At 36.6% G+C, this 121,896-nt stretch overlaps 1 protein-coding gene across 3 annotated transcripts; it reads left to right on the top strand.

The window, feature by feature from the left end:
• The first annotated feature begins 841 nt into the window (after nt 1-841).
• On the top strand, nt 842-119,085 carry LOC114122420 (dachshund homolog 2). 3 transcript variants are annotated; one of them, XM_050202083.1, is made up of 13 exons: nt 843-2,280; nt 33,407-33,436; nt 55,198-55,346; nt 68,700-68,922; nt 69,917-69,967; nt 84,138-84,217; nt 84,328-84,537; nt 85,260-85,472; nt 91,018-91,101; nt 108,497-108,643; nt 109,261-109,434; nt 116,251-116,364; nt 117,400-119,085. In XM_050202083.1, the coding sequence occupies exons 1-13, from the start codon at nt 1,415-1,417 to the stop codon at nt 117,450-117,452; spliced, it is 2,394 nt and encodes a 797-aa protein (XP_050058040.1). In that variant the 5' UTR covers nt 843-1,414; the 3' UTR covers nt 117,453-119,085. The 3 variants fall into 3 exon arrangements, with proteins under 3 accessions (XP_050058041.1, XP_050058040.1, XP_050058042.1); XM_050202085.1 differs by having other exon boundaries at nt 845-2,280; nt 84,364-84,537; XM_050202084.1 differs by lacking the exon at nt 33,407-33,436 and having other exon boundaries at nt 842-2,280.
• Nucleotides 119,086-121,896: the final 2,811 nt, after the last annotated feature.

Below are 121,896 nucleotides of genomic sequence, written 5' to 3'. Positions count from 1 at the left end.
TTTTCCAATTCACTATACACAATATTTGACCCATTTCTTTGGCCGTCGGTCCGCGTCCGTCCGCCCGAGTCCGCCGGCGCCCACGCGAGGGGAGCGATTTTCGCGCGCGCGGCGAGTTGCGGTCGAGTGTGCGGTGGGAGCGCGGCGCGCAATGCTGCGCGCGAGGTGCTCCGCGGGGAGTTTGTTGTCGAGGAGAGGAGGGGGTAGGGTGGGTGGGGGGAAGGAGAGGACACAAAGGGGTTGGACACACTAGCGATATACTTTTGCCATACAAAAGTAAACGGCGCGCGAACAGCGAGAGACAGAGTTATATACGTATTATTATACGCGCACCCGTGTACTGCGGCAGTACGCGGGTGTGAGCCGCGACGGGGACGGAGAACGGAGCGAGTGGCGAATTCACACACAAACACACGCGGCCGCGCGCGCGCGCAGACACATATTTCATACAATATTATATACGTTTGCAGCGCGCGGAAGAACCAAGCGCAAAAGGAAAAATGGGGGAAAAAAAAAAAATATAATAGTAATCATATAAAAACGAAGAAATATTATGCATCACACGTGTGTGTGTGTGTGTGTGTGCGATGTGCGGAGCGGAGACAGTCAGAGTCGTCGTCGTCGTCGCCGCCGCCGCCGTATCACCACAGCGGTGGCGGACGGGGGGGCGGAGCTCCCGGGCGCCGGCCGCGCGGGACGGGGTTCAGCGCCGGTGGGCGGCGTCGTCGCGGCCGCGGCCGGCCAATGGCGCGTGGCCGGCGCGGTGGGGGAAATTCGGCGAGCGCGAACTCGGCGGCCAACGCGACGACGACGGCGGCAGCGGCGGCGGTAGCAGCAGCAGCAGCACCAGCAGCACCAGAAGCAGCCGCAGACGGCCGCGCCCGCAACAGTCGCGTTCCAACCGTACCGCCGCCCGGTCGCAAACCGCCGCCCGGCACAGTGCACGCAAACTGCAGTGTATTTACAAAAAATAATATTGATATCATTTAATTGTAAGCACACACGATCGCAAGCGTTTAAAAATTTCGAGCGTGTGTCCGCGATCCGGTGCCGTCGCCGCAGGTATAAGGGGGAATCGTTTCGAATTTTTTTTTGTTTTTTTTTTACCGTTTTTCCGCGCATGTCGACGGTCCGCCGTGTCATCGCCGTCCACTCGATCCGGAAATCGACCGCCGTTATTATAATATCTGTTTTAGAGTGCCGCAGTGCAATCCCAACAGTATTGCGACCGTTGGCAGTGCGTTCGTTTATATTTTTATGTACATTATTGCGTCGTGTAATAGGTACATGCGCGTAGGCATCACATCGGTTATTATAATATTATAATTGTAAAGACCGCCGCGATTCGTTTCGCCCAACGACGACCGCCGCCGACAGACCGTGAACCTCGGCACATCATCGTCGCAGCATCGACATGATCATGGATTCGTCGAATGCCGGCGCGGAGTCCACCGGCTCCGGCAGCGACCGCAGCAGCAACGTGTCGACCAGCCCGCCTCCACCGTCGTCCACGTCGTCCCAGCAGCTCCAGCAACAGCAAATACAGCAAATGCAGCAGCAACCGGCCACGGGCCCGTCTTCGGTGGGCGGCGGCAGCAGCGTTGGCGGTAACAAGGACGGCAGTCCCAGGGACGAGCGGGGCAATAGTCCCATGATGAACCTCATCAACACGTCGCAGCATCACGCCATCATCACGCCGACGCGCGGACTCAGCCCGCCGGTGCCGCAGACCGCGCCGCCGGTGGTGCCGGCACCGGTTTCGTCCATGAGCTCGCTCGCGTCCCGCATACCCATGGGACTGTTCAACTCGCTGGTGCATCACTCTTCGCCGCTCGATCTGATGGCCATGGCCCATCACCACCAACAGCAACAGCAACAGCAACAGCAGCAGCAGCAACACCCGTCGTTGCAACAGCAACAGCAGCAGCAACATCCGCCGCGGTCGTACAACAGCCCGCCGCCGATCAGCAGCACCGACCCGGCCGCCAACGAGTGCAAGTTGGTCGAGTACCGTGGCCAGAAAGTGGCCGCGTTCATGATAGCCGGCGACACGATGCTGTGCTTGCCACAGGCGTTTGAGCTGTTCCTCAAGCACTTGGTCGGCGGACTTCACACCGTCTACACAAAGCTCAAGCGGCTCGACATCGTACCGCTCGTGTGCAACGTCGAACAGGTCCGCATTCTCCGCGGCATGGGCGCCATCCAGCCGGGCGTGAACAGGTGCAAGCTGCTCTCTTGCAAGGACTTCGACACGCTGTACAGAGACTGCACGACCGCCAGGTAAGAGACATTATTAAAAATATATTTTTTACACCTAAATCGTGACGGCTATTAATAATATTACTGCAACGTTTATGAAACTATTGGCGGTGACGAATAGACTTAGGTATATAATCCTTATACTACTTCTATGATATATATATATATGTACTCGTTAGGTAGAGCTGTACATTCGGTGTTTAGAAATAGTTAAATCCACCAGATATAAATAATAAATTCAAAGGTGCGTAGATGAGTTTGATGATTTTCGAGATTTTATGTATAGGTACCATATATTATTCATACATCTCGATGTGCACATATATATGTTTCGCGAGTGCCCACCAACACATAAAGGACTTTAACGCGTTCGCTTTTGCGATGTTCGAATACACGCACACACACACACATATTTTTGTATATAGGTATAATATAGGTATTGTGGGCGGAAAATTTGACCCCTGCTTATTCTTTCCGGTTAATACCTCTAATTTCTTATAGGGCGCAACCCTATAATTTTCTATTATCTATATAGGCATAAATGAATCCAAAAGGCGCGATACAGACAAATTGCGTTTCCTGTGCACGACACGACGAGTGTCTGTATAAAGTTATTCTAATACCTATATATTATGTAGATGGACATACGTATAAATCTTCATGAAACGCTTTCGAAAATTATTATGACTAAACACCCGGCTCGGGATAGCCGTAAACATCGCGGCTAATATACACATAACCCCGTAATTGATGGTTTTAAAACCATCCAAATGTAATACAAACTGAATATAATATATTATATAGGAATGGCATGTATACGAAAAACGATACGAAATAATCGTAAAAGCTCATCGCAGATAGAATTACCCACCGTTTTCGCGTGTAAATAATATACGCGCCGACGATTTTCCCCCTTTAATACACTGTAGAAGAGCAGCTTTTGGGGTTGGAAAACACGTGTTGCATTTACAGACAAACCCCGACGACAATCGCATTTATAAAACCCTTGACAGATTTTATTATACCCAAACAGAAACATCGTCCGCGAATCGTATTCATCCCATTTATTTTCACTTATTCAAATCGCACGTGTACGTAATAAACACCTATACAGATGACATTATGTACACGGAAAGGTACCTTTATATGTACATTGTATATCACTGCAGAGTTAAAAATCACTTATTATACTTCTATTACACTTATAGGTATTAAATTTATGGCATCAATTTAACCTAACCTAACCTAACCTATGTTGGACAAAATTAATCACACATTTTCATATCATGTATTCGCGTAGGACGTAGGTTAAATAAATATACTTAATAGTTTATTTATTTCATTGTAGAATATTAATTTTATTCATTCTGTAGTACTTTAACGGAATTTAACGTGACTAAATATTCGTGTACTCAATAATAGGCATATAGATAAATAAAAAATAATGCCCACTACAATCATGAAAAACATACCACATATAATATGTTACCTATAAAGTATAATATAAGTATTGGTACCGCCGAGTCTAACCTTATAGCAGTTCTGACTGGCAAAAAACTATGAGATATAGGTAGGTATTAAAATACATACACATTATAGGTGTGTATACATTATATAGCTATACTAACGCGGGAGTGCTCGGTGGAGCTTATTTAATGTATACCTATATGTATATAGTTGGTCAAAGGTAAAAAAATTGTTGAGTGGTAGGGTACTACCTATTTATATATATGGGTACACACTTCCACAATATGGGGTCGCTGTTGCACAATAAGGGGGGAATAGTAGCCGAAAGGGTTATTTGCTAGTAGAGAAATACATTGTTACAAAGGAATAAAATATACAATACTATATACATATATGTATTAACTACATCGGGGAGGAAATGTATATTTTATTATATATGTGTGCGCGCGCGTATGAATAACAATAAAATTGCGCTGGATCACGCGATCGACGAGCGCATGCTATAGATCAATTAAGCAAAACGTGCGGGGCAAATATATAAATCCTAGGGACTTACATTGTGCCCACCCTTAATATAAGGTGGCATATATTACTTATTTTATTCAACTTACATACATATAATACTCATATACAGCACGAATAAGACTATATCCAAATCGTTGTTATTATTTCACTAGTGTTGTTGCAATAACATATAACTAAAAATAAAAATAAATTAACGCTAAATAACGCCTACTCTACATGGGCTGCATAAAATGGGTTTGTTTTGTTTTTTTCTTTATTCATTTTTCACGAGTGTACTTATATAACTGTATATTATTATATATTCCGAAACAGACCATTGCTTCCTATATAATTGAAGTTTACCTTAAAAATATTGTTTTATTTTGATTCTTTTTTTACGCATTTCATACTCTGTACCCTCCAATATATTAAATAATAAAAAAAATAAAATAAAATATTGTTAGTTAAATTATTATAATTAGAAATTATCAGTTCTTTCTTTACTTTCGTTTTACGTGTTATGGCCGTGTTAAATTATAAGCAATACGTTAATTTCGATGTAGTATTACATTTATATCTATATATTTATCATGTTAATTGGAATACTAAGTCTCCTTAATAATTGTTGAGCTTATTAGTTATTATCCATCTGATGTTTAAATTAGAGTAGGTATTATATTATAGATTATTACAGATTTCAATAATGACAACGCATAAAATATAAAACTGCTATACAGGTTAATTTATATATTTAAAGTATTTACACATTTTTAAAATTCAAGTTAAAAACAATTATTTAATATTTCAGTTTTAAACCTTAAAACTAATCCGCATAGTATATTATGATATGTATAGATGCAATAATATGTACATATTATAGAACTTATATTTAGACATAATGCGTATAAACGACACGTGTAGTATATATGTTTAGTTTTAGGTTGTGTAGACATATTATTATTGGCGGATCTATGTAGTTTTAATTATCAATTAGTCAACTGCTATTATCGTACAATATTATGTATATGCATATAGTACCTTAACGGTTACCATTTAGTGTTTTATGATAAGTTCCCGGCAACAATGGCCACCTGGATATTATATTATTTTGTAGTGTCGAATTTACTTTGTAATGATGGTTTTGATACGATCTCAAGGTAAATATTAATAATCAGCGAGTTATGCGTTTATTAATTATTTTACATGGGTTGTTAAAATATCGTATGTAGGTATATAATCATTTTAAACATACCTAAGTATGTACGCGTTTATAGAAAAAATATTTTATACTATAATACTTATTATACTATAAAGGTTTCAGCACGTACCTGTACTTATGTATTCGAAATATGTACGATAGAAATTACATAACAAAAGTAATATACATACATATATATATTTGTTCTCATATTTATTAAATATTATAATCATTCACGTTACAAACGATGTTGAAAGACGTCCAAATAAAAGCCGAGTCCGTTTGATAGAAGTATACCCAATATAATTATGTAGTTTATTTAATAAATTACTTATGTACCTATAACTAAGGCCAGTATAACTAATAGCAGTACGTTTTCATTTTGTTCAAGTTCATACTCGTCAATTCGACGATTGAAACGCGTCATCACGGCGCGCGTCGTTTCGGTGCAGTTAACAGACGTCTGCAAAATCGACTTGTTTTAAACGGTTGTACAATAATTTAACGCAAGTGTGGGTGTATATACCTATACATTAAACTATATTTGTGTCCAAACGACTGTTGAAGTACATAATATACATACACGCACACATACACATATTTATATATATATATATATACTTAACTTTTAATTAGGTACTCGATTTTAAGATCTGTTGTAACGTGTTAAATAACGCGAGTTTAGAGTTTGAAATGGAAGGTAATGGTTTTCAATATATTTTTTTTAAAAATTCTGGACGGACGGCCATTATTTTATTGATTTATTTATATAATATACATTTTACATCATATCTAGTTATGTAAGTCTGATTTTTTATTGTATCAACATTAACTATAATAATATATCGCAGTACTAAAACAATAAATAATAATATATAATATATTATGGTAATAATGTTACTGTACTAACCGTCTTTAGGCGCAACGATTTCAAGACTAATTTGTGCTAGACTAATTATCAAAATTATTATTATTGGTGATTAGGAGGTACCTTGTTATTATATTTGTACACAATAATAATATATAATATTATAATCTATTCGTAAACGGTACACCTCACCTACCCTGCACGTGTGTACACTGTTGTGGGTTCATAATGTTATATTATATTATAGGTTCCGCCGCTTTTTTACCGGACGCAACAGAGACTGTTAAGGACGCGTATGCCCGTTACAAACAGCCGGTTTAACGTTTCAATAATCACAGAAATACGATATTTTTCTTATTCTTTTAAGCCACTTTTTTTTTCTATTAAACAACGATGATATTTAGTTAGATGGGTACATTGTTTTCTGCGCATTAGATTTATACATAGATTGTGATTTATAATTTAACGCAGTATACTATATATAATAATACGGTGCATCATACATTGTTATAAGAGTGAAATATTTGATTCCGATTGGCATATTTCTATTATTTTAACAATTAGGTGCCTGTTTAGATGTATTGATCTAATAATTAACTGTAAACCATTTCCGGCGAGCTCATTTATTATTTTATATAGGTAGGTACCTCCTAATATGCGGTATGCGTGCAGTTATATTTAATTAAAACGAAATAAACATAAAAATGATTTCTTGCGAAACGACAACAGTTCATTGTAAATAGCAATGACCTATGTAGTTACTTATGCCTATTATTAGATACTTTATTGTTTATACGGTTTTTTTTATATCATATCCGTGAAAAATATAAAATCAGGTAAATACTATAAATGATAGTAATCAAATATTATAGGTATCAACTTTAAAATTGAATTAATAATAATTTTTATTATATGTATGTTTTTTTTGCTTCATCGATATTAAAGTCAAATATATTTTATTAATTCTCATTTCAACTTTTGAAAATATCGAATTAATATAATAACCATAACTTTAAACTTAAATAATTTTGAATATTATGGTTCTGGTATAGCGTAATACCACGGTTCATAGTATAATATAACAATATGATTTGGGTATTACAATGGATTAATAATTAAACAAGAATACGGTTTTATTAGATTTTAATGTTTTCGAAACCAATCTGAGGGATTTTATAAAATGCATTCAAGTGTAGTCTGCTCAGCCGTTATTAATTAGTTATTATTGTAAACGTTGGAAACAAAATATAAAATAACGAACAATGCGCGTCATCAGTGAACTATACGTAAAAATATTATTTATATAAATATTATTATATATCGGTAAAACTGTAATCAATTTATTAATTAATTGTCGTTTTTTAATTACGGTTTCATCGTGAATAATTATATTTTATTAATTAAATCATTTCAATATTTCAAATAATAGAGAAAAAAATCAAGTTTGTTGGCACCTATATATACTATATAGTATAACAATAAATTTACAAACAGCACTTAGAGTGAACACATATCTTTAATACTATAGATATAGTTAGGTATTCAGTATATATGTATGTACTCGTTGTTATGTATGTGTGTGGAATGTATAGATAATAGATATACCTATATAAAGAATCATTTTATCAATCTGATGCCTTAAGTTTACTACTGTTGGTAGTATACATATTGTACAATAACATTAATAACGTTATTATAACACTATTATTAATTTTATTGTTATACCTACAGTATACCTATATATTGTTTAAGATGGATGTGTAGGTAGATGTATAGAATAAAGACGTTATACATAAATACATTATAACTAAGTTATAACAATAATATTAAGTAGGTTTGTAATGTTTTTTATACCAACCTATATACGAATGTTATAAGAATGCGATGTACATGAGATTAATTCATACAACAATATTAGCCTGAATTATAAAATATTCAGTAATTATTTATAATTATCGACATACAATTTTCTAATAATTATTTGTTTACGGTGATTTTTTTTAATCAAAATTCCAAATTTGTTAATAATCGTAAACGAACTCATTCCTTCCTTGATTCTCTTCTCCCAAAAAAATCCAACTTGGATTCAATGTATAAGATTTAAACGTATAGGTATATATATATTTATATAAATGAACAACTGACACCCTATCATAATGATTATTCTGATAAGTGATAATTAAGATTATTGCATTTTAAACAAATACTAATCCTAAGCAGACATTAGAAAATAAGTAAAACGCCAAATAATCGTATTAAATTAATGAATGACGGAAACTTATCGTCCAGTCGTCAATTAGATTTAAAACATTCTAGACCCTATTTGCTTTCAAATTTCAATACGTCATAAACAAACTTTCGAAAGGGGAAAAAAAACTAAAAGAGTCAACCTTCTCATTCGATTAAAAATTAACGGGGTCTGTTCCTTCACTCTTTTCCCCCAAAAAAGTCACAATTGATTGTAGGAACGTATTAGGTACTTCTCGATAACGCGCTTTTCTTGTCGTGCAATTTACACTCGTATACTTATGTATAAAATACCCCCTCCCCCGTATACTCAATAGGTTGTATTGTAGGTTTATCGCGTACAGAATCGCATACATATTGTGTGTATATTGATACAGATAGCACTACGTAATTTCCGCGGCACAGGATAGATTCGGGTGATGAATCGCACCTCGGGTTATGCGCGTTTGTGAATGGGTCGGACGAGAGAGTATATAATATAGTGATTGAATGGAAAACTCGGTACACCAAACAAAACACACACACACACACACACACATATATATATATATATATATTGTATAAACCAAGTGACATAGAAAAATAAGAGAAACAGAGAGAGAAGAGAGTGAATGAGTGTTGTCGAGCGGTGGGAAAACCTGAGCGTAGGCGTACACCGCGGCGGCCAACAGGTGGTCGGCCAGACGGACAGACAGACAAACGTATATATTATACTACTACTACGGCACGCACACAATCGTACACGAGGGCAATAGTATTCGGCTCGGCGCGGGCATGAATGGCGGCGAGAGAGACGGCAAGACTGCGGAGAGAAGCCGATAGGGACAGCGAGAGAAAGAGAGAGTCAGAGTCGGCAACAGCAGCAGCAGTAGTAGTATAGTAATCGTAATAGTAGTCTGTGTCTCTTTGACGCGGCGGCGCGGTGCGATTATATCGTATACATATATATATATACACTTTTCCATTCCGAATGCACTTGGCGCCAGCGTCACGCCGGCTGTGGTTTTTCCCCGTTTTCATTTCCAGTCCGATTGCAGCTGTACGAGAAGCACGGCGGGCCGCGTCGCACGCCAGTTTTCTCGCCACCGCCGGCTTACGATAATAAAATAATCAGCACAACGAATTATTACAAAACGCGTTCGATACATCGTATTATTATCAATCGTTATAAAATCTATATATTAATATGTCGATTGTCATCATAAATTGTATGATGTTTGTTTCGTACATACAGAGAGGTAAATTTGCATTTGTCGGTATAATTTTAATGATAGCAGTGTGCGTTGTCGTTACTATTACTGTGTTAATTATTAGAGCGAATCGACCTGTATATTATCAAACTTAAAGGTAAGGCCCTTTTCCGTAGTTTTACGTCGATTTTGTTTTGACGTTTTAATTTCAAACCGAGATAATATGAGTATTTTTAAGTGTTGACATTTTGTATGATGTTCTTAAATACCTTAAGGTTGATAATACATAGGTGAATTGACTCTAATAATATCAAAACTTAAAACATGAAATTGAAACTACTGACATTTTAAAGTTCACTTGTGCTCTGTGGACTTTGATAATATGATTAATATTTATATCTGCAATTATTTTGTTCCGCTCTCCAATAATATCTTATTTTTACGAAAACCATATAGAAAAATGTGTGCTCGTCTTTTATATAGGTAATATATTATAATATTATACAGATGCGTTGATGGTACTCATAATAAAATATATTATAAATCGTTTGTAGGATAAATTATACCTGAAATATGTATCACCACCGTCATCATTTACAGTTTAAATGGATATAGAATATTATCGATTTGCGTATACTTACCTGCTTATATAATATAATATTGTACACATACCGTTACGCGGAAAACGATCACGCGCGTACCTATTATCGTTTTGTATTTTATTATATTCTATTATAATAATATAGCTACAAGATTATAAGATTATATTATTATTATTATTTTTCCGTTGACAAATACAAATTTCAAAACACTTAATAATTTATCGGTTTTAGAAATATGCTTGAGGTATACTATAATATGTACCATGACTGTGAAACATCCTGTTTTTCGCATAGATATTTACATATAGGAAACTCACGTACATAATGTTTTGACTAGCAAATTATATTTTACTCGGTTGACAGCGGTAACGCGTAATAATCGAATGTAATTTTTCAATCGCTCTATAAACAGTTTTCACTACATTACACGTGTAACAAAAATAATATTCACCTACATAAATACAAAATATATATTATAATGTAAATATATACTCACGTGTGAGCGTCATGCACGTGATTTATAAATATTATGTAACATACTATAATATAACATTCAGAATATATAATTAGATTTTAATATCTATATTATAGTATAATGTGTATAGGTACGACGCAGTATATTATATAAATTTGTTCATTTGCAAGGAAAATATTTTTAAATTTTTTAATTAATTAGGTATATTATGTAAATTTTGTAGAGATATATAGTTTCAAGTTCAATGGGAATGAATTTAATATAGGTATATAATGGAATTTACGAAGTACAAATGTGTTTTGACAATGTGACAGTTTGAAAGGATTGTTTTTATTTTAAATCCTTATAGGTTCATGTTAAACCAAAAGCTGATTGCACTAATCATTTTGGACGGTAGCTAATATATACTATATATGTTGCCTTGGGATTTGAGTAGTCGCAAATCGATTAAGTCCCCAAAGACGATTTGATTATTTCGTTTATTTTTTGTTCGTTTATATTATTTATATAGTATAATAGTACGCATGTATACATTATATTTACAGTATCAAACGCGCAGACTCATTCACGAACATCCGTTCCCTTCGGTGGAGGCGGGGGGTCGCAAAAAGGGTTAAATTAAACTTTGTATACAGCTGTACGTCATGTCTTATACAATCCGATTATTCAAACGTTAATGCTCCACGATGGCTAAGGATGCGGATGAATATAAGCCTTTTAAAAAAATTCATCGTTTTTACTGGGTTATGAACGCCATTTTTTGTTTATACAAATCACTAGAGATGCGCATCCAATTTAATGTGTGTGTGTATATATATATATAGTGTTGAGTGTAATTGTATTTCATTATTCGTTCTGTTCTCCATAACTTTTGCGTTTACAACCGACCTACAATAGTTAGTAGGTAGTCTTTGCAAAATACTTAGGTATCTATAAAACCATTAATGAGACTCGTTATTTGTGACTATATATACATTTATGCATGAGCTATAAAATGGCCGACAAACTCTCATCGAAATCGAATAAAATGTCACGGCGATGTATGTGGTGGTAGGTACTTACACAATTATATTCATACATAATGTTTGTCACAGACGGCTGCAGTGATATACAATAAACTCGTAATATATAATATAATATACGAAACGTGGTGTTGTCCCCCTCCTTTGCCCCCCTAAATGTCTCCGCCTCTATATTATGCACTGCACAAAAGCGGATTACCGTGTCTATTGTATGAACGTGAGTGTGTGGAGACAAAAATCGGACGCCATGTTCGAAAAACCTTTTGAAAGAAAAAAAAAACTATATTATATCATATTATATTATATATACGTTTGATGTGCGCACACATAAATACGGGCGCGCGAGCGAATTGAAAAAAAATAGACAGTAGCAGCGAGGACGCTTCGAACACACAGTTGGAACGTAAAAAAACAAAATGTGTATTTCTCGTCTGACTGGCCGCGGAACAATGCGAATTGAGAGAGAGACACACGCACACAAATGGTGGAACACAATATATATTATTATTATTATTTATAAATAATAATGCCTGCTCTTCTCTCTACTGTATAGTATACATGGGTCCGCAACGTATAGATATCGCGAAGGGGTGTCGTCCTCTCAGCGGTGCGTCGCGCATATATATATACATGTAGGTATAAACGTATACGCGTGGTCGGGTTATAAACATATATTATTATATAAGACGAGAGGGGTAGCGTGGAAATCGATCTGCCGCCGACGAGCGTTTTTATCCCCCCGCGCCCTCGTAACCCAGTTACAAGCACCGCGTGCACTCGTCATGTATACATGATATACATGTATATTATATATATATATACATTTAGAAAAAATATCAACATGCCGACTATATGCACTTAGATATATATGTATGTGTGCAATATATTATAGGTACCTCCTCTAGGTACCTATTGAGTATTATATACGAACTGGGGGAATACAGTCGCATATACTCTGTACTATGTGAAATATAAATCATACCTATATAATATTATTTTGGAGGCCGCAGATTTGGTGGTTGGTTTTAAGAACACTCATACCGGGTCCCGATCTTATTTTTCACCAAAATCGTTTTTTACTTAACAAACATGAAATTGGAGTGAAAAGCTTTAAGTAAATAATAATATTCAATTCCTCATAGTAACACTTTTTGATTTAATCTGTATACCAAAATAATAAGAGAACATTACGTTTGATTAATATTTTTATAATATATTGATACTGAGATTATCTGGTTTTTGAATTCCGTCTTTTTTCTTTACACATATCTAATGTAAATGTGTCCCGACATCTTTTACACTCTTGTCGATACTCAAATTCAAAAATCTTTACCAGCAGCTATTATAATTTATAATTATTATTATGTTCAATTGTATGTAGGTAACTATGATTATATTATGACACTTATTGACATACATCATATATTTTAAAAGTAGGACTTGAATAGTATTTTTCATATTTATACTGAAATAAATTCTGCGGACTTTATCCCGTTTGTACTATTATCACCGATATGTACTATGATATAACACACATCGTGATATAGACTAAAATGTTTAAGTATATATTCGTATATTTATCCTTGGTAATAATATATAAGTATAATATGACAGTTGTATATCTAAAAATCACGTGGCCCGAGGGAGTGGTTCACACACGACGAATGATGATCGGGATGTGCACAGGGCGGAATATTATATACATTATACTGTTTTGTAGTGTGTTGCAAAATAATAAAGAAAAAAATACAGAGATAATATTAAAAAACAGCTGCGCGCAGTATATACGTTGTTACAGTACCTATAATATATATACAGTTTTGCGTATTATATACGAGCATTTTGACGATCCCAATTTTTTTTTACCGTTATTTTGCTAAAAATCATCATAGTATATAATTTATTACGTAATTTTTATTTTTATTCTGTTGTGTCACCGCTACCCCACTATAATAATATATTAATATGTACGTATATATATATATATAATTTATATATATATGCAATATAATATCGTGTGGGCTTAGAGATTTCGACGTCCCTCTGAAACTTACGAAATCCTATTCTTTTTTTCTTTTTTAATAATTTTAAACGATTATTGATTGTCCCGATAGTGCGAATATAATATAATACTATGGTTGTTTATAGTGGAGGGACATGCACAGCAGTTCATGCTTCGTCTATATAATATTATACATTATCGACCATTTATAGTTAAATATTTTCTCATGTTGTGACGTTGTGCAACAGTATATAGTACTATTATATTAACACGATTATTAATATTATATTTTTAAGTAAATAACAATAGAGAAAGTTTGTTAAATTTGTTATTTCTAACATTATCCATCGTTTATATCACTATACTAAACCGTTTGGTGCAATATATTTTCAGTAGTGTACACAATAGTTAAAAAAAATAAACCCACAGAATAGACATGTTGTAGATTTAAAAAATTGCTTTTAACTGTTAAAAATATCTCTCTAATATCACCTACATAAATTTAGTTTAAAGCTTCTTATATTATCGGTATACCTGTATATTATTTCTATATATATAAAAATTAATTGTACTCAAATAAAATTTATATATCTTACTCTAATGTTAAAGAACCTTGATAGCGGTGGAAGCTAGGTGCTAATTAGTGGCCGGATATGACTTGTATCTATATAATAATATACTTTTTATTATTATTAATTTCACAGCAATCTAATTTACACTTCTAGAATTTTCTTAAACGATAAATTAAAAATCAATTTACAGTACTAATATTTTTAATTTAATATACTATTCATTTACTGGTTTAAATAAAAGTTTATGAATGATTTTATTAATTATACCATCAAAGAATATAGAGACAAGTGATATTGAATTAAATTTTATACATAAAAACACATACCTAGCGATCCGTGAAATTTAATGCTTTTTAGTCTTTAGACGATTTTGTTCAACAAAGACATATGGTGTGGATTATAATAGTAATGTTAAATAGTCGAATAATAATATATTTTTAGTTGTAATAATATAAGAACTCTAATACAGATAAAATCTAGTTGAAAATATTGTATTACGTAAAGATATGCTTTTTACTAGCGTTATCTGCTATAATAGTATAGTATTTTAAATCCATCGACCTTTAATCATTATATATTTTTAGTATAATTGCGGTTAGCTTAACTTTTATTTTACGATGTCTTTTTATTTTTGCGCTATATGTACTAGAAAACGATATCTTGGCTGTTGAAATATTGGTATAAATGGTAATTTTTTTAAATTTAATTATTTTTTAATTACAACTGTATCCAAAAATTCCAATCCAAAGTTCTTCAGGTCAAAAGTGGTATTTTTTACTTAGAGTTAAGAATTACTTACTGTCAGTGTGTAAGCGAAATTCCATTATACAATTGTTTCACTAACCAATTAACTGGCTATTTCACCCTTCTTATTATCACCCAATTCTCATTCGAATCTATTCCATGAAGTTCCTAGATTCCAAATGGAGACCACTTCACTCTACTATGTTCATGTTCATTATTTATTTATTATATCAATTAATTTTATTGTCAACTGTGTGACAGATGACCTAATAAAAATTATTTTTACGATTAAGTTTTGTTATGGCCAATTTTTTTATTTTTTGCTCCAAACTGTGAACTCTCTTGAGTTGCATGAATTTTTGGTTTTCGAATTGTGTGACCTCAACAAAAGAAATAAGCAGTTTTAATTTTCGTTTGGTCTACGCCATTGTCATTATAAACGCTGAGTTATTTGTTCAAATATTGATCAATAAAAAAATATAATTATCCTGCAATATATATAGGTACAATACGTTTTAGCTAATGTCTTACGTTTATGTATACGTCTTGTATTAAATATTTTAAACGTTTCTCGTGAATTCAAAAAAGTATCATAATTTACAACAATACGATAACCTGATGGCAAAATTGTTATAGGTACCTATAATACGTTGTAAAAATACCGTTCATCTTTAAAGTAATATTTACACACAATAGTTGTAATATATAGGTAGGTGGGTATGTATATTATACGAGAGTAGTATACTACTAAGTAGGTAGTATACATTATTATATATAGGTAGAAGTATATTTGCAGAAAGAGATATCAAGTTCACAGACCGCGTCGTCGTGTTGCGAGTCCAAGTCGTTGTTTAATTACGGTATGTAACGACGTGTGTGCGTGTGTGCGCGCCCGCCCGTCAGTGTGTACGCACGTATATAAATAGTAATCGTAATTAAAAAATAATAATAAAAAAAAAAAAAAATCGTTTGCTCGAATAACAACAATGTGTCTAGGTATTATACCTACCTTTATATGTATAATATATTATATACCAACGTTATTATTATTGCTATTCGTTTTCTATTGTAATGACATCGGCGGGCGGCGAATCGTCCGAGAGAAACATACAAAACGTGCGTGCGCGTATATTATAAATTTAATTGCGAGTTATAATGTATACATATAATATACGATTCCCATACGAATGCGCCGAGGAAACGTTATAATAATATTATTATATGTCGGACGCGACCAGCAATCATAATAATAATAAAAACACGAGTTTTATGTTTTTTCATTCCGTTTCGTTTTAATAGACATTTGTATTATAGAAACGTTAATTAATCCATACAGCTAATTAAACTAGGTCCGACCGAAAAAAATATACATATATATGAACGAACTATACGCGCGAACGTATCTGCCTCATCCGCCGTAAATTTTTTAATACATACACGGCTTAGCACGATAATTGCACGTGCTTAACGAAGAATGATAATTATTACAGTCGTCGTCATCGTCGTCTTCGTTGACGTCGTTGACGTCGATCGTCTCGTGGCGCGCGGCATACGCAAATACATCACTGGGCACTGGCTGCATCCGTTCCGTCACTCTAGACTACTTTCTAGTGTAACGGACGTTACTTGTCGGTGGTGATCGTCCGAATTAAATAAATTAATGCTTCGAGCCCGTAAAAAAACAACAACAAAAAAAATAAAAATACGTTTCTACGTTATTATGAATATTATCTTTTGCTATACATCTGTTCGTGTTACATAACACGGTTTGAACGTCGGGCACGGACCGATTGAGGCGCGTAATTAAATGGGTTTTCAATTCTGTTTGTATGTATTATTACACCTATTAAGGCACGGATTAAAAAAAATGTATAAACGAGTATATGTGCCATTATTTTGCTGTTATTAGCCATTAGGTAGGTACCTACCTAATATAATATTATATATAGGCTGTCTTGCTATAATTAAATTAAACGAGTATCCATAGACCGGTAATAATAATAATATTATTATATTGTGTGTATTTTAAAATTTTCCTCGGCGAAAAACGCGGACTAAGATGAGTTTTTTAGATTAGATAGCGTATTGGTACCCCGCATCGCTATTACGAACCCGCAGTTCGCGCGAACTGCGTCACCACCGGGGGGGTCACAGTTATTACGATGTACAACGCATTTATGTAGATACCGAATATTATAATATAACGATTGTTATATTATTTTATAGGACAATACGAATCTTACGTAACTATAGCCGTATCGGGATCGTTTATGTATAATTTTTTTTCTTTTTCGAGATACCTGACATCGCGATTAAATGTATCACAATAATACACTCATCGATAAAATACAATATTATTATTATAGAGTAACACAAATCGATCAATCCAGAGTATACCATACGCGTTTGTTGTTTACTTCCCAGATCTATAAATTTGTCGAGTCATAAACAATGTAATATATATATATACTTACATACATAACATAATAATTATAATAATAATCCGTATGAGAATTATTATATTATCTTTGATTCCTCAGTTGGAACAATGGGTCCGGGAACTCGTCTCGAAAACCTCGAACCAATAGTTGTATACATATCGATACGTACATATTTTTTATGTATGTGCGCACGGCGGCGAAGAATTTTTCACGCGATGACAATAATAATATGACGCCAGGCTAACGCGAGTGTATAAACATATACCTACACTGTTTTACCACCCGATGATTTTTCTCTATTAACCTCGGTATTACGTGTATACATATACAAAATATATGTGTGTGTGTGTGTGTGTGTAGGCCGTATAGCTGTTTCGTACCTTCAGTAACATCAGTAATCAGTATATGCATTTTATTCCCCCTCCCCATCCATACAGACTAAAAGATTCGACTTTCGTGCAGCTGGTATTCACCCACTGCAAAGGTTGTTGAAGTATCGAATTATATATATAATATTATTACTATATCACGTGTAGGTGATTATTGCTCGCAAATGGCTTTTACAAATGTCCATATTAGCTAAGGCTGTAGTGTACGCGTGCCGAGTACATATTTTGTTTATATACGTCGCGGTATATGCATATAATAATATAATATGCATTATGTAGTGAATGATAATAATTTGCCGATGGTGACAACGGGTTTTAACGGCTCCCGCGAGAAACGCTCCGCACGAGATGCACTTAAATTACGCGTATTATAACGGTCACAATAGTATCCGTACGATATGATTCCGTCGCACCCGGTGTCCATCGATCGTTTTGTTTTGTCGTTGCGGTCGGGCACAGTTGGCCAGACACGCGGCTGGTTCGATACCGTCATAATGTTTGCGCGATATAATATCATCCCGATCGGTTAGGTATCGATTTCCTTGCCGGGAAAATTCGAAATGACCCCGGTGCTAGACGTAATAGGCATAATCATATATAAATACTTCGACGACAAACCGACAATCCGTAATCCCGTCGCGTAGATACTGCAGAGTCAAATATAAGGGGGATGGTTTACGATATCTATAGTATATCCGTGTATATCATTAGTATTATGTGTATACTGTCTAAATCCCGAGCATAAGTCGTCTTAGTCGATTTAGATAGGTATACATAACATAGTGCTAACACTCATAGGATTTGTTGATTGTATAGTTTTCTATGACATTCATAATAATCTAATATGATGTTTAAAAACAATTCTAATGACAATACTTGTCGCGTATAAAATAGATAAAAAATGTAATTTCGTTGCCGTGCCACCGAAATTATACAATCAGGACTAGCATTTTTACACAATACTTAATATTTTCTACACGCGTACACGCACGTAGAAAGCGAATTTTCCGAGAAAAACGGTCGTCCCGCACGATTTTCAATATTTGTATTTTTATTACAATCGTTTTATTATATTATATTATTTTTATAGATCATGGTTGTCCGTCATTGTTCTAGACCTATACCTATTGATAAACTATCATACGTATGCGTACACGTACTATATATTGTATTATACATTTATTATGGCCGTAATGCGTTTGGGCTAATTGCTTTTTCACGCTCATAAAAATTGCAATGTGTTTGAGCGAGATGTGTAAAATATGCTTTTTGGGCAGTATTATACAATAGATTTGAGACCACCTTAGTGTAAAATGAGTGCGAGACATGTAAAACTTATGACAATAGCTTCACGAGATGATATTGAATTTATTATAAATAAACAAAAATAGGACTAATATATCCACATAAATTTCATTATTAGAATATATTATATAAAGAGGAAAATTAAAATTACATATTTTTTTAAATTTGTGACATATGTCTAATATTTGGTCAAAATATTTTGCCTAATATTTTTGTTTTTCAATACATCTTTTGTTTATTCATAGTTACCTGTGATATTCGTACAGAGTACTTGTTCTAATAATAAGAAAACATTCATTGTGTAAAATTTCACATACAAAAGTTATAATAATAAATATATCATATTGAAAATGCCCGCTCAAAAACTATTATGAAGATTTTTCCATTAATAATTTAATAAACTTGCTCAAATCCAACAAACGTCAATAATTTATTTTATATAAATAGGTACTCACAAACCTATTAAACTATTTCTATTTTATAATAATATAATATATAATTGAAAACGTATTGAATATAAAATATCAGATTTGATATAGTTATATACTAATATTTACTATAATAAGACGACATTAAGTCACTTTCAGATTATTTTTTTCTCGAAATTTCACCACAGCATCTTATCACGTATATAGTCGATCGGAAGTATTTCGTAGTAAACAATCAAAACGCACGCACTTCTGCAATCGTCGACAACATAGTAGGTATATTATTATGTACGTAATTAAATTTGGATAACATTTACTTCGGTTTCTACACACGGCCTGCGTATATGTATAATGGTTTATAATATATGCAAATGTACATGATTATGTTATATAGAGGTAAACCAAAACACACCGCGTTGTGATCAGAAAGAAATTCGTGTTACACGAAATTATGGTAGGGATTCTATGCGATTATTAAAATATGAAATCTCAACAGTTTTTTATAACAAGAATTTATGATTTGACCGTGTCTACACTTTGAATACATATAGTTATTGTGTGTGTGTGTGTGTGCCAAATATGAAATAATTATGTTAATTATTTATACATATTTATATCATATACTATCTGACAGCTGTATACATATAACCCAACTTCACCTGAGAAAAAATGAACAATTATATAAAATACTGCGCTATATCAATTATGTACCTATCTTGGTTTTAGTGTACCTTAGTATATATTTTATTATACATTTAAATAACAAATAATATATTAAATTATACAAATTTCATGTGGGAGATACTCTTAGCAATCTATAAAGGGGTTGAAAAATAGTGGAAAACACCTCAATGAGTCTCAAGTATTCTATAAGTATAAATTTCATTGAAATCAATCCATGGATCAATGTGTTTAAACATACAAACTCTTCAGCTTTATAATTTAGTATAAATAAATTATATGCACTTATAATTATTACATTTTTTTTTACGTAAATAAATATATAATTAATAATTATTTATTGTCATTATAATAACGGCCTTCTTAAAATCTGATTTCTATTGGCGGTCGTTTGTGATTGGCGCAACTTTTATAATTTTATTTAAGCAATAAAAAAAATCTACAAACGATTACCATCCCAAACATATTATAATATTACGCAAAAACACTGTGACTGGTTTATTATTATTATATATTATCGTTATACACATCGCGACAACCATTTATTAATAATATTATTATAAACGCATTTACAATTATTAAACGTAGAATAAATAATCCATTCGATGTTAATTTTATACGCATACGAATGTCGTTTTTGAGGCCAAGAATTTGTTGTGCGGGCGTTAACTTCGGCCCACGAAGTTTTTACATACACGTATGCTTAAACGATGATACGTTATGTCTTATGTGGCACAGAAACATAATAATATTATGTATATACACATATTATAACTACTCAACAACAATGAATGATTTTAAATAATTAATTATTACCGTCGGCCAAGAGAAACACAATTATTAGACGTACATGCGTGCTACAAAAACCAAATATTTTAAATATACCTACGTTACTATATTATCGTTTTTAGTAAATCTGAAAAAAATATTGTACTAATTAGAATATTCGGTAGGCGTTCGTCGTATCGGGACCGAAACGATTCGATCTGAGCACAGACCGCTTCGTTTTATTCATGTAGACATGGAGGAAAATAACCGAAACTCGATTTTAATAATATAATGATTATATATAGTTCAACTGTACATGCACGTGCAATTATTCGAATACCATATTATAATATTCATAGGTTCAGCGAACGCGTTGTTTTAGTGCGTGTGTGTGTGTATTATGCGTACACGTGTGTGTGCACCCAAGTCATTATTTTTTATATAATAATGCTGCTTCTGTTACCGTTCATGGCGCGCAGTACTGTTTTTGGTCTGATTTTACCAAATATCGATCTGGTTTTTTGTTCGGTCGCGTGCGTATGTATGTAGTAATGGAAAAAAAAGCAAAAAAAAAAACACTAGCACCTATTATATTTTACTTGCCGTATTCTGTGTGAATCACAGTCGTTCAGAAATAATGACTGAGAAAAAAAATTAAATAAAAACAAAAAAAAAACCGGTTGATCGATTTTTGCGTCCAAAACATCTTCCCCGCAGTCATTTCAATCTGACATTTTTCACTATATTTAAAAATCAAATTTCGCCAGGGTTTCGTAAACTCTAATGATAATATACAGACATGACGTATACAAATATGTATATTATAAGCAATACGCATAAAGGTGAAACGGCGAGGATAATCGTCGATGGCGTATATAAAATATGTGTTATAGTGTATTTAGTAAACACTACCTATGTGTGTATTTTTTGGAGAATCACTGAACGAACATCGCGTGATGTCGGTGAAACGTAAAAAAATAAAATTATCTTAAGCTAATGAAATTAATACAGAAAATATCCCCGTAAAAACATGCGCTCCCGGGGGGTACACGATTGCGTCTACTGCAACACACTATCACGGCAACAACAACAAGCGTGTCATTTGGTCGGATTTAGGCAGTCTGAGAAGAACGAACCCGCCGCCGTGGCCGACAACCTATGATTATGTGCTTAAAAATACATATTCGGTCCTTCGTGTGCTCCAGCCGTTTCCTTTCTCGTGGGCACAAGAGATGCGAGCGCGTCCGAAGACACGCGTTCGACTCCTGCCATACCTGAATCTGGTGTATTATACCTACACATGATAATATATAATTCGTCGTATCGTTATTGTATTGTTGTATAATATTGTTATACACACACACACTTATATGAGATCTAACACAAAATACACATCACATTTCTCAGCGGATTCGAAACGCTGCTCCCGAACAATCGTTGTGTTATTAATAAAATATAACATATATATATATATAAATAGTAATAATAATAAACAAATAAATAATGTATATAATATACCTACTAACGCGGAGGACGAGACGGGGCCCCCGCCGAAACACATTAGTGCGTCGGACCAATTAGTTATGGGGAATCTGGAGAGGATCCCGGCCGCGTTACTATGTATACAACAATAATAATAATAATACCTATAGTGGTAATGGTATATATCGGTTTGGTTTGGTGTGTGTCCTTGTTGCATTTGTGTGAGTACCTATGTGTTATTAGTTATTATGTTATACGACGACGGGTCTACAAACAACGAGAATAATAATGATTTATCAATACGTCAATGAGCGTGTTTGGAAGCAGAGGGAAAAAAACAAAACAAACCAAACCAAATCAAACACGTCGTAGACGGGCGCTCGAGCACGCTCTAGGAAGAGAGAGAAAGACAGAATCGGATGCGAGGAGACTCGACGTGGAAGAAGAATGGTAAAAAAAAAAAAAAATGAAAAAGGAGCCGAAAAAACCAACATCTAGTCGTTCGAAATTACTTTTCGGATACGCCGTGTCTCGACGACGGGCTCTCGGGTAATTTAAAAAAATAAATATTGTTACAGCCGCGAGTCCGTGTCTATTTGTTATCATTCGTCATGCGTGTTCGTCAAAAGGACGCACTTAATTCCGGACAGACCGATGTTCGTCGTCGTTGTCGTCGTCGAAAGGCAATCGCGTATTACGCCCGCTGCAGCAGTTACACACACATATAATATATACAATATCCTACATAGGTGTATAACACACTCGCGCCGGTCTGCCCACCCGCTCGCGCACTGCAGACAACAATTACTTAGCTGACGTTTTCCAAATTAACGCCGCGGGATAATGGCCGCGTCTTCGTCTATGTCCATACACACACACATTTATCTATCTATATATATACATATAATATAATAATATGCGCATTGCTCTGTCGCTCCTGTACGTGTGTATATCAGATCTGTTTGTATAGAATTCGTTCTTATTTTCTTTTCTCGTATTGTGTTATTCGCCTTATGTATACATAATAGTACGTGCTCTTTTCTGTAAGTGTGTATGATATTAAAAATATACGCTGCACATCATGCGATGAATTGTATCCGCGTCGCACGAATCATCTTTTGGTAAATATTCGAACGTCGACACGAGTCTTCGCGTTATTATTATTGTGTTCATATTATAATACAAAGATGTATATGTATGCATGATTTGATGTTGTGCGTGTTATTGAGCTGCAGAGCAAAGAGAGACGGTCGAGAAAAAGATTTTAAAATATTTCGGTTGATTTAAACGTGGTGCAACAAACGCTGCTCGTCCACTATAATATATTAATATAATGTAAATATGTACTTACAGATATATATCTATTATTATGTATACTATTGCTTTTATGATTGTACTGCACGTAATATCGTTCGAACGAAAATTACAGCTTGTCACCGATTCATGTGTACCCACGTCACATCATTATTATTATTATCATCGTTATTACCGTTATTAATATAAACTGCGTTCAACTATTTCACACGAAAATGCCCGTTTTTTGAACTATGTATGTAGTCGTGTATAACTGCAGAGATTGATCGATTGATTTTCATACCGAGTTTACAATATAACAAAATATATACTATGTTATTCTCTCCACCTATAACAGGTCACCGTGTCAGTATATAGAAATATCGTATACATTATAATATTATATTATCGTCTTGTTTGGTGTGCAGGAAGGGGGAGTTAGATTGAATACAATTTTAAAACTATTATTATTATTATCATGTTGCAGTATACACTGCAATGTATATCGTATTAATATAATACAACTCGCGGTATCGCAACGATTCGCAGCGTGCAAAATCTAATCGTTTTTGCGTACGTCTTAAGTATTTATAATACCTTACACTCCACTCGTTTCACGGTGAAATATATAAATATTATATTGGCACTGCTCGGGTCCAAATGTCACGATGACTGTTATAATATCACACCGCGAGGCGTTAATAACAATAATTATTCGTATAATAAAATGCACCTTTATACATATATATAAAAAATAATTATAATAATAAAAACTACGTATTTATTTAATAAGTACGCGGCCGCCAAGGTCGATATCGCAATCCACGTCGGATATTGTAAGAATAAAAATAAATTGTCAAATAGTCGACGGTTTTTGGTTTTATTATATAGGTAGTTTTACATTTTATGTTTTATTACGGAAAGCGAATGTTTTCGGGCGGCGTTGCTAGGCGGACTATTTAGAACTCGTTATAATAATATTTCACATCCGTACCGGCCTCGTAAAATATGCATATATTATACAGGTATAAACATCTTGAATGAGTAAATACTTAATATACGTATAATATGAACCTATATAATATATTAAGCGTGTAAAGTACACGATGTATGGTGTACTGGAGTGTGATGAAAATAGTGCGTTTATTCTATATAATATTTATTGCATAGCAGACGGAAAGACATTCGCGATTTTTGTCCTTCGAGAATTTTATGTGCTTCATACATTTTTTGTTTGTCGCATATAGCCATATAGGTACTTACTAATAATATTACCTTAGGATACATATAATTGCCATGTTTTCTGTTATTGTATGTTTAACGAGTCGTCGAGTTGGGTAAGCCTGAATATTAATGTATATACTTAAAGACGCGTATTATTATAATTTAATTAATCTATAGTTACTATCTACAGATAATCAATGCTGCGTAAATACGGTTAATGTAATATTATAGAAAATGTATAATGTTATATATATAGGTTTTTAAATATTTGAAAACTAAGATTTCATAGACATTACAAGTAGAAACTGGTTGGATAACGTACTGATCAGCGCGAATCGCATGCGCTCGCGCTTAATATTTAACTATAAATACTTATATACAATAATACACACACATATACCTAATATTATACGAGACTTGTATAATGATAATTATTAATTTTTACCAAATAAACATAGTATATTATATAGTATACCCGTCACGCGTGTGTTCTCGTTATAATAATATGTATTATAATTTATGCAATTTTTTTGGCCACCATATTTTTTTCACCTTTTCTCCGTTCACTAACTGACTCACAGATACGGACAATGCCCTATATAAATGCGCAAACATTATTTAGTTGTGATCCGAATATAATAATTTATGTATCACGTGTGCGTTACGCCGGCGCCATTGGAAATATATAATGCGTTTCCCGCCAAAAATGCGTTTGAATTAAACTCCAAATTATAATAGTTTATTATTGATCATCGTGCTATCCAGACTTGCATATTTAGACTTTTGCGGACATCTGCGGAAATTCCGAATTAAGCCACTTTCATTTTTTAAAAAAAAAAACTGTCGCATCATATTTTTTTATACTTGTGTTCGACCACACTTATAAGATTATTGTCACCTCTTAAAATTGCTGAAAAATGAACTATTTTCACACCAATGGGACAAATGGAAAGAGTAACGATTCTTTTTATTCGACAATTGGCTCGATTCTCTCACGTCTACGTGATAATATATATTACGGCAGCGAACTTGTAACGCCGCCAATCGACTTTTCGTCTCGGGCGCTAGCACGCGTACGCGCCCGCCGGCGGCGTTCTTCCACCTGTTCTCGTATACACGTAATTGACGTAACACGGTAAAATATCCATTGTGAATGTAGTAACTATACGTATAGTGAACACCACAAACACCCACACACTCATGCACAATACAATAAATATAATATTATACACGCGTACATATAATACACGTATGTATATGTATGTTTACGAGACGGCGGATGATTATTGCGTCGTGTACACGGCATTACGATAATGTCATATATATGTATGATATATTATGTGGCGTATATATGTATGTATATTATTATTATTTTTAACCGGTACAAAAACCCACCTCGCGATTTTTTAAAATTATTTTTCTATTCAATCTGTTCGCAACGTATCATTAAATTAACGTTCTATTGCGGGCTGGGAGTACGCACGGGGGTATGGAAAATAAAAGAAACATAGCGTGATGCACACTGCAGTACGACTACACACAATCAAATGCAGTAATAACAATAATATTATATTATTGTCCATGTACGTACATTATAATATTATACACTCGGTATACGGACCGTCGCAAATTATCGTTTGTGTTCTCGTATATAATATAGCAGTTTCGTATTTTGAATTCCTAATTATTATTATCGTGTAAGAAAATTTATAATAGATAGCGTCCGCTTCGCCAGCTCGTGACCCGTTTCGCAAATAAATATCTAGACTACACAGTCCCATTTGGAAAAAAAAACGATCGTAAATTATATTATTTTTTTCGCTGTTCCGTTAAAACAATTTTAACAATATAACGTTGTATATTATAAAATAAAACTGAACGTAATTTATGTTGAGCACGCGCGCCAAACGCATTCGTCGGCTGACGTTCAGCGTTTGCCGCCGCATCAACGAAAACGATTTCGTCACACCGTTTCGCGCGGCCGCGGCGGCTTTAATTGAGGCGACGAGGACACGCAACACGTCATCTCAGCTACACCGTTTCGTTGGGGAGACGGAACAAGATTTTAACCGGTCCGGGGCTTTATCCGTGTTGACATTACAGCAGAGAGCTGCCCCCGTTACAGTGGACTTTGTAAGATGTCGAGCTCGCGAGATTTTGCCTGTGTTATATGTACCTACCTACAGCGATTACTCACGCGTGCAATACAACAATCGTATATTATTATCACGGTCACGAAGCACGTGGTTACCGCTTCGGAAATCACGGTAATACGGTATAATTCGCATACAACATACCTAAAATCGGGTTAAAATCGGTCGATTTGAGAACGATTATCGAATGACATACGTAACGCTGAACCATAGAATTGAACTATATGGATATGTCTGTCTGAACTACTCGTATATTATACGGGTTTCGTGTTAGACGGTTTGAGCTTTAAAGTTTTCCTCCCTTCACCGTGAAACGACGTTTCTCGATTACAGCTATAAGGGAAGATTCTCTATTTTATCGACAACGACATTGATTTTTCATGGGAGGAGTACATAGACGCTATCCTACATTATGCATTATAATAGTTTAATAATACAAATAATATCATGTAGCTGACAACCGTATATTATATATAATATTGTCGATTTCCGATGAACAACAATCAAAACGTGTGGACACATCTGTAGTGCGTGTGCCGGAGAGAAACATTTTTCTTGTATCTTACTCACGCTCTCTCACTCTATTCACAAGCACCTGCTGTCATTGGTTTATATATTGCTTCACGTATTGGAAACGGCACAAATTCGTGGTACATGCGTATCGGACGTCGCTTTGTAAACAAACACACACACAATCAAAATGTACGTAATTCTATAGAGTCGGGGATAGTATAAGTATAGATGTAGTTGTAGTAGAACCCAATCATATTATTGACTTTTTGTGTGACCAAGGACAAAAGAATCGGATTAACTCACAAAAAAAAATAATAATAATAACATAAAAAGAGTAAAATACAAATACCTAAATGTATACGGCCGCGTCGCCGCCGTACAATGGAAATCGGGAGCGCCCAGAATAATTTCTATTAAAATTCTTGTAGATATATGTATTTTTCATGTGTACATGTGTATACCTACGAAAATTGTTATATTCCCGAAGAACGGTGTATCCATTGTCTAATGTTTGAAAAACAAACAATAGGTTCATATAAGTTTTTTTTTTCTTAACCATCTCTCTTATTATTATTATTATTAATATTACTATTATAAATATCTTATAGTCATGATTGGAGGCCACTAAGGTTGAATGCCTGGCGGCTTTTACGACCAAATCATTTGTCGTATGCACACGATTATTATGTGTGGTTTATTTGCCAGTTAAAAAACGACATTTTCCCTACGATAAATAATTGGACGTTTACGTTGTTGTCTCATTTTCGAAAATGTGATATTCTCTGCAAGACTTTTGATAAATAATTACAAATAACAATACGTATAATAACAACAGCACAACAATACCCGACATTTTTTACGATCGACCGTTGTTTCTATATCTGTTCCGGAAATATTATTTAGGTATATACACAGGTGTACGCGATATAATATCTGTATAATATGTCGTGTGTGTATAAGGCATTATTGTATAGAATACAAACACAATCGGAATGTTCATTAGTCGAAAGAGTAATCATAAATCATAACGTAATCAATTGTTCTACGAGCGTTATAATTGTTTCGAAGTTTGATTGATGGACTTGTGATATTGAACTCTTCGGAGCACACGGTGCGGCAGCGGTGGCGCGGATTGACATCCCTCGGCAAACAGCGTTGGCGCGTTACATACCTACCCGTAGTACCGGCGACGAAGGTATATAATACTTGAACCGGTGCAAAACAAATACATCGAGGGCCGCCGCCGCCTTGTGTGGGACGGATGAATTTGGGAAAACATAAAGGCGCCAGTGCAATAATTAAACGTTAACGATGTAGTATATATGCTGTACGTATTATACGCACACACACACACATCGACATATTATACACAGGTCGATGATTTGTTTCGCTTCAGGAGGCCTCAAAATGTCCTTTTCATCCAGACACCTGAATCATTAAACAAAAACAATATTAGTCTTGTACGATACGTGTATTATTTATACACACATTATATAATATAATATACGTGTGTACCTATACCTAATACCTAAATGTATATATACACATGCAGACGATATACCTTGAGCGCGGGGGCTCCCGTCATCGCAGAGATAAAACTAAAAATGATTATTATTATTATTAACCGCGACCAGGGCGACTCAGATCGATCACATAAGTGTATTTACGAATTTATATTATACTTTTTAACGTTATGGATAGGCACTCTATTATATGTCGGATAATGTGTTTCTGTGGTATTATGTGGCGTGACAGGGTGGGCTACGGTGTTTTCCCATTTTTCCCATAATGTTAACGCAAGAAAACGGTTGCTACACGCGCGACTGGATAAAAGATCCATTTCACCGTCCGTGGGTACAATGTATACGAACGATTCGAAAATGATATAAGCAGATGATTCCTCCCGTATCTTCGAAACAAAACTCGTGAGTCGCGTGTCTCAGGGCGTACCCACGTTATTGTACATACTATGTAATGCGTTTACCGAAAAAATGCTTTCGTATATTATATTATACAATTATTGTTGTATAATATTGCGCACACGTCTCCGACCGGGCGTTTCCTTTTTTTCAATATTATAATGACGTACTGCGGTCCGCACGGAAGTAAAAAGGTATACGTTGTCATTGTGTTCGCGATCTGGCGGAGGGGGCTGAACGGAAGATTATTGATGTCATTGGGGCCATAAGAACCCGCGATATCGTTGTTTCCGCGTACGACTTGTTGCTGTAGCGCGCACGACGTGCGAGTCGTGTGACCGCCGACGACGCACGGTTGAGACCCACTGTAGGGGCCGTACCAGACCGAGTAATGATAAATGATTACAGAAAGATAGATCGTATTTAAGACCTGCTGCGGCGCCGCGTGGTTCGAAGAGAAGAAGCGACCGCGGCGAACAACAACAAATATTGTACTTTTCCATTTCGGGGCGGCGTCGGCGGTCATTAACCACTCGGCCGAAATTAACTCGACCGCGATGACACATTGTAATTATCAAACGCACGGACATAATAATATTAATATGTGTGTGTGTGTGTGTGTATACGGCGGGAATGAGGTACCACTCGTTCGTGTAATGTTGTAACGAGTAGAGACAAAAACAACGGTCGGACAGGAGAAAAATCGGATTTTTAGTCGGACGCGCGGTGTCGTCCCGCGGGTGTATCCGTCGTCGTTATACAGCCCACCACTGTCAGACGTTTATGCCTAGTACACGTTATGATGTATAAATGTGTATAGATGCACGATATTGTTAGTATTACTATATATAATCGATTTCCGTCGGTGTACCGATAATTGTCCGACCGACAAACGGTGATTGGATATTTCCGTTGCGTACACACACACACACATTGCAGGCTCTGTCTATATACGTACCAACGGTAATTATTATTACCCAATACGTATAATAATATATGTTATGTGCATACTCTAATATACAATCTGTCGTCTGTAGCAGTTATCGTTAAATTGTTCACGTGTTGTGCGTAGGCGCCGGTTATTGAAAATATCACTTGCGACTGAACTGACTTCATCTCGTCTCGGGTAAACATACGAGTCACATATATTCCGTTTTGCGCACAATGTCGTTGTAGAGTGTTGCTGGAGTTAATATAGTGTTTCTCGTCGGTTTGGTCAGTATTAAGGGTGTAAGACAAGAAGACATTTTTCAAAAATGTTTGCGGTGATCAAACCGCTTGGAGAGAGACAAGGAAACTCGTGATGATTATATTGCAGTGTTCGGTTGTTATCAGTATACGTATGTGTGAATTCAATGTACACGAGACGTACGATGAACTTTGTTTTCCCAAAGAAAAACGGAATGGCTGTTTGATTATTAAAAAATGAAATTTAAAAAAAAACACGTTATTAAAACGTTCACCGTGGAAAATGCGATACGTGCGGCGCGCATATCCGACACATTATAATAACATGTACATTATAGTATTATTGTATATTGATACAAATAATAATGTGATACACACAATACACACGCTCGTTGTATCTATATGTGCGTGTGTGTATATAGTATATACAGTAGTCGCGGTATCCATACGAAATTATGATATTAAACTTAACGGTTGTAAGAATATATTATATTATATTCGTAGGTACATGTGTACGGTTGGACCGTACTACATATAATATATAATATTATATATATTACATAGATAGATATTATATCGGGTACACAGAATACGTAAATATTATTTGTGTTTTTATTGATGCGGGTGGGGGTTTTGGGTAAGATCAGAAACGTTTTTTTATATACCTATACCTATATATATTTACGACGGATCGACGTTTCGGTCCGGAAAATCGACGACGGGCGCGAAAAAAACCACACGCGGATCCATCCATTCGTTTGCATGTGTATACCGAAAACGATATTAGGTATACATGCATAATATAATATAATATAATAATATACTTACGATTTATATACGGCTAAATACCTATACGCGTAATGCATGTAAACGAGATGTCTGAGCCATACATAACTCGGTCTGACAGGTGTAACGATACGTTTTAATAATATACAGTTTAACATATATTATATTATTATCATGTAATATAGTGTTATGGTCGCGAACGTACCACGATGAGTATACGCGTAGAGGTATAGGTATATTTATGGGTTTTTATTGCGCTGATTTTGCGCGCCAGTCGCGCCAGTTGTACTTATAATACGCAAAATATACGCATATTTCGTTGTACATGCGCGCGTTTTATTTTCTCGAATGATCATTTCGGCCGGAACGAAATGACATTATCACGTCTGGTTATCTAGTTATGTATCTTTTTCATTTTATTGTATTCAAAATGGAACGCAAAATCATCATCGTCGAGCCGACCGCTTTGACCCGAGCCGGTATATTATATACAAATTGTATTAATTAATGATAAACAAAATGTATAGGACTTTTTAGTTTTCACCTTTGTCGTTTTTCTCGCATAAGGCTCGAGCCACACGATGCGTTTTTTCCGTATTTTTTTTTTTTGAAACGATCCGAAAAGCTGTCAAATAATAATGATTTGCACACATACTCATAACTATTGGTTCCGTTCCCGATCGTATTGTTATTTAATAAAAAAGTATATACATTTTACTATACTATTATAACAGTTATAGATTGTGCGTAAAACGACAATTGTTATAGGACAAAACGTCATCAATCGATCACGCGTCGATCGATCTCGATAAATCTAAGAATGCAAAAAATTATGTACACATTCGAAAAAAAACTTTTTTTATATTTTTGGTTTTTTTCACCCGTTTGTTTCATTGTCGCTGGCACTGCCATAATATACACACACATCTGCCGCTGACCTTTGAGACCAATATTCGCTCTCCCCTATACATAATATCATTCCGTTTTAATAGGCGTTCGACGCCCATGACCTTTGCCACTCCACAATGATATACCTTGACAGTATTCGGTAAACCGTGACTTTATATTTTTTACGTTTTTATTTTTACCCACCATTGAATAATATATGATATTATTGTTCATACTACTTTTTCCTTCCTTTTTGACTATTTTATTTTTTTAAACAGAATAATGGTGTTTATTGCGTTTTATTGACGTCCCGATGTCGCGCGATCTAAATCCGCCTAGTCATTTTGGGGACTTGATTAACGACCCGCGGTGACTTCGAATAGGGACCGTTATAATATGTGTGATATATATTATATAACAATATTATTATATGTGTGTATATGTATTATATGTGCAAACGTCGTCGATACTTCCTAATTCGCTAGTATTCTATATCCCTTGTCCCATTTAAACACACTTGGTATATCGTCGTCATCGCCACTAGTAAAATAATAACAACAATACACGTGCACGCAAGAAATTCAATATAGTTTAACTAAGTGTGTCGGAAGAAAAACTCAACGTAAATAGAGAACCAATTTTTTTTACCAATACAATATTTTAAACAACCTGCAACACTGTTAAACTATATCGAATTTCGGGTTTGCCTGTACTTTGTTTTTTTTTTTTTTATCTATTTTTTTTAACCAATTATTTATGCACTTTAGTTAAACTATATGTTTGGTTTCTTGTTTGCAGGTGCATGATGTCGCACAAGCCGACTGACAGGTAGGCAACGATTTGGATCATATTATTATAATGTTATTTGCATGCACATTCACATAATTATTATATATATACATACAACACGAGTCGGGTAAGAAGTTTTCACGTGCTATATTTATTATATTATATACCAAGTATGAGTTGCCGTTGACGGAGTGGAGAAGGCTTCCGGTTATGTACGATACAACGTCTGAAGGAGAAAAATCGTTATTGGGGCTTATAATTAAAAAAAAAAAAGAAAAATAATAAAATAAAATATATCCTATCCCGCGGGGGTGGAAAGAGCAGCAAAATCTGAATCCGAACAAGAGATGGAAACATTTACACATTTTTTCGTTATTAAACGTCCGCATTTGTTTCTCGTGTCGGGTTTAAATTAACTCTTCTCCTTTCCATTCCCCCAACAGATGAAGCCCCTTCATTATTTAATAAGGTTATAAACGCAAAGAAAAATATCCTTCTTTTTTTCCCGCTCCCTTGTTTAATTAATTACGCGTCCGTTCTTCCGGCATTTACTTTTTTTTATCTGAAGAATTTGATTTTTTTTTTTTGCCTGTCGGATCAAATCTGTAATTTATTTTTGTCAGGTCGATTTCGATTTTTTTTTTTGCTCATAAGATTTATTCAAAACGCTTAATCGGATTTATCATTGAAAAGACGTTTTGACAAGCTGCGTTCTTTTTTCTTTTGGCAATTTCAATAAGTACATACACCGGATGTGGCAGTTGAATTTCCATATAGTTTGTTTTTATTACGTTCACGAAGTCCATAAAGTGTAATAACGTGGAATAAATAACGAAGCCGATCATTTTTTGTATATAAACGTTTTTTGAAAATATAATACTGTGACAATTTGACCGGAACTATAGAAGTTTATGCGTCGTTTTTTTAAAAAAAATCATGTATAAATATAATATAATAACAGTACCTAATACCTAGATATATACAGATTTTATATAAGTGCGAAATGACCATCGGCCGTTTCGTGCACGCGAATGGAAAAATGTGAATTTTTTTCCCCCACATAATTTCGCACCTTATAACTCTGACCCCCGCGGCGGCTATTCGAGTGTTATTGTGGCAAAAAAGGGACCGGTCGAAAGTTCAACAGACAGTAAACGATTGGAAACGAAAAAAAAAATGTAACAATAATAATAACGGGGAAAACATGTAATGACAACGGGAACGACGGACGATGACGGCGGCGGCGGCGTTGGCGACAACAACAGTGCGAGACACAAACGCGAGTTCTGGTCACCGCGCGTGTGTGATCCTCTTACGTTTCACGGTCCGAATGGCGCAGACCATCGGCGATTTTGTGTTCACACATTAGGCGCGAATCCCCGCACACAGCCGGCTGTCGTTGCCGTTGTGACCGTCGCGTGAGTGTGCAGTATCGGTGTCAACGTGAAAAAAAATAAATAAAAGAGAAAAAAGGCGAACCCGAAACGACACTTAAACACCGCCGTCGCAATGGGTTCGGGACACCATGAAATTCGGAATGTGTATAACACGCACTCGTACACCCGCACACAGATAGAAAACGGGGAACGAAATCCGTGTAATAATATAACACAAGCAGACACACACAAAAAAAAACCAGATGTCTTCTCGTAAACCGAAAATAATGTATAATAATAATAATATGTCCTCTTACGCCTTTTCGAGCACACACATCAGGCACACCATTTACCGCACTATATATTATACTATCATATACCTACTTTTTATACTAATGGCATAGGTGTGAGTGTTATTCCATTTCGTCGGTGTACCCTGCTTCGCGTATACAAATGCATAATACGAGGCGGCAGCGACAGTAGACGCGCGTATTCTCCTGTAAACGACCAGATCACCATGCTCTTGACAATCGTACTCGACAATCCGCGAGTGACACGATATTGTAATGACGGTAATAATAATAGGTATATAATGGATGCTGCGTAACACGACTGTCGGTCGGGGATGTATACGGGGTAACCTATATATTTATTATTATATAATCCGGGGGAGGGAAAAAGCGTTTCGTCGTCGTCGCCCGGCCAAACATACCTACGAAAGTAATAACCACTTACCACGCGTAATCCTCCGCATCCGAGATGAAAACGATATCGCTGCGACGGATAGAAAAAACAACACTCTCTTGATGGTGCGCTCGTTTTCGGGGCGCGAGGACAGATGGCTTGCGGCATACACTGCACAATATGCACACGCACGCATATCATGGGCGAGTTGATATTATAATATATATCCACGAGAATTCCTCAGACGTCAGCGAGCGAGTGAGTGTATTCTTTTCGTTTTTCACGCTTGGCAAATTGGTGTAGATTTCGGTGTGACACGCATACCGCCGGCCGTTTGAAAGAAAAAAAAAACTCAAGTATTGCCACGGTGCCGGATTCAAATGTGTTTACGATACGATCAATGATGATAATGTTGTAGTATAATAATATATATATTTATATTATAAGGTGTCCAGGGTTGAGTGTTCAAAACACGCGACTCATATGTATATATAGAGGTATATAGGTAGTGTTATATATATTTATAAACATCTCTATCTTTGCTTAGACTGACACACTTATGAATCGATTTCTTCTACTAAAGCGCCTTGAATTTTGGCTAAATATTTATTTTGAAAAAATAGAATTTCATTAATTTATACAATAATGCGATTGTTTTTTATACATATTATTATAACGTGAAACATTTTTCGGAAAACGGAACACAAGTAATTTTAAAACGAGTTAGGACAATTTCACTCTGAATTCTCGGTTTCCAGACGTATTTCAGTATAACGTAATAAACATAATTTTATATACAATTAACAAATATCCTATAATATCAATAATCATAACTATGTATTAGTAATTTATGGACGGACACGACGAGGATAAAATGATTTTATATGTCCTACATTCGAGTACCCATGATCATAATCCAGAAATCGTATGGCGATTAGCCACCACGATGTTTCGACCCATCGAGCTGTTGAGTCCGCATAGTTGTTCGCCCCGCCCTCCCCTCCCCGGGTTCCGCGATGCATATCGTTTAATAATAATTATAAAATAATAATATATCAGACGAGCGATTTTAAACGCTTGGCGAATTATTTTATTGTACCTATAATATTATCTTATCGACACCGGACACAGAACCAGATTGGCGTAGGTCGCCGACGCCTTCAATATATAATAACACACAATGAATCGGATTACGACTGAGAGGAAATTGTTATCGACAGGGTTTTAATTGTACGCTGTAGTAGTAGTTGTAGTTGTTGTATATAGGTACAACTGACATTTACTTGTTGTCTGGAATTTTAATTAGTCGTCGTCGCCGTCATTTATACACTTTTTCTCACCGTATTTTTTTATTTATTAAATATTCTACTTGTTCTGTAACGCAGGCAACAGCAGCTGTAGTATGATTATTATTCGTATCGTTATACAGAGCTTACGCAGACTGTTGCACTAGGTCGTATAATATATTATTTTATAATTTAAGTATATAACACGTCTTCCAAGCTGTAGGGTGATACAAAAATCATGTTACGAAAACTGTGAGGATAATATTATCATTATACGATTCTTGTGAAATCTACATAATATATTGTTACACGTGACACTCTGCGTACACACTTTTTTTCTTTTTAATCGAAACAACGCGTTATTACAATTTGTAAGTATACGAACGGCGCCGAGTATAGGGAAAAAATTAACATCACGAAATCACGTCGTCGATCTCTCCGCCATATCATACTATTATTATACATAGATACGTTTTGGTCTCGTCTTCGGAATCGCGTCATTTCACGGTGTGGCCCATTGTGTTTAACCTTTACCGGTCAATACCTATACATAATCGATTATTCTTTTAGTCGTCACCTCGTAGTCACCCGGTGCACGTTTGATGTATTATTGTTGTTATATTTATGTATAATTTTTTATTCTATCCATTACATCGAGTAAAAAAAATACAAAATAAATAGTGTCGTCGAGTTTGAATAGACCCAAGCCGAGAACAAATTGTCCGGCGGCGAATTTTCCCGTTGGTCCAATCATTATTGGGTTCAATTGTGCGTGTGTATGTATGTGTTTGTGTGGCCACAAACGATTCGATCTCCTTTATCACCTCTGCTATGCGTTGTCTTTTTTTTGTCTATTTTTTTTTTTTATTATTATTATTATTTCTCGTTGTATCGCCTCTTCCGTTTGATTCGTTCTTTTTCGAATATTTTTATTAATAGGTAGTAATAATAATAACGAAAAAAATCACCGCGACAATAATAATGTGTATTATAATGGCCGGCGAAACGATCACGTACCCGAATACGTGTCGCGCATTGTCTTCTCGTAGTAGTCGAATACGCGCACACAAATACACAGATGGCCTCGTTCGCGCGACTCTATACCTACGTTTATATTATAATATATCATTATTTATGTACGTATTATACTTTTTTCTCTCAATTTGTTCTGTCGTTGTAGTCGCCGCCTATTATTGTTAGCTGACCAATTGTTTAACGAAATCGATGCGCCCATTTGTTCTGTCGTTTGTCGATACATTTTTTTTACCCTCCAAATCGGTGGCTTTCTCACTAAACCGCGGTTTCCTATTACCACTGACCCCATATTGCGGTCATATTATAATATGCTCATAAACACATAAAGGTACATACCCGGATCCCGGACTATATAGTACATTTAAACGGACAGACGAGAGTATATTAAAAAGTTATTAGCGCAGTAAATATATTCAATATAGTAATTATATATTTTACACAAATAACCATAGAGTATTATAATTATATAGGTATAGTTACATTTGATGTGTTGTTGTTTCAATATTTATTTCTTAGTGCGATGTTGCAGTGGTTTTGTACTTTTTTCTCACCCCGTCGAGCCCCCTCTGCATTAAAAGCCGGCTAAACCGAAATTTCATTAACGTCATTTTAAGGTGAATTTATGTCGTAATTTCCGTTGGCATATATACACTCCTCTCTGGTTTTACACGCTCGCCCATCACCTCCAGTCTCCGCCACCGATGCCACGGGACAATGGATGTGCGCCGTTGCTAATTCTTTGCAACACCCTCCGCCGACGGCAAAAGAGAGTTTTTCCGGACGGTAAAAGACGAGAATGAACGCGGGCAATGATTTACACGCACATCGCCCAGAGAATAATATTACACGGTGCAATAATTATTGTTTTCGTTAGCATAAAGGCTTTACAACGAAAACGATTCGAAGGATTAAGTTTTAATTAAAACACAACCGTTTTATACCACCGCCGCCACTACCGTCGAGGCCGCCGAAAAACTTTTCGCTCTTTTCTATTGTTGTTATGACATAATATGTTTTTAAGTTATGTGTACATGCCGCCGCAAAGCAGTTGGAATCGAATGGGCGCATCTTTAAGAGGGGCCACTGCGACCACCGCGAATTCCTTTGAGCAGCGTATACACATGTAAACGCATATTATAATATGTATTATATTATTATAGCTATACGTCGATTCAATAATAATATATATGATGTACAATACATACTTTGTATTTTTTTTTCGACGCGGAACGGGAAGAGATGTGTATAATAAAAATAAAAAAGTAAGGTAATAAAAAAATGCAATAAGAAGGATTAGCTCTATAAACACAGCTCGCTTTCGCATAAAAAGTAATGAAAAAACATGACGTCGGTATAAACAATTTAGTTTGAACAAATAAAGGAGGTCCGTAGTAACTGCAGCATCGTGAATATAAATATTACGAAATAGTTTGATTACGATTCATTGGAAACAAAATTTTCTTCACTCCCCTCCCCTCCCCCTTTACCCGCCGTTCGTTTATAATCATAATAAAATATACAGTTTTAATCAATAATATTAAAATTCCTTTAAATTACAATACACGTTTGTGACAATTAAAACCATTTAGAGTATGGTTTAAGAATTATATGGGTTTATATTATTATATAATATAAATTATAATACCTTTTTAGGTGTCTATATTGTATTGAGGTAGGTGGGAGATCTAATCACGATATAATAGATATTTAGGGAAAGATTTCTTTTGCTTTTGGAAAAGTTAACCGTAGATGAGAGTTTGGATACATTTGCAAGTGATTTTTATCAAAAAGAAAATACGTTTAATCATACAATATATTAGATGATAACTGCTGTGTATTAGAGTGTAGATGGCGAACACCGATAACTGGCTGAAGTATGTCATTTTAATAACAAATAAAATTTGGACAGAGTTATAAAGTGTGTTGTATGTATATTTTGTATTAGTTAGTTCTATATTGTGTAATATGTTATAAATGTATTAGATATATATATATATAATATAACGATACTGCGTTAAACTATCGTGGCACGGGCGTAATTCAATTTGTGTGCAGTTAATGTTTTAAGCTGAACAATTTAATTAGTTTTTTTGCAGACGGTCAAAACGTAAATGTAGTTATGTTTAAAATAATTTAGATGTACATACACGGCAAAAATCTACGTAGACGATACTCATATATTCGTGTAGACTAAATCGCGATACGCAATACGCTGTATAGTCGAATATAATATATTTGATGTGTGTGGTATAAATGGTAATTATATTTTAACGATTCGACGCATCATTATTATAATATTATATTATGTACCTAAGTATGGCTACATATTTTAAACACATATTTATAGTTATTAACGCTGTGCGATTTATCTCTTTCGAGGGCGGTGCATGCCGTCTATAGCGATTTCTTTCGATTTGTACACACACACACACATGTATATATATATATACATATTTATATATACCTATAATATAATTATTATCCTATCACCGGAAAACACATATTATTATTATACGTTTGATTTTTATGCGCAATTTAATTTTACTCGTTGACATTTCACTTTATATGAATGCAATCGTAAATGTTTATCGCAAAATAATGTATGGAGTAGACGCGCGTACTGCAGCACTGATTAATGAACGGTTTCGTGTTACCTATATAAGTGCCAAGGGATTTTATTAAAGCCGTCAACGATGAATATTATTATCAGAAGCGCGTACAGTCGCAATAAAACCACTAATAAACGTCGAATCGTCGACGTTTTGTATCTGAATATAAATAAAATGTTATAAAGTAAACCCTCTTCGCCCGTCTATAAAGTATTAAATAAACCATTGCCGTTCGAGCGTAAAATCGTTGCATAAAATATTATTACACGCGTATAATATGTGTGTATGCAATGGAAGTTGTTTGAGTCACGATTTAAATGTCAAAACATATTATTGGACAAAACGTTATACGTCACTCTTGCGTTTGTACACGGGCGTGCGTTTATAAATGTACAAAATGGAATAATTTAAATAGGGTCGGTATATAAGGTGATTAAGTCCGTGTACGGGCTGCAGTGGCGGTATATTGGTTTTGGACCTTCAATTATTTCTTCCGCTTCCACCCCGTCCGACGGCCGGCCAAACAATTTGGTCTCCACCCCGCCTTCTCTACACCCTTTGCAAACGGTAAGCGAGCAACAGAATTCTGTAGGCTATACGCGCGTACACACACACACACACAAACTTACAAGAACAACGTTAACCGAAGATGACAGATATATGATTATGAAAGGATGCGAATCGGAAGCAAATACGGAATGAAATTACATATGCGTTTTACGACTAATGGAACACAACAAAGGCTCTCCCTATACAACGATGGATATATACTCTTTCCGCCGCCACTGCGGGACCCTTTTGTACGTGTGTTCATATGTATGTGTGTACGAATTAATTGCTAGAGCTTTTAGCGATTCTAAATGTGACGGCCGCGAGAGGGTTCGACGGTATCGGGTTTTGTATTATCAAATATTATTATACACGTCATGCCATCCATATTATGTGTACGTATATCTATATTTACCTAACCTATACGCATATTCGCACGTGTTACATAGGTATAATATTATAATAAAATATACATATGTGACATGCCACGATCCGAGTGTGTTCCGGTTATTTTATCGCTATACGGTGGTAAAAAAAAATAAATAAAAAATGCTCACAGTCCACACACTCACACGTTCAAGTAGACTACTTATGCGTAGCATACGACTATCGTTAACTAGCGCGCTGTGTTGTCGTCGTTGGTGGAATCTATCTAAACATATATTATAAAGTGCTGTATATATAAGTAGGTAATACAAATAGGTACCTACTGATAATCGGAGGTGTGTACGTCCGTGAAATTGTTTTTCGTTTTTTTTCGTATATTATAGCTATAGTGTATTCGCTCTTATCCTCGTTTGTACTTTGTACACCTATGTACAATATTTTATACTATATTATAATATTTTACATGCGCATCATTCGTGTTTTCACGCGTATAGAGCCGGATAACTCCACACGGTAATTGTAATTAACAACGGTGTGTTGACCGGACGGAAGCGACAGAAACAATAAATAGTAAATAACCGTAAACAACACTCTTGAGGACACGAGGGACCAAAATTTTTTTTTTTAATTAATTATTAAAAATCGTTCACTCTTTCACACCCGCACCTGTATCGTTCGCTTTTGTTTCGCTTTATTTTAGGAAGTAGTTTTTTTTTCTTTTCGTCATACACATATGTACGGAGGGCCATCAATGTCTCGATGACCGATCAAAAATCAAATGGCGTATCGCTTATTACCAACGGTTTCATCCATGTATAACTAACCCTCATCGACGGTTAAAATAATAATAATAATAAACAAATAGACCGTTGTCCAATATGCCACATTTCCACACCTTTACTAGACATTTTCGTTATTATGTTAGTATTTTATCAAGCGTGTGATGTACGATTTTCAATCAGAAAATATTATACATGGTCAGAATCCCTGTTATGCTCGTGATATAGTTATAAATTATGTATCGGAGGCTGGAGAGTTGATGTTCACACATAACTTCTTTTCAATTTAAACGTTTTTTTATTTTTTAAGGGGGAAAAAACGTAATCGTAGCCCAGTTTTTCTAAAAAAACTCTTAACATAAAGCTAATAACTTCCATAAAGTATTCACAAGCACGATTATTATTGAATATAACTTGCAATGTGAGTGTTAATACTATCAATATCTTAAAAAAAACCGCCACAGTAAATTTTACATCATGTCCGATGGTCGCAGCCAACAGTATTTGAATAAATGTACGAATTTATACTTGGGAAATGAATTATTACCGTGACAAACACGGCTTTTGAGACTTTCCCGGCACAATATCTATATATATATGTATGAATGTATAATAATATATCATTTAATAGCGTTTGCGCGTGTGTATTTAGCCGTCGATCCGGATCCGTTGGTTTCTGCGGGATTACAAGGATTAATGTGTTTCGAACGCGGGGGATGGGTGACTGAATTAAAAGTCGGTCGATTAGCCGCTAATATCGGGGCCGTCCGGACGATTATCTGAAAAATCGGTTCCGTTCTCGCGCCGTTGATTCGGAAAAACCCGGTTGCCTCGTGCGCTTCGCATTTAAACATTATACGCAACACCCACGCACACACACATATATAATTTACATAGATATGCGCGCGATTCGACGTCTATCTCCGTCACTGTCACTCTCCGCGTGTATCCGGTGTACACCGCGGCGGTTTTTAACAAAGCGGTTTTAATTTGCAAAACAATGCACTGCTTTGCGAGGACCCGCACGAGTGTCGTAATCGTCTGTTTCTCGACCCCTGTCCCCGAAATAAGCAGAAATAAACGCGATCGAATTTTCCGGATTCTTCTGTCCGCGTGCATACACTCGTATAATATAGTAATTGCGTATATTATGTACAGGGCGATTCACCACTAAGCCCGCCATCGCTATAATTTTCTTCAATAACGCAGTGATTCAAAATTTGGATGCGTCAAAATCAAAATTCCGACTACTGTTTTCTACAGAAACTATAGCAGTCAAGTTTCTATGGTAGCCATATTATGTAGGTATTTTATGATTTAAATATTTGAATAATTAATACTATATAAATTCATGGCTAAAAGAAAAAATAGGAATGAATATGATCCACCCTGTATATTATATGGATACCGTATTATATTATAAATAGTTTCCCGTACATTTTATATTCCTTGTCTCTCTTTCTTTTTTTTCTAACGTTTTATCAACCACCGTGCGTTTCACAACAATTATTGTTTTCCGTTCCGTCAATTGCGCGCAATTATTCAAAAACACGACGGAAAAGGAGCAAAATGGTGTTCGAAAAAAAAAATTTTCTTCCACATGCCTACGTCCGTACTCCGTACATATACATAGTTATATTACTCAGTGCGTTTCTCGGGTCACCGCGGTGTATCATAATACTGTAGTGTATATGATTACGAGAGCCGCCGAACAAGAAATTCGTTTCATATAATATTATATATAATTACAATTTTAATTAACCTGATGTATTTAACCGCCGTCGCCGTCGCCGTTTAAGCTTCGTGAAATAAACTCACTGTGAAAACGACCATATTATTATAATATTATTACAGTACACATACGCACGTGTATTATATTTATATATGAATAGGGGCGGTAGCGTTCGAGTTTCAGTGTAGTTTTATTATTGTAATTAAAATCTTATCGAAAAAGTCGAATCTTCGGCAGACTGATGGCTCGATCGAACGTTCAGAACTCATGGGAAATGAGACGTACATAATGGAATTAGTGGTGAATAATTAACGTGTGTTTATATTTTGAATGCGCTCGTGAAACAATTTTCTGTGCATATACACTCACTGACACAATATATTTTATATACTATACTACGCGTGTATACATACGTACTAAACACGATGCAGATTGACTGACAATAAATGATATACGGTTATAGTGGCTTACTCGATGTATAAACAATTACTATATGTATTAGAGTTATGTAGACGGTCGTAATCGCAGATTCACGATGATAAATACGCGTAGGTATATAATGTTATAAGCGCTTATAGATTTTTAAAAAAAATAGTCGTCGTCACTGAACCGATGCTGTGGTTCTCACACGATCGACATTTCTGTTTTTTTTCTTTTTGTTCCTCAACAGTAATGCATACATGTATATACACACACCCGTATAATATAATGTGTAGTGAAAGAAACTCCGTCAAATTATTGTTTGGCGCCGTCGTCGGTACCGTATAGCATATGTATATATATATATTATATATATTAAATGTATAATCGATCGCGCGGCGCGAGAGGACCTTTCAGAAATTGCAAAACACACACACGGTTTACCCGTCTGTCACAAAAAACCATTTCTCTTCCGAATGTGCCTTCTCGTTTCATTATTATTTTTTTTTTTATTTTTCCAATTTTATTTATTTAATACTCTTCTCGCCGCTCAACGGCGTTTCTTTTTTAACGGCCACCCGATGACTCGCCGGTTTTCGCCATTTATTCCCTCGTCGATATCGTATAGTCAGTAGCACACCGACAGTGCACTGCATCTCATTCCTCCGCTGTATCTAGGTATATACTCCCGAGGCTCACGTTGTATATATATATATGCACACGTACGCAACATGTTCGCTTGTCTATTAATCCGCTCGCCGCCTCGAAAGTGACGAAAATAAATGAAAAGGCCGCGGCGTTACACCTCGCTAACGCCTAAAGGGTAGCGGTGCGTTCGCGAAAATCTCGTGCTCGAATACCAATGAACACGCCGAAACCCAATTTGATAGAGTATAATATAATATATAAACACACTGCGGGGTGAGGGCGCCGGCGAAATAGAAGCAATTTCCTGAAATACACACGAGCCCATAGACGAATACACGAAAACTACCAATATATATATATATATATATACATATTATTATACTTATATTTATTATTGACCTGACCAGTAATTTGATACGATTTTTATTACGGCCGTTTATCAATCCACTGACATATCGCGTGACGATTGGCCGCCCGGAAAAATGGTTTATGATTGCCGACGGCGGTTGAGCGGTGTGTGTATATATATATAAGCAGTTAATATAATATTTTTCCACTGCCGTCTTCCAAAAGTTCAAATAAAATTACGACGGAGCTCGCATGTAAACTGCTCCCGAGGGTCCGCTGATATGCCAAACTTCTCATATACACGTGTACGTATTGGGTTTAATCAACGGTAATGGTCGTGTGTGCGCAGTGAATATACCTTTGTATATAGGTATTAGGTATAATATATTATTATTGTGTGTGTGTGTTGTTGCGCGTCTTACGTAAGACGATCATAAAGTCCGCAAGTTTTATAATCCAAATCGAGTTTTATTATAATAATAATAGTTGTTTGAAACGGTGATATTATTATTATTATTATATTACACGCGTGCATATAATATTATATATACGTATGTATTGTTATTATTTTTTTAATATCTCCTCCGGTGACTCGTATTTCATTTAGGGTATTTACTGTACGGTGCGATGGCAGAGGGCAAAAATAATATAAATTATATCTTTTTTTCTCCCCGCGCCCTGATCTACCACCACCGTCACCGTCACAAAACAATATGTAAAAACGAAAAGTTATTAAAAACAACAACCGTTACTGGAAAAAACTTATCCATCTGCCGGATAGAGGCTCCGGTGTGTTTAATTCTATATACATTTTGTACACAACTTTTAATACTCAAATGGCTTTTTGGATGGAAAAAAGGTGTATTAGTTTTTTTTTCCGTAAACGCATTTGCATGCGCCCACCGAGAGGAAATAAAGGCAACAAGACGGCCGAGAGTAATTTGAAAACACCATTAGATGGCAAATAAGCCGCGAGGAAAGGTCGTTTCTATTATGTAGCGGTAAAAAAAGAAAGAAAAATCCTATGGCGGCCGCAAGGGGTGTTAAAAATTTATTGTTTTTAATTTTTTTCCCATATTTTTTTAATTCTGGAGAATATTTCGTTTCTGTAATTATCTCTTTAATTTTTATCGATACTGTTATTACAAATATTATAGACCTTTTCCGTAAAATTATACACAGAAACCACTATAATAATAATAGTAATAATAATAATAATAATAATAACACTAATATATTATATTTGTTTCTTAAAGCATGCAACGAGAAATACAAAGAAAATAAATTATTAATTATCACATTATGTACAAATTGTATATATTATATATAATGAATTTGACTGCGAAACACTTTAATGGTGAACATGTTTTTCTATTTATTATTATTATAAAGGTATAAGATGTATTATTCGGACGAAAAGTATATCTAGAAAAACCGAAAAACAACGTCTCCTTGACGAGCAACCAAATAGAAAGTAAAATTTTTGAACCGAGAAACAAATGAGTTGGGTAGTGCAGAGGTTGGGGAGTCGACGCGCAAATTGCAAAACTTCTGTTAGTCCGCCGCCGGGGTCCGCACGGCGATTTAATTACGGTATTAAGTTTCGGGGGGACTCGATTAATTATTCAGTAGCGTCAAAAAGGGCGAAACGCCAGTAGTGTATATTATATTATACACTATAATATATATTTACTACGCAATGTTTTGTATATATACACATTAAATACAGTAAGTTCGAACTTTCCACGGCGTGAGAATACGGCGGCTATACGATATTATTTTTTTTTCTCGGTCCACCCGTCCACCCATCCACCCACACTGCGAGAATTCGTCGACTACGGAAAATACGAATTTAATACACTGCAATCACCCGCCTGCCCATCAACCAGATCTCTCGCGCTAATTAAAACGTCATGAATAAAACACAGGTATTACTTTGGATGTAATAACACGCGCGGCGGCGTGTCGCTCAAAACGCTGTGGAATCGTATTTATGTACAACGTGTATATTATTATATATATGTTGTGATAATAATTCATCGCGCGGACGGGAGAGGCGCCCAAAGCCCCCGAGGAGGAAATATTACGACCGAAACCGAAAAGGGCTTTGCATTTCCGCCATTAATTAGAGACAATATTACTTGTGTATTTCTTATTAATATGCGCGCGGGTCGGCCGCGGTTAAATATACTATATTATTATTATACTCTTACTCGGTCCCTCGCCCTGTTTCTCACTCACCCTCTCTCTAACCCTCTCCCTCCTTCTCTACACAAACTCCCGCCGAATCATCATTATTATTTTCGCGCACACCTTTATATGTAATGTGAAGTTTTTTTTTACAATTATTATTCGCTCGCCTATAATTCTCGGCGGTTTTTCATCGCGCTCACGAACGACCACTTTGACGCACATTAATCGGCTCCTACCCACCCGACGGTCTTCCGCAGTACGCCTTTCTCGTCCCGTCCGGTCGCCACTGTTTATGGACTGACGACGATCTCGCCGCAATCTCCTCGACGCCGCCCGCGATAAGCACACATATATTATTACACGCGTACTTCTGTCTGCCTAGGAGTATAATATTATATCTGCCGCATCAGCAGAGAACCGTAATGAAGTGGCAGCGTGCCGTTTCGCCTCGGCTGCCGAGAGGGTTATTTCTCTCACAAAGACGTGAAAAAAACTATTTAAAAAAAAAAAAAAATCATCGTCGTAATAATAATACGATATATCCTCGACATCAATCCATTGTTTTAAAACGTATATCATACGCGTAGAAAAATCGCGTGGTATACCGTCGCGGGGCACGTTTTTGTCAGCATCATATTGTCCGGGCTCATTCGATATTATAACCCGCCGGCCCGGGACCATTGTTTCTATCTCGCGCGCGCGCGCGTTCATTCGCTCACACATATACACATCAAGTTATTATTACTATTATTATTATTATTATTATACCGCAGATATCGTATTATTACACAAAAGCCTCCGTGCGTCTTCTCCTCGTAATATGTGCGTACGTGCGTGCGTGTGTTTATAAAACTACTTTTGTGTAAAATAAAACGCACTTGGTTTTAAATTTGTATTACTATATACCAACCACTATATATTATAATATTATATGTATATGGGCACTCTCGAGTGGCACGCCAACCGTATGTCATCCGATACGGATCACCACCGCACCGGTGTAGTACTTACCTATGTGTGTATGTGTGTGTTGAGACAACAATATACACTCGGCCGAGGCCAAATGAAGTGTCGCGCCGCGTTATGCGTATTATTATATTATTATTAATATAATAACGTTCGAGACCGATAAACGGATGTCGCCGTATCTATATGTATATATGTGTGTGTGTGTGCGCGAGTACACATTATTACAGTCGACCCGGATATACTTACTATTTATTATATATATAATATAATATACGCCGTATTATAAGTGTGTACTTCTATATAGTAGCGGGAAGGTGTATACTGTGTTTTTTCTTTAGACATTTCAACGATCGTCCAAAGCTCTGTCCGTCCGACCCTCCTAGGACTCCCTCTCCGTTGGTTTATTAATAGTAATAGTACCTAATAGTATAGTATAGTAATAACGTATAGTTACAACTGCAGTCGCTTCCGTAAAAAGATAAAAATAATAAATAATAATAATTTAATGTCGGGCGATGATTTACTGCGCGTAGGTCATGTGTTTCAGATTTTGTTCTTTATTTCGACGCGCTGACGATAAAATGACGAAAGTACGGGCATGTATAAACATTTTACCGTGCGGACGGTTATACTTGTACGAGGCTGTAAATAAAAACTTTTATGGCCCAATTGTATATCAAGAGAAGTGAAATACGCTCGCTGATAATCGAGGCAAACAATGACTGTATAGTTGTTGTGTGCATAACAGTGTTATTATAGTAATAATATTATAACAGTTTATAAGCACATCCGATAGACGGAATAACGAGATGCGTTTGTACACACATACACACTTAGCTCGACGGTGAATCCGAATAAACTTTCATACATATATACGTCATTTCGGTCGTTACGGCAATCGTCGGGTTTTCGTTGTTTACCATTATATTATGATATTAGGTATATTATATTATATGTATATACACCTAATAAGGAATAACACGTCACGTTTCGTGTATACTTAAAAATTGGGCCACCCTTACGCCGCAGTGGCGTCGTCTCGTCGAAAATCGACTATATATAGGTATACACCATATGCGCGATATATTCGGATAAATCGTGTGACGCGAGCGCGTTTGTATATAAATGCGCGTGTGTGCATTATGATATGTGCGCGTGTTAAGTGTCCGTAACGTAAACGGACCGTAATAATAATATTCGAATGTTTTTTCTCATCGCACTGCTGACATAAATCTCGAGTAAAATTCAACTCTCGCCCGCGCATTATTGTTTATATCCGTAGAGTTTGTGTGTGCACTCGAAACACTGCTGCAACCCCCCAAAAAAGGGTAGTGTGTGTGTTATACTCGGAACCGTTGATATATACGCGAGTGAAAACCAACACTTACACATACACATACGCACACAAACACATATACGGTAATCATCATCCCATCATCGGATATGCCATAAATGCGCGACGGTCTGTCGTAGTGTTGTTTTTGTTTTTTTTTAAATAAACAATTTCAATAGCTCTCTCGGTCTCTCTTATCCGATATTATATTTCTCGACCCCATACATATTACAATATGATATAGTGGTGCCATGCGGGACATGTGTCCTGGGCCACATGGGGTAAAATATGTATACCATCATTGCAGACGCGAGAGATCGACGGCGCCTCGTCAATGACGATTCCGTCACTCGGGTGTCTGTTACGTATCAACGATATTATGATATTATTATTATTACGCAGACGGGACGCGTGACAAAAATATTATAAGTTTTAACGTTCGCATTCAGTGATTATGATAACCGCCGTCAAATCTGAGCACCCCCTGATAACAGTGAGTTATTATAAACGTCGTGAGTAACATTAAAACTGGAAAACCAAATTTAGAAGGATAACGCATACAGCAGACGTCCTGCGCCTGTTCTGTTCGGCTCTTTGACATTCAGGTTTGGGTCGTAATTAAATCTCCACACATATTATCACACACGATATTATTATAAACGATGTACAGTAGCGCGGGGTTAGAGAGAAAACGGTTTTAAAAAAGGATTCTCTTTGTGTGGTCACCACGCCGTTTTGTATGAGTGCATATATATATAACATGTATACATTAAACGGGGAAAAAATGAAATGGAACAAATTTCGAGTATAATATCATATTATATAGACCATCGTCTCGTCGCCGTCTCGCGAGCTCGTAAATTTTGCTCTCGAACCCGTCCTAAGTGGTGGTTTCCCATTCGCCGTATACGCCCGCGGAGTTAGACCAGACCCGGCGGACGCGCGTTGGAGGGCTATCAATCAAAACGAGTTTGAACCCCGTCCCCGTTTATATATAATAATAATATATCGTTGCAAACAATGTATATTATTATATTCTTATCTAGCTTTACCGTTTAAACATGTAGTAGTAATAGCCAGTATAATACTGAGTATATAGAATTTGCCTCGAAAACAGTCGGAATATTGGATTATGTATAGCCCGACCCACCCCACACGTGCGAAAATAATACACTCGGCACCCTCGACGAGCGCGAGTCAAACGATCCTTTTTCGATAACAACTTATTTTTTGGCCGTTTTTTTAATGGTTATTTTTTTGCACACGCGTTTCCCTCAATTCGTAATATATTATTATCATAACTATTATTATTTTTGAACTCAATCGTCTCGTGTTACAGTCGACGGTCCGTAACCCTATCGATATGCGCTGCCCGAGAGTCATTGTCGTGCAGTGCAGCAGTCGTCCGCGTGTGCATTTCGTGTTGGTTTTACTCCAAAGGATAATAACATATACGCAATAAAAAAAAGAAAAAAAATTACGAAAAAAGGGTGTACTACGCGAGTCCGGACAATGTGCCCTCCTATTGTTGTACATACCGTATACATCATATACTTACAATACGCGAGGCAGTATATCGATACGGCGACGGCACGTGATAGTGCAGAAATAATAACAAATGTTTATATTTCTATTATATCCATATATATTATATTGTGTTGTAATATTATAACCATAGCGTGAAAACCCGTTCGGATTCGGTTGTTCAGATAACGTTTCCCCGGGGTGTATTTTTTGGTACGATTTGATGATTTTGATTTTTTTCCACTCCCGCGGGCTCGACGACAAAGTTTAACGAACTCGTCGTGGAGTTTTCGTTGTCTTTTTTTTTGTTTAATAGTAAATTTTTAAGCGTATGTATCACATGCGGAAAACGGATGTCTTGTATATCTTAATCGTCTGTTTGTTCCGCAACACGTTTCCTCAAAAATGTCGTTGTCGTCGTCTCGTTATAATTTCGTGTAACGCACACAAAGCGCGCGGGGCAAGGTGTTGATAGCTTTGTTCCGCACTGTAAACACGCGGACAACTATGTAGGTGTTTTTTGTTTTCCCTTTTTTTCTGATAAAACTCCGCCACTACTGTGTGTATAGTTGCAGCTGTCGAAATTGCTCAATTTGACTTTCCGAAGTCGATAGCTTTTTAACCATTATACGTTTACAATGTATAAGATATAGCTAGTTGGAATAGATATAGGATTTAACTATATCAACGTATAAGTCATAAGTTGCAGGGCGTCGTAAAAAGGGAAGTTATAACACAATAATATCCTTTTCAATTGAGTCAACCGGCACCAGACACTATATTATATTATTATATACCTATTCAATTGATATTTTTGTTGTATAAACAAATGTTGTAATGTCGTGCGAGCGTACAATTTACATATTATAGTAGTGGTATAAACCGCGGTGGACGAGGAGAATGAAAAATTCGACAACAAAGAGTATTGCGAATGGAATAAAAGGCGTTTTGCATTGTGCGCGTGTCCCTTGCTGAGATGATGTTATTATGTCGGAGTGAGTAGGAAAAAAAAATTATATAATAAAAATCGAGACCCCCGGCCATGTATCAATATTTCTGGTAAACGGGGAAAAGAAGAAAAACTCGGAGAGCCCATTGTTGAGCAGCCAATTTGAATTATTTACTTCCTCCGCTGAACCAACAAATGAATGTGGAATATGCCCGTCCTATTATGCATGTATAGGTACACCCGAAGTCATAAATCTGACGGTTTTTTTCCCTCGTTTCCGACCAGTATTTATTTATTTTTTTACGAATTATTCGTGTTTCTCCGCCACAGCTCATCCCTTCTTACCCACTCTCTTTCGCACTATATATACATTTTTTTTTACGCAGGGCGTTTAGGTACGTTTATTCCGCACATTAATATGCGAAAACCGCAGTTCTTCTCCCCGTCGGATATGAAAAAAGTACAACAAATCTGCTCCGAACAAAAAAATAAAAAAGGGCGGTGGTATAAAAACGCAAGCTATTACTGTGAACCCGACATCATAACACTTTGACATAATTTATTTGACTGTTAAACATTTGTAAGGGAAATGTCGATTTTCAAATCATATTTTTTATTATGCAAATTACACAAAAATTATTAAATCCCCGAAAACATCATGTAAATTATTTAGATGACTCTTAATCTACTTTAATGCTTATTATTATTATTATTATTTTTTTTTTTTTTGGAAATAAAAGAGAAAAAAAGTGCACCCTTAGGTCGATCAAAGTTAATTATCAAGAATTATATTTGCTAAATATTAAGACGTTGAAAATCGTTTTAAATATTAATAACTCTAGTGCAATATTTATATTAGCGCGTATAAAAGCAAATCGTTATAATAAAAAAAGAAAAAACGGCCACGTACGGAACAACAAAAATAAAATAATAAATGTACACGTATACATATATAAATATGTATTATATATGCAAAGGAACAACAATGACGTCGAGCGAAAATACTTTAGACGTATACGTTGGTATAATATATTATTTACCTCTTCGTCGATATAATAAAATATTAATATTATGTCCTATACGTATAACATGACGTTATATCATAATAATATTATATTATATCCTTCGGTTCTATTGTTGAATGTATATAAATATATGTATTATACAGACCTGGGTTATTGTCGAAGACGTGATTTTCTTTTTATTTCTAGTCGTTTTTGTTGCCACAGTACTTGCAATAATGACGCGTATATCATTTTATTCACAATTCCGATAGAACACATATATATTGTATATTAAAAGAACATAAATCTCACGAGTTGGACGCGTCACAAGAATAATATAGTTTATGTGCAGGCAGTTCGGTAGTGGTTGTCACGGCGGCTAGATATAGGTTTTCATCATCAGGTCGCAGCGCGTTCACATTCATCTTAGATAGTAGGTATAGGGTATAGGTATATGTAATATATCGGCAGCGTTAATATAATAATATAGCGACAGAAAACTCCCTCCTATAAAATATAGTATACGTATATGTGCGAGTGTGTATATTGCGCCCGATAGGACTTACTAATCCCATCCCTCCCGCGAGAAACCGTCTCCCCTACCGTAGCCGTTGCGCTAAAGTCAATTAAAAGAGAAAACACCAAAATCAAAGAGGTTTGGATTTAACGGACTGTGTCCACGTCCGTGGTAGAAACCAATAAAAACGGGGTCGTAAATAAAACGACACAACTACATATAATATATTATATAATAATACGCGTTTGCGTCTTGTCCGGCGGTTTCTTTCGGCCACGATTCCCTATATACGTATGTACGTATATATATATATACAACTTTTAAGCTCATTCTGTGCAACGCGCGTTGGTCTTATCAATGCGTTACCAGCTAGCCACGTTATCAACGGATATACTGGCGTGGGGGTGGCTTCAGTCGTAAAAACCAAAAAAAAAAAAAAAAAAATCCTAAGGAATGAAACAACTAATAATATAATATATTGCCGTCGACAGTTACATAATATATAACATGGAGTGATATATAGGCATATAACACATAGACGATTATTCGTTAGCGTTTGCGGTTTACACATTGCACTCGCACGTCTCTCAGTCCATGTATATATACATATAATACACACATGATACGCTCGTCACTATATGGTATTTCATCCCCAAAATATTGTCATAATTTATTCGTACGTATCATTGACGAGGGCGGTTGTCGCGTCTTCTAGCGGTGATTTTTTTTTTGGCTCCCGAAAACGTTCACGTTCGATATACGTCATCGCGGTGGGGCGGTTTTCGTTATCTGACCGAACTTTTGATGCAAATACTATAGTTATATATACATATGACGGTATTATGTATATATAAGTGCGCGTGTGTGCGCGTACGCCGAGATTAAATCCCCGAGAACACGGCACGTTCCGTCTCCCCTTTTTGCGTTTTGTTTTTTTCGTTCCCGGAAATCGTTTTTTAAAAACCATTATAATCCCGTGCAATAACTTGGACCGCACGTATGGTTTTTCGGGGGTATTTATTTTTTCCATCGACGACGAGCCCACACACTGAGTTAGAAGAGAGCTTGTGGAATTACGAAATGAAAATAAAAAAATACACGCGAAATCTAATAAGAACGCGAGGTATTTTCGCTGTATGTACGTGTACAATGCTTATATGTGTGTGTATGTAAATACAAACAGCGCTTTTTTTTTTTGAGCAACTTTTTTACGTTTCTGCCGTGTTTAAACAAAAATGCAATTTCCACACAGCACGCGCGCACAATATTAGTCCAACGAAGAATTGCGCGTTATTCTTTCACTCGTACGATCTTATACATTAAAATAATATACACAATATGCGAATTACAATACCTATATAGTTACTATTGGTTTTTGAAGATTGCTTTCCATTTTACTTTTGCTTCAATGTTATTAAAAATCGTTTCTTATTTGTTTGTTTTTTCCTCTGTTCACAGTTCTCGGCCCGGAAGACCGCCTAAGAGAGCGTCATCTGTGGGCCTGTCTCTGGCTGCATCGGCCTCGCACTTGAGTCATCAGTTGAAGAAACACCGTCTCGAAAACGGAGACTACGTTGCCGGAGTTTACGAAAACGGACATTTACAAGGTAATAATATAATATTTCACAGTAATAATCAAATAGTCAGGTTAGGCGTAAAATAAAAACACGTTTGCGGTAACGCACGCTCGTTGAGACATGGGTCAGAGGTCGCAAACGCGGTTTTAAAAACCGTTCAACAACTGTTTTTTTTAAATTCTTAATTATGTTAAATTATGTTAAAATTAACGTGATTTTTACCGTTCGTATCACGATTGCATTTGTAGTCGAACGGCTTGTAATGACGAACGACGTAAGCGTATAATGCACGTACCTATGTACGATTCGTTTTCTATTTATAATATATTAATTTAATAACAGTGTTCAATCGATAATTTTAAGTATATACATTCAGACGTACCACAGTAGAAAATCATTTAATCAACGTATTCGAATACGAGTGATTAGTATATTATTATAACTTTTTAGTCAGTACATAGTATTTAATATCATGGTGTGTGTGTGAGTAGCGGATATACGTTGATATGGTGTTGTGTATATTAAATTAATGAGCGTGCGGCAAATACGTTTTTATTTATTATGAGTTATGACTAATTAGCAAAGACTTGTAATACGCGTATGGTAATTGCCGTTACAGTTTTTTTCTTCTTTTATTTTTCGAACAATAATTCATTCCATCCTAATCGTACAATTGTCGGTCAGTAGACTGTTGACCGCTTTATACTTAATTTTTTAAGTTTAATGACCAACGAACGATTATAACATTATCAAATCTGATGCTGCAATGCCTATTATAAACACACAAATAGAATACTTATATAAATTAAAATGTCAAAAACATAATATAAACATTTCTGCTTTTTTTTTTACTAATAAAAATGTGACATATCTCAACCATTGCCTGTCGCCGATTGATGACCGCAATCCAGTGAGATTACTAAGATTTTTTGTTCAAATTTATAAGTATACATATAATATACTTATTATTAGAGATAAGTACAATTATTGAATTAAAAGAAAATATACAATTTGATCTTAACTATGTAGAGTTTCTTTCCGAAAACTTATTCGATTTCGTATAATATGTAAAAAAAAAAAATAGAAAAAATTATCAATAATAACCGAATTACTGCACCATTGGTCTTTGCTGTGGCTCTTGCATTCGAATAATAATAATATTGTTTACCGTCTAAAAGTGGGCATTATCGTCTGTTTCTCAGTATGCTATAAAACGTACCTTATACGATCGTTGTTCTCATCCGTTTCCCTCGTCTTTAGAATATGAAATATATTATATTGTATAGATATCGTTACAATATTTTTATTCGGCCGCAGCTGTTCGGCGATCAATCATCCGACAAAAGGAGAACACTCCCGTGCATGCCCATTATGCTCGTATTTAGTTTGTAACATTGCGTTGTAGCCCCGTGTATTATTTTGTTTTTTTTTCTTTCACCGACGATACTTATTTTTCCCTCGCGCTCCCCGATATAACCAGTATTTTTTTTCCAGTTTTGTTTTATGCATATTATAATATTTATAATCACGCTGATTAAAAGCCAGCGTTTGCTACAGTGCGTGCGCGCACGCGTCCGTCGGTTTCACACCCTTGATCTCTTCTTCAATAGTTTTGCGAGAGGAGCGTCAAATTTAATTTAAAACGAGTGAATGAAAAAAAAAATAACACGACATTTTTCTCGGTGTTATGTAATTAAGAGTTTTTTTCCTTTCGTTAAGAACGGTGTACGGTTCGTTAAGCACGGTTGCCGTCACCGCCGTCACTACCGTTGTCACCGCGCTACCGTATTAGCGTTGTGTTCCGCGGCCGTCACCGGTGCAGCGCGCCTAAAGACATCGGACACTGTCTTTTGAGCATCGGATTTCCGCGAAAAGTTTTAAAAAAGCGCGTTAAAGTAAAAATTAAAATTGCCACCCCTTTGAAAATTATCTGCCGTTAGCCGTTGAGTAATATTTACAAGTACCCATTCCGAGTACATACGACGGCTTCCTGTCACCGTCGAGCCGTTTCCATCAGCGATGACGACTATACCATAATAATATTATAATAACGCGTCGAGCAACAATAATTAACAATATTATATTATTTATAACAATATATATGTGTATATATATTATACAAAGTATTGTTATGATAAGTTTATATCGGTACTCGTGTGTACGCCGTACGAGTTGCGCGTAAAATGAAAACAGAAAACAAAAGTGGGACCTTTTTCTCACACACACAGGATAGACGCACTTAAAATGTATCAACAGTGCGTTTCCTGTCACCCGAATAATATAATAATATTCAGTCGCGTTGTTTTTTATTCCGCACGGTTATTTTTTTTTATTAATATTATTGTTTAATTCCATTATATTACGGTTCAATTGACAAAGCACTGCGTGTAGCGGTGCAGTGGTAGTATATATATATATTATTATTATGTGTGTACACATGCACGCGCATTTACAGTAGCCAACAGAGTGCCCCTCCCCCACGTGGTCCACACACCGATAGTCATAAGTATACGCGCGCCAGTAGTCCCGTTCGGACAATGCGAACGTTTGTTGTTCTTCTCGCTCGTTATCGTTAATTGGACACACACGTATGTTTATATACTCTATAATATAGTCTCTCTATTTCTTTCTCTCTCAGTTAATACGTATTATATATATGTTATAACCCCCGAATGACACATTCCCCTCATTTCCCCTCATTACGATAGTTGTTATATATTATTATTATTATTTTTAATTTAAACAAACCGTATCGATTGTACAATAATACAATAATATCCCCTAGCCACGGCCATCGGAACCCACTCCTGCGGCGCAGAAGGTAGAGGTATACCGCGGGACGTCCGGCGAGCTCTTCAAGACCTCCGCTCACGCGCGCGTGTGTAAACAACCGCTGCAGCGGTCGTATTATGTATATAAACTTACTATAAACCAGCACGGCCACCTATATATTGTATTGTGTAATATATTTTTAATTCGAATGTTATTAACGCGATAGTGTGTGTGTGTGTGTGCAATTAAACCCGTTCGGTTCCCACCGCGACGTGTGTTATGCGTGTACGTTTATTGTCTAATATGTATGGAACAGAAAAATAAAAAACAAAAAATATAAGAAATTATATGGTAGGTAGCCCGCGTGTGTGTTTTTCTTTGAAAAGCCTTTTCAGGTAGACGCGCGCGCGCACACGTTTTGTGTGTTCGTTGTTTCGAACGTCGTACTTTATTTACATTGGCGACGTGAAAAAAGGGTTAAATCGACGAGTGTTTTCACCTGCGGGACGACGATCGCGGGGGCGACGACACGGCCGGCTTTTGTTGCCGACTTTATTTTTTTTTCACTTTTAATTGGTCCGGAAGGGTCCGCCGCGACGACGACTCATTTTTTATTATTTATTTTTATTTTTCTAATAAACCGTAATAGCCGGTCGTCATCGACGGCGACGTCACCCGGTGGTGAATCGACACAATCGTTTATTCGTTTATGAAAACACGCCGTCGCCTCGCTTGGTTGCCGTTTTTTTGTTTCCTCCTTTTCACACGGGCCTCTGGGCGAACGCGCGCGCTCCAGCCCGCCCGAAGTTCAAAGTTCAAAACGTATTTACGAAATGTCTTATTCGTCTGGAAATTAATGAATACACGCAAAATAATATAATAATATTACAAATTAATAATATATGCACAAACGACATATGGGCGTCGTCGAAAAATAAAAAATTAAAAACCGTAATTATCAAGTTAACCGTTTTTATTTGAGGTGGTTTTTATATGTCTTATATTTTTTTCCAACTATAATATAGTGCTGTACGCGCGTACAATAATATACTTAGTCAGCCGTTCACGTCGCGGATTTTCGCAAACCAGACACGCGGCGTATAGATGTGCGTGTTGGCCATCGAGTATATTTATTTTGTTTGTTCGATAAACTGTAAACATATATTATAAAATACAATATAATCATATTATATCTACATGCGTACCGTGGTTAGTACCTATATACTACTCGAATGGTGAGGAGGAGAAGGCACAAACTTCGCTAACCCCACCCCACGGGATATAATTGAACCAGAGATTCTTTTCACTACACCCGCTTGTGCGTGAGTGTGAATTCTGCGTGTGTGCGTGTGTGCCCGGTTGTGTGAATGTGCTCACAGTACAAGGTACACCTATATATATCTATATATATACACGTTTATTATATGTAACGTATTGAAACGGTGGCGGCGGCGGCATAGAGTTTGTATTAATATTCGCGTGTTTCGCACAATGGTCACGCAACAGTCGAAAACGTTGTGTCGCCGACTACCGTAAGTACATGTTATGATGTGTACCTATATATGTGTGTGTATGTGTGCGTGAGTAGGTAGATATTGAAACTATACACATACACGTACACTGCGCAAGAGCTTTGCGACCGATTGTTATTAACGGTATAAACATGAAATATTGTCTTTCGCTAAAATCTCAAACCACCCCCTTTTTTGTCCACTGTAGAAGGGTCACCATGCTATTCTATCCACGTATTATTTCAATCATATTTCGCTGTACATTTTATTCGTTATGGTGCGATATTATAATTGAATCTAAATATTATATTCCGCCGACAAGCAAGACCATTGGATTAGATGGAACTGATAAAAATAATACGTTACAGCTATATTATAAGTATACGGTGTAATGGATTTGGGAATAATCGATTTTACGTGATTTCCGTATATTATATATTCAATATGGTCGTCAATCGTGATACTACAATAAATATATATTATTATAATTTAGAAATGAACCGAAAACATTTAATTTTTAAAATCAAACCGGCTGCCCGGGTATAAGAATGAAGTTAACGACCGTTAGTTAAACCATTTAAACATGCAATATCGTTGCTATAATATATACATAATTCTCCGTCTGGTTGGTATGCATTGCCGCGCACCCAGTGACCACCATACATATATATACTTAATATATTAATATACGACTACCATTCATGGCACTGCATACACATTACTTTATACATATATAAATATTTTCAATCCGTAATCGTGAAATACGATTCTTCTTACGAGTATATATGATATAATTTTAGTGTAAAAGCACACCTGAAATGAAAATACATTTCAGAGATTAGAATTTTCCGAAAATTCACATATTTTGTGATGCTTTGAAACTTATGCAGTGTAATGAAAGGCGTTTCGTTAAGTCTCGTATGCTGTCAGCTTATGCTACATATAGCTATATATGAGACGAACAATGCGACGGTCATCTCGCGTCGGCCGTCGTTGTAAAACCACTTATAGCGTGCGTTATCGCATTGGGACCGGGAGACAGTATATAAAAATAATAATGATAATAATAATAATTATAATGGTAATAATAATATGCGCGTCCGTGGGGGTTGATATCCGACCGGAAAACGTACGCGGTGGTACCAGTTATCTCTCTCTCACCCATTACAACCCCGCGACGGACGAATTCTAGAGGACGTGCGTGAATAATGAATTGCCATCGTTTTACCGGTCAACGTGTTAAATAGTTAAACATGCGCTGGGATTTCAGGCGAGATAGAGCACGTATTCGGCCGTCGTTCTGCCTGCCCGTGGGTTACGCTCCCGTAATCGGCTAAGCCGCAGGAGCCCTTTGCACCAATACCGTTTTCCGCGACGGAAATGAAAATCCTCTTCTGATTAAGTTTAAATATATATACATGTATGTTATGTATAGAAATAAACGATTTTTTTTCTAAAAATGCAAGTAGAATAATATATAGTATATAGGACATAGGCATAGTATGGTTTTGTGTCCAAATTCTCGTTTTATTTTTGGTGTTTAGAGACTAAAAAATGACAACCATCTTTTTCCAAATGTTGTTTTTATTGTGGTTCAATCTTCTTAATATAGATTAATCATGTTCAAAACGCATCGAACCCTTTCTTCTACCAATATATATATATTTGTCTTCCGAAGTTCTGACTACCGAATTGTTCGTGACGTGTACGTGATATGTATACAGTTACATATTACGTTGTATAGCACTCCAAGATCTCAACAATAATATTTGTATACTATTACGGTCTTCTCGATTAATTTTATCATTGACGCTCGTATTAATATCGTAGGTACACATTATATACAATTATTTATATTTATTATTATTATTATTACATACTTTTTTTCTTCGTTTGCCGCGTACCACTGATATACATCATTTATAATATATGTATTACTAGTAAGTTACTACACGAAACGCATAATTTACGTTCGTAAAGAATGGGTATGACACATAAGTCATGGCGGCGGACAATGAAACGGAAAACGCATACTATTTATACGACCCACGTCATAAATGTCTTCTTTCGCAATGCTAGATATCTCCGCCCTGCGGGCTGTTATAATTGTTGATAATTACACGGTACGCACGCACCTCGAACGTCTTCATTTCCCACTCTGTGAGCCTGCTGTCCGGCAACAGAACCACCGGGCCTAACTTGTAACACACACATACGTACCAACACTCGTTCATGCAGTTGGTCGGACTACAATATAGACAGCTGAATAAGTTACTGCGTTATGATTACCGCGGTAACCCAGTTCCTCCGTCATATTTACGGTCGGTCAGTCCCGATAACACATTTAATCCAGGCACCGATTTTTAGCATAAATTAATATGTTTTATTTCCTCCTTTCGCCGCCGACATATCATGTATTGTACACGACGAATATATGATGTGTATATATAATATATAATATTATGTACACACACACACACACACACGCACAAATAATAATATAATATAATAAAGTCGTCCGGACGAGGCCGTCAAGTGATTTCGAAATTATATGAGCACACTACGATGTGTTTTAAATCGGAGAATCCTCGCGCTATATTGCACGCAATCAACATCAATTAAAATATATTTCATATGCGATCCGAAAGGTAGTAATCGAAAATTATTTTTCCTCAAACATCATATATCACGTCTACGCCCGTCGATCTGCAGTGTATATTTATAACCTGTTTATTCGGTTAGCTCCAATTACACACCTCGATCGTGTGTAATTATAATATTATTAAAAATTCGATTTAAACGTAACCGACCGTTTAAAATCGCTACATCCGTCGTCGGCACATCATCTAACGCAGTAATTTGATTGCTCGACTCCGCGTGTCATCAACACGGTTCGATTCGTCATAATATCGCCGTCGGTATAAAGCACATATTATTATTATATGTATATAACACATTATGTATATTACTCGTCAGACAGCCCGGCGAGGTGGTCTACCAGTGTGTGTGTGTGTGTATACAATATACATACACACGAAGAAATGATGATAATAATAATAATGAAACTGATATTATGTTTGTTCAATTAATGATATTATTATTATTGTTGTTGTCTTGTGTGTGTAATCCACCCGCCGACGACCGCGACCGCGGTGGTATATTTCCACGGGGTTCCGATCAGAAAAAACCCGAACCCGCCGCGGTGGTCCCCGAAGCTGCTCATTGTGCGCGTCTCGGGGGGGGCCTTTCACGTGTGCGGCACGCTCGCTGTTAATCTTCGGCGGTCGAATATGAATATAATATAATACAGTACCTATGTGTGCACAGAAAGAAAGAAGACAAGTGCCGCCATCGCCACGTGATTGTATATATAATATATATCCATATTATGATAAAGTAACCGTTTTATAGCGATTGCTATCTCCTTTTGTTTTTTGTGAGTACGCCGCATTGTTGCGGTGACTTAAATAAATATTTAATTATAGAAACTTACGATGATGATTTATACACCACGCACGCTCTCGTATTTACTCTCTTTTTTCTTTCCGTCAGTTTGTGGCCATCACTCGCGACTTGCTATGGCTCGCCATCGACACCGAATAGAATATATTCATCTGAAGTATTATGATGTGTACTGTTTATGCAAAATATAAAATTATATCAGTGAGAATTCGATCAAAATATAGTTATATCCCCGATATTATTGTAAGGGCGGGGTGGGTAGAGAGTTAGAACCAAAATTAGATCGTTTTGACCGAATCGACTAAACAACGTAGTGCATTTTCTCTGAATTCTGACAAAACCACTATAACAATTTAGCCTGTAGTGTGGTCTGCCACAGCTTTTAGCACCGTTTGGTGCGACCAGGCATTCCTGCAGGACACCGCGTGCAATGTCGCGGTAACACAAATACTAAAATATACTTCTAGTAAAAACGATGAAAACTCGTCGAGAATATCTCGCAGAGTTTATATACACGACGTGTCCCGGCAAACCACTGGACGATGATCAAACACCGCCGCGTGCGATCTTCGACGCCACGGTATATTTATTTTATGCGCAGAAAATCCGTCATCCATCATCACGTGGAGATGACGACCAAGCGATAAACAGCTCCTCACCACCGCATGTACCCCGCGACCCTGCAGATGAGGCTGCGGTCTCCTCCGACCATCCTCGTAACGTTTATTACTATTACTTTATTATTATCGTGATTATTATTATTATTGCACACAGGGCTTTTCTTGCTGCCGCTGTTACAATATACAACAGCGGTTCCGGAAAACGCGCTACGTCGGTATATATGTATATATGCATATTATATGGTTTCGTTGTTAGGTGGCGGCGTGTCGTCGTCATCGTCCGTGCCGTTGAATATTTTATGCTTAATCCCCGGACCGCATTTGTCAAAAATGCCCCTTCTGCCTCTCGAGGCGGCGCGAACCTCTCCGTGAAATTCGAAATGATCGAACGGTTCGTTTCGGAAGTGACGCGGTGTGTATTTGGTCTTTTGATGTGACTCGTTTTTTTAATTATGCATTTGATCGATGCGACACGCGCACGGCTGCGGTGTGAAGAGTCGACGACGACCGTGCGAAACTTCGAAAATTTTTTACGGGCAATCGCCAAAGACAATAAAATATAACAACTAAAAAAAAAAATAAAAATAAAAATCCGTACAGATCTTTTTCCCAGTGGGATTCGCTCAGTTTACATCGTTTGTGTTTGAATGTCGGGTCGATCTCTATATATATTATTGTTATACATTATACACTGTTGCTGGATTATAGTTTCATCGTGGCGTATAGACGTAGTAATAATACATACATTATATAACATATATATTTTACACAGATATATTATATATGTTTGTGTGATTTCGAGCAGAAACTATGGACCGAAGACATTCTGTTTATGATATATACGCGTATTTACTCGGCGTGTATAACGAGCACTGTTATAAGTACATACAATACACCGCGGGTGTGAGGAATATAGTGGATCTCTGTAGTGCAGTAAATAGTCGGTAGATCGTTTGTCCGCGGATTATAAGGGATTGGTACTAACATTACTATAACAGTTCATGTATTATATACACGAGTACCTATCTATTAATACACGATGCTCGAAGTACCATATAACAAGTATATACCTTTAGGTACGTCAGGCAGGTGGCCGTAAGATGGAGAGCTCATACTTATAAGTTATAATAACGGTTTACCGTTTATTACAATAAATAATATTTCACTAGTGTCGAGAAAATTACATATATATACTTATTATAGGTATATGTAATTTTATTTTAATGTTCGGTATATTATAGGTATACACTCTCGGTGATGACTGTTTAGTTGTAAGTTTATAATATGACGAGAATGGACGTTTTGTATGCTAAAAAACAGTACCTATAATACGTATCGTGCTTGATAAAAAAATGTTTTGAAATTTATTATCGTCACTGCAACTTACGTTTTTGTGTGACTCGCAGGAGCGTATAATAATATAGGTATTTTGTAGCGATTTCGTGAAAAAATTCATAATAATAAATAAAATATAAAAACCACAGAAACCCTTTCAGACGAGACGGGCTCGTGTATAAATCATCGTTTACCCGTGCATAAAAAGACGCGGAGCTTTCATCTGTGAAATTGAACCTTCGTTTTTACGTTTCAATCGCAGATGCTACTCATCGGCGAGTCATGATTCACTGTCAGTCGTCGTCGTCTTCCTGGCCCATAACCGCGTAACGGTGACGTGGTGATAGAGTGGGGAGGTAAAAAAAAATATAAACTTCCCCTGACCTCGGGACGATTTTTTTCTCTCCCGACGGTATATATCGTATGCTAATATTCGACGGTGGCTGCTGCTACGGCGGCGTGGTGTGCAGAAAAAGAGAGTGCAAATTAATTTCAATTTAAACGAGTCGAAATGTATACATAATATATTATACAATATATATCGTACGAGTATATATATATATATGTGTGTGTGTGTGCATAAAGGGATCCCTGCAGTACTGCCACCGTCACTTAAAGCCAAGAAACGGTTATATACAAGCACAGAGCTATATAGAGTGTAATCAATCATCCCGCGTGCGCGAGTCCGTTCTCTCACTCTCTTCGACTGTCAGCAGTGCACACGCACACACACACACACGCGCGTGCGTACATGTCGGTCCCTGCATACGTATATTGTGTACGTGGTTATATTTTTTTATTGTTATATATATTCCGAAACGGCGGGAAGGATTTTAATTTTAGCATATATTGTTTCTTTTCGGTTCCAAGACAAACAAACACACACTCGCACGCGCACACTCGCCCGGTCTTAATTTCCATCCCGTCCCCGCGGGTCACTACCTCCCCCTTTGGCGGTGGCGAAGACTGTGACTACGACGACGACTCCGGCGATGATGATGGATTGCACCCGGGTATGGCCGCTTTACGCTGTTGCCACCCCCGTGCTTTATCATTAGCACCGGCACCCAAAACGGCTAATTTAAACCTAAGGTCTTTTTTGTTTTCTTTTTTTTGCCTCCATCTCTACGTCGTCAGTACTGTACCGTCGCCACCGAATTATAATTACCGTCCGAAAAGGTTTTCACACTTCAAATAGCCACCGTGACCCGAGTTTCCGTATACCACCCACTGACACCGATATATATATATATAATCATAAACATTATACATATACATACTTTATACGCCCTTTTCCTCCCAACCATTCACCACCGTATCATTCATCCATCTCTTCGCCAAACTTTGTCCAAAAATAGCATACACTGGTTCCCCCCCCTCTCTCTCTCTCTCTCTCTCTCCTCTCTCTCTCTCTCTGTATCTCGAGCTTTTGATAAATTATACGTCGTGTATAATCTGTCGTTTGTTTTTACGATAATCAATTATTACATTATATATTCCTATTTCGTGTTACAACGGTGAGCGGTAGATTATACATGCACAAGCAAAATGCGTAGCATCTGCATTTTCAACGACTCATTTTCTTCCTTTTTTATATATATAGGTATTTGGTACATTTACCGTTTTATTAATGGAAATTGTTCCGAAACGAAAACACTTTTTAATGGAAAATAGCGTTATCCAATTTACATGTTGTCTTTATACGATAACAAACACACCGAGGGACTCGTTTATTAATTTTTTTTAACGTACACACGTGTATATATATAAGCATTAAGCAGGACTATAACTCAAATCGAATTAACATTTTCCGGTATCGGAAGTGAGATTTAATAATAAAATTAAATGGAAAAAGTGCCTATAACTTCTATATAAGGTAAGAAATTAAATGAATATTTTATTTTATACAGGATTTTACCAGCCGTAAAAGCATTTTAAAAGTTTTGCGACTTCATGATTGTGAATCGAGAATATAATAACTAAGACGCATTGATCCACGAAGGACTTTAATGTACATTAAAGTATATATAGTGCAAAGTTAAATTTCTTGTATCAGTTATCCGTCGTCCACACTATATACACTATATTATGATATTGTATAAGACCATAGTATCAGTAGTAGTCACGCGTACGTTTTATAATAAAAAATATCACATAGTATGGTTTATTTTTAAATTCTGTCACTGACGAAACTACAACGATATTATAATACTGTACATTAAATTATTTGCGTGGCAGACGATCGCGTGGTTATAGTGTACCATACAAAAGGGTAACCGGGTAAATACTGACTGGCGCGTGAACATGTCGTTACGTAATAATAATAACAATAATATTCTCATCGGTGAAAGCGATTAACTGCAGCGGGTGCGGTGCACTGCAACTATATATATTGTTATATGCATGTTTAGAGATACACTACTACAGACTGTACCTACCGTACATCTGTATACATAATATAATATGTGTATATATAATATATAAGTACATTAAAATAAACTGCAGTAGACGATCGACACGCGCGTGTACAAACAAGATTTGTAAATATATACAAAGCAGAACGGTAATAGTAATAATGATATATGACAAATAGCGGCGGTTATTATGTCGACGAGAAACAGTCGCCGGCGCGAGCGTATAAATCACGCGCGCAATCGTCGTGTGTCGGCGTCGTCGTCGTCGTTCAAGTAGCTTCGGCGAAAAGCCGAGTCTTATTAGTCAAAGTCCTGCGGGTAATTGAATGTGTGCGTGTGTGTGTATATTATTAAGAGAGAGCCGGCCGACGAGGGACCCCGCTGAGAAAGGCCAATCAACATCTATAACAAAATATTATTATTATTATTATTATATAGGTACACATTGCGAGACCAATAATCATTATTACCGTTTGCCAGTTGTTTATTTATTATTATTATATATTTCGGGTACTAGCGCGTGCGTATCTTATATATTCTATACGTCGGTCCGTAAAGACAAAACCCATCAGTCACACACTCACACACGCCGCAGAGACTATACGTAACGAGTTCTGTATGCATAGGTACTCTGACCGAATGCCATTAGGAATGTCCATTAATAATTATAAGTGGCGACCAGTAAGTCCGTTTCAATAATTATATATGTGTACCTATATACAATATTTTTGTTGTGTTTTGTTCTGAACGTTTTTTGACCGCGTGGTCACGAAGCGTGTTTCAACTTAATAAGTTACAACACTCGGGTGAACCTGCAGATTCCGTGTTTTTGGACCGATAACTATTATGAATATATTGAAATATTGACATAAATACATAATATTTTACTTGTATTATTATTACTAGTTCACTATATTACTGATAGTTCTCTCTCTACTCGTTCAGGATATGGAGTCAAACAACGTACCTATTAGGAACTTGTGAGGGGCTGTCCATATGGAATCTCATTTTTGTATATTGTTCTCAGTTTTTCTACTTGAAAATCTCGAGTCTTAGTAACACCATTGTTATATTATAAACCGTTCACAAAATAAGTTCAAGGGTGGTTTTCTAGTCCCGATCACCCTCCGGCCACCACATACACCGACCTCGCTGCAATAACATATTCTAGTTAATGTACACAATTATTATATTTTATTACATCTACCTACTATGTGTATTCTACGTGACTGCGTAATAACATTTTAATATATGAATGTACTTTTGCAGATTCGCCACGCATGGAAAAATCGCCGCTGCTTGCAAACGGATACAATCACCCACCCACACATCTCGGACACATGCAGTACATGCAGCAGTTCAACCACCACCACCATCATCCGGCGGCCGCACACGCCATCATGAACCCAGCCGGTCTGTCGCACCCCGCGTTGCCCCGTCCAGACGCACAGCTACTTAAGAGCCAAGGACTCTCCATGGAAGCATTGGCCAGGTGAGTGTTGTACCCCTGACCACCGCCCACTAAACAACCCCCCGAAATAACTTCATTGACCGGAAACCGCGTGACCATTGCTCATTTAATTTTTATTAATATGTAGCAAAGAAAATGACACTTAAAGTCAATCCCATGTTGCTATTGCTATTATTTCATTTTATGAGTATAAAACGAGTTTGACGAGATCTTGTACTTTGTACTTACTGTAAAGGTTAATACCGAGTAGATACTCATAATGTATAAATCGGGTGCATAAAACAATTCAGTTGTAGTTTTATGTCGATACTCTTGCTACTTATTGCTCACGATTAGTTTTCAATACGTGGTTATTATATGGTTAACCATTAATAAAAACGCATTTTCTTGAAATAATTTGCTACTATTAAAAGATCACATTTTATAATTTTCTCAAAAAAAGTATTAATCTTATTTTTACGATTTATTAATAAAAAGAAAAGAAAATTCAAATCGAGTATATTAAAAAAAGTTTGATAATTATAAATAATTAATATACCAGTAAAATACATTTTTAAATCAAACTCGACTTTAATATTGATATTTTCATAATAGTACCTATACCTATTTGAGACTTGGAAACTAAATTAAAAATTAATTACACTTCTTAGAGCAGCGGAAACGAATGTATATATATATATGTATGTATTAACGTCTCTAAAATATTATATATTTATAATAAATGAATTAACTCGTATCAATTTTTCAATGCAATTCAAAAAAAAAAAACTAAATTTAGGATAATACTACATATTATTACATAATCGTTTTATTGTTCATTTGTTGATTAATGTCAGAGAGCAAAATTGAGTTTATAATAGAGTCAACTGTTTAATTAATAATATACAAAACAAATATTATGTAAAGTACCTATACAGTTAATAAATTATTGTAATATATACACGTAATGACACAGTGGTTTATTTTTTAATTGTTTATCACTACGTTTTTAATATGTTTTTTTCTCGTTTTACAGTTCGGGTATATGGGAAAAAGCGTATGCCGGCTTCATGAAACAACTAGAAAGGTAAGAGAATAATAATAATAATCGCACACTGCTCGTGCTGCAGTATTTAATATCATTATTGTTTATATCCACGACGCCTTCCCGTCCGGCGCGTCGCACTATTAAAATAACGACTTGTATATAATATACATGTATATACCGTTTTCTGCAATATGCATATATGTATATATAATAATATAATGTAATATATTTGCTGTATAACCGACTCACACGATCGTTCGATGGGGGAGGAGGCGGCGGCGGCGGCGGAAATTATGTTCTGTTCAATAATATACGACCCAATGATACACACTATTATAATAGTAATAATAATAATAATACATATACTGTACTCGCGTGGCGCAATATCATCATCTCGAGAGCGACGATAATTATTGTTATTTTTCTATTAATTTTTTTACTTTTACCGCGTCGTAATAATAATATTATTACCATATCGTATCGGTACGCCGGACAAACGTATAATATATAAATATAACATACAGGCAAGTATAGGGTCATCAGGACGTTGCACTAATACAGTGCTTACCTACATATGCGCATAAAATAGAGAAATGATAACGGTGATGTGTTCAGCTACATGAAATTTACGACTCGAACACGACTGTTGTCTTTATCATAATAATAACGCATTATACACGGCGCCGCCTGCACCGTTGCCTATTACTTATATCGGTCGCGGTTATTCCGATTTAAAAACTAGCAGATCTCTTAAAATGATTTAATGTAATTTAAACTACAAACGTTTTACGTTGCTAATATACACCGACAACTTTTTTTTTTAAAATTATCTATGTCAGGGACGTCAAACGAATCTAGATCAAACATATTATTAATTTGGAATTTAATGAAATTGTACACGATAATAGACGTCTTTAAATTATTTAGATTTTTGAAGTTCCAAATATGTTCCAAAAAACGATTAAGTGGCCTTATAAAACAAAAAAATTTTACTCGGTTAGTTAAAAGTTATAATTGGCTAAAGCCCGAAAGGGGTAAATTAAAAAAATTACTTTAGGTTTTTTATGTGTAATTAATAACGACTAAAAAGTCATTCAATTTAAACGTCATCTTTATTATTATAAAATAATAATGTATAAACTCGACGAACCATCTCCGACTGGCAATGGCTCGTAAAATTTTTACTTTTTTTTGGAATGATGGGTACAATAGCGCTGAGTGAAGTCTCCTACGATAATAATAATAATTGTTGTACATATCTCAGTAGGCTGGTTATCTGTGACTCTGTGAGTACCACGCGGCACGCAGGAGCAAACCCGTATGACATGCGACATAAATATTATTTCGTATAATATAATGATGATAATGATTTGTTATTATTGTTTGCACCTCGCGCGATGCGGTGGCGGCACTCGAAAATTTCTCATTGTCTACGCTGCTCGGCAGTCGTGTTGTCGGCAGCAGTAATAAGACGGAGGTCGTAAATTTCAATGAAACGCACGAAAGTTGTGTTATTTGTACTCGACGGTGGTGGCGGTGACGACGACACAAAGGTATACGTATATGATATCTCATCGCGTTATTATATGGGTGTACACACAAAGACACAGGCCGAGAGCAGAAAACGACGACTGGGAGCGAGCGCGGGTGCTTAAATTGAATTTAGCGCTAAAACTTTTCTTGTATTTTTTCTCGTACCGTATTTATATATACATTATATAATATATATATATATAAAATATCGTATATATTTTCTGGGTTATTATTTTTGTTCGCGGCGCCCATCTCCGGGACCGCTCTGATCTAATTTATATCCGGTGGTGGTGGCGGTAGCAGCCTGCAGAGTTCCTCCGGTCGTCGCGTATCATTTATAACAATTTTCTTTTGGCGCGCAATGGATACACACGCACACACAGACACGCACACATACACGCGCACACGCGCACACAAACACACATAAATAAGGGACGATGGTGAAATAACGAAGGGTGGATAAAAAATATATACACGTATTAATGTATATACGTGTATAGTATATATGCGTCTTCGTGTCCGGGGAGTGCGAAAAGAAACGTTTTACACGTCTCCGGAGATTATACGTGGGCATGGGGAAGACCTATTATATGAACGCCGCAGTCATTTTTACGTTAAATATTTATGCAAAAGAAGTTATTAACTTTTTTTCTTGTTTTTTTCCGTTTCAGTTTTCTCCATGGGTTTTTTTTTTTTTAAGGCATCTCTAAACACGCCCAATGAGCCGCCGCCAAGACCTATAATAGTCATCGCGCCGTCGCGCGTATAATATTTATAAATAGGGTCTTGCATACCACGTAGAGAAAATATAAGTACGTTTATCGCAATAATTGTTATTATACCACCTCATACCGTATAATATCGTCTTTGTTTAAACATTTTCTTTGAACTGCATAACATATTAATACGTACATAATGTACACGCAGTGAAATAGTAATAATAATGATAATAATAACACACCGCCATTCTCGTGTTGCTGTAATGCACACGTTTTTCACTTCCCCACCATCCGTCGGTCGACACAGCGGTGGTTCTTAGCGGAGGCGGAATTGATGGATGACGTTTTCGATCTGCCGCTGTCCGCGCCCGTTCGTATTATAACTTGCCGAAACATATTCTCGAAACGTTTAATAACAGTACGTCGCGCGCGCTGGCAAACGTGAAACAAATAAAAAACGACAACGCGGAAAATCTTCCATCACGAGTCACGCGGACGGGGCGAGTAGTCACGTCGGAGAAGAAAAACGGGAAAAAAAATAATAATATATATATGAAAAACGACTTTCACGTCTCACACGCCCACCCACCACTCCTTCGTATATAGTGCGCGGTACCATAATGAGAGAAGAGTCTCGAGAATCGAATAATATACGAGAATTGAACGAACGATTTTTTTATTTTTCGTTCACACCCCTCGTCGCCGTGGTAGTCATTTCTTTATGATGTACACGACGACGCTTCTTGCTCTGTGTGTATGCGTGTGCGGTGTGTCTTAAGGGGTTGCCAGATGCGACTTCCATTACGCCAATTTCTCTTTACGCGTGGGAGGGCGGCGGCAGCGATGGTAAACGACGTACACTAACGACGCAAAATTTTTATAGTGTTGTCGTGCGCCGGCGGTTGTGTGTATAAGGTGTGTTCGGCGGTCGAGGGTTGGGAATGATGGGAGGACGAGGAGAACCGGGAAACAATGTCGCTAAAACGTCAAACATTAAATTACATTTTTATTCGAATTTCTCACAAACAACACTCTGGTGGGTTAAAAAAAGCACATTCTGCTGGAGTAAAAAACCCAGCGCAATCGTTACGCGTAGAAAAAAACTTTGTCAATAACGATAAGCTTTAAAGGCAAAATGACGCACCGGTTTCCCCTCCACTGTGGCGGATAACCGTTGCAGTGTGCACTGCAGCTATAATATAATATAGATTGTAGCTCATCGTCGTGTTATAAATGGATTTTGGTTAAATCTCGGGGTTTAAAGTCGTCTTGATTGGTCGTGTGGATTGCCGTATTGTTTTCTATTCTCCGAGCTTTTTTTTAAAAAAAAAATATTGACTACCATACATATTAAAAAAACAGCGGTTTTCCGGATATATGATAATAATACCTATTATGTTATTAAATTGTGTTCGAATTATACCTCATTGTACAAATACGCTCGTGTAGCGTTAAGTCCAAATAATCTGGAATACTGATTGATGCATTTAACGGGTGGTAATTTTTATCAGGGACGCGTTCAGTAAATTAAAAATTTAAATCGGCAGCCAACATTTGATGGGTTATCGAAACGCCATATCGTTTAATCGATATAATAATATATAATATATACGACTAACGGTTTACGGCGGCATCGCTATATATACGCGTAATACGTTATCCCAGACACACGGCGATAGCATAGTGCGCCTATAATATTATATTTTTGTCGATCAAAACAAACACAGCGGCATATAGAATACGCGTCCATAGAGATGGCGTGATGTGTAAACTCGCATATCATATTTATATAGGTGCAACGATAATAATAATACTAATCAGTAGTGGTGGTGGTGATGGGATTATATCGCGGTTAATTACGCGGCATTAACGACTATATAGTAGTGCGGCTTTTCGTATTGTTTTTGGGTGGCTGGGATTTCGGGTCCATTGTTCCGAAGGAATAACAATAACAATAACAATAGTAACACACACGCAGACGTTTTTGGTAAAGCTGGTCCAGTATACACACACATCGGGCGCGTAATAATTAGCAAAACCTCCGCACACAATAATGCCCACAAATCTAGATATCACAGAGGTGGCGGCAGTAGCACCAGTCTGTATATATATATATACACACATTATACATATTATTATTATAATAATATAGTGGCGGGCTCATCACGGGCCGTCATCATATAGCCACCGCCGCCACCGCTGCCGCCGCTGTGCAGAGTATTATCGGTCCAGTGTTTTAATCTAATATCGTTGTTTCCCCACTACACCCGCTTCTGTTCCGCTTTTGTATGAAACATATATATATATAATATTATATATAAATATCTATGCATGTGTGTGCGCGTCCGTCCGTCCGAATGTCCATTGTTTCTACAAAACCTCTGGACGCGATCAAATGCCATCCCTTCCGGGAACCATCGACACGTGTCTATATTGTAATATATATATAATATTATATATATATATACGATAATGTTAATAATATTACTGCGATATGTTTATACTATTACAATAGTAATTTATAATTCCATATATAATTGTATTTACATAATATTAAATTACACGTAAGTACATGATGTGTGTTGGTCGTGTTCAAATCTAGCAACCCTCCACTCACACCATCACGCAGTACCTATACGATACGATAATATTTTATGCGCACAAAATAATCGATATACCTACAATACGCGCGGACGACCACCAATTGACTGCTACAACATTAGTCCGGCTGCAGGGATAGAATCGCATCGCATCGGACGGTTAGATCGGTGGGGGAGAGTTGTATAGTAATAAAATAAAGAAAAATTTCAATATCGAAATATTAATGTCCCGACAAATCCTCTCCATCCGTATTTTTATTAATAATATTCTTTACAAATACTTATCCTCTTCGTATTAAATATACAATAATATCTCGACTCTGCAGATAAAGCGCACGGGATTACGCGCACAAAATTTCTTTTGTCGTTTATACGATCCTGAGTAGTATAATATTATGACCGGCTCTTCGCCATGACCGACCGACGTTCTCTTCCTCTGCTGGAGTTTTCTTAAAAAATAAATAACCATTCAACCATTGTATGTATATAATATTATATACAGTCGTGGCGCACGGGGGATTTATTTCTGCGCTATCATCGTCGTTATACTACAGTTATCTAACAGTTATCTACTGCGAATTCGATGATGGCCGTCACGTAAAAAAAAGAAGTCATATTGTCGCATTTCAGTAAACCGAACAACGTACGGCAGCGTTGAAGTTAATATCCGTCATCGTGGTATCGGTTTTCTCCCTTATCTGTAGACAAAGTTTGGGTCGCGGGGGTGACAGCGGTGGAAGAAAAAATATTGGATTTCAATTGAAAACTCGTTTTTCTCGACCTGACCCCGAAAATGCGGACAAGATGGATTCATTTGTCACCGACCGTATCGGCCGAGTGTGTATGAAAAAACACCACCCCCACAGGACACATTTTCGGAATCATAAATTCACTTTGCTAACTTTTTGCCGCGGGGACATGTCCTTTTTACGCTGCTTTTGATAGCCAGTTGATATATTACCAGTTGGTAACTTTCCGATACAAGCACACGCACATACATAAACGAAGAATACGATTATATTATAAAGACTGACAGGACGGTCAAAGTGTAAAATATAAAAATAAAATATCTTACCATATTTATATATACGCAGCCCTTATATAGTAAAACATTTCGAAAACAAATATATTCTAAATAATAATTTTACTTTGAAATCAAGTAAATTGAAAACAAAACATTTCAAAAGACTACGTAAAATGTCGTTTCATAATCTCCGGTGGACAGGTTTTATATTGGTTTTCAGTATAAATTTATCGTTCGAAATAAATTCCGATCGTACTTTTTTTCGAGAAGCCTTTGAATTAGTTGTAGCTCTTTTGCATGTGTGTATTGTAAATCACGAGTAGGGCGTCTTTCTATCCTCGCGTTTATAAGCACATACTACCAACAAACGTGTACATTTATATTATATGTTATATTTATACACCCGCAGTGGAGAATGGTGTTTTATTTCGGACCTCTTGCAGATTACGGCTGTCCTTTTAAGTACTTAAAATACGATTTCGTACTGAAACAATGTCTATGAAAACTAATTAATAATTATCATTGACGCCAGCGTATAACGTCGTATAATACATGCCATTTAACACTAAGAGAAATAATAATAATAATGATAAACCACGACGCTGAAATGACGTGGTATTTTGAGTTTAAATATTATAATAGTATGTTTGCACACGACATGCGACAGTACACATAACCGGACGAACCATGGAACTCGCCGTAGGAATGAAAAAAAAATTCTTTCAATGCCGCGTATTTTGATAAGATTTTATATTATATACAACGAACATCGGGAAAAAAATAACTTTCGTCTTGGTACCTCCTCCACGAGACGACGATAACGAATTTACCTATAGTACATTATTATATACATCCGTCGTGTGTGTGCATCACGCAAATCCAAAGGCCGTCGCCTGTCTGGACAAATACGCGGGTTTTGCGGTCGCGACAGCGCGTAATCTCCGCAGCCTCCGACCGAGATTATACGCCTGCCGGACGGGACGTCATTATTCAATCTAATGGACCGCGTTAATCGCGTCGCGGCGTGACCCTCTGCAGGGATGCAGCGACGAGGTTTCCTCGTTTAGCCCCGAGGATTATGATATCGTATCACGGGCGTTGCGACGTTGCAGATGTGTGGAAGAAGAAATCGTTTCATTTGTGTCACTCACGACTCTTTCGACGGCGTTCGTTGGTCCTTTAATTTAAAATACAAAAAACTATTTATCTATACGTAATCGGTTGGTTGCAGGACATAATACTCAATATAATAAATTGATTAGTACATAAATGATTGTATAAAGAGTGCATACTTTTATGGGGTTGCGAGAAGTGTAGTACTTAAGTCGTACTATACATATTATTATCGTTATATACATCTACAAAATTGTAACGGTCCATTACCGTACGCAATTTTGTTGGTCTATCGACGCTGAAAATTATTAATCGAAATATTATTATCGTTTTGCGATAAGGTTGAGTTTGGCGCAATCGGTAAACTCCCATTTTTATACGCGGTCCGTGTCGGTCGTACCGCATTCCGCGCGCACCATTTAACGCGACGATTTATACCATCCCGCAGAGGAAAGTCAGAGCCGGCCGGTCGCACTAAAACATCTCGTCGTGACGTGTGCAGGTGGTGCCCGCCGCCGAATCAATTACCATTCGGAATACGATAATAGTATTACTATTAATATTTAATACGATTGCGCGTGGGCAGCAGTGGCAGCAGCGTGCAGGGTGCCGCCGCGCACACAAAGCTATCGGCCACTACCGATCTCTGCTCTGTCCGGGCATTACGTGCAGCAGCAGCAGCAGCAGCCGACGACGACGACGTTGCGCGACTTGTGCCGCATGTCACTGTCACGAGTTTTTATTATGGTTATTATTGCTGTTACTATTGTAGAGGAACAATATTTTATATATACATATATGTTAATACGCATGTATAAAAACCGTTTTTGATTTAGTCGAAACGCCTTTTTTTATTTTTTTTCAAAGTGGGTGTGTGTGTATGGCTAGTCCTTGTCCGCCGCCAGCTGCTAATTACAAGGCACTCACTCCGGTCTATGTGTTAGTATATTGTAAACGCTCGTGTCATTCCGATCGAAATATGTTATCGGTCGACACAAATCTATCTGTATTATATATTTGTGTGTATAAAATATACGCTCTATATATTGGAGAAAAAAATACAACTTATAATAATGGATCGCCGGGTGGGCGATCGTCGAAAACGCGTATTGTATATTATAATGTGTGTATATATATACGTAATAATGTTATAATATACATTATTATTGTTATTATTATATGCACACGTTTGTCCAGACGAATAATAACATAATGATAATATACAGTGATAAAATATCGTTTTACCTACCTATATATTATAACGTTATACTCGAAACGTGTTTGGAGTTTTACGATATTATATTATATTATACTTACGTTCTTAGTCAAGTTCGATTTCAGAGGTAAAAATAATAATAATCGTACTTAGGCTTTTGTAAAAAGTCTGCTGCTGTATACTGCCTCCGTCGCCGCCGCCAACGCTGTCGATTGCCTTTTATACTGTCAAAACCAAAAATTCAGTTTCGTTTCGCGTTTTAATTCCCTCCGTACCGAATCCGTTTTAATAATTAACTCCCTCTTTCTCGCTTTGAACTTTTAACCCTCGGAAAAGAAATTAATAATCTTGTTTTAAATGTATACAAATTCGGTTTTACGAGTAGTCTCAAAGGAATGTGCTCCGGGGCGTACGAAACTTTCCCATTAAAAATCTGGACGTCACTTACAAATCGTTCGGAATGACATTGAAAGTAATTCTAATTAGGAACTGTATTCTGTTCTGAAACTACGAGTTTATGACATGACGTTCGATCAGATAATGTGCCCACCGATCGACTCTCGAAGAAATAATCAAGAAATGTAAACATTTTTTTTTTTCATATTATAGATGTCTACGAATGAATGTTCATTTGGACCTTCTCATATTATTCTATTACAAAAATATTATTTATTTAACTCTTACCTAACTACTTTAGATTAATAAAATTCTTTCAAATGACGTTTTGAAAATATGTATATTGTATATACACCGACATATCAGTCCAAAATGTTGTAACTAATATTGATATTAATAATAACATTTTTTCAAATATTTTAATTTTCAACCGGTGAGTAAAATGTATAATAGCGTAACCTTTTGTTGAATATAATAATATGCGTGTGGATATTATGGTGATAAAATCATTGTGAATATTGATAAATTCGCACTAAAAATAATCTATCCGGTTGCCAAAGGAGTCTAGAAATTATCCTGCAAACGAGACATAACTAAATTGTAGTATGTATTTGTAAATTGAATACCTATACTATAGAAATTTATTATCATACCATATTGTGTTATGCACTCGTATACTGGTGATGGAAAATTAAATAGTGCAAAGAGCGTAGCGTACATTATAACGTATTTAATATTATTATTATTTTATATGTCGAGTGTTGTAGCTGCGTATATAAATTGTGCGAGTATGCAATATCAGGTTATATTCACCAAACACACATATATGCGATTAATATTATTTAATATAAATCATTGCGGCTGTGACGGCGGACGTACTACGCTGCTGTTAGAGTTAATGAATTGCGAAACATTGTTTTATCGCCTCCGGCATGATTATTCGATAATAATCACGGCAGGCCTAATTATTGTACCTCCGCCGATCCAACAGCACACTACCACTGCAGGCAGCTATATAATATAATTCTATATATACCTACACGCCCGCTGATTCCGGAATCCGTCCGGTCGGATTTTCGATCATCTGCGAATACACACACATAAACACATACAAACAGACTACGCATAAACTTTCCGTAAACACATTATAATATATACATGTATATATGCACTCATACCCACCTTCACCACCACCTCAGTGCGTATGTCTATGTCGATTAATTTAATATTAAATCCTCTCCGACTCTCTCACTGTCTGTCTCTCTCTTTCTTTCTTACTCCCTCACCCTCTCTCTCTGCGTTCCTCCCTCTCACTCATTCTTGTACATCCACCCTTGCTATGCCACACTCGACCGGCCGCCGACGAATCTGAGATTTCGTTTCAATTAACATGGTCCCGGGTCCGGAACGTTGGAGTTTAATATTATAATCGTAAGGAGTTTTGCGCGTTGCACACACAGGATACGTGTGTATTAATAATCATAACTCAAAACGGCAAAGCCCCCAAAGGGTTTTGGCAACACACGCCGTATATACCGTATAGTACCTACCGATGATGGGCGGAGGGACGGCGGGCGGCGACTGAGAAGCGGGTAGAAGACGATGCCGCGGCGTTTCGCTCCAGAAATCTTATACTTATTACTTATTCGACCCTTCTGCGTAACTGGCAAAAGTTTAAAATCTTCCACCACTGTTCGCCCGCCTAAAATGCACCACCACCACAGCAGACGAACTACCCTCTAGCCTCGAGGCCGTTTCTCGGGTTATTATTGTTTCACCGCGCCTCCGAATCGGATTTCGATGATGTGATGTTGCTGTTACTGCTGCTGCTGCTGTTGTTGATCCTATATCACAACCCCTTCAACAAATTAGCATGACGGCGGCCGCCGTCGCTGCGTGCGGGACTTCCACCTCATCTCGTCAGACTACGACGACACTATTTTCGTCGTATTTTTCGCACGTGTTTATTAAACAAACAAAAGACACGCTGCAGCGCAACGTTGTCGAGAGGATTAGTCAAATTGAAGAATATAATATATCATTAAAGGGCGTATATTTATATATATATATTATTATTATTATTACTGCGAGTGTCACGTTTAAAGGCGATGAGAAAAAAACGGTTTATTCGATGACGATAAAAAAAATCGTCAAATAGTAATAATACATGTATATATACGTATGTATACCTAATACTTATTTAGGTATACGTGTATAGTGTATACCTTATACGTGGGCCCTGATGAAAGAAAAAAGTAATACTAATATACTAATAATACGAATGACGAAGGAAAGGAAAAGAAAAAAACGTTTCGACAAAACGAAAAAAAGAGGAATTATCATAATTATTATCGAATGGCCATAACGTTGGGATTAAATGAACGGAGAAGAAGAAAAAAATCCCCATCGGAGCCGGTAGAATGATAAGGGGAGTTGTGTATTTAAATTTTAATCAAAACATCCGATTGAATCAATATATATAGCCAGCGGCGGAAATGAAAGGGAACAACATCCTAAAGACAAACAGGACTTTTAATATGCGGGCTCCCGCTATCCGCGTCGGCGGCGGTCCGGACATTCTTCTCGTCGTGCAGTATTATTATTATTATTATTACTACTACTACTACTGATATAATATATACACAAAGAACGGATTAGAATATATGCGATTCCGGCGCGCGGACTAATGAAAATTCACCCTCCACACGCGCCGGGAAAGAAGTCAAAGAACGTTACAGGAATTAATTTTGCCGATCTCTTTTTCTCCGTCTCTTTTTACTGCAGTCTTTATTTTGATTTTATTTGTTATTTATCCAGTACGTCCAAATTTCTGACGTCCCGCTGATAAGAAACCGTGTCCGCGGTGAATTCGTCAAATCGACGACGTGGCCGCCGTTTGAGAATATTTTCGGTGTATTATATTATACTTATTACCATAATAATATTATTGTTGTATAAAATACATTTTTATACACCACAACGGGCCGCGGATAAACGATAATTAATTATCGGTTGATGGCGGCGAACGTGTCCTCGCACAGTCGGATCGACCGAATGATATACTATACACGACAGCGAAATCCCTGCGGAACTTATCTGTGCGGGGACACGCCGCCGCGTGGGCTCGAAATTTTAATCTCGTCCGCAAACGAATCACTATAATAATGACGACGATAATACTATCATATTTTTGCGTATTTTCGTGGTTATAAGGCGAGTTTACGCAACGGGTAGATAGGTAAGTCGTACACCTAAAATGTAGGTACTTTAATGGAGGACGAGATTTCCTGACAAACAAGTCTCGCACGCGGCTTCCAAGCAATCACACCAGCTGCTGGTGGAGTAACGAAACACTTTTTTTTTCGTCAAAAATTCGATATCGTTGTTGTACATTTGACTTCGAACACGATACACCATCAATGTGTGTGTGTGAGCGCGCGCGCGAGTTTATTTTTTGGACGACTACACCGAACCGGTTTCGAAATATGTATTATTATTTTATAATATTAACACCGGCCCGGTGAACCCTTTCTTCGGCCGCGTCTAGTACGACTCTCTGTTTGCTTCTCGGAAACGGAGACCTTCGAATATCATATATATAATATAATAATTTATTGCTATTATTATTATATACATTGTCATCATTATAATAATATTATATGTTATGTAAAGACAATATGAGTGTCGTCGTCGTGGCCGATATAATACACACGCGCGAAATAAATATGATACGCGTACACCGTCGTTTTCCAAAACTCGTTTTTTAACAATAATTATACACACACATGGTGATATTTTATATAGGTACGCGAAATCCATATTACGACCGCGGCGGTGAGTCTCTAAAGACGTTTTCTTCGTACACGTATAATAAAAATAAAAAGCTATAATGTTATTAAAACACGGTCACTGGCTTCGAAACGAAACCTTATCGAAAAACCGTCTTTCGCATATTAATAATGTTTAATACGTATAAAAAAAAACACGCGAGTCCGTAAGTATATACCTATATATCCATATGATATATTATTGTGTCGTTTTTGTTTTTTTTATTCTATCGTGTCCGTAATGCTAAAATACGTCGCACGACACTGTCTTTTTCTGCACCGGAAGCAGAAGTTCCGCGCATGTATATATATGTATACGTATTATCAACTCGTACGTTATAATAATATTGTACCCCATCTATCATAACGATAATAATAATAATATATATTGTAATATATCGTGTGATATGTATTGTGGCGTATCGCGTGACGAAAACATCGACGATAATTAAAAACTCGTATTTAACGTCGATGATGTATATTAAATATAATACGCGCATTATTATATTATGTGTGTGTGTATATAGAGGTACGTGGGGACCGGTGCCAGACCGCGCTGTACGATGTCATAACGCGCGTGCATAATGGTTGATTTATGTTATGCGATATATACACAAGACGAGACTTAGACGATGATTTCCCGGCGTGCCGCCTACACCGATATTATAATATTAATATTATGATTACGCGTGTACTACACATACCGCGTGTGTGTGTTTGCGGGGGAAATTCGTATATTTTACAAACGGTTATAGTAGTAATAATAATATCATTCGTCGGTTTTCGCGAGATATTCTCGATCACGCGACCGATTTCATCTGGAACGTGTATCGTCTGATGCCCCGTGATGCATATTCGCATGTTTTCTCCGCCGCGGCGGACGACGACGGCCCACTCGGCGGGGAACCGACCTAATGTGTAATAATATTATCATCATGATATATTAATATTGCATTGGCGTTTTCTTTGGGACATAACAACGCTATCATATTGTTATAATATTATATTGCTCATACGACGAACTCGATAATTATTGTAATGTAATAATGATATTTGTACGAGCACGGGCGACGACAACGATAATGCGCACCACAGCAGTCATTTTCGACGAGTGCTGCAGATGGAAAATTAGTCATTTCCGTTTTTTATTGTTGTCATTTTCGTTGTTACACCGCCGCAGTGCCTTCGAAATTGCCGACGTCGCGCGTCGCCGTTATTACGTTTACGATTATTGTTATTACTATTATATTTGTATTATCATTATTATATTATGTAACGCATTTGAAATGTCTTTTACGCGTGATATCGCCGCGGAGCGAAACGCATTAAAAAAAAAAATACGCTGCCCCTCTGCGTTTGCGTGTGTTGTATATATATATATGTATAAGTATATTTATTGACGATAGTAAAGCCCCCGAAATATGCAGATGTATATTATATACACTACGCCGCTGCTGAGACGTTAAAAGCTTTCGCTCATTAAGACACACGGAAAGGACTTTTTTGGTTATTCGAGTCCCCCGGCACCACACTGTATATTACTACTCTTAATGTCTTAATCGCATCGTCCGCCACCGATGAATTTCCGAAATGTTTTATTTATGTGAGTACAAATAAATGTATATATACATTTATGTGTATACTTATCGCGGAGTAGAACTTAATGGAAAATGGTCGTGGAATAAAACGTCATCTTTATTATGTATACGTATATATCTTGTTTAATAGTTTTATGAATTTATTTATTTTTTAATTTTTTGTTGGTTTTTTAATTTTTGCAGAGCCAACGATGAACGAGTGGGCGACATTAATCGAGCGTTGAACTTTGATCAGAAAGCAAGGGATTTGACATCACAAAACGGTACGTTCATGTTATAATAACATAATAAATATCAGAATATGTAGTCAAGTGTAGTAGTTATAATGCACATATTATTTATGAGTTTCTCTAATTATAAGTTTTCCAAACAGACGAGACTATAATGCGATTTCTTCACTATGCTGCAGGTTCGTCCGAAGGACATAGCCCGGTGTTGAACCTGTCCAAAACGGGAGGCGATCATTCAGGACCAGCCAGCGATCATTCGGCGGGCGGCCACACAAACGTCGACGATGAAGATGACCTGGACGAGGACGACGACAACATTTCCGACGGCGAAGAAGATGACATCAAGGATCACGGTATAAATTATTATTATTATTATACACATATAGGTACCTATGAAACAATGTTTTTGGATGGTAAAAAATATCATTTTTTTTTTAAACTCAGTTCACTTTATACTTCAACTATAAGACGTAAAATGTAAAATATTAGATGTGGGTATACCAAATATAATTGTTCAGACGGAAAAAAATAACGAATTATACACAAATCATTGGAAACAATGATATCAAAACGGAGAACGTTCTACTCGAATGCATCTTTGACACAATATAAAACCATCATGTCGGTATAATAAAGTGAAAAGTGGATTGCAGGGGAGCTGACGTGTATTGTGGTTATAGTAGTGGTAGTGCGGCGATGGTGTAATTTGAGATGGGAATACCTTTTTATAGGATATTATATTATCACGTACGTTTGGGTTCAATTAAAATTATTAGTTTTGTATTTGTATATATTGTGTTATTTGTATATACGTTATACGACCGCAATATCGATTATACTGCACAGGCGATAATATAATATATTATATATATGCGTCATACATTATACAAAAGGCAATTTGAAATCGTCAACACCAATAACGACGTCCGGCGTGCAAGTAAACGCCCGTGTCCGTTATTATTTTTCGCTGGGTGTAGGTTTCAAAAATTTCTATTCAAGCAATTAAATTAATCAAATAATAATAGCACCTAATAACAGTATAATACATTTATTTGTTTTTGTTTAACGTGTTCAGACCTCAGCGATAATCCGGACGTGGGAGGCAATAGCAGCGCGCACGGTAGCGTCACGCCTCCACCACAGGCGTTGAACTTTGGTTCCGCCGGTTCTGGGGACATGGGTTTGCCTTACATGACCACTGAGTCGCTTCTCCGAAAGATACAAGCTCTGCTTAAGGCCGCCGCTGACAAGATCCGAGATGACGACCGCGCGTTGAACTTCGAAAAAGGTAAGGACATTTAAAAAATATATTATACATAAATGAAATAAAATGGGTTTTGGCCGACAATAAGACATACGTAAGCAACAAAAAGATTATTTAACAGGCTTAACTAGGTATTGTGTATATATTATAAGTTGTTAGTCAGCATTTTCAGAGAGAACGTCTTATGCAGACATGTAATTAAATTATTTTATGCAGATATTCAGATGTATGTCAAATTCGTTGTGACTTCTATTGTCGTTTTATTTTTTTATGTCCTAGTCCACCTAGGTTAAGTAACACAACGTCTGCCAAACGATTTCGTTGAAATGACATTTTACTCATTTTAGGATATATTCACACTTCCCGCCCATTTGGTGGGTCTGTTGAGTTTCAATCAATGGGTCGATTAGTTTATAATATGTATTTTTTTTATTGCAGTGTAGATAGATATTTCTTGTTAAACTCGTAGTTCTTAATGTATAATACCGTTTGTGATATTTCATAAACCTCATAAAATGATGCGGAATTCGACCGACCATTCCGTGAGACTCATAACCGGTTGAATAACATAAATACTACCTGTAATCTGTATATACATTATATTTACATGTTGTATCAATACTATTACTTGCTCGTATATTTCTCGGTCAGTTGTCAAATAGGATATTTAAGACGATGGGTAAACTCGTCTAACAGTTTCAGTAAAATTAGTGACGGGTCAGAAATCGAATAACAGTTCAGAGTTCGGGCAAGAGCGAGTTCGAGAGTGCCGGAGAGCACAAACGACAAAACAAACACACGCCGACACAACAAACCGAACCAACGGCAACGCCGGGACGGGTTTCGTGGGGTTCGGCGACTTTAACGTCTTTCACGATAAATTCGACTGTGCCGCGTCCTCCGCGTTGTAATTATAAAATCGCCGAACGAGAGCAATAATCATTGCCGACACACCGTTAAATGATACAAACGTGAAATCCGCGTGATGGTTGACATCACGATCGTGTAAAATCAACCGGGTTCGTTTTAATTACGCCCAGTCGGAAAAAAAAATCAAAACTCGCCCGCCGTCGCAATAGTAATAACGCGATAAATTAATCGTCGCGGATTACTGTTATTTCAGCTCCGCCTAAACCGCCTGACACAGTGAAGAGAAAGAGAGAGAGAGATACATATAGAGACACGAAATAATAATAAAAAAAAACAATTTCCCCGCCGCTCGCGCGTATAAATTATTATTGTACGTCTGTGTGTGTGTATGTTTGGACCGCACTCCGCGTGGTGTGGCATACACTTGTATAATTGGCCACTCGTACCACTTATTCCCATCACGAACTGACCTTTAAGAGTCGTGTTCTGCCGGCTCTCATGGGACGCAATGTTTTTTGCCCCCCCCTTCTCTTCTACCGTACGTATTGACGGAACATGCCGTTCCCCTCCACTGCGGTGGTACGCCTGGCCCGGGTGTAATGGATCATTCGTACAAATTATCGTTTTGAAAAACGACCGTTTTCATTAAATTACATATGAAATTATACCGAAACGGACAGACGTAAAAAGACACCTCATCACCACCACCTGCGTATATATGTTTCAGAGTGTGTATGTGTGTGATTTTCGAGTGTATATACGTATTCTTGTTTTTTTTTCTCTTCGTTTCGTATGTTTATAGTATAAATATAATTCCGTGCGCGTTTAAATAACAACAATTCCCGCGCGGGCTTCAATCAATTCCGAAACGTATACTTAACACACACACAAGCCGACGTACACACGTACAGACACACATTATAGCGCAGTCCCATTTCATTTTGTCGGGGAACGCCCACCGTTTTTGGTCGAAAATACTGGGCCAGAGCTGCAGAGGAGAGAATGCGCGTCTATCGTCTTCACGAAATGGCATTTAATTCGGTCGACGGCCGTATTATGTTGTGATTGCTGCAGTGCGCGCACGGAACCCGAGGCACGAAAATACGATTTATAATATAATATTATGATATAATAGCCGAACGAAGGAAGGAACGGCCAAAAAAAACGACGAATGAACGATTACTCCGTAAACAAATGTGCGCTCCGAGGCCCGCCGAGTCGAAATTAGGGCTTATTACCGTCTATATATATAATAGGTACTCATGAAACACGTGCGTTATATAGGTAAACGCGTTCGTATTAGGCGCCCGTCATAGAACCCAAACACGTCGTCCATATATCACACACACGTCGAAATTACATTAATATATTACACTATCGACTTGTGTGTGTGTATATAATTTCATCGGTCGACGATCCGCCGCAGGAGTTTGCGTGTCGCGCGAGCCTGCTAGTTTCGGGGCAAAAACGAGCGCGTGCGCCCGGTGTATACTTACGAGATTGAGTACGTCAATACACTAGTAGATTTGGTATTATGTTGAAACGATGTAACAGGGAAAAAAATCCAAATCAATGTTAGACCGTTTTCCGTTATCCACACGCGCGATTCTTAAAATTATACACGATTAAAAAATCATATAGATATACCTATAGTATAGGCATTAGGGAAATTATATTATCAAAGTTTATAATCCTCTTCAGGCGAATATGGTTTTATACAGACACACAGTGTCCTTAAACGTTTTTGGGACCTTCACAAATTTATATAACGTATATATAATACATAATTATTAATAGCTACGTATAATATATGTAAATTCGTAGATCACAACACTTTTGTGAAATCTTTCTTATCCCAAATAATAACAATATACTCACTGTATTTCATATCAGACATCACAATATAGTTCGTAACAAAATCTTTTTACCCCCTTTATTAATTATGGAATGAGACGCTCGGTGAACGCCGGTAGAATATTATAAACGCTAAATGGACTCAATTACTATTACTTTATAAATTCAAAAAAGTATGTCGTTTTAGAGATAAATTTACTATGCCCGTAAAATAGTACGACTGGAGTATACCAATATATTATAATGACATAAACTGCAGCAGCGTACAGACCGCACGCGGCCGATCGACTGTAACACGGACCGCGATCGCGTTATATTATCAACGCGCGTGTGCGGTTTTTTTTCATACGTTGTAATATATTATTATGTGCGAGCTGCAAGCGACTCACGGCAGCAAAATACGACAACGATATTCACTTATACGGCGCACACGTACACGCGTCCACGCACGCACACACAGCGCGTTACATCTAAGCGGTGTGTAACGGCGTATCGGTGTGTAATGACTTTGCCGACACGGTTTTTCGCGCTCGATAAATATTCCATCGGCCTCGCGCGCCTCACACGAAGGCGTCTCGTCGAAGATCGCGCCCGAGACACCTATAATATAATAATATATGCATAATATGTACACAGTTTAAGTACACACGATATATTACTATATTTTATTATATATATATATATAGGTACCTCGTCCGCCCGTGCTCCGGACTACCTGTAACAGATGTATACGCATTATAGTGCAGTTGATCGTCGCCGTTATCGGACGAAACCGAGAACACTGCAACTGCAACAATGTTCCATATAGTAATATATTTCTAACAAGACGGGTTTAATGCATATTATATATAAATATGTGTGTGCGCGCGCGCGCGATGTCCTTACGTTTGTCCTCGTGATACCATACGTACATCGATGCAATATGCAATGTATACGCGTGTTATCCTGCAATGAACCGGTGTGGGAGAGCGAGTGTATGTATACGAGTATAGGTCCTTAAGAAAGATCTTTGATATTCCTATGTACACGGTGGAATTTCTGCCAAAGTCTAGGTTACGAAATCATATTATTTCTGAGTTAATTAAACGTTTAGATTTAAAAGTTTATTCTTCCTATAGTTTATTTGTTTCAAAATAATGGCATACTAATTTAAGACGAATTTGTAGTGCCCTAATGCGAATCTAGAGTGAGTTTTTTATATGTTAGGTACCTGCTTACATTCTGTACAGTCAAATCGTGTTTACAGTCGTAGATTAATAATAAATTAAACTATTGGTTATTAAGGTCATCAAATTTAAACCATTCGAAATATTTATCTAATCGTAATACATATAATAGTATTATTGATTTCGAAAATTCTTCAATATTAATATATTCCATCGTGTATTAATTCTACTTATATTTTCGATCCCAGTAACGATTTCTCGTCAATCATATGTACCACGTGTTTCGTGTGACGTGTTACATACGAGTGAGAACGTTTGTAAACCGATTTGCCGTGATTAACGTCCAATTTAACGATTTTACGAAAAACATAAAACACGTGCAAAAAAGTAAATATAGTTGAGATAATGGTTGTTGGAAATTGTGTGTTTCCAAAAACGAATCGTATCATAGCCAATCACCATATAATTTTACTGCGTTCGTTATAATTTTTGAAATGAGGACACGATATATTAATACCTATTATAATAATATCGAGTAGCCGCCGTGGGAGATATTTCGCGTTATTACTTATTATTTTCACGTTATTCCGCTGCAATAAATTTATGAGACGGTGTTTGTCATCGTCGTAGCCATAGCGTTTTTTCATTACCAATATTGTTACTTCTATCATATTATGTGCTTTATATATATAATTTCCTATCGGGGCTTTTCAAAAATTTAATATCAACTAAAACAACAGACGCGTAACGCGCACTCGTGTTTAGTATCGCTCTAAGAATTATAAACCGATAAAAAGACTCACCACGACACTTTTCGTCTTTAAATATTATAATATTAAATTATTGTCCAGCCGAGGAAATTAATGGACCAGAAACCACGGGGTGGTCACGGTGGAGGATCAGCGGTAACTTAACCAAATTATAGAAACCGATAACATTGCCTTCTATATATTGTTATTATATTCTATAAAAGAAAAGAAAATATTACAGTGAAACGGGGCTAGGGAAATGACTACAATTTTCCCCAGGTGTTGTTTTGCGTTGTGCACTCCACGGCGAATTGGCGACGGTGGGTGGAAACTCTGGCAAAAGTTATTCAAATCGCTAGCGGGTGCTTCTTGTATTTTCCCCGAGTGTTATGTTAGTATAAATATTCACTGTGTATATTTATATATACATGCATATATATTACCTATATATGTATTATATACATATATATGGTCTCGAGTGGCCGTACACGAGCAAACAGCCTTAGGTGACTAACCGACACGACCCTTCAAATCGGGATTAACACAACGTTTCCCCGCAAGCCATCGATAGCTCCTCTCTCGCACGAACACACACACATACAGACTATATAATATATAGTATATACAATATACATATAATATGTGGGTATATATGCATACACTGTGTGCATATATGTGTATGTGGTGTGCTAGAGTTGGTATATATACAGTTATTGTTGTTATTATTACTATTATAGCGGTGGTATAGTACATTGTTGCAGCGGTGTCTTATTGGTACCACTCGTATACCCTGTATAATATGTACGTGACATGACATGTTAAGAAAACCATTGTCAGCGAGTTTAATAATATGATAATTTTTATAATATTCAAATAATTCACTTACCTATCAAACTCAATCGGTTTTTTTTTTGTTTTGTTTTATTGCAGCCGAGTTGAAAATGGATGTGCTTCGTGAAAGGGAAGTCAAAGGAAGTCTAGAACGACAGTTGGTCGACGCCCAAAAACTGCGGGGTAAGTGATGTTTTCGTACTTGAAATCTCATTTTCCGTTTATTATTTACACAAGTACTCTACACCCCTTTTTTTTTGCTTTTTGTTTTTTGAATAACTTGTAAAATATTTCCACTAAAATACACCCTGCGGGGTGTGCGGTTACTTACTTTCGTGTCCCAATACCGACAATTCGTTGAGGGTGGTCAAAAACTCAGAATCGTACTGATGAACAATAAATTTGAGTATCCTGTTTAATATTAGGTTACACGCGCTGCTAATTTACAGATGCACACACATATAATACACAAACACGCACACATACGCATTTAAAATACGTATATTCGATGAACCTTGACTGACCGTCTGTTTGACACAAAAACTTCACTTCCATACACGCATGGTGTATGACATATACATACGTATATATATAAATATAATATATGATATTATATTTATATTGTATACGTGTGCGAACATAAAAAAGTACATATACTTGAGAAATATAATATCTTACGATCGAAAGGTGTATATATAGTGTTACAACAACAATAAGGGGGTGTCTCTCATTCGCATTAGCATAAAATAAAACAAACGGGCCACCGGGATTTCCCCATACGGATTTCCGAATCGGTTGACAGTGTGTAAACGTATACGTATCGTCTCCATTTGTGCGGACTACCCAAAAGCTTCTTTCTTTATTTATATATACACATATATTATATTGACCAGTCCATTTAGTCTATTGGACGTATCGAATTTCATGCTGGTCAAGAACTAAACATAACATTGAGAAAAAAAATCATTTCGATTTTTCTTTCACCTGAAATGCTCGCGTAACCCGATTCTTCGCAATACGCGCGAGGGAGTTGGACAGAAGCTTTTAGGCTTATTATACATCTATCCATATATATATATATTTATTGACAATAGATTTCGGGTTAGTCTCTTTAAGTGTGGTGCATTGGACTCTTATGAAGATATTTGGCTGCCCTTTATCCACCTTCATCGGAAGTCTCTGTGTGTTTTGTATTTTATTCTCTCTCCCTATCTCTCACACTCTGTCTCTTTTGCTTCAAACGTAATCTACACCGACTGATTAGGTTTAATTGGCCGATCGATAGTTTCCTGTTCATTCGTCTTGAATTCCGAATCCATCTCTGCACTCTCTCATCCTTTCTCTTGTGTTATTATATACACAACTATCCGTAGAACAGTACTAAAGCAAGTGTTGGGGGGGGGGAGAGGAGAACGATCGAAGAATTATGGTAAGAGGTGAAGAGGGTTTCATTAAGGAAACGTCTGAGTGGGCGACGACGACGCCGGCGACGATCATCTCTCAGAATTAAACGCTAATTAGATCCCAAAGGGGCGGCGGGAGCGCATAAATCACTCGCTGCTGATTGGACAATTGACAGAGACACAGTTGATTGGCAACACTGGTTGTGTGCTAACGATGCCAAACATTAATCCATCTCCTATTCGCCGTAAACCCTTGAATATTATTATTAGAAAACGCTGTGTCTGGAAGTTGGGGCAACATAAGCAACATCATATATTATAAAAAATCGATATATAGTAGGTATACTATAATTTTTGTGCAGAGAAATTTAATGCAATTTTATAACTACTTAATAACTTCAAGTTTAACTATTATAAAATAATAAATAATAATAAGACGTTATTATGTAAAATTAAATATTTGTAGAAATGGTTATAATTTTGGTAGTATTAAAATAATTTATACATTTTATAAAAAATATCATTGATAATCTTAATTTATACGATTTAAAAAATGTAATTTTGAAATAATGTTATAAAATTACAATTAAACAATAAACTTTATTAAACATTTTTTTTTAACTAAATTATTTTACCCCTTACGGCCTTGCTATTCTTAGCTGCAGTGACACTCTATATTTCTATAGTTCTATATTATACAGAAACCGTTTCTACGTAATTCCTCAAACGATTTTAACATCGCTGACGTAGTTTATTGTCCGGAAGTATTAAGTTTTAATTAGATAATTGATATTTACGTTTCTGAATAAAAAGAAATTACACCCTCGTAAATGCTCTTGTGAATCAATCGTGAGTTGTTGGCCTTTTGTTTTACTACCAAAGGGGACGTACGCTTCAATGTCTTGTACACGTACACTGACAATAGAAACCATACCGTATAATAACCATTGTCAAGAAAAGCCAATGATCACTATATACCGTCTGTGTATACGTAAGCTGTATGTATAATATATATCTATTTAAATACCCTTTTCTTACGTTTTATTATTACTATTAGCCGCCACTGACATTTCCAAAGGTCGTTTCCGCTTCAGGCGGACCATAAAATTTTTTCTTTTCCGTTTCTGCAGCATAAATACCAAGCAGCCATCGCCCCGCATATTCGTAATAATTAACTCTGGGCCGCGTGCGTGGGTGGTGTGGCGGGCGTTGAAGGAGGATATTGATATTTTCGTGTTGGTCGTATTACGTCAAATATGAAACAATTATTATTACATGGAAATGCCGGCAAGAGAGTTCGTGGTGAGGGGTGTTGGGTGGTGGTGACTAAAAGTGGAGATCAAAAAGAGATATGGAAACGTTTTAATAATAACAACGGGTCTGTGTTTAACCCTTTCTTCCGCGCTTCCCCGTAATTAACCGAAGACAATGGAAGGGAGATTGGAAGCCATCCGTCGTTCATATTGCCGTGTGCGTAGCCATCAATATTTTTTCCTTCGGGTGTGGAATGCAATAAATGTAATTAAAGTACCCCTCCCCCGCCACTATGTATCCCGGCGGTTTGGTCCGAAACACCGAAATTTCTTTTATTAAAAACCGTTTCCACTGTGTTTTTATATAATATAATATAATATTCTGTTGACGATGGCGAGCGTATTATGCCGACATATTTTTTTCTGTTTTGTCCGAGGGTAAAATTCCTGACCCTCTTTTCTATAGCTAGTAATTATTATTGTACTCAGTAATTTCCAGATATTAATGCGGTGATAAAACGCATCATATTAATTCATAGGCAATCATTAAACTGGTAGGTTACACCAGATTATACCTATTATAAGTATATAGCTGTTAGTTTTATTTCAATGTTTAAATTAAAAAAAAAAAAAAAACCATAAAATCATAATACGAGTATACCGATATTGACGAAGCGTTACCGTTTACAAAAAAAAATCCAAAAACTTGAGACTTTAGTTTTCCGATATTTGCGTGTGTATTCTTGTATTAGAAATATAATAACTCGCCGTCGATTTGTTTAGTATACATATAAGTAATTTTATCTATTTAGACAATTTCAAGTCTGGTTCAAATATACGACTTTTATAATAATTATATTACTGTCCATCGTCGATTATCGAATAATACCCACCTCATATTTATACATTGTTGTTGATATAAGAAAAACTAGTCGTAGTTATTATTATATTATATACTCAGTAATAGTATACGCCGCACTCCGTATGTCGGGATTGAAAAAGCATTAAATTAATGTTTGTAGTACTGATCTCACTGAATCAATCGTATACTATGACAATGGACTCAGTTTTTGTATCGAATTGCTACTGTTATGCGATCATTACAGTCTCCTTAAATTTCATCTTTTATAATGTATCTATGATATAGGTATTATATCGTAATACTCACTGACTCACTATCCTAAAGTGCATTTAGTAATTTCTAGATCGGCGGCGCCACCGATGCTATTTTTAATGGCAAATTTGCGTTTTTATTATAAATATCGATTTTATGCATTCTGGTAGCATTCGCAATTAACACACCAGAGTCGATTACTGACGGGCAGACGAGAGGACTTATCAAGGGGTGTCTAGTTACGTTTCACAGGCGTTTCCGGTCGGCCGCGTGACATCTAAAAATCCGCTTCCGCTCGCAAGTCACGTACACATCGAACGTCGCGTACTTTTAATGCTACCGTCGACTCGATCGAGTCTTGGTGGCAGGGTAAGAAAGTTTATATTATCGTTCGAAGAGACTTAACTGCCGCAAATATTCAAACATGAATCATCATTACCGGGCTCGGCACGCACAGAGCATCATAACCAAACGCCTCGCGTATACCACGGCGGTAATAATAATAATAATAATAATATAACCCTCGTACTTCAAACGCAGGTTGGAGTGGGTAAAATCGCGACGGGGCGAGCAGGGAAAGTACGTAACTTTCCCATACACAAGTAAATCTCGGAAGTATATCCGTCGCAAGTCCGTTACGTCGGGTGGTATAACACTCACACTAATACACAAGGCATCACGCGTAGGCAATCAACAGCACACGTCGGTACTACTGGATGCGTCTAAGCCGGTACCGTAGAGTTTTGAAACGGCGTCGTACTTAAACTATTACAATATTATTATTACTGTTGTTGTTAGGTTACATTTTGGCGTGTACGCGTTCCACGGAAACCTACAACTATTTGCGCCATTGTGTACGTGTGTGTGTATTTACGCTCGCCCACTTAACTCGAAACTCAGTTGGTGGCGTCGGTCATAGCAATCCGACTCTTCGAGCTTTGATGTCCGGTCCCGTTCGTTCCGCGGGGGGTTTCTATACTGAAAACAAGAGATGTCAAACGGCGTTGTGGTCTACGGACCGTAGCTCGTGTGACCTTTGGTCAGGGCGCGCGCGTTTTACGTTTCAAAACCTGCTGGTGCGGGTAGCAACCTTTTGTCGCGTCGAGGCGAGCCCGGGATTTAATAATAACGCGATTTTAATCGAAGTCGAGCACATCAAAAGCCCAGTTCGTAGTTTCTTTGTGATAATTTCACGGATGCAAAATCACCACCTCGTCGGACCGTGGTCCACGCTTAGCGCAGGAGACGGGGGTGGGTCGTTAAATATTCATTGACGCTCATGCGGGCGAGGGAATCGAATTCACGCCATCCGAAATTTTTGACGTCCCAATTACATAATATTATTTAGTCGTAGACGATCACTGAAACACGATTAACATAAACACACACAAACACGCGCCACGGTATACGATTTTCTTTGACAGTGATTTTGACTTACGTATATAGTGTATACGCGTATTACACCAGTACGTCGCAGGACACCGTGTGATCCAAGCAATCGGCACACAGTTCGATTTACGGCGAAAACTATTTCTATTACATTGTTACATTTATACCATATTGTAATTATAATAAATAAATTAAATAAATGATATACGTTCTCTTCATAGGATTAAAAATACGCGGCAATGAGTGTTTATCAGGTCGCTGTTACGATATTACTAGTATAAATATATTATATATTTATGTACCTTTGTAAACCCATTAGTCTAGCTAGATTTTGATTTTTCTATACGTAGTAAATAATAATATGTGCGCGTAACAATACTGTACCGCGGAGGGGATCAATGGCGGTTTCGTTATTGCCTTTCGAATACTTACGTCTCTGAGATTTTAATGCGCTACTTCTGAAGTAAAGCGCCTCGCATAAATAAGCATTATAAAATAATTCCAAGCCCATTTTACCCACCCGCCACAACCACACACCCGGCCACTGATCTGCTGTTGTTACTGATGTGGGACGGAGGGGAAATCCTCTTATATGGAAATATAAATTATTAAAGTTACACTGTGTGACCATTTTATGGATGGACAAAAAGGGCAGGGTGAACGACAGTGGTGGCAGACCCGTCGTAAAGGCGAGCCTCTCGCTATATTCATATTATACTGTATACACATACATATTGCACTGCGTATATCTCAGTTTTATTGTTTCTCTACCGTCGTCTCCATCCCCTTTTGCTCATTAATTCCCGTGCGAAATATTCCGCAGAAAGTCTTGTTTACACAGGCCACGTACACCCGAAAACACTTTATACCACCCCTCCCGTGGCCATCAACCCTACCCATAAATATATATATATATATATATATATTATCCGTTCAGTATAACGTTTATTGCCCATTTTGAGTGCGCGAGCAGGGGACAAATTCCGATGCGAATGTCATTCCGATCGGGTTTTAGCAACCGTGTCAAAGAACCCAAAATTCTCGACCTTCGCAGGTACATAGTCCATATGTATAGTAATTATTAGCCGCAGGGTTTTAAGTGTCATTTGGTAAGATTTTAAGGGTAGCTTTACAAAGAATTATCGTTCAATGGTTCAGTGCAAATATATGTAATTTATTTGCATATTATATGTACCAAAAGCGCTTTTCAAAAGGATTTCATCGCACAGTAACACAATAGCAATTAATAGGTTGCTCGTTATAAAATACAATTTGATTTTTTCAAGTGTTGGACTTGGAAGAAAATATGTCTTGCCAATATATCATCTGGCGCAACCGAATTTTTATTAAAAAACATTTCGACCTTTTTAGCAATTTCAAGTTTTATTGACATGATTACAAATAAGTTTCTAAACACCATAGTGAACTTGGGCGAAAACCCTTTGTGTACAGCACCATAGTATTTTTTTAAGAACGTTCCAGAAAACGTAAATTGTTCGAATGAAGACAATCCCCGAGGAATATAACCGTTTACCTTTGATCTGTCGCTATTAAAATTCGCGTATACAATCTCTCGAAGGGTCCACTCATTATTATATTCTTCCCCATGGCCGGCGCACAAATTGGATTCCTTGCTCGCTGCAGCGCGTCCCTCCGGCTACGAAGCACATAACAGTAAAAAGGTATTTCGGTTATTACCAAGAAGAAATATTGTTTTTTTTTTTATGTTGCGTAGTAAAAACATAAAAAGAGAAAAGAAAATATCGTCGTACAAATGGTCACGAGAAAATTCATTTCTGTGTCCGAATATGTTTTGTCGACCCTCACCCCACACGTCAACGAATAATTGAAAAACATGGAACGATACAGTCGTAAAGTCTGTCATCCCGAAAAATGCACAGCGATGTTTTTACGATCTCCGCGCCGAGAAGACGCAGATCGCCGCAGATGAAATAATTAAATTCCGGTAGCTCATCCCGGATGATGTTACACCGAACGGCTCAGCTGCGAAGTGCGAATGTTTGATAGTATTATTATTAAAATATTATCATTATTGTGCCCACGCACCAAACTTTTGATTATTTTTTTTTTTTATCGAAGCCGGTTGTACCTACGTCGATTTGTGTACAAACAATTTGTTAGTTTAATTAATTTTCTATTCGCATACAAAACGTTGCCAAATATCATCGGAGTATTAAGCACGTAATACTGACGTCTTCGATATTTCTATAATGTCAACTCGTCGTCGACCGTCAATGTTACGAATAAAAAACGATCGTATTTGCTATTGCAGTAATGCATAGTATTATAATATAAACTATAATATACACTGCATTCGGACGCTTGCAGCGCTACTACAGCAGTATATTTCCGGTCCGCCGACGCCTCGTCCCCATAACCTTAGGACGATTTGCGCGAGGCGTGCGCCAGCTTCGATTAGAATAACCATATTTGTATAATATGCACACACACACACACACACATTCGACGACTACGACCCTTATTCGCGCGACCTGCGGTGTATCTCTTTAGACGCACACATACACGCACACATGCGTGTATTATACAGTCACTAGTACGGTTTGTTTTTTTTTATCTCCGTGACGCATACGCTCCGGCCCCATCATCGGTGTGCGTGCGTGTGCGTCGCGTGGGGAGCGATTCGGAAATAAATCGTTATTGCTTGGGTTTGGTTTTTTTTTCTCTTTCCTTTTACGATTCGAAACGAAACGACCGTAATAATAATTGTCGGCACGTGTATGAGACTCGGACAGACGCGTATACGGTTATTTATATTATACGAATGCATATAATATCATTGCAGCGCGCTGCAATGTAGAATCGGACACGAGCAAGCTGCTAAGTGAATACTCGCGTTATGCCTATGTTTAACTGTTATGTAGGTGCCTCTACTTGTCGGTCGAAGTCGGTCGGTTCTGTAATTATATTAAACGTCGTCGTGTCGTGTAAACAACCCGATAAGGGAGCGCTCGCGCTAAGTGAACTCGGTTCGCACTTCTCGTTATCGGTAGGTAGGTTTACTGACGTGTCGTCGTACATTATAATATATATTCGCGGCGTGTTATACCCGCGTGCATGTGCGTGTCCTTGATGGTGACTGTTGGCACAGTCTTTCGACGGCGTTTCGCCACACACGGAGACCGTTGTCGAGAAGCCGACTCGATCATTGTCCTGTGCCACCTACATGCCTACACACACACACACTCAGATAAATGTATATGTATAATTTAGCAGCCGATTTATAGCCACCGTGTACGTAAGTGTTATACGAATGCGCTGCTGAGTCGGCTGAAAACGATAAATATTATGTTGCTTTACTATAATACCAATTGCGCACTTCCGACGACTATACTGTTGGTATAATAAGGGTGAGTAGAAAGCAGTCATGTGAAATTTCGTCACTGTCGGAAATTTTCGCTGATATATCTAGTGGTTTATTACACGTGCACATCCCCGGAGTATGATTTAATTTTTACGTTATCGAATCATAAAATTTTATTTTGTTATCGATTAAAGTACCTATATATTTTATTATAGTATCGATTATTTCAACACAATATAGTATTAATTTTAAACAATTACCAGCTCAAAATGTAAACCGTTACACATATATTGAAGTTATTGATAATACATTCGCTATATATTAACAATTCACAAAAAGAGATGAATAAAAACGCGCAATAATAGTTTTCAGACTGTAGAGACGTTTGTCTTCCACTTAAATACATATTTCATCGGCCTTTTCAATCGGCGATTTAAAATGACATTTAGATCCAAATAAACGTCTCGTGGCCCTTGTATAGCGTAAACGAAGATCGTGGACTATTCGCGCACACTTCCAATGGAACGTCACCACCTCCGCCACCGTCGTCGCCGTCCTCTACATATTATTTGCACGCGATGGAATTACGACAGACAAATAGGACGACGAATTATGCGTGTATAATGTGTGTTCTTACATATTATTATTATAGGATGACATGCTGTACTCAGGCGAGCGTTTTGCAGCCCGCAAATTCCTGAAACTCGAGGGAAGCAGTGTACATAATATACACACATATATGTATATATATCAGTATTTAGTAATAATAATATAGTCGTTGCGTGTATATATGATAAGACGTTGTTTGGCGAATTGTTTTGTTCGTCAAAGCATTCCTATATGCACCCGAGCCACCGTCGTTGGCTTTGTGTACCTATGTACGAGCGTAAAATAATATTATATTATAACGATTTCGTGTGTGAGTGGACTTGATATTATGTGTGTGTGTTGTAATCTGGTGCGCTCGCTTTAACCGCCAACCCGACGATTTTCATAGACGTCCGCAATCCGAAGCGTACATAGTTGTTTTTAGTGGTCATTACATCGTTCACGGTTGAAACGCAAAGAAGAAGTCAAAGTACCTAATATTTATATATATATCTGTAATTTTTACTAATATAATAAACTCTATCTAAAATTATGAACTTCTCAAGACAAGTGCGAGGGCACAAGAAAAATGTCCTCTCGCTGCGTACTCCACAATAAGTACTAGTATTATTATTAAAATATTACCATAATACGAACATTAAACGGCATTTCGTTTCTATTTTTTTTATTTTAATACGTGTCTCATCGTATATTATTAACCATTTTAGTTAGTGAACTCACTTCGTGGCGTTACATTGTGAGGTAGGTATAGGTTAGTACACGATATGTTGGAAAACCGGAGGTTATTATTTTCTCGTGTTTATTTTTTTATCGACGGACCCAGACGGTATTTTACAATAAATTACAAAGCATAATATTATGTAATTACGGTGAAAAAGCAGAGAATGCGAATACTGTGCGGAATGACCAGAAGAGACGATACGACGAACATCGAGAAATATCGAAATGGATATTATATTATATATGATCTGGTCGTAAAAACACATATTATAATATTATACTTATATATTGTATACATCGCAACAGTGTGTATGGCTGCGAAATGCCAATACCACGGCCGTACACACTATTATTATTATTAATATACTGGTATAATAGCGAGTGACTGTGTATGCATTTGTATACTTTTACGATCGACGAGACGACGTCTGACGAGGCGCTGGATGAGAATGTGACGGTGGAGAGGTCAAGAAATGAACGGAGTGGGAGTGAAGGAACGAGAGTATGTACGCAATAATATACATATATAATAGTAATGTAGGTACCCTCGCGAGATCACCGCCACTGGGGCGCCTCAGGTGACATAAAATATAAAATATACGAGTATACATATTATGTAGCTTGTTGTCGCAATAAAATCGCCGACGAAACGCAAAAAGCAAACGCCGTCGATACGGCAGTATACTTGTATGTGGCTGAATCTTCGCATTTTGTCAACGCACGTCTTTTTACCATCAGAACCGGTGACTTTAACGACCAAAAACCGCCTTCGCCGCCGACTACGCAACGGTTCAGCAATATTATTATTAGACTCCCGGAGTGTAGGTAATATTGATTACGGTAGGTAGCTGCAATGCTTGAATTGTGAGCGCAGTGGTAATGTGAAAGGGAAACGAGACAAGAGCCATCTCACAAATTCATTTAATGTCTCGGGATTAATAACGACCTTCCTCATTCATCTAAACAACGTACCTACTGTATAAATATTATATAGACAGTCAATATTAGACTTCTGCAGATGCCACAGGTTAATTTATACTTTTTTAAAAATTTCCAATTTCCTTAATTTAAATACATATACCTACGCATATTTACTAGCGATTTGTAGTTTTATCGTGTTTGCGCACCAAACAATATAAATATCGCAAAAATCCCCGAGGTGATACATGCGTGCTGCTTTTTGTGCACGGGTAATTGTTTTTAATTGTCGTGTACGGCCGTCCGATCTGACCGTTAAAACGTAGTAATTTTTGACGATCGCAAATATCCACGGCGGCGTCGTAATGTACATAAAACTCGGCGTCGGATGATGTTAAATTCGACGAGGGAAATTGAATTGGCTTTTTATTATTGGACCAAGTGTCGTGATTTCGACTATAAAACAACCGTTAAATAGTTCCGTTACTGTATACTCACGTCATATTATTATTGTAATAGTTGCGTATACATACGCGATCGCGTTTTTAATTGACACGCAACGTTTCCAATGTCCCATTGGCTCTCCCCTTCGGAACGGTCGAGCAGGCATTTATATAGGTTTGGCGGTGTATGTATATTGTACACGTATACCGTCATTTACGTACATATTATATACGTTGACGCCGACGACGATCGAATAATATTATATTACGGTGAGTCGTAATTCAAAGGCCAACGGCGACGGCCACACGTACAACTATATATACGATCATCTATATATACGCGGCGGGATGAGATTATGCGTCGTTTTACGAGGTTTCCTACGAGCAGGGTTAACTACCACCCACCCACTACCGACGACCGCTCACGGGCCGTTTTCTCGAGGAATTTACAATAAGGTCCCCAAAGTTGTCCAGGGATTTGCTTTGCGCGTACACTCATAATATAACATTATACACACGCATACACGCACAAATACTACGACGTAGCTATCGTGACTTGGTTTCTCTCGGCCGACACATGTGGCCGGGCGGTGATCCTCTTCCGCCTTTTATGGTCCGAAAGCACCTTGTTGAGATAATTACTTGGTGGGCGGCGGACGTATGTACATGGCGAGCTTAACTGCGGTCTCCGGGTTTCCTCCTCGATTACCCAATATTAATATTAATACGTGCCGGCGAGATGGTCGCCCGTGCGGCGGCGTGTGGAGCGATAAGGAACGACCGCGACGACGACGACAACGACCCTTTCTCAGCCATAATTGTCCCTCCTCCCGCCCAACTGACGATACACCGGTGCATTTTCTTTCGATCGTTTTAAGGCCATATGGGACCTAGTATCCGGTCAAACCATATAGTTGTTGTCATGTGGAGCTGCGGTACAGTGGTACACGTGTCTTTTGTAGTAATTATATTATTATTATAATGTATGGATACGTATTAATGTGCAGGCTTCTGCTGCCAGAGTTGGGTACTTATAATATGTGTATGTGAGTGTATATACTAGCGTCTGTGATTCAGATCTCCTATGTGATGTGCCTTAGGAAAAAAAACAATAAAACACCGTATATAATATAATGCCTAAAGTTATGCGGCAAAATTCACTCTGTTTTTTTCTCTCGTAGCGATGCCAGTAATTTTTCAATATTTGTTTCGTTAATCAGGGCTAAAATTTCGCAGCTCGATTCGCGAGAGAGTTTCGTACCAGCGTTGAAATAAAGAACGAAAAAGGTGGCGGTGACGGTTTTAGACAGCCAAAGAACACACCCACGCACGCAAATACTCCGCTCAGCGCCTACACCGTGCTGCAGTCTCCCGCAGTCTAATAGGTCGTGTTAAACGCAAATTATATAAAGCCCGACGACGGTGTTGTCATTTAAAATTCACTTAAAACAACCACCGCCGAGGCCCGCGGGTGTGGGAAGAACGAGTGTAGGAGCGGCGGTGGCGCACCCCTTTTACCGGCTTAGCAAAGCGTAAACACAAAGGACGCAAATTCGTATAACTTTTCCGGACGGGCTGTTGCGCGAAAGAAGAGAGGAATTTTGGAGTGCGCCTCGAGACGTACGCACACATACACACATATATAAACGAAGAGTTTTTAAGCCGAAATGTTTTAATATGATTTCGAGACAAAACTTGCCGTTTTCTTAACCACCTTTTACCAACCCGTCCGACGCGAGGGTACGTTAAATCTTCCAGACGGCGTGGGGATGATCGGTGTTTGACGAAAATCGATAACAAGAATAATATAGTAGGGTCGTATACACAGCAAACTCACGTACTCTCTATACTTATACGGCCATACGTTATTACAGTATATCAATATGACAATATAAATACATATATATATATAAATGCGAATATAAACACACGTGAAACGCGTTGAATTTATTGAATATAATCCTAGCGCTTCGTTTTATATGCGTATTATATATTATATATATATGATTATATATGTATGTATGTGTGTATGATAAGCTTTCATGCAATATGGCGTATTATAGTATATAATATAATATTGAGAACGGGCGCGCGCGCGCGAGCGACTGAATTATTATTACCCTGTTATAATATTATTCTAGGGGTCGCGGTGTGATAAGACCACCGTCGCACATAAAAGTAAATGACACGAAAATCGTATATATTTATGTATATAAATATATACCGCCGTGTATATCCGACGAGTGGAAAAATTGACTTTTTCCCGCCGCCATTGTTCCCCCGACGACGACGTTTTATGTGTATACAGTATCCAAATGCAATTTCTTTATCAAATGACAAAACGACTGGAAAAATCATTTTCACCTCCCGCCGCCGACTCTACGATTTTTTCGCGCACATTAAACGTAAGCACGCGAGTAAATATGATTTCGCGCCCTATATAACACACACGGCCAGATTATATATATAAAAATCGTACGATGGGTGCAGCGGATCGCGGGTGTGTGCGCGTTCTCCCTATCTGCAGCAGTATATAAATGATATGTATATATGTTTTTTATTTTTATCCCTGTCACAAACCCAAAAGCGTTCCATTGTCCACGAGATAAACGTAAATGCGAGTTGTCACGGGTTAACGCGGGTAACACGTACGTACGGTCCACTGGCCGCCGGATATTGAGTTACACCACTGCAGCAGGACTCGTCTATTCCGGTGCGGTGCATTCGAAAACGGTATATCGGTTCCGATATACTATGTATATATATTTGTCCTGCACGTGCCCCAGACCGGTATTATACGATAAATCTACAGACGATGCAATAATATGCATAATATACGTCATTATAGCGTTGTACCAATATATACACTGCTACAGTGACGGTAGGAGCTAAAAGGTATTATACAGTCGCCATGTATAGACGAGCTATTGCTGTGTGTTTGTTTTTTTTTTGAAAAAAACAAAGCCGACCGTCCTACACACACATTCTATCTCCTAATCGGTTCAGACTTGATTTTCCCCTTTGGATGCGCACCACACGTTCACGTGATATACCCATTAGATACTATTATTATTGGTACGCCGTACTGCTGTATATATTATACAACACGTAGGTAATATTATTTTATACGTCGTGCATTGGTACATACCTATCACGCGTACACTGTATAGAAAATTGTACATATTATTATGATAATAGGTGTTTCATATTATTATTGAAGAAAATAGCTCCAAACAGACGGCGAATAAACGACGACGGCGGATATTTCTAATTTTATTTTTTAATTATTACGCCAAGACGATGAATTACGATATTATACCTATAGGTAATACGAGTTTTTTTATTTTTTTTTTATTCATGTAGCTCTGTAAATTGTTGTGCTTTACTGCTTTTATAGTAACTTTTTATCTTTTTCAAGTCATCAAATCACATTTTTAATTTAATACTTACTTAAAATAAATTTCAATTTCCAACATACTGAAAAAACAGTTTTTTTTTTATTACTGATTAGCATTTAAGTTTTAACAGAAAATAGCTATAGAATAATTTACATATAAATAAAGGAAGAACAGCAATGAATATTGAATAGTTTGAATAAAATTGCTGAAAGCTAGCATTAGCTCATTTTAACTTCAAATCACAAATATTATAAATATTCTATAAATATGAAGTCTGTTTGAGCTAATATCAGCGGTATACTATTACAATAAAATAATTCTTATTATACAAAAAAAATAAAATATTTTTTTCAAAGTAAAGAAAATTTATCTACTGAATTTATAAATATATTTTCTTTAAAATCATTCTCCTTGTGTAAGAATTTCTGTAGAACATTCATAGGTTAGTTATATTTTTTACTTGTCCATATCATATTATAACATTATACAACTAAACGAAACACAGTCGTGTTTTGCCCGGTAAGCTTAATATTACGTTCGGTCGAGTTTTTCGCAAGCGTTCCGGTTGTGGGGTTAAAAGCTGGTGCATAAGACATGATAAACGAGTTTACGATTTTTGACTTTAATGCTTATAATTTTTATATTCTCCGTTTTGCTACAGAGTGGGGTGCATACGTATTCAAACCGCGCACTTTGTATATACATATATAAGTTCGTGTTGTTCTCCTTATATTATACACACTTTATCGCTGTTAAAAGTCGTAAAAAAAAAACAAAGACTCGTCGCATAATTTACGGTTAAGCGCCTCGATAATTGTATTTTCCAGTCGGAAATTAACGTCGTTTCTCTCGAAATTATTCATGCCGATTCCGCGCGCACGTTAAAAGCTTTGCGCCCGAAAGAAAAGGTTAAAAGCTAAAATAAGAAATAATGTTGCAAGGGTTGTTTTTGTTGTTGTTGTTGTTAGCTGTTACTTTTTTTTTTATCACGACGAGCTGTTTTTTTTTATACGTATATATAACGTTAAAAGGGTAAAGGAATTGTTGAGAAAAAATTAGCTCTTAATACGATTTCGTGTCTGGTGGTGGAGCGGAAGGGAGTGGGGAGAAAACCTCTCTCGCTTTTTGTAAGTCAAAACAGCGGAGCAGCGTGTAGTACCTATATTATATAAATTATTTGAAGGAAAATCTGTTTTTAATATCCTGACGCGTTATTTTTCTTTGCAATATTCATTATTTTGGTATATTATAGACTGTAATTTTAGTATCTCTCTCACCGCCGTCCATTACTAACGACAAAACTTCAGTTAAATGCGCCGTACAGTATGCAAGAGATAATGTCTGTAGAAATAAAGAGGGTTTGTGGCGCAGGTCCGAGGCGGACGACAACGTCAACGACATCACCGTTCCCGCCGAAAACGGATTACGTTTCCAAAGCCAAAAAACTCCGCCGAGTGCACTATTTAAGGTCGTCCAATTACCGCGTGGGTCTCAGGAGACAGAGGTGGCTGTTTTAATTGTATTCTTTTGCGGAGAAATAATAATTATAATGGAAATGCGAGAACGCTGCAACGTCTTGTTGAATTTTCCTCTTCGGTCCGTCTTCTCCTCATCGCCGTCGTCCGTCCCTCTTGTTAGAAGTTTAAATGAAAATTATTTAAGAACCGGGAATATAAAAAGGAGACACTGTCTCTTCGTTTTCGATTAACGCCATTTCTTGATTGGATTATTTTTCGCGTTAATGCACTTTTGTGGTTTTAAATGGAGGGAAATATACTTTAAACACCGTCGCCACAACGGTTTTTTTCTTGTCCAGATTGATTAAGGGGAAGTTTTTTTCACGAGTTTAAGGCGCTGCGCGCGATCCATGCGATCGATATACCAACATAACCCACACACACACACACACACACACACCAAATCACACCACATGAATCTTTTCTCATTTGTCGGTAGAGGTGCGTAGACGATGTCGACGACCGCGGGAGGGGCGAACAAAAACCCGATTTGTTGTCGAACATACAAACATCGATGGGATACATATAATATTCAAAATGAAAACGTTCAATATAGCCGATGGTCTTAATTAAAGAACCGGTGGTCCGTCATTGTTCGAATGTCTATTATTATTGTTATTTATTAATCTTCGATCTGTGTGCGCGGCACAGCCTTGCCCACAGAATACACCCATCGACCAATGATACGCGGTTGCGGTGGCTATACATAGCGAACGTAAAAACATTTTTCCGTCGTTTAATTTGTGTGTACACGAAAAAAAAAGTAATATTTAAAAAAAAAATTACAGGAAACAACGAAATCGTCCGCCGTCGTCGTTCGTTGTAGTGCGCGCCCGCGGGGGCATTCGTATATATAATATAATAATACATAACATAGATATATAGGTATATACGAATAAAACAGTCCTTTTGTGTGTTCATTCGGACGATGCGGAGAGGATGCCTGACTTGTTTTCCGATTTCTTTGATGAAACCACCACCCGGGTGCGGTCGGTGGTGCGCGAAAAAAAATATACGTAATAAGTAATACGTAATAATATGTATACATATATATATATTATTTATTGTATATATGTGTGTGTGTGTTTTATAGAATATATTTATTAAATATGATTTCGTTGTGTTTGTTGAATCGAAAGAGACGGGAACGGTGGTGGTCGGGGTGCGCGGAGTAGTACCTTATATGTATCCATATGAATGTGTGTGTGAATGGTAGGTACCGCGCGTATCGTATAATATTTGTGTTTGTCCGGTCCGATTAACTGCAAGTCGGCGTATAGTTGACCAGTGGACCACAAAAATCGGGATATGATTGTGAAATAATAAACGGAAACCTAATTTACGAGATGTAGGTGCATTGTACACGAACGCACAAGCGCATTCGTCTGTCGTAATGTAAAAATAACCGACAGATATATTTTTTTCATATTGATTATTGTTATTTATTATCATTGTGTTTCTCGTATTTCAGTCGTTTACCAAAAGCGTCTGCGCAGAGAAAGGAAAGCCAGAAAACGCGTACAGGATCAGCTGGAACAAGAGTTGAAGCGGAGGGCTCAACTGGAAGAGATGATCAAAGCGGCCGGTGCGCCAGCAGACGCACTCCGTGTGCTAACAGGTGCGTACTTATCGGATGCGAATGGTTTTTATGTTGAGCATAGCGTAAGATCACTGGTATCATAGCCATACTTAAACACATCATCGAAATAACTTCATAACGTTGTTCCGTTGTTTTGTTCGATGTTAATATAATATTCTTATGACTTTGACGACAGTTCAATAAATATGCAAATAGCAGGGACAATGACTGAATTTCCGAATAATTGGATAAATAAAATACTAATCGTATTGCAGTATATACAATATTATAGTATCGTTGTTTCTCTCTTAATTATTTTGTTAGTGCATTACGTGAGTTGAAATTTATCAATCTTCGAAATAAGTACTTATATAAAACACAGAAATTTGTGAATATTTGAATATGTGATTACCACGATGCAAGACTTAAGGGTATTCGTCGCAGGGAAAAAGTACAAATTTGAAATAATGGACATTCTGATCAGAGATATTATTGTTTTCAAACAATCCATCAGTACATTTAACATATAGGTATATTATTTCAGAACTATTTTGATCGCAGACATAGATATTTTTGATTACATCGCTAGTAAAGAGTCAACTAAACATGTAAAATGTTGATATTAATAATATTGAGTGCCATTTTTTTTAATTTAGAAAACAACAACGAAAAACCGAGGGAAAGATCAGAACAGTCGCAGAGTCCGCAAAACTATTCTTCGGGACAAGTGCAACGGGGTTCAGAGACATCCAACGACAAGCAATGGAACTATTCGGGACTGGACCTGATGAGCTCGTCCGGAGCTGCAGCATTCTGGCAAAACTATTCCGGTAAGAAAAATGCAACACTATAATTTTATTATTTATTATTTATTTACGACGGCAGTAACTTGCACTGCATGACGCATTTATATACATATATAGTGTGTATAATAATATTATGGTGACCAGTGGCGGCGCAAACTCTTTTAGTCTTCGAAGAAAATTTCATATTTTTAACGCCAACAATATCACCCATGGCCACCATTGCTATAAAATAAGTTTAATATATGCCACTTGCAATATATTTATACGTATACAAATAATTTGAATACTTTTATATTACATTATTATTATATTAATATACTTTAAAGAAAATGATCAATAAAGATAAAGACGATTAGACGTAAACAAGTAATTGTGTGTATTATAATAAAATAATTCTTACTTAGTTCAATGTATAAAATATAAACTTACATAATATTATTACAACCCATAACTTTTATCTCCAATCACAATAATAATACTTAAAAAAATATATAGGCCTCTGTTCATATTATTATACCCACGAGCCATTCTGGCTACGAAACGATTGCTTAAAAACCTGCTGCCGCCACTGATTGAACTTATAATGTTTGCGCATGCATGTACCTGCAGTGTCTCATATCCATACACGTGTTGGTGTATATATTTAAATAATACAATATGTATACAACGGTGTTATACGTAACAATATTGCGTCGCGCGGGAAAATTGTCTCTGGCGTAAAGCAAACATAAACAGTGATTAGTCAGAGATTTTCTTTTATTTTTAAATTCGCATCTCGCCCACGCACTAGTTACGTATTCATGAACCGTATATGTGTGTGGCACGATCGTAGTACGCGTGTTTCCAGGCCGAGGGTGATAGTTTGTTATATATGAATATACATACAGAGACTCGAGCAGCGTATTATTTAAAACTGCCTGCGTTATGCGAGTGTGTCGGTTTGTAATGAGAATAACTTCATACACTCGTGTGCGTATGACGTCCGCCCTGCACTGCTGCTCAGAAATTCCATTTGCAATAAACACCGAGGTTAACCCTCAGCCGTGCAAACGTTATGTGCCACCGCCGCAATTGACCCTTTGCGGCCCTCCAGCCCCGCTCCACACCGAGTCTGCCCCGGAGTAGTATACATAATAATATATAATATAGCTGCAGCGCGTATATTATTACACGAGTTTTTTTTTTTATTTATTTTCCGCCCCATCTCTTGACGTCGTCGACGACAACGACGATGACGACGACAACGTACACACACACGCACACATATGTATATATAGTGCGTTGTGTAAACCCTTTTGTACACTCGTAAAATCAAGCATTCACTGCGAATTATTAACCGAAAACTATGCATTTTTAAAACCGAACGGGACCTGACATGCACCGGGAAGTTGTACACACTCGACACTGACGCTCGCAAACAATCGTTTTCCGGACGTGTAAAATGAAAAAAAAAACGCAAATGTAAATAAAACAAGGGGTGGCGGCTAGTTGTACGCGCCGCGCCAAGAGTAATAAAAAATACGACTAAAAATAATACACCAACCCTACTAAAATATAAACGAAATCGTATAGCACGTAAAGTAAAACTGCGATTACCCGGAAAATCGGTCCGCCGAGGATATTATTATTATTATTATTGTTACATATTATTATTCTAATATTTTACCGCATTCGTCGTCGTTTGCGATTGCGTGCCAACATATAGGTATATATATATAGGTACTTACTCGGAGGCGGTGCAGTGAAGCGCTATATTATGTGTAATATGTATGTATTATTATAATATGCGTATACGGTTTTCAAAGACTTTCTGCGCTTGTTGTTTTTGCGTTTGTACTCGGAAAACACCGCTGACACGAAATCCGCTTAAGTGGCAGAGGAATAAAAAGAAATAACGCCGACAAGCGGGGTGGCGTGGTAAGAAGGACAAAAAAGATAATCTTTTTTTAAACACATCGTGACAAAAGGTCGCGGGAGAGAACGGCGGCGGAAAAAAAAGCTCACGTTATTTATTCAATTTCACGGTTGAGCCGTTTTGGCAAGAAGCGATTATTTTATTTTTACTTTTTTTTTACATGATATCTCCGCACCCCCTACCCCGCGGGCGTATATTTTTGTGCCGACTCTCCGTCGTCAATTTAATATTCCTCCGCCCCGGGCGTTATTACGGCAATTTTCTCGGCACCGAATTACAATTTAATTTCGTCTTGACACATGAACTGCTGCTTCTGCTGTATTCAACGGTATATGAGAAAACGAGATTTATACTGCAGTATACTTACACACGGCACAAAGCCGTTTCCTAATGAAAATGATATTGAAACGGCGTGCATATAAATCCAATTTCGAACACTGTTGAGTAGATGTATATAATAATAATAATAGTAATAATATGTGCTGTCTTTTGTTTTTATGTTTTCACTTTTAACTAAGAGTTGAATTTATATGATATTTTTCAAGATTCAAAAAAACGCAATTGACAAAGCGTAATATTTAGAGTAACATGAAATTATAACTATACTACAGTGAACGATATTTTTCTAATCTTGTACGACGTTCCGTTGTAATTTTGTTAAATCGTTTTTACGGGAGCACAGAATCGCTGGAATTCCTTGTCGTAGGTACTCATGAGATGGGACATAATAATATTATACGATTATATCAATAATAACATATTTCCGGTGTATCAATTCTACAACCCTTCGGTATGTAATAGTTTTCTGAAAAAGACCTTTGCGAAACTAAAAATATTAAATAAAAATAATGAAAAAGAGCGTATACTGCGAAGTTCGTACAAGTCTCCCGAAGTATACGAGAATGTGTGCTATTTCAGAATACCTACCAATTCTGAGGTAAAAAAAAATATATAAAAAAAAAATAACTCTAAAAGACTTTGATCCGCGGCAGCACAATATTATTATTGCAGTGTAATGTCACCGGCTACGGCGTCGGCTTCTGCCAACTATCAAATATTATTATTATTATCATCTACCTATACATATTTTGGTCGTGTGAAAACTGCATCTGTGCGCGATGATGATAATAATAATACGCATTACGCGCACGTAAATAATAATGTACGTATTGTACATATGGGTATTATAATATGTGTTGTACACATAAACGCGAGTTTTTGATATTCGGACGTTCGCGTTTTACAGTTACACGCGTTACGAATTTAAATCGGCTTCAGATTGCGTACAAATATAATAATAATAAACGAATAATGATAATATTATAACACACGACGACGACTAGGACGACTACACGAAGACGTATTGATAGAATTCTACTATGTATAATAATATTATAATATAATATACATGTTTGACGTGTGCTTATTGTGCGTTGTCCATATACACCGTCGAGACCATACCGAATAGTCGAGGAAAATTGACGGGAATTCGATACGCAATATATATTATTATGTATAGTGACTTTTCGAGGTGGACAATCGTTACGGACCTGCCGAAAACTGTACACATATATAAATGTTTTTTGTGTATCTGTGTGTGTACATGTCGTCTGCTGATGGCAATCGTTGTATTGTCCTGTGCGTACTCGCGGTGTGTGTACGTTATTGTCGAAAAACTCGCGTCAAACAAATCGTGCGCACGATAGAATATTATTATTTTTATTTTTGTATTGTAATCGATTTCGAATGTGTGTGCGTGTGTGTACCTCGCCGATGGGAAAAAACTATTAACCGGTCAATTGCGTCGGACAGTGGTGCAGTTCCCACACACGATATCTTAACGCTCAGTGCTTCGGCAACCGTGAGGCGGAGGGGGGAAAAGCGAGCCCATATGTTATAATACAGGTATATATAGATATATTATAATACGGTGAAACATCATTTCGTTTTTCGACAAATTTGGGTATTTTTTTTTTCATTTTTCGTTTCATTTATATTAATATAGATTTTTTTTTCCCAAAAAGCTCATTAAAGTATAATTGAATTAGTTATTGAACCGTGCGTTTTTAATTTGCGGATTTCATTTTTTCTACGCACAGCATGGGCAGACATTATATGTGTAGGCGTACGTGAGCGTTGGATTTGCAATTTTTTTCGATTCGTTAACGCCCGGAAGAGTATATCGCTCTCGCGGATTTAAGCTGTCCGATGAACGCGACGATTTATCATCATATACCTGGTGGAACACAAACCCCATTATTTGGTTGTTAAAAAAATTGCGCGTCGTTCGTGTGTACACGATGTAAAAAATGTAAAAAAAAAATAGAGAGAAACAAAAAGGGGTCATCTTTATTTGGCCTGTTAGCTTTTGCGCGTCGGTTAGTACTATATAGTATGTATATACATACATCATATATTTGTATAGTACCTAGGTTGTATATAGGAAAGCATATATAGAGCTGCTAGAGCAAGTAAATTATGTATATATGTATATAGTTATAAGTAGTGATGTTTTTTTAAGTAAACTATTGCAGTGCGGGGAAAACAAGGCAACTGTTATATTCTATTTTCAAATATATAATATAATATAATATAATGTATATATGTACATTCCAAAATTGGAAACCGTTCGTCCGGGAGCGGGAAAAATGAAAGTAATTTCAAAAAAAATATCCATCTTCGGAAACGTTTATTTTTTTATTATTGGATATTCAAATGCACCCTTTTTCTCGTTTCTCGTCGTGCGCGTCCCTGTTTTTTCCTTTTTTCTCTTTCGCCACCCGCCTTCTCTCTAACCCACTACCCCTCATACCATATTTTCGAGTGCCGCGTAACAAGTTTTATTTTCATTCAAATTCTCGTTGCCGCCACGTTAAAACACACGGCGACGGTGGTATGTTTGCCGAATGTCGGATTACGCGGTCGAACCCTTATTTCGAGAGTGTGTTTTTTGCTGTCGTTGTCGTTTTTTTTTTTTTGTTCGTTCTATACACAATACACGCGTATCGCTTGACGCGCGAAAAATAATACGAATGGCAATAGGAGTCAAAAACTGTATGATGTCTTCTGTGTGTACAATATGCAAATCTGCGGTTAATCGTGCGCTAAAGTCGACGGGTGAAAAAAATGTAGTGATAGAAGTATACGAGTAAGGGGGAACGAATAACAGGTCGGGCGGTTATAAAGCATATAGTCCGGGTTCAAAGTTGTGTACGGGAAGACAGCAGTAAAATTTCGGGTTAAGGTGCCTCGCCGTCTATATGTAAGAAAATAGAGCATATAACCGATGTGTATTATATGTATATAACAGCCCTTTTACTTATTATCTAAGCGGATTAACATCCGGCGGTACCGCGTATTTAATATTAATATGTATAGAAACGTTAGTACAAGAGAAACGCATACGCGACGACGACCTTTGTCCGTCAAACTTTCTTAAAACAACGCTCTCGCATACACACACATACATATAGTGTACATGTGGTATGATGGTGATCCATAATTAAAGCGAAAACTTGGAAGGATGTGCCCGCGCTGCTGCCCACTCGTAATATTACGACGTCCGTCCGGCGTCCGGGGGATGGTTTTCTTTGTTTTCAAGTTTTCCGAAGCCAATACTATACCATGAGCATATATAAGACCAACAGCGAACCCTTTATTATTTACCCGTCTTCGCCGTTGTATTATTATATATAGGTAAAATGATCTGGTTGACCGCGGTAGAAATAATAATAATAATAAGCACAATGTGTATATCTATACATCCATCTATATATGTATACAAACATTTCGGGGCGCGCGTAATTACAAGTCAACGAAATAGGATTATACCGCCGTCGAGATATTAATTTTCCGGTTGTATACTCGTTCGGCGGTCGGTTTCTCTAATTTGACGAATGTTCGTGTGTGTAACCCTCTATGCGCATTTATTAAGCTCGGATTACTACTATATACCTATATATGCATGCGCACGTGTTAACGGCACATTGATATCTGCGCTATAACGCCCGTCGTCGTATGTATACCTATATATCATACACTTGTAATTAACACGATGCTGATCGGCTCATAGAATCGTACAAGTAATAATAATTAGTGGCAGGCAATCGAGTGGTGCTGTATGACGACATCTGAGAGGTTTTCCGCCCTCGGCGTGACGAAGACGTCCCGTTAAAATATCATCTTTGCTATTATTATTATAATTAATATTATGATACCAAAATATTATGATATTATGGATTTTCACTGTTCTTGGCGTCATTTCCAATGGTTTGAATCCGTTGTCTGCAACAATGATTCGCGCGTCTAACCGTCTCTAACGCTTTCGCCCTGGGGTGGTTTTGATTGCGCGTATACATATGCATATTGCACCGTCGCGCACAGTAAAATGCAATAACAATAATAAACGCCCTATATATATATGTATATATATATGTATGCATAGTGTACAGTATACTTTATGTACGGGTTAATGGGACCGTCACAAGGACGGGGCGAAAAAAAAGGCCTCCGGAGAGAGTATGAGAGACTGAGGGTGACGGAATCGTTGCGAGGAAGAGTCGATTTATGCGCGCGGCGTATATATTATAAACGTTTTCCGGGCAAATTCGCATTATGAAACGTATTATAAATGCATAGATGCGTTTTGCATAAGACGATACGCCTGGAGGCGCCTCTCTCTCTCTCCTTATTCGTATATATATCGTGTGCAAGCACTTCTCGAGCTCCTCGCCCCGTACTCGTCCGCCACCACCAATCGCCCTTTTTGCCGCCGCCGACAATGACATTTGCCTCGCGCGGCTATTCGATTAGCCAACAACAGCCCTCGTCGCCGCACGCACACGTAGCAATAATAAAGGGAAAATATACATACAACACAATGAGCATTTTTTACCATTTATTTTTATTTTTATTATTATTCGCAGAAACGTTTGCGCAGGAGCTCGATCTGGAACGAAAAGCCAGACAGCAACAGTCTGCCCAACAGAATCAACAACAGAGCCAACACTCGGACAGAGACATTAAATCACCCGTTCCAGGTACGTCCTGAATTTACTTATACGATATTATAATATCTAAGTAGATAAAGATGTAAGACTTCTTTCGACGAGACATTTGAGCGCAGTGTTCTATAGTGTATAATTACATAATAATATAGTGGTATAACAAAATCTAATACAATAGATTTATGGACGAGTGTGAGAGTTATGTTGAAAGGTAGGAAAATTTAAAGAAAACAGCTTGCAAATAACGGAGAAAATATTGTGTTTTTTATTTCGTAAACGTATATGTATCGCGATACCTATCAATTTGAAATAATCTCTTTGGTTTTTAATTGCCGGAAGTGTGTGGCACAGCAGCAGTAGCGCGCACCCTTCGGTAACGTGGTTGGTCATATATACATATATAATACATTATAGGTGCAATAATAATGTTGTTTTCTAATTTTCAAAACTTTCCGTTTTCGTTTCAACCCTCACAAACCGCCCACTCTACCAGTTTTTCTTATATTATAATAATGAAAGTTGGACGACGATATCCGCCGTCGCTTTAATAACGTCGGTACACGCGTCGGCCACGGCGGCGGCGTGTTGAATATCAATTTTCCATGACTGTCCCTTCACCCTCGCGCCCGCTGCTGCCACCACCACCTCCACCGCCGCCGAAGACGGCGCGATCGCCACCCTCTCTGCACCGTTCTCGTAAACCGCGTGTATATGTATACAACAGTCGTGTGTTGAGCAACTATATAATATTTTGCTCGGAAAACAATCAATCATAAAGCTCCGGGGAAACGCCGCCGCGACCCTGGAGAAAGGCGAGTTTCCTTCTGTTTCCGACAGCAATCGAGTCGTACCATATTAAAATATATATACACTCACTTACACATATACACCCGCACAGGCCTCGTCGTGTGATGTGTGTGGGTATAATATTGTAGGAAATTCCCTCGTATACGCGCGCTCATATAATGTTGTCGCGTCGACGTCGATCCTAATTCGAAGCGAATTCAACATGATATTACGTTAACCGATGGATTTTTATAGTATTATTTGTATCTTTTTCTTTTTCAGACACCAGGGCAAAATTTTTCAATAATTCCGTATTGTTCAGCACGGCAACATAATTGCGGAGCGTAGTTTAAAATTTTTAAATAATATTTAAATTGTACTTAAACAATATTAGTGAAGATTTTCTCGTTTTGTATCATATAATATATCATATTATTATACCTATATTGTAATAATATTATTACGTATGTCGGCATTTTTTTTTCTTTTGTATGTATTTACGTATGTGACTTTATTATGGGCTTTTACGCGTGCATTTTAAATGCATCATATTATTATTATTATTATATGTATGTATCATGTATTATTATTATAGTATAAATATTAACTATTAAAATATTATTTAGATGTATCGTTATATTGTATAGTGTTTCGCGACGAACAAACACGTATTGCGTGTTGTATTACACATTGCCGATGTTCGTATCAACCGATGTGTAGACGGTACGTAAAGTGTTTGTAATATCATGCGATCTCAAAAATCATGACGTAAAAATGACATATTGTATTATATAATGTTGTACGAACTCCGCGGGAAACTTCGGCTTTGTCGAACCCGATGAGTCTGTATAAATTATAATATATATATATATATAAAATAGTATATTATTTATTAATTTCATTATAACTAAATACAATTTACCGACTGATTATTAGAAAAAAAAACTTTGTAATTAAAAACACCGTATAAATATCGATATACGGATCAAGCGTATGTCGTATCGTATACATTATATTGACTTTAATATTAATGTAAACGTATCGTGTCTCCCTACTTAGAAAAAAAATTGAAAAAGGAGAAAAAATATTAATGCATTATAACACGGTTATACGTCCAAAATTGTATAAATATAATATAATTATAAGTAGTTCCTTCTTTTGGTATATATATATATATTTTTTTTTTTTGTTCGTTAAATTAAAAACGAAACTTTTTTTGTGACCATATGTCATGATAAAAATATGTATGTTTAATATTATATTGTGTACCGCCTAAATATTTGAATCGATATTTAAAGTTATAGTAATATCAGTATATAAATATATATTATGTATTGTATAATGTTGTGTGAGGTACACCCACGCGCGTTTTCGCATTTTGTATAGAAGTATAATAATTTTAATATATATATGTATTGTGTATTGGCGTAATTTTATTAATTTATTAATTACTTTTTATATAATATTAAATAATTTATATACATATTATTATTATGTGTATACATATTATACATATTATTATAATTATAATTATTATTATTATTACGTGTAATAAGGTTGTAGATAAAACCAAAGAAGAAAAAATTAAAATATTAAAAAAAAAAATCATTATAATATACTAATAAAGATTTAGCCAGTATAATATATATATATACACAATAATACAGTATATTATGTATTTCTTTTTTTCTGTAAATTATTATTATAAATATTATATACGATTACATAGTTCTATAATATCATTATATTATATTATCATCGACTAGGCTATATTATTTATTAAACTATAATATTGATATATCGCCCAACGAGTGTGTACATTTAAAAACAGAAAAATTTAAAAATTAAAAAAAAAAACATTAATTAACAATAATTTCTACTTTTAAGCGAATATATTTATGTAATTTTAATGAAACTATTGTTCGCCAAAATTCATTAAATGTGCACAATACTTATATGAAAAATAAATTGTTTTTTTCTTTTTTGTTCCTTTAGAAGATTCCTATACAATACTCGTATATCCTAACAACGCTATTTAAAATGCAATGTACCTATTTTCGGGTAAGTGCGAGTGCACACAAGTCCGTCCAAATGCACCTACTACAACACTGCATTGGTATACTTACTGCATTTAGGAGCTTGTTGTACATACTATACATACGTGTATTTAACAAGTCCCGCGCACACGACGTCGGTAAGTATATACCTATATAATATTACATTATAATGTGAATATTATTATAATATATAAATAACGATGTACGTATGATAATTATACAATGAAATGCACAGCATATTAAATACCAGTTGAATATTATCAGAAATGGCCATCTCGACTGCGTAGCTGCAAACGACGACGGTTGGTGCCATTATGTATTATTAAAAATAAAATAAAAGCAATATTATTGGACATTACGTTACGGTAATTTTTTTTATTATTAAGTGTATTCCATTCTCCAAATAATAATTATTGACGGATAATAATATCCGGAGGCTTGCAATACATATAGGTACACAGACACACAGACACACACTCACATATAATATTTATATATATATATATATACTTTATTGTATAAACGCGTTTATATATATATATATATATATGTTTCAGGTTTTTTTATTATTATTTTTATTATCGTTATTATTACCTTTATCCAAATTATTATTATAATATTGTGTTCGGGCAGTCGCGGAGAACAACATAAGGTAGGCAGGGACCTGCCGGGGCCAATAACTCGTTGTTTATTTTTTAAATAGACAACCGTGGCCCCACCGTCGTTTTCGAGGAGAAACCACACCTATTGTGGAGAAAAAGAGAAGTATTAAGAATAAGAACGAATTTTTTATAGATCATTATTCATGTTAACACGTAGGACAGTTCGATGTCAAAACGCATTGTAAATAATATCGTCGTATAACTTACGCCTATCTACCTGTTATAATAGAGCAATATTACTATTAGGCGCTACTATATTACCACTATATAATATATTATATTTTTTCCTCCTCTAATCCAATATCATTGACAATTTTGATAATACCTTCGATTCAATCATTTTTTTTTCTTTCAACCGAAAAACATACCTAATCGAATCACGATGAAATTATATAAATATAATACATATACATATATAGATTACCTATATAATAAAATGTATATATTATAATATAAGTATCTATAGATATTATACTTATGTTGCCCCTTGTTGAACTATATATTTAAAAAAATTCAAATAAAGTCGTACGGTACCAGGAATCCCGACTTTTGATTAGATATTGTCACGAGTTTACGATATAAAGTTCATTCTGTATCCAAGCTATTTTATAATAACCTTTCTTCAATACACGATATAATAATATGTATTTTTTTTTTTTATAATACATTTATATGATAGTATGGCGGCGACGGAGTTGGTGGGGGGTTCAATGTCAAATAGTACATAATCATATTTTTCGGACCGATCCGAAACGTACATATAATACAGCGATGATATAGCCGCCGCTCCTCTTCCGTCCGTTAAATATTTATTCTTAAGTCTCGCCATGCATTTCTAATCAATCAATATATACATACCGTCGGAGAGTCGGAATGGTCGGAGTCGCCGTCGTCGTGTTTCCTTGAGTTTTATTATAATATACGCGTTTTACATATTATATACACACACACACACACATACATATAAATATATTAAATATATATATATATATGTATATTGTACATTATATTGTACACGACGACGACCGCTCGCAGGCGGTGGCGACGGCGGCGGGGGGATAATTATACGTTTTGGTTTTTAAATGGGAAAAAAAATGGTTCGGACCTCTCTCTATAATACGCGCGCACACAAACACAAACACATACACTTGATTGGGTATATAGCTGTGCCGTGATATTATTAAACGTTCTCGTTTGGAACGTTATCTCGTCGTACTTAAAAATACTACTCACACTCACACACACACACACATACAGCATGTACATATATTTTCTTGTATCGAAATTATTTTTTCCTCCTTTCGTATATATTTTACACAATGTGTGTACGTATATGTATATATAAACGTCTATAAAATATAATTTACGACCATTTTATTCACGTATGTGTGTGTGTGTATAAAATCGTCTATGATGTATATATATTATATTTAATTTTTTTGTCGATTCTCAGACGGAATTTTTCATTATTTTACATACATATGAGTGTGTGTGCATGTGTGCGCGCATGTGTCGATAAAACGATTACGGATTTTGATCTGTCGGAAGAAGGCAGGGGGGTGCAGGAGGGAATGGGTATTTTTCTAGAGCTCGCTGCACCGATCGTCTGCACGTCACTGTAGTATAATAATAAGTAATAACACCGTGTATTATACATCATAATATTGTGTACCTATATATATAATATACCAGGTGATATACATAACGTTAGACGCATTAATTCTTTCAAAAATTATAATATAATAAGCGATGACTAATATACTTACTACATTTTGTAGATATTTGTTTTACAAAATACATTAGGTGGTTATAAAAAAAAAATATATCTAAAAATAAGCATTTACCGATGTATACAGGGATACCTCACAAAATGTTGGTTTACTTAAGGCTCCGCTCATCATACTTAACCGGTATTATAAGTTAAAATTAATAAGCTATACTCGCCAAAATTTGATTTTTATAGATCAAAATATTCAGATTAATATTTTGATTTGTAATATAAAATTAAAAATATATTTGTTATTATTCAAAGAATATAATATATAATTAATGATAATGAT

Source organism: Aphis gossypii, chromosome 2, assembly GCF_020184175.1.
Source record: "Aphis gossypii isolate Hap1 chromosome 2, ASM2018417v2, whole genome shotgun sequence".
Classification (NCBI taxonomy): domain Eukaryota; kingdom Metazoa; phylum Arthropoda; class Insecta; order Hemiptera; family Aphididae; genus Aphis; species Aphis gossypii.
The sequence above is the reverse complement of the archived record's forward strand: the minus strand, read 5'-3'. Positions and strand labels throughout refer to the sequence as shown.

What these genes read in the sequence shown, in the direction of transcription:
- LOC114122420 (XM_050202083.1), top strand. Translation starts at nt 1,415, where the DNA reads ATGATCATGGATTCGTCGAATGCCGGCGCGGAGTCCACCGGCTCCGGC. An exon ending in TTCATGAAACAACTAGAAAG is followed by an intron (nt 69,968 to 84,137) that starts GTAAGAGAATAA and finishes TAATTTTTGCAG; the next exon opens with AGCCAACGATGAACGAGTGG. An exon ending in GGATTTGACATCACAAAACG is followed by an intron (nt 84,218 to 84,327) that starts GTACGTTCATGT and finishes TTTTCCAAACAG; the next exon opens with ACGAGACTATAATGCGATTT.